The sequence below is a fragment of the Aythya marila genome, assembly GCF_965140915.1.
Source record: "Aythya marila genome assembly, chromosome: 2".
NCBI classification, from domain to species: domain Eukaryota; kingdom Metazoa; phylum Chordata; class Aves; order Anseriformes; family Anatidae; genus Aythya; species Aythya marila.
Window position 1 is genome coordinate 137,803,768 of NC_139043.1, and position 144,179 is coordinate 137,947,946.

The 144,179-nt window shown below is 38.0% G+C and overlaps 2 protein-coding genes and 1 long non-coding RNA gene across 8 annotated transcripts; 2 read left to right on the forward strand and 1 right to left on the reverse strand.

Moving 5' to 3' along the window:
- Nucleotides 1-25,010: 25,010 nt before the first annotated feature.
- Nucleotides 25,011-102,828, forward strand: OXR1 (oxidation resistance 1; the record flags this gene model as incomplete). Of its 4 annotated transcripts, XM_082754325.1 has the most annotated exons (15): nucleotides 25,011-25,261; nucleotides 38,186-38,268; nucleotides 45,618-45,725; nucleotides 46,848-46,970; nucleotides 51,437-51,589; nucleotides 58,104-58,288; nucleotides 61,670-62,460; nucleotides 65,816-65,984; nucleotides 68,877-69,039; nucleotides 89,031-89,111; nucleotides 92,415-92,540; nucleotides 93,259-93,411; nucleotides 98,524-98,619; nucleotides 99,193-99,266; nucleotides 99,924-102,818. In XM_082754325.1, 15 exons carry the CDS (start codon nucleotides 25,105-25,107, stop codon nucleotides 100,057-100,059), a joined length of 2,598 nt encoding a protein of 865 aa, XP_082610451.1. In that variant the 3' UTR covers nucleotides 100,060-102,818. The 4 variants fall into 4 exon arrangements, with proteins under 4 accessions (XP_082610451.1, XP_082610453.1, XP_082610452.1 ...); XM_082754326.1 differs by lacking the exon at nucleotides 89,031-89,111 and having other exon boundaries at nucleotides 25,013-25,261; nucleotides 99,924-102,815; XM_082754327.1 differs by lacking the exons at nucleotides 45,618-45,725; nucleotides 46,848-46,970 and having other exon boundaries at nucleotides 99,924-102,819.
- A 5,503-nt stretch (nucleotides 102,829-108,331) lies between these two features.
- ABRA (actin binding Rho activating protein) lies at nucleotides 108,332-115,722 on the reverse strand. 3 transcript variants are annotated; one of them, XM_082753449.1, is made up of 3 exons: nucleotides 114,937-115,722; nucleotides 109,950-110,301; nucleotides 108,332-109,136 (listed from the first exon to the last, which is right to left on the reverse strand). In XM_082753449.1, exons 1-3 carry the CDS (start codon nucleotides 115,686-115,688, stop codon nucleotides 109,125-109,127), a joined length of 1,116 nt encoding a protein of 371 aa, XP_082609575.1. In that variant the 5' UTR covers nucleotides 115,689-115,722; the 3' UTR covers nucleotides 108,332-109,124. The 3 variants fall into 3 exon arrangements, with proteins under 3 accessions (XP_082609575.1, XP_082609574.1, XP_082609573.1); XM_082753448.1 differs by having other exon boundaries at nucleotides 109,932-110,301; XM_082753447.1 differs by having other exon boundaries at nucleotides 108,332-110,301.
- Nucleotides 115,723-116,155: 433 nt separating this feature from the next.
- Nucleotides 116,156-120,600, forward strand: LOC309875657. The gene is made up of 3 exons (XR_014317066.1): nucleotides 116,156-116,232; nucleotides 117,020-117,079; nucleotides 120,412-120,600. It is a non-coding gene; the product is annotated as an uncharacterized lncRNA (long non-coding RNA).
- Nucleotides 120,601-144,179: the final 23,579 nt, after the last annotated feature.

Here is a 144,179-nt window from a genome sequence, read left to right on the forward strand (position 1 = left end):
AGACAGTCAAAATAACAAAAGATAGTTTATAAAGCTAGACAAAATGCTGAGGGCATGTAATCATAAATTAAATAATAGTAGATCCCCACCATCCCCCCTCCAAGAAAACTGGGAGAACAGAAAGGATCAGAACAGTAGCTACTGAGCTTTAGCTGTTCCCAGCTGGTGGCAGGCACTCAAGGGGTATTCCCAGCAGGCACACTTCAGAATAGCTGTTTGATTACCGTACACTGGGGCTTTTGATGAACCAGCCTTAGAATAATAAGGTAGCAGAGATTCAGATGACTGTGGATGTGTTTTAGAATTTAACCCTATTTTTGTAAAGTGCCTAGCATATGCTTAATTTCTATAAAGGTCACTATGATAACCATAGCTTATTCTGGGACTGCACTCAAGTTTTTCAAGAATATCGCTAGCATTTCAAAGTTTTGCACAGAGATTTTGTCTCCTACATAAAGCTATGTAGCTGTAAATTCCCCTCCCCCCAAAAAAAAAAAAAAAAAAAAAAAAAAAAGAAGAAATTGAAATCATTATTTCCAGCACACCAGGTATTACAAAAGATTAGCACCAAAAGAGTTTAGTGCTTAAAATATTTTATTAGTATAATTAGCAACAATCTGCTACAGGAATAAAATAAAAAAGATTAAAATATGAATCATTCTGCACGAGTGTATAATAACCTCACCATAAATTATTATAATAGTCAGTTATAAATGATACCTGAAATGGCAAAGAAGGTCTTGAGGCAGAAGGAGGCTTTAATGAATTCTTGTTTAAGTTTCTTAATTACAAGTAGGAAACGTTTCTCTTCTAAATCTTCTTCATTCTTTCCCATGAGGAAGTGTTTATTTTGTTCCTCAAACAACCATGATGTACTATCTATGCTTCTTTATTATGTTCCAGTATGAGTAAGTTTCCTTGAAAAATGATTGCGATGCCTGTATACATTATATTTTGGGGGCATTTCCAATCTGGGATAGTCTGGGGTAGATGGCCATCATCTAGAGGCATTTTCAATCTCTTTGGCTACTGGCAGCACGTCTCAGTCTTAGTACCATGTATTAGAAGGAATTCTTCAGAACAACAGAACTTTCAAATATGAAATCCAACTGTATGGAAATATTATCTGGAAATTCTTTTCCTAAGACAACAAGAGAATGAAAATGGCCTAGTTATAAAAGTTCAGGCAGGTCCAGCATTCTAATATACAAGTCTCAATCAGGATTTTCTTTCTCATTCCTTTGCACATCTAGGAAGTACATTTTCACTGGAGAAGTATTCAGTTTACCTTTTAAGAATTACAATGTAACTTGGGGTTTACTGAGGTATCTTTTTTGCAAAAAAAAAATATAAATAAATAAATAAATAATTGCCATCTACTGAATCACCAGGAATGAGGATGTCAGCTTTATAAATATGAATTAAGGATTACATTGCTACTGGTATCACAAATATCTGTCAGTATATAGTCACTCCAGAAAAAGCAGTTTGATTGTAATGTGTAATTAGAAAAGTTGTACTTGTGCCTTTTAATTCCTCACCTGTATATAGATGTTTTCCTACAAGTCTCTATTCTTATGTTCTTCATTTTATATGCCCAGAATATTTGGATTTAATTAGGATGTCAGCAGTGCTACATTCTGTTACAGAAGGAAGTCTGAGGTCGAGTTTGAATATTGGAGTTTCGGCTAGTTAATGGAATTGATGTGCTTTCTGGAAAGTACACTTGAGATTCCCTTGAAAGCAAGCCTAAATCTAAAATTTCCAATAAAGGATGTAATTCTTGAAGCCAGAAGAAGAACAAACCTACCATCTGTGGAGCTGAAATGCAGTTTTGTGGTATTTGCAGTACACACACTAAGGTCACGAGAAGAGTCTGCATACTGTCAGAAGTCCAATGAGGGGAATCTGAGGCTGAGCTTGATGGCAAACTAGTGCTCGCCTCAGTTTCTCACACAGTTCCTACATTGCCTGCAGCTTTTATCTTGTATTTTCGTGTAGCTCCAAGGTCTGGCCAACCTTGGAGATTAAAACATGCTTTGCTTCAACTGACTTTGTCCTGATATTCATCCCTTCACATCAGTAATGTGCCCATGAACAATTCGCTTGCAAATTTTACAGCTTTTATGCAGAATATCTCTGAATCACAGAATGGTTGAGGTTGGAAGAGACCTCTGGAGGCTGTCTGGAGGCTGTCTAAAGCAGCTTGCCAGGACCATGTCCAGGCGGCTTCTGAAGAGCTCCAAGGAGGAGACCCCACAGCCTCTGGGCAGCCTGTGCCAGGGCTCCGTCACCCGCACAGCACAGAAGGGCTCCTGGTGTTCAGGGGGAGCCTCCTGGGTGCCAGGTTGTGCCCAGTGCTTCCTGTCCTGGCACTGGGCACCACTGAACACAACCTGGCTCTGTCGTCACTGCACCCTCCCCTCAGGGATTTACAGACAGTGATGAGATCTCCCCTGAGCCTCCTCTTCTCCAGGCTGAGCAGTCCCAGCTCTCTCAGATTCTGAATATATGTCAGGCACACCAATCCCTTCATCATCTTCATGGCTCTATGTTGGACTCTCCAATACGTCCATGTCTCTCTTGGACTGGGTGGCCCAGATTTGGACATAGTACTCCAGAGTACTTGAAAGTCATTGTTGGAACCAGAGTTACACCAGCATCACAGGGTCAGCTTGCTCTCGCTGTTTTATTATAGGTTCTGTTGCACTGTTTCATCTGTTATGGGAAAAGGATTCAATTACCTTTGTATCATCTCTAATGAAAATGACAAGTCAATTAAAATAAATACGGTGTTTTCTTTTAATGCCAACTTAAATCTGGGGCTTGGAAAGTTATCAAAAAAAGTTGTTTGTTGCTTTTATTTAAGATCATAGTTGATAGAGGGGAAAAAACAGCTTCTGTTTTACAGTGTGCTTTCTTCTTGTAGTTCTGCATACCCTTTGCCTTCTAATGCTATGAAATATTTTGTTAACAAATTACTATTTAAAGGAAAAAAAAAAAAACACACAATATGATCATAGAGAAAGTAAATACATACTGTTAAACACTCTTCTTGAGAACTCATGAGTTACTTTTCATCCTGGTAAAGCAATGAAGTTAAGATTTGAAAATCTCCAAACAAAGAGAAGCTGTTGCACTCAGGCAGTTTCTGTGGACTCCTGAATGTCATTTTTCAACTACTGGCAAATACAGGCCTCATCTGTAGGCATATGGTTGTAATGCTGAACTTTAAGGGAAGTAACATCAAAAGGATCACCTGTAGACTCAGCCTACTCTGAAGAGTTCTTGTCTGGAAGGTAATAGGGAAGGGAGCAAGGAAATTAATGCCCTTCTCAAAAGCCTCTTTGAAAGTTTGTGTATTTGCTTACTGACAAAATCTCGGGAAGAACATAGCTGGTATAGCTTGTGATTCGTTTCTTTATGTAGAACTGCAATTGTTATGGGATACTCCTTAAAAGACTCTGAAGTTGTATTGGGCTTAAGTGACAAGGTTTAGATTTTGGTAGCAGGGGCTGCAGGGGTGGCCTCTGTGAGCAGAGTCCAGCAGCTGTCCCATGTCAGATCAGAGACAGTTCGAGATGGCTCCAAAAGAGACCTGCTGCTGGCCAGGGCCAAGCCAGTGAGTGATGCTGGGTGGGCCTCTGGTAGAGCAGAGTTAAGAATGGGAAAAAACACCATGCAACAGCAGCTGGGAGAAAGGAGTGAGATCCAGCCCTGCAGCCCCCAGGTCAGTGCAGCTGGAGGGCAGGAGGTGCTCCAGGCAGGCAGCAGCAGTTCCCCTGTGGCCTGTGCAGGGAGAGGCCCCTGGTGGAGCAGGCTGTCCCCCTGCAGCCCATGGGTCCCACATGGAGCAGATCTCCACGCTGTAGCCCGTAGAGGAGCCCCTCATGGAGCAGGTGGATGTGTCCTGGAGGGGCCTGTTTTGCCTGTGAGGATAATTGTTGAGTGATCTTCCTGTCCTTATCTCAACCTGTGAGCCCCCCCACCCCTCTGCCTTCAGGTTTCCTTTTCATCATATTTTCTTCCCCTTTCCCTTTGAGGAGGTGAGTGAGAGAGTGGTTGCGGTGGAGTTCAGCTTCCCAGCTGGGTAACACCACCACAGAACTCCAGAAAACCTTGGTGCCATGTCATTCCTGAAGGATTTACCTGTGCTGGATCAGAAATTTCTACAATAACAGACTGAAGCCAGAATTTATAAGATTCAGACCGTTAAATCGAAGTGGAGTCAGAGATGTTTGCCAGCTCCTGCCTGTGTGGCAGGAATACTTATCTGCGCCCTTTACTAAGGAAATCAGAGAGCATTCTTTCTGAAGCACAGTAAATGAGAACATTATGTCCTTAGAATACACTTAGACTTTGATAAGTGATTGCTACCTCAAAGCCAAGAGGAGAACAAATATATAACTTCTGCTTTACAAGGTGTTTGTGTGTGTTTGTGTAATACTGTCTTGTATATACAAACACCCTTCATGTTTTTACCCTCATTCTTGTCTGATTTTGGAACATACCTCATGCAGGGCTTTGGCTTCAGGGTCTTCTCCTTTTCTTCAGAAGATTAGAGACATGATTAGAATCTGAAGGCTTCATTCTTTTTGAAGCTGATTGCAAGCAATATAATTTGCTGGTCTTCGAGGAAGAAAAAATAATTAAAAAAAGAGGGATCACTAGTTAATGTATTTTGAGGACAAATGAAAGGACACTGCATAGGCCTGTACTGCATATGTGTCCCTGAATAAAATAATATGCACTTCAAGACTTTGTGACCTATACAGTAGGGCATGAAGGAAAAATGGAAACACTTCCAGAAAAATGGTATTTGATTTACTTTACCCTTTGTTTACTATGTATCCCAGTGTCCAGACCTATTACAAACTCCACACTAAATGAGATATTAGTGGAACTACTTTTTGGAGGCTGTGAAAAAAAAATAAAAATAATGCACTGTGGAAATGAGGGCAGGTGAGGTCTATGATTTTTCTCCAAGTACAGACTTTCCACTATAACATGGATTCAACTTTCTTCATTGCAGTTAGAAGGGACAGAGGATTTTTCCTTCCCACTGAGACTCAGGGGGCTTCCAAGGTTTCTCATCTGTTGTTTTAAAAGCCATGGACTGGCAGCCCCCACGGTGTGGCTTAGAGTCTCAGGGATTTCTAAGAAATTCCTTCAGACTTCATGCCTCTAACTGAAAGAAGCTTCTAGCTGGGCCTCTGTGGTCCCCACCCTTCACAGCTGGGTGGGGACCTCAGCTGGGCACTGGCTGGAACGTGACATGGCAGAAGATTTCTCAAAGTACATCTCAGCATAGCCACTTTTCCTTAGGGCTGGCATCCTGGGGTCTCTTCTCTTTGCTCATTCATTTCTCAGAGGATAAAAGAGCATCTCTTCTGAAGGCTAAAATTATTGTTGAGCATTTTTAAAGATAAAAACTTTCCGTCCAGTAAATAAATATTTTGTTAACTTTTTAAAAAAATTCTCTGAAAGGTCTGTTGCAAAGTGAGAACCATATGTATGTATGACCTGCTTGGAAATGCGGAATCCTGGATGGTTCTTCCTGAGGGGTTCTTCATTTCAAGTTCAGAGCAAGATCTGGTCTGTCTCTGATATGGCTGCAAGGAAAGATGCTCAAATGTGGAAATGACCTACAGGAAACATCTCTGGAACATCCAGAATCCTTTGTACTTTTTCAGTTCATGATCATACATGTTTATGGGTACTGGAGAGATTTCCCTGTATATTCATCCAAGCAATCTTTCCCAAAATATGGGGACAATGCTGTACTACCTGTAGGTTGAAGAGTTAGCCAGGATTACAGTCAGTTTCATGACAAAAGACGGGGAAAAAACCAAAACAAAACAAAACAACTGAGCACGGTCAGCTAAACACCACTGAGTTTTCACAGTTGAAACTGTCAAAGCCTGAGCCATGGGATGACTTGCAGGTTTGCTAAGTGCTGGTACGTACTAATTTAAGTGATGTGCTAGCATTTTTCTTTTCAGGTCGTGCTATTGTTTCCGTGTGTGACAGGTTTCTGGTAACCCATGTGGATGGAGGCTGTGACTCCCTCCACAAAGGTCAGCCCCCTGCAAGTCTCAGTGTAGGACTTCCAAAGAGGAGCAGGATCCTCTGAGAATGAGTTTGGTGCCAAGGGTCAGATCAGGGGTCTTCCTAAACATTTCTTGCAATATTGGCTGAAGGAAACTTTCAATTCAGTTTCTGTCCTTGCTTTCCAATTCCCCTGCTATTAACAAGTGCTGGTGGAAGGCAGGAGGAAGCCCCCCTTTTCCTCCTCCCTCCCTCCTTTATGGTTATGGATACTTAATTTTATCATTGCTATATTGAAACCCAGGTTGTATCTCCAGCTTTGTTTGGTTGCTGCAAAGAAAAGTAGTAGAGTCTTTGTCATAGAGTGCAAAAGTCATCATACCTACTCCTAAGTATTTTAAAATCTAAAATCTCATCTTAAAATTTAAGATGCCATGAAATGCACTATTATGGTTCATCACTGCTGAGATTTCTTCTCTGTCTTTATCTCTTTATCATTTTTGTGTTGTTATCATTTGCTCATTCTCATTCCAATAGGATGTACTGTATCACAGCAATGCCTGAAGAGCTGTTTATGCAATGTGAACAAAAACCTGCTCCAGGGAATATGTAGCTTTAGAAGAAAACCAGAAAACACAGAGAGGAAAAAGAAAGTGTTTTCTAGGTACTCTGATGAAACAGAGTACGTGCCTGTGGTCATAGAGGAAGAGTCAAAGGCTGTACTGAGAGCTCCAATGAAGTGTGAACAATCACAGTTGGTCTTCCTGCAGGAGGTGGTATTTGTCAGGAGATCCTGACCTGCTGGTTACTCCCTCTGTGCTGTTTCCCAGAGGTCACCTTCTCCTGCTCAGGGGGTGCCATTAAAAACAGAAGTTAGGAGAGAGAATGAAGTGCCATGGGTGAATTCTTTCTTTGCACTAAGTAAAACCTTCCAAGTAAGTAATAAACATTGCGTGGACATGCTTCCTCCCTCCTTTGTCAGTAACTGTGCCAGTGCCTCCACTACCCCCTACAGGATTTCATGATATTGTGAAATCTTGTTTATAATGAGGAAACTCATGTTGTTGAAAGCACAGACGGCTAGAGAAAGTGGTCTTTTCCGTAGTTCTACTTTTTTTTTTTTTTTTTTTTTTTTTTTTTTTTTTTTTTTTTTAACTTGAAACTCTGCATCTTTGATATTTGTGATTTCAATGCAGTGGATTTTTAGACACTGAATTTCCATGCCTCAGAGATTTGCTACATTCTCCTTTTTGCCTGTCCACTATAAGGTTTTCCTCCTTCTGCATAAGCAGATGTTTGTGAGTTGTGGGTTAGAATACACCAGGGAAAAGCTCTGGAAATAAAGTAGTTAACTGGACTTCTGGTGCCTCTCAAGGACATAGATCTGTATGCATCACAGAAGAGGAACCAGTGAGTAAACAAAAATGAAGAAACAAAATAGTAAGTCCTCCTGCTCCCCAGACTATGACAATGTTAAATACAAGCCTAAGGTCCACTGTGTGCCTGTTTGTGAGACAATCAGCCCATTCTAATAGCCCCACGCTAGTATTATTTACATACAAAATCCCCATTAATTAAATGGTTTGCCTAGGAGCAAGTAGCAAGGTATAGTTTTGAAAAGATACCCATTGGAACATTCTTTTAAACAAAGTTTGGCAAAAGGTACTATATTTAGACTTGTACTTTTCCACTGTCAAAACCTTACATCTCAAATCTCTGCAGAATACCCTCGGGGAGACACACATCTCAGTAGTAAGGAGGCAAGAAAAGGTGTGTCTGGCATTAACAAATCTTGGTCAAGTGCTTCAGTTTAATTCTCCTGTGTGCTGGGTTTGCTCTGAAAACAGTTAACAAGGAGAGGATATTTCACTGTCAGTTTTATCTTGATTAACCTTATACTAGTCAGTTTATTAATGTTTAGAAATAAAATTTTATTTTATATAAATAAAGAGTAAGAGAAGCAAATTGCAGGACTTGCAGTAATGCCAGAGGCATTCTGCTGTAAAATCTCATGGATCCCTGCTCAGTGCTTTCCAAACACCCCACTCTGTGCTCTTCAGACAACCTCCCTCTTGACCCAAAAGCAAGGCTGAGATGAAAGCATGACCTAAGAAGCCAGAAGGAACTGGCCTAAGCATCTCTTTCATTTTGACTGTGCACATTCATTAAATTCATGTGCCTTGGAGTTAAGGCATTACACCAGTGCCCTCTCTGATCAAGTACTTCTGTACTGGAGGACCATACTGGCATGATACTGCCCTTCAGAGGAATTACAAGGATATGACTCATAAAGACTCACTGGAGATTGTGCCTTCTTAGAGGTCAGCAATGCAAGATTTTTTCCTGTAAGGAATTCTTTTAGAGCATGTGAATCGTGATACCATATCCCTTGTGTGGAAAATCATGTCAAATGTGGTAAATAATTGCTTCCCTTTTAAATTTCGTCCTGCAGCACAATAGCCATGGATTGTAATGGCAGTTGCAACCTTAAATGTTCATACTCTTTTTGACAGTAAAAAAGGCCACAGAACTCCTTTTCTTTCTGAACAAGTTTGTGATCAGAGCAGTTCTTAGCTTCTTTCCCCCAGCATCCCCACTGAACTAGCCAGTACACAGACCTTAATATTAAAAGTGAGGCTTATTAATATTAAAAGTGAGGCTTAGCATTTAAGCAAAGCAACCATTAGAGATGGTATCTGATACTAAGCTAATGTACACTTTCTGAAGTGTCTCTTCAATGCAGCTTCAGGCACTTTATGCATATCTATATCATCAGCTGTACCAAACTACTAGTAGTAGTTCAGAGCGGTTACAGAGGAAAAGAGACTCTTCTCATCAACACAGACATAAAAGATAAGGGAGAAAAAAAAAATAGTAATGCTGTTTTTAGTAGCAACCTTATTTTCAAAGGTTTTTTGTTGTTGTTTGTACACTTTCTTTTCAGTATTTTGTTCACTGGTTATGTAAAGAAAAATTCCCAAGCAGGCAGTTTGCAATTTGTTTATTGCCATACATGCAAATATCTTACTTTGTCATTTACAGTTTTCTGCTGACTTCTTGCTGTGATAGCTTGATCAGTTTTTAGAGAAATAAATGTTCTCTCCCCAGCAGTGCACGAGCTCCATCTCAGCTTGTGTGATGCCCTCTTTTCACGGAGTGCACTACGTTACAGAACCAGGCCACTGAACATTCAAAAACTTAGTTTAGAGAAGTACAACAGCATTAGTTAAAATCCTTCATATGTTTTATAAAATTAAATCATGAAAGAGGAAAAATACTTCAGAGGAATGGAAATTAGCAAAGTGTAACAGAGTCGATTGCATGCTACTTTGTTGTAAGCAATGAAATAGCTCACAGGATCATTCAACTGCTAACTAATGGAAGGAGAATTTATTGTTCTTACTGATTCCTGTTTGCTGAAATTCACTTTTATTTTCCACTCCTAAATCATTACACTATCTATAACAGATAGTAAATGTAAAGAGAAGTATCTCAAATAAGCTTGGGTGTGGTTGTGTGACTGCCAATACAAAAGAAAGAAAAGAAAAGAATAAAATGATTTGGAGATCATTCCTATAGATCTATGTGCAGTTAGCCTTACACTACTGTTTGGATTTTCTTCTTGAAGGATGAGTTTTTCTGGAAAACAAGAATCAAACAAAGTGCTCTCAAACACTGGTGATAAGTCAGAACATTCTGATATTAAGGAAATCCAGCTTCCTGCCTTCAAGATGTTGATGGCAATAAGATTATTTTTATTTTTTCTTATGGAGTGCCTTTTGATGGCAGGGCTGACTGGCCAGTGTGAACCATCATTGCCTCAGATGCTCTGCTAGATGCTGCTTGATAATAAGTCCAAAAGAAGTGTTGGAGGAACATCTAATGTAGAGGGGAGGGACCTAGAATGTGGTGATCATCTGCTTGTAAGAACATTTTTGTTAAGAAACTAGAAATATTTTGGGGGAGGAAAGGACAATATTGCTGTGCAATACAAGCAACAACAGCTCTCCTTTTTAATATTTATAAGATTTGTAACCCTCAAATGATGCAAAATGCCCTGGTAAAATGCAAGAGGCATAGCAGACCACAAAATTGTGCAAGATTTTCCTATCTGCAATATGCTATGGCAGTCTGCCCTCTAAGGTCTATAATTACCTCTTTCAAAAGACTGATGTGATTGTGCAAGTCGCACACAAATTCTGTTCCTGACTAATTCTTTTCCTTTTGGGTAATAATGCTGATACTTGAAGAAACATCTTGCTATTCAAACAAATGGAAAAGCATTTAAACAGTCAAAACACTGCTGCAGATAAGAAACATATCATAAATTGTATTTTAAAGCACAGTCTATCATCCAAGCTAACCAACCAGCATTGCTGCTTTGTTGCCTGACACACCATTTCCCTGAGTCAGACTGGCTTACAAAATGGAAAGACAGCTTCCACATCCAGACCTTTTTGGTTGTACTTTGTCACGGTAGCACTTAACTACGTTGAACACAGACCATTACATTGGTCCTGAAGTCTCCATAACATCATCACTAGAGGCTTACTCTCCTGTGCTAATTCATTCAGCACAAATATTTTCTGCGCGTCTGCCAAACCACTCAGCCAGTGCCCTGCAGCAATGGCAAGCTTGTTTTGCAGGCTTACGTGCAATCCGTGTAGGAGGGGTGGGGAATATTTACAGTACCAGCAAGTCCTTGTGGCATCCAGTCTGAATAACCTTGGAAAGGGAATGTTGTAGCTCATGCTTCCCTTATGTCATCACTCCTATTAAAAGTAATATTCAGTGCTGAGTCTGTGGAGAAATACTGATTTTTAATATGCTGGATACAGGTTCTGATTGACCTCAACATTTATGTTCACATCACTGCATGCATAAAAAGCACAATGCACCACACTTCTTAAAATCAGAGTTTTTGCTACCTTGTTTTCTACCTGCTAGCTTCAATATGTAAAGGCAAAACAATTAATTTTCATAGAAATTAAGCAAAGGCTGATAGTATACAATATCACGTTTACTACATATCTCATTTGAAACAATACTATTTTTCTGTGACTTATAAAACAAAGTACATCAGAGACTATAAGAATAGTAGCTTGAAATAAAAATTTAATGCCAGGAGAGGTGTTGAGCTTGATGTCCTTATGCAGAGATTACTGCATAATTACTGCAAACAAATTACACTGTAAAAAGCATTGGAGATTTTATGGTATTGAGGCTAAAAATTTATAAGAGGAGCATATCTTAATTTAAGAATTGCTCATTACATGTAAATTAAGCATATGTCACGTATGAGAACAAGTGGTACACTTATATTAAATATAATTATATATTTATTTAGGTTTCTGACAGTCAAATTTCACATACACAGAGGAAAATACAAATTAATGAAAAATAAAAAGTCAATCAGTCAAATAAAGAAGGACATATAGAATAGTAACGTAGAACCCTTTAATGCAGAGGTCAAGGGAAGCATGGAAGATAATAAGAATTTGAAGTATTTGTAAGTAAGTGGACATTATGCAACTACTCAATCATACCCACTTCCTTCGTCTATATTCACCTTTTAAGCAAAATCATTCCATCAGAAAGGACTTCAGCATCAGGAAGCCAGCTTTTTTTTGTTTAGGTTATGCATTGTTTGGGGCACTGGTGTGTTTTTTATGTGTATTCTAAAGACCTGAGGATAATCTCAGTGCCCAACAAGTCCAAATTATCTGCTTCCCTTCACTTTTCCTAGACTTTTGTAAACAAAAGTCAGAATAATTAGGGTATTTAAAAAAATGCTTTACTCAGAGAGTAAACTGAAAGGCAATTTCTCAAAGTGCTGAGCAATCAGAGCACCTGGGTATTGGTAGTTTAACTCACAAGTGTTCATAGATGTTTGGCATAAAGTCCTCAGAAATCACTCAGTTTGGGCATAGGCACAGGTTTTTTGGAACAAAGAAACACACATGGTCGTGCTTGTAGGCTGTGCTTGGCCAAGGGAAACAAAGTAATTGATCTTAGGGCTTTGTGCTGTGTGTCAACAGTAAAATTATTCTTTCCCTCTGGTTGCATTTTAAAGTATTTTAGCTCAATCCTGTACATTTTGTAGTTAGAATTTCTATGGCTTATTAGAGGACTGACTCTGACACAGGTGTAAGACTTTGGCAAGCAAATCTTGGGTATTGCTGCTGCTGAGAAGTTAGACCATGATATCTGACGATAGACTGTTTCCAGGTTCATTTTTAAAGAGATGAAATATTCTCACTGGGTTATTTTGGGCTCTTCTCAGTAACGCTCTCACTGTAATCCACTTAATCTCTCAATTGTAACAGTTCTTCCATTCCTGACGGTAACTTTGCATGAGAGTAAATCATTTGGACTACAAACAAACGAAAAATAAATAAAAAAGGATTAATTCTCCTAAAAGCCTCGAATCCTAAAGGTTCAGTTTAATTTCTTCAAAACTAAAGAATCACCTACCATACATGGAGGAGCAGTGCTATAACTCCTGTGCCAACTATTTGTATTACAGAGGGCAAAGCAGCATCTGCAGAGTCAGGGTGTGGGCAGGCTCCTCTTCCTGGCTGCCAGCAAACATGGCAGTGCAGCTGCACCAGCACAGAGGGATATTTGTTAGCTAAATCGAAAGCTGCTGTAAGATACATTCTCTGTCCTTTCAGAGTTCTTCTCATGCTGGTCTACAGCCCCTATAATATACCTAGGATGTCTGACAGAATCTGACCGTTGCTCATCAGTTCTTTATTTTTTTCCACATTTGCTTTCCTGTCTAGACCATAACTTCAGAGCCCTTAGTGCTTAGACATTTTAAAATTTCCTGTATTTGGATTATTTTCCCTGTAGGTTCCTGACTGCTATCCCATACTCTTTTTGACTCCTCTCTAAATGAAGTTACTGACATTGGCAGTGGGTGACATTCCCAATTTTCTGCATATGGCAACTGAAGAGAAGCCACACCAACTTCAGTTCACAGAATCACAGAATCACAGAGTTTTCTAGGTTGGAAGAGACCTCAAGGTCATCGAGTCCAACCTCCAACCTAACACTAACAGCCCTCCACTAAACCATATCCCTAAGCTCTACATCTAAGCGTCTTTTGAAGACTTCCAGGGATGGTGACTCCACCACTTCCCTGGGCAGCCTGTTCCAGTGCCTCACAACCCTTTCAGTGAAGAAGTTCTTCCTAACATCTAACCTAAACCTCCCCTGGCTCAACTTAAGCCCATTCCCCCTCGTCCTGTCACCAGGCACGTGGGAGAACAGGCCAACCCCCACCTCGCTACAGCCTCCCTTGAGGTACCCATAGAGAGCGATAAGGTCGCCCCTGAGCCTCCTCTTCTCCAGGCTGAACAAGCCCAGCTCCCTCAGCCGCTCCTCGTAGGACTTGTTCTCCAGGCCCCTCACCAGCTTCGTCGCCCTTCTCTGCACCCGCTCAAGCACCTCGATGTCCTTCTTGTAGCGAGGGGCCCAAAACTGAACACAGTACTCGAGGTGCGGCCTCACCAGAGCTGAGTACAGGGGGACGATCACCTCCCTAGCCCTGCTGGTCACGCTGTTCCTGATACAAGCCAGGATGCCGTTGGCCTTCTTGGCCACCTGAGCACACTGCTGGCTCATATTCAGCCGACTATCCACCATCACTCCCAGGTCCTTCTCTGCCTGGCAGCTTTCCAACCATTCCTCTCCCAGCCTGTAGCTCTGCTTGGGGTTATTGCGCCCCAGGTGCAGGACCCGGCACTTGGCCTTGTTGAACTTCATGCAGTTGACCTCAGCCCATCGGTGCAGCCTATCCAGATCCTCCTGCAGAGCTTTCCTACCCTCAAGCAGATCGACACACGCACCTAACTTGGTGTCATCTGCGAACTTACTGAGGGTGCACTCGATGCCCTCGTCCAGATCATCGATGAAGATATTAAAGAGGACCGGCCCCAGCACCGAGCCCTGGGGGACGCCACTAGTGACTGGCCTCCAACTGGACTTGGCTCCATTCACCACGACTCTTTGGGCCCGGCTATCCAGCCAGTTTCTAACCCAACGAAGCGTGCGCCAGTCCAAGCCAAGAGCAGCCAGTTTCTTGAGGAGAATGCTGTGGGAGACGGTGTCAAAAGCCTTGCTGAAGTCAAGGTAGACCACATCCACAGCCTTTCCCTCATCCACCCAGCGCGTCACTCTGTCATAGAAGGAGATCAGGTTCGTCAAGCATGACCTGCCTTTCATAAAGCCATGCTGACTGGGCCTGATCGCCTGCTTCCCCTGCAAGTGCTGCGTGATGACTCTCAGGAGGATCTGCTCCATGAGCTTCCCTGGCACTGAGGTCAAACTGACAGGCCTGTAGTTTCCCGGGTATGCCCTCCGGCCCTTCTTGTAGATGGGCGTCACGTTTGCTAGCCGCCAGTCGATTGGGACCTCCCCCGATAGCCAGGACTGTTCACGACACTCAGGGAGAAAAATTAAGTTTTTATCCTTTGTGCTTCAAGATCTGTAGCAATTGAGGTGTCTTGTATCTCTCTGAGCCTCCAGACTGGTTCTTGTGAGCTTCCTCAGTATGTATAGGTTGCCCAACTCTGCAACGTAAATGACTGAAGGAAAGAACGTGTGGAGGACCCCTCCTGGTTCCAGAGTAAGGGAACTGGGGCAGTGTTATGGCATCAGAACAGCTGGGCAGGATGAGGTCAGTGCTTTAGCTCACATCTGGCTCAGTATCCTGTTTGCCACAGTGCCCAGAAGCAGGTAATTAGAGAAAAAATACAGAAGAGAACAAGTATGGAATGACACTTTGCTGGTATTTCCTCTGAGCTTTAGGGAGTCTGTGGCATAGGGACTTCCAAAAGCCAGAGTTTGCATCTGCATTTTCATGCATGATGGTTCTTGATAGACTTTCTATGAATTTTTCTAATTACTTTCTGAATCATTCATAGTTTTGGCATATACAACATCCTGTGGTAACGAATTCTGTGATTCATTTATGTTGTATAACAAAATATTTCATTTTCTTTAAATCATCTACCAATTAATTTTATTAGGTGCCCTTCTTATTATGAGAAACAGTGGGTAGCTTATTTATTTATTTATTTATTTATTTTTCCTGAGTTATTTTCTACTTATCTACATTGTATTTTTCTTTTGCTTTCCTAGAGGGAAGCAGCTTGACACCTGTGTTACTCTGTTCAGTACATTTTCTGGATACATTACATTCTTTTTGAGACAGGATGACCATCGGTACAATCTATATTCATGAAAAAATATATATTTGATACATATTTTTTCTAATAGTTTTTTAATATATAGTTCATATTTATTTTTCTTTTCAGGTGTCTGTTGACTGACATCTTCATAAGTCCCTTTATTGAACGGTAATAGTTCATTTAAAGTTCATCGCCATGTGTATAAATAAACATAGTTGTGCACATGGGAAAAGAAAAGGCTTTACTCTGCATTTATCAACAGCGAATTTCAACCACCATTTTACTTATGATCTGTATTATAAAATACTTTTAATTACTTTCAGTAGATTTGACTTTCCTGCATAACTGTGTATCACCGGCAAAAACCATCACCTTTCTGTTCGCACCTCCTTGCCTAATAATCCAGTAAATTGAAAAGCATGAATCTCTCTTGGGCTACCCTGATAATTTTTCATCCTCTGTTGTGTAATCCAACCTCTTTCTTACTGTACTTTAGAGGATATTAAACGATGAGCCCTCTCATCCTACAATGTCTTTTCTTCCTTGGCAAGGGACTTCGTGAAAAGCTTTTTTGAAATATGAATATGTTGCTATCAACTGATTATTCTTATCCATATGTGTTATTGACTCCTTCAAAGAAAAGTACTAAATTTACAAAACCAGGATCTAAAACGTTTGTTAATACTTTGTTATTGTACTTATCCAGATGTCTTTTAATTCTATTGTTACAATTAAATGTCTTCACAAAGTTTGGAGTAACACCAGGGACCCTTTACTACTACCAAGTCTACCAAAGCTTTTTCTGCAAGAAAGGAAAATTACTGGGGATCTGTAACAAGTCTAAAATACTAGTTTTAGTGCAAAATTGGTTCAGGCTCCTAATAAAGATGATATTTAATTACAGCAATAAAGAATATGTCAGCACTACTGAACTTCAAAATGAACAGCTGTAATTTTAGTGCTTGAAGAGACAGATAAGAAAGAACCCAGTGGCACATTTAATACTCTATATTTAAGAAAAATTGAGCTTTTATGATCAGACAGTATTATGGAAGGTTACTAACAAAAATTAAGCAATTGCATTTTATGCAGAGTGAATCTTACTTATATGGGCCTGGTTTCCTGCAACACTATCAGCATCTCAGCACTCAATACTACTATCTCATTTCTGCACCAGTGCATTGTGCGTTGAGCCCAACTGATTAACTGGGATAGTTACTCAAATTTCTGGAACAAAAATGAGAATGTTGCACTACACTAGTTAGGGTACTCTGATACTAGATGTCACACCTTACTTCAGTGACCTTCAGCTATGAGACATATCCAGCGTGTGACTTCAACATCATATCAGCAGCAACTTAGGAGGCAAGTTCCATCAGTGCTCAAATATGTGAATTTATCCTTTTGTATTTAACAAGAAAACAGATCAAAGCTAGACAATAGATTTTTTACCCCTTCTGTTGTCAGCATCACCTTTCCATTCACTGAGGTTCATTGGCCCTGCTAAGATTCATGGCCAAAAAAGTAATCTTTATATATTTCTAGCCTTGAACTAGGCTAGAATTCATTAATATTATGAACTACAGTTGGAAGAAATAAGCTTTTGACTTCTACAAAAGAAAGCAACCTGTTTCCTTGACAAGAAGCACGCCAATAGCACTTCACATTTAACTTCTGTGAGCCAAATAACTTACCAGTTTTGAGTCTTCATCCTAAGTAAAGGTAAAAAAGTAAAAAAAAAAAAACCCTTGACAGATAATTATTACTTACCTATCAAAATAAATATGTTTCCTTGTTGTTATTTTTTTTTTTACATAGTATATGTATACAATATTTCATCCCCAGATGAAAAAAAAAGGAAGACAGAGAGATATTCCATTAGGCATTCTGTATGAAGGCTGCAGAAGAGTCTATCTAAACAAAGAGAAGTAAGTGAATTGGAGGAAAATATAGGATCTTTAAAGCTGTGTATGTGCATAGGTTCTCAGTGGTGTATACAGCATTGCAGCTAAATGTGGCTGAATGCAAGAGAGAAAACATTGCACATGATCTCTGAGGAAAGCCATGATGGTAATCAAAGACAAGATACTAAAATGTGAGGGAGAGGAGGGTACTGTAAAGCTGAGAAATGTTAGGTGAAAAAAAATAACATATATATCTGATAGTTTCTTAATGCAGCGATAACACAGTAATGGATAGCCTTCAAATGTTTTAGCTAGCTAGAAGCAATGTATCTAATATTTCAGGATAAATTGTAGTAATTAATCCCAAAAGGACAGAATGACTAACCTCCATGGGTTTTATACATGATTTTATGGGAGCAAATGAATCAGGCATATGCTTGTGATGTGGTGCCAGTGGGGGAGGGAAGGAGAAAAAGAGCAGATGTTCCTTAAGAAGGAAGATTTAACAAGAAGGAAAAAGCAGAACTTCCTCCTAATAATCAACATACTCCTTCTTGGTTTTCATTCAAAAGGAAATTTCAGGAATGTCCCACACAGATTTATACATCTCAGGAAAAGGTATGTAAAAAAGGCTTTCACTTACTTACTCTATGTAAAGAAAAGAGTGACAACAACAAAGAAGCAGGTAGCAAAGAACGGAACAGAATTCAGACTTTTTCATCTAATCCTTAATTCTCGAATGCACTGCCTAAGCAGGAGCAAGTAAAAAAGAAAATCAGTAACTCTTATTACAAGAAGAAAATTGCAGCCAGGATCAATTGTTGCCATTAGCCTTTTATTCAGGCTCCTGGTAAATTCTGATGATATTTTTGGCCCATTTATATCAATAACATCATTCTTCTTCAGATGGCATTCCTAGAACTGGCATTATGAGGCTGCTCATCAGCTGTTCTTAACTCTGCTTTTTCCAGGTGTCTGAGTAGAATAATTTTGTTCAGAACCATGAGAATGATCCTTCTATCTTCATGTCTGAAAGCTGCAACTAAATCTCAAAACCTAGAACTAAAAGCCAAAATCCTTTCTGAACTAGTAACTTGATTTGGTGCCAACTGAATATGATGTGAGCATGTGACAAGCAGTCAATTATGTCTTCAAACAGATAGAACCTTTTCATCACTTCAGCTACTAATGTGAGGTTTTCATCCCAAGACAGGCTTTCTAAAGTATTTGAACCTTGCTCTGAATATGTGGAATACAGATGGTCAGGAGGTGACAAGACATTGATCATAAAGCAGATATTTTTTATGTTAATGATCTGAATCAGTGATTTGGTGTGAAATCTCAGTTATATCATGATTGCTTAGTCTTCATAAATGGTATACTACAGAATGGAGCTTCTACAATGGTAAGTATCCTACCAGAGGGACATTCTATGTTATTATGAACCAATCTGGCAATGCAAAAAAAGTCTATGGCGAGTTGGAATCTGGTTCTATCATTTCTGAGCAAGTTTCTGTAACCTCCTTAGGGGGATACAGTACATTAAAAATATGATAAGTATTTAATATGATAAAAATATGATAAGCATTTAAGAGTGTTAAGGAAAGAATTGTTATAGCTGTACTGCAAAAAGGAAAGAAAAAAAAAAAAAAGAGAGAAGACTGTATAGGATTCAAATACACGATGAATAATCAATTTTCTGATCTGCTTTCATAGGCAGTATTTATCTTTTGTATAAATTATGTCTGTGGAGAATGGGATTAGCTAGTAAATACTACAGTTACCAATTACATTGTCAGTGTTTTCCACACTGAGTTTCAAAACTTATGATGAAAGAACAAAATGCCAGTACGATGATGACATAAAGACAGGGACACATCTGTGCCTACTGAAAATTAACTTTGTTCCACTATTATTCTACCTATCGAGCATCATTAAACTGCATGGGTGTCTGTATATGCATGCCTGTGCATGCATATCCCTTAGGGTCTAAATTAATTTTCAGAAAATTTCCTGGACAGAACAGAATGTTCCCTTCATAATAAGCTATTATTATTATTAAATAAGTATGAACTGAAGACCTGGAGGTTATTTCATGTTTATTTGATAATGTAGACTATATATACAGCTGTGTAATTGCACTGGAAACTGAAGTTCTGCCATAAACATGGAAAAGTCACAGCAAGATATGTGTTTGTCTTCAGGGACAAATTTGAAAACCTCCATGTTTGTATCTTTGGTATTATAACAAATGCTGATATATGTTATTGTAGTGCAGAACAGATATTATAACAAATGCTGTTGTATGTTATTGTAGTGTGGAACATTTCTACATCTAAGCATCCATAATATTCCTTGGGAAAATAAGGAAAATACAGATTTAGTTTTAGAATATACATTTTAGTTACACTAATTCTGTCACTTTTTATTTTGAAAAATACTTTTAGCATAGATGAGAGTTGGATAGTGACTACAGGATATCATTTTTCAGGGAAGGTAGGTAACTGAAGGAAACAAAGGTTGTTATCTACCTAATTGCTCTAAAAAAAACAGGCCACATGCAGCTGAAAATTTGTGCTTCCAGAAGCGTCAAAAATTGTGGCATGCTTTTGAAATCTGAATTATTTTGAAAGATGAGACTACACTTATATTATGGAGTAAAATACACTCACTTTAGATTCACTTCTGTTGAGTTTCATATGCTTAATATACATTTTCAAGACTATGTCACGTGTCAGCACAGGAAACTTATTAATTCTGCCCTTTTTCTATTTCAGTAATGTCTTAGATTTGATTGTATGTTGTATTTGTATGGTGTTTCTACCTTTACTATCTAACTGAAGTTATGGCATCAAGATTTTAAAAATCTATCTAGAAAAACAAAAATTGCTTTCTCCTCAGAGGTTACTGTAATTAGTCAAAAGGATTTGTTGGGCTGTCCTAAATAGTCTGACTTGGATTAGGATAGATACCAACCTAACAAACAAAAACATAAAATTGATGTAACCGCAACCTTTATCAGAACAGACAAAGCACAAACAGGTCAGGTGTTGCAGCAGCATCTGACAGGAATGACTTGTCTTCTTTAAACTTCTTAATTTGATAAGACAAAAACTAAACACAACAAATGTTATAGTACTTAAATATTATGAAATTAAACCTAAAAGGAGCAGTGCTTAGGACTGTGTACTTTCATGTTTAAATGCGTTTTAGGGGGAGACTGAGGTACCTAGGTCCAAGACAGCTATCCAAATGTTTACCTCAGCCTGGAGAAACCTAATGTGCAGTTGTCTAGACATGTTTTGTTTTTTGTTTTCTACAAAAAGAAATTAAAGATTTATTGAGCCAAGTTTCAAATACAAATAAAATAGGTGTTTGACTCAGTTTTGTACTGAGAAAGCCACTATCCTAAGAGAGGCTGTAATGGGGTCCTGTCTTTTTCAATGCTATTTCAAGAATAATCAAATACACAAGCTATACTGGAAGTATTGCAGTCCACAACAAAGGAATGCCAAAGTCCCTTGTTCCCAATGTTTATTCTGTCTTGTCCTTTCAGTGCTACATATTCTAAGGAAGAGTGATCAGCTTCAATGGCTGAGATGGAGACTCATCCCCATTTCATTCTAATCTGATAAGGAGCTGATTATGAAAAACTAAACTATATCCCTACCTGTTGAAGCCTGAGACTCCAGGTTTACCATTTCTGAAGCTATTATGTAGATGCTGGTAGCTTCCTTCTTGCTCAGTGTCTAGTCTGAGAAGAGCATGTAGCATTGTGAAACCCCATATGGACAGACACACCTAACCCACGGTTCTCAGTAAAGAACCTGTTTTCATCATGCCCATTTACTCAGTGTCACCTTATCAACTTCTCCCGAGTTTATAGGGACACTGAACTTTGGAACTATTTGAACATTCTAAAAAATTGATTTGTGTAACCACTTTTGCTTCTAGAACTATGTAGTTCCATACTTCATCATTCAAACTAGTGGGTTAACAGGGAAATGTGCCTGAGAATGTGGGAGTTCTGCATGCCTCAGTTCTGGTTCCTCCTTCAGGGACCGCATATGCATTCCGCATTGTACTTGTCTTTTACTGAAATAGCATTGGAAACAGACTGCAGTCCATGATTTTCTGTCTGAAGAGTTTATCCTTTTCATTAGGAAAGAAAAAAAATAAATAAATCTTGAATTACTTGACATTAATTTTTAATGAAATCTATTTTAGTAAGAGAGAGGCAAAACTTTTATGCATGTTCTAATTCAAATCCCTATTTTAGCCACTCATTACAGGTTTTGCAACCATGTAAATGGGTAGGGTCTTGACCAGATATGGTAATTTAGAATACTTAACAAAGGCAAACAGCATCATCATAGCATCAAATGAGAACAGGTGCCTCCAGAATGAGAAATAAAGCTTAAATGAGGCATTTGGTTCAGACTGTCAAAATTACATAGTTGCATATAGGTTGCTTATATACAAATGAACACTAATTCTGACTGATTGCCAAATTACTGAAGTCAAGCTTTTCTCCTCAGAAAGCATGCATAAACCTTGTTTCTCACAAGATAAAATAGGGGTTTTGTGTTAGAGCCTAGTGTCATTTTGTCTGCAGCTTGGTAGCACTGTAAATTTGGCAAGATGAACAGCAAGAGGCCCATATCCTATACACCAGGCTTGTGAACTGTCTGAGACCCAAGGAAATTTGCACAGCATCTGCTGGCATTTTGCCTGGAATTAGTTGCTGCAATTAGCACTTATTTTCGCAAGCAACAGATCTGTCCCCAAAGAAATTATAGGTCACTACCACTTGCTGTTACACAGTTTTATCTTTCTTTTTTTCTTGTTTAAAATATTTTTATATATAATTCTATGTTCACACCTTAAAAACATTTCTTTCCTCATTGTGTTATTTTCTATTGGATCAAAACTGATCCTTGTTCTCTTTTCCCTACACCATCAGTTCTTTTAGTATGCAGCTCAAGAAGCTTTCTGCCTGCTCTCACTGTGAATCTAGTTTGGGACTTTGGAAAATGAGATCTAGCTACAAGACCAGTTGTACCTTTATTTACAGAAATAGATTAGCATACTACATTATTAGGTGTTGCATCATAAATATAAACATATTCTGTCAGACATTTCTGTAGTTAATGAAGGTATTTTTCTGCATAATACTGACACGAAGGTATCACCACTCATGCCATACTTTCACTATCACTTTGAGCTAACAAACACTGACACTGAAGATAGAGTGGCCTGCAACTTCCTCCCTCCCCTTGTTATCTTCCGGCCTCTTCTAGTTACTCTTACATTACATTATAACTTGTGATTCCACAGGTGTTTACACACAGTTGCAGGATGAAACAGATCTGGAGATCTAGCTGGTGATAATATTAACCCTGAAAAAAAAATATTTATATATATGCTTAGTTACTTTTGACTAAACTAAAAGATACTTCTAAGTGGATCTGTTTTACTGTACAATTCATTCACTGGCCAAATGAACACTGGTGCTCACATTGTAGTGTGGTAACAAGCACAAGCAATTAAGAGCAGGTAGGACCAGCTCTTACTTTTGGAGGGCCAGTTTCAAATGATTGTTGAGCTACAGAGATACATGTTCTGTGCCAATACCACAGGCTAGAAAATAATCCTTGGGGGAAAGATCCTTTTTGCACACCTAGAGATCATATACAAACTCATTAGTCCTTTTCAGCAGAATTCTGTTATTTCTAGACATTGAGAACATAAAGATATAAAGGAGCGTTATTCTGTAAAGATGTTCAAAATCAATCTAAGTGTAAAAATTATCAAAAATACCATGGAAAATATTTATTTGATTTAGCTTAATGGCACACATTGCCTATATAATATAATAAGTCAATATATGTCATATATAACAGAGGTGCATATGTGGCTAGACCACTGGTAAACAAGCCAGCTCAGTTTCAAAAGGGCTGAGCACCACAGTTGTAAGCTTATTCCTGGTGCAAAACATAGGTGAATTTTCTTTAAAATAGAATCAACACGGAAAAAGACCAACCATAGTTTCTTCAAAGCAGACAGTAAAAACACTGAAATGAAATGAAAACTAATTACAGTGTTTAGGGCAAGACAGATCTGGTAGGCAGGATAGTTTATATACTAAACACTTGGTGGTACTTGGACCATGTAGTAACTCTGTAGTTCCTTATTTATTCATTAGTACTGGAACAGACAGATTACATGTTCATCTCTACTGGCAGGTTCTATGGTGAGGGGAAGAGGGTAGAGGGAAGGAAAGCAAATTCTGCTGCAAATTTCTTGTTTTAGTGAAAAAGTCTTATTTGGGGGAAAAAAAAATAATAAAAAAGTCTTGAACATCAATATGAACATCGTTATCTCCTGAGAAAGAACTGATTTAAGTAGTAAGTAGAAGGGTTGATTTGAATGCACTATTTACATCAAGTAACTCTCAGAAATCAGCACTCCAAAATGCTGACATTAAACTCTGATTTAATTGAGCAGCTGCTACAAGTGAATAGGAGTTGAGATAGCTCAGCACTTTGTTCCTCTGTTCTGCATGTACACAATAGTTTTGGCTCAACAAGAGCATTTTTTATTAAACAATGCTTTCATTTGCAGCTATAATTACATCATACTCTGATTGGAACTGAAGCACATTAACTTACAGTTCTGTGTTCTTAGGGTCTATGGCACAGGTAGTAAATATAATGATCTTACTGTTCTTCTGGCCTTGACATCTGCAGGATGCACATCTTAAGCCCTACGTCAACCATCAGATACAATGTCTAGAGATATCTTTATCTACAAAAACGTTGGAGTATGTTCTAACCGTTTTTACTTCTTCAGACCCTAAAAGTCCCAAGAAGTGCAAGCACAAAGAATGCAAGAGTCAGATGAACACGACAAACCAAGACATTTTCAAAAAGAAAGAAACATTTGTGCATTTATTAAGTTCTGCTAGAAGACTGAAGTGGCTTGCTGAGTTCAAAGGCTGAGTGGGGGTATTGCAGTTAGCTGCCACTTGAAGGGGAAAAGGGTGAGGGTGACAGGGCACTGGAACAGGTTGCCCAGAGAGGTTGTGGAGTCTCCTTCTGTAGAGATATTCAATCCCACCTGGACACCATCCTGTGCAATGTGCTCCGGGTGATCCTGCTCGGCTGGGTGATGGGACCAGATGATCTTCAGAGGGCCCTTCCAGCCTTGGCCATCGTGTGATTCTGGGACCTGGCTGGCCTAGCACAATGAGGAAAGTGGCTTCCCAGGCAATAGGAAGGTGATTAGAGTATCAAAAGCAAAACAGCAAAACCCGATAGCGTCACAGCTGCAGTGCTAAAGTACCCTAACGTCCACAACTGTCACAAGATGTAAGGGACTGCCTTGATTCACGGGTTTTGTGCTTCCTAGTGAAGGGAAGCAGAGACACGAAAGTTTTGAGTAAACAGAAAGCTTCCTGGCACAACACCGTAAAGCAGCAGGTTTGCACAAAATATAACTAACTCCCCAAACTGCAGATAAGTTCATAAATATGTGTAGGTGGCGGTAAGTCAGCTTGAGACCCCCAGGAAGTAACGTCCCAAGCGTTCTGGCAGCGGGACAGGGAGGGAGCTGCCGGCACCGCTCCGCCTGTGGCTGCCGGGGGCCGGCAGCAGCGCGGGCCTTGCCGGGCACCAGGCAGCACAGAAAAGAGCCCCCAAACTCCCCCCGTCCACCTCCTGCGGGAAAAAAAAAAAATGAAGAAACCCTGAAGCATAGTGGGGGGATATACCCACTTGTATCTCCCCTTACGGCTCCGTGCCGTCCGTACTCCCCCCCCCGCAAATGGCGGCGCCTTTAAATGGAGGCGGGGCCGGGCCCCGAAGTTTGCCCAAGTTGTGGAGCGGGGCCGGCGGAGCTGCGTGTTCAGCCCGGCCCGGCCATGGGCCCCCCCGGCCGGTAGGAGCCCCGGCGCCATGGACTACCTCACCGCCATCACCGGCAAGGGCAGCCGCCTGCTGCGCGGCACCGCCGGCCGCCTCTGGGGGGTCGTGCCCGGCGGCCTCCGCCAGGTCCGCTTCCAGGACGGCCTCGGCCGCGGGGCTCCGCACCCCGCCTCGGAGCCGCCGCCAGGTAGCGGGGGGACGGGGGCTGAAGCGGGGGGCCAGGGGTGGCTGCCGAGCTCCGTGAGGAGGAGGAAGGAGGAGAGGGCCGCGTGGTGCCGGCGGTGTCCCCCCGCCAGGCAGGGGGAGGCCCCTTGCCCTCAGGGAGGGGGGCGGTGAGACCAATGCCCCCGGGTTTGGGGGCGTTGCTGCGGTGTTTGTGTTCCCGTGTGTCTGCCTGGTACTTTTATTAAGTGTGTGTGTGGTGGTGGGGGTGACTGGGGAAAAGTTGCTTGGTTTGAGCTCTCCCGGGTGTGTGTAAAGTGGTTTCTGTCTTCCAGGTGGTCCTGGAGAACTTGCAGCACTTGGAAGCAGTTGGGGTGCTGCTGAGGGCAGAAATAGTGCGTCTGCCTTTTGGTGGTTAGGTGGGGTGGGCAGGGCTTTTCTTTGGTCCTGTGTCACCCCAATCTTGATAATGCTGTCTGCTGTCACTGTGGGACGGTAACTCCCTCGTGGGAGGTGGGCAGGGGGCTGGCAAGAAACACTACAAAGACCCAAGAGGGGTGGGCAGTGGGTGGGCACTGCTCGCCTGGTCCTCCTCTGCCTCCACCACGAGGGCACTAGGGAAGTAATGCTGCCAGCTGGAGCAAAGAAACAAGCCTTGCCTCGACTAGTAAAAGTAGCACACTCTAGGGACTGCTGGGGAAGAAAGCCACATGAAGCTGAGCTTGTGAAAATGCTTCCTAAAAATCTGAGGAGCAGTATTCAGGGAACAGTAAATCTGTTTGTGCTTTCTGTCCTCAGCAGCCCTGCCCTAAGTGGGTGATCACTTTTGCCATAGTCTGTAGGTAAGTGTGAAGTCAGGCCTCTAGTGAAAAGTAATGCTAAAGTAATGCCGAAGTTTTATTGTTCTCTTCCTTCAGGTTATTTGGAGTAAGTAAAATAACTTTTTTATCAGAAGCAAGTTCTGCTACCTACTGTAATAGGCAAGGGAAGTGCCCATGCAGCATGAGATGTGAAGATAACATCTCCTTGTATGCCTTGGATCATGCCTTTTGTACGGAAAGGGTAATACCTGACCACTGATGTTTGCAGTGCTACCTTGTCTTTCTTTGGGGGCCCTCTCTGGCCCCCAGCCTAAAGGTGTAACAGGGTGTGAAAGAGACAGCAACCTGTTTCAGCAGTGAGATAAAGTACCTCCAATAAGGTATCTACAAAATGTTAAGGGCTTGTTAACGGAGGCTATTGTTCTTTCACAGAATCAAAATGACAGTGAAACACTTCAGACATATTTTGATCTTCAGTCAGTTACAAGGCCAGGTGTTCAGCTGCTGATTCATGTGAAGACTTGGAGGAGGAAGCTTTCTATGGCTATTTTTTCCTCCTGCTCTGGCACAAAAGATTAATTTGGACTGCATGATATTGTTCATTTCCACCCCCCCCTCCCCCCCCCGTCTTTTAGCAGAAAGTGTATTTCCTCATTCTTTTATAATATAATATTTAAAGTTAGCATCAGTGAGAGTATGGTTCTAGAATGTGAGATGGATTTCTTCAGATACAGAATCTGATGTGTCTTTCTGACAGAACCATACTTTGGGTTAATTCTAGGCCAAGACTACTGCTGAAGGTATTAGATCTTGGCTCTGTACTTTCCCTTCACAGGGTTTCAGTTGCTTATAGGCAGAAACAAACTCTTATGGAATTCAGAAGTCTTCCTGTGGCAAGCACTTGCTGGGTTCCACAGACTGCCTGTGCTATGGTGGTAGGTGCTATGGAAGCTGTGACAATGATTACAACACTTATAATAGAGGTTGGATTTAAATTTAATTAGAGATGGGTCCCATGACACTAACTCAAACTGTAATGGCAAACACTAACTACTCCAAATGTTCAGTCTGTATGCAGTGCTCTGGAGTCAGACTTATTACTCTAGCATTTTTCCCCCCACCTGTGACTTTTAGAAGGATCTTTTTGGTTATTTTCTTTACATGGTTCACTAATGACTCTGTTATTTCTTAGAATAGTTCTTCTATAAATATGCTTATTCATACTTCCTTGTGAAATGTGAAAACTCTAATTTTGGAAACAAACCAACCTTTTAAAATAATTAAAAACTATTTTTATTTTTACATCTTAAAGTATCTCAATTTTGTTCTTGTAATATTAGTGATTCTACAGCTTTTTTTGTTTGGTTGGCTTCTGAAGCAGTTTAATAGCTGCAGTGCTGCAGCTATTATATATATAATAGCTAGTATATAATAGCTGCAGTAAGGTTTCTAAGTTCTGGGAAGTTATCCTGGCTGAACGCTGTACCTCAAATCACTGCTGCAAGCCTTCTGCAGGTATGTGCTGAACAGTTTGCTCTTTCTTAGAAGGGAGGAAGGAGAGGTTGGGAGGCTGAATAGTGCTGTGGGAGGCTGTAAACCTGTCTGACCAGTTGGTTGTTTGTGTCAGCCATGCTGGTGGAATAACTTGATGAAGGCATTCTGTCTCTTAATGAGTGTCATGGAGGATAAAAATGTAAGGAGAAACGCAAGTGCTGGAGAAAGCATCCAGCTCTAACAAAGGTGCTACCAATAATTTGAGTCTGTAATTACTTTAAGGAAAAAGTCATGTAAGCTTTAAAATGCCACTTCTAAAGGTAGTTGATAATAGTAATTGATAACTTCTAGAAGAAGCCAGTTTATGCGTATGGCCTGGATTTACTGGGAAGCTTTAGAACAGAATCAGTCACAGAATGGTTTGGGTTGGAGGGAACCTTTAAAGCCTGTACAGTTCCAGCCCCCTGCCATGGGCAGGGACACCTCCCACCAGACCAGGTTGCCCAGAGCCCATCCAACCTGGCCTTGAGCACCCCTAGGTATGGGACATCCATAGCTTATCTGGGTAATGTGTGCCAGTGCCTCGCTACCCTCTGAGAGAGGACTTTCTTCCTTATATCTAATCTATAGATATAGATCAGATAATTTAAAACAACTGCTGCTTGTCCTGTCATTCCACTCCCTGACCAAGAATCCCTCTCCAGCTTTCCTTTAGCCCCCTTTAGGTACTGGAAGGCCACTATAGGGTCTGCCCCAAGACTTTTCTTCTTGAGGCTGAACGACCCCAACTCCCTCAGCCTGTCTTCATAGGAGAGGTGTTACTTGATCACTTTTGTGGCCCCCTTCTATACTTGCTCCAACAGGTCTGTGTCTTCCTTGTGCTGGGGGCTCCAGAGCTCAATGCAGCTCTCCAGGTGGGTTCTCATGAGAGCAGAGTAGAGCAGGAGAATCAGCTCCCTCACCTGTTGGCCATGCTGTTTTTGTAGCTCAGAAAACCAAACGTATCTTGGGGTGTAAGCATGCACATTGCCAACTTATGTTGAGTCTTTCAACAACCACCACCCCCAGGTCCTTTTCTTCAGGGCTGCTCTCCACCTGTTCTCCACCCAGCCTGTATTTCTGCTTGGGATTATCCTGGCTCAGGTGCAAGACCTTGCACTTGGCTTTGTTGAACCTCATGAGGTTCATGCAGGCCCACCTTTCAAGCCTGTCCAGGTCCCTCTGGATGGCATCCCTGCTGTCCAGCCATGTCAACCACATCACACAGCGTGGTAGCTGTGTATCTTTTTTGTCTTGTTTATTGGTGTATATATTGCAGGTGTTAGTGTGCTGAAATTGCATGTGTTTTTCTTTGCTTTAAGATGCAACTCAGGGCTTTAGGGAATGTGTGATTAAGGGTAATCCTCAATGCAGAATTAACTTGAGCATCCAGTTTAATTTGAGTCTCAACCATACAAACATTACTTAAATGAGCCAACAGCATGTCCCATAGCTTAGTATGCTGTTTCCTTTATCTGCTGTGAAAGGGAGAGCATTGCTCAAAGAGTTATTTTGCTTCCTTTCTGTAGCACTGGTGAGATTGTATGCAGACTCCTGTTTTGTGCAGCAAAGTTCAAGAGGCTGCTGAGGAACTTCAGAGGGTACAGCAGAAGAGTGCCAGTATATTTAGGGGTATAGGATATACAACCTGTGTGGGGCTGAGGGAGTTGGCCTTTAGCCTTGCAAATCATCAGGGTGGTTTAGGGGCAGTCTGAGAGTGACATACATCTGCTTAAAGGGCCATGCTCTTCTCAGTTGTAACAGATGATAAAGGAAGGCACAACAGCCACAAGTTTGGGCTTAGGAGGTTCAATCTGGACATAACAAGAACTTCACAAGGAGGGTGGAACGTCACTGGGACAGATTACAGGGTAATTTACGTAACTCAGAAATCTTACTGGCTTGCCTCCACCAAGCCCTAGCTGACCTGATCTGATGTTGACAGTAGTCCTGCTGTAAAGTGGGGGTTGGAATAGATGTACTTCAGATTTCTTCCAGGTAACACTTTGATCCTGAGTGCAGGCTTCTACACCTGGAGTCCTTCTCAAGACATCCTCACCTCGCTTCTCTCTGCAGTCAGTTCATGGAGGGAGAAGGTGAACTGCACATGCAGCTTTCCTGCAATATATCTTTTAAGTACAGAAGTTAAAGAAATGAAAATCAGTCACTGAGAACATCCTCTTAGTTTGTCAGAAATTGTTCTAGTTGCCTTCTATTAAGAGATTGTGATTATTTCCTCTTTCACCCAGGCTGAATTTGATAGTTCGTTTTTTCAACCATGTGGCCTGTGGGTTTATTTACACTTCTTGTCGTATCAGCTCTTGACTGATAACAATATGCAGTATTTCCAGTAAGCCATGTATCCTGTAGGTGCTCTGTACTATAGTGAAGGTAACAGCAGTGCAAGTAGAAAGAAATATTCAGGGCCAAGTTACAGCGCATTTCTGAAGTCCTGCTGTGAAACTTAGTATCTAACTTATTAAATCTCAGATTAAAGCCCTAAAAATAATAGAGTAAGTTATTTTTTCACTTAGTCTTTTAAAAGTTAAATGTTTAATAGGGATAAAGATTAACAGATATATGATAAAGCATGATAGAAGCTTCAAAGTGGAGAGTTTGACACAGTTCTTGTGTTTTCTTGTACACACTGATCCAGATGAAGCACATGTAAAATGCACCAGCACCCTTTACAAATACATTAATGTTTCTCTATCATGTCTGAAAATACTTCAGTTGATACATTCAGAGATTACATTTTCTTATGCCTGTGTTGGGCTGGTGACTCAGTCATCTTGTGATATGTTAATATATGCACAATCTTCCAACTGTGCTCTACTAGTTTATATCAGAAATTCTTCAGTGTTCAGTGGATATGTGATGTTAAATGTTCTTTCACTTCACCTTATGCTTTGTACTGCTACATTTCACCTTGCTTCTTTTCTCCAGGATTTGGGACTACAGAATTCTTAATGTTATTTTGACTTTTGTTATTGACTTGCTGTTGGCTTCCAATTTTGTTTGCTGATGTGTGATTGAGTTGCTTTTAAGGCTAGTCTATTGGGACCTCATAAGTATATCCCTCCATTCTGCTAGTTTCTGTTTCACTTTCCTGTTTAACTAGTTTTTGGCATAGGTAATAATTCTTAATTGAGTTGTTACTACTCATTAGGGTTCTGATATATTAGTTGTTTTACTAAAGTTTTGTTTCTATTTCAGTTACCTGCTAGATTAGTTTATAATATAGGTACAATTTATTCTATTAATTATATCCTTTGATTGTATTGCATTTTTCTGTTTTATTGTGTCATGTTGCATTGCTATCTTTCTGATCAATTCCAATTTCTAACATTAGAACTGTTCTGCTGAGGTCAGACCTTCAGTGCCAGCCTTTATAACACAAGGGACTCCTTCCTCCCACATAGAGGACTGTTGTCCAGTTGAATTTCATAAGGTTCCTTTCAGCCTGTTCCTCCAGCTTGTCTGTGCCCCTCTGAATGGCAGTCCAACCCTCTAATATGTTGACTGGTCCCCCCAGTTAGATGCCATTTGCAAGCCTAATGCAATAAACTTGTACAATACAGTATTTACAGAAGCACTGATTATAACTTCACATGCACAGTAGATCTATTTCCATGATTGCAGAGCAGTTTTAGAGCACGTAATTTTACAGCACATCATCTGCTGCATCATTAGGATATGCTAACTGATTCTGAGCTCCTGAAAAAAGTAAGCACCATTGTCTTAAATATGACAAGGTGAAGTGTAAAATCATGAAGATGTGAGCTAAGGTCAACTGGATTTATTGCTTGCCCTTCAAGCTGTGTATTTGCTGTTGTGTTGATGTACAACTAAACAGTTTTAAATGTCTGAAATTAAAAGACTATTGTCAGAAATGCTTGTAAGTTAACTTCCTTTTCAATCTCAGAGTATCATTTTCTGACTTGCATGTTTTCATTATTACATACATGTACATTTATTTGACCTGCTAAAAGGTTCTACAGTAAGTGGAGATTGCAGCTGGTTAGGCTCTGACATATTAAACTCCATATGTATATATTTAGGTGAAACATTGGAGGAAATTTACTGTTATTAACACATTCTGTGGCATAATCAGAAAACTTGGTGAAGTATTCCTGTTTACCCTGAATATGAAACATTTTTTTTAGAAAAAGCCAGTGTGATGTAGGTAGTAGGAGTGTCATGCATGGAGCAGGCTCTGTCTTCTAACCATTTCAGGAAGTGGCCTGCCAATACAGGATACCTTAAATCTTATTCTACTGATTCTTCTTCTGTCCTGAAATCATGTAGTTAATTATTTCTGCCTATGTGCTATACAGCTGACTAGAGGGTCCTATGTTATGAGGATCACAAAATGAACTTAAATCATGGTTGAATCCATGTTGCAGGAAAAAGTTATTTAGATATGTTAATAACTGCAACATCATTCTGAGGTCTCGTGCATTTAGTTTGGGCCTGTGCATTTAAGAAAAATGAACAAAATGGTCATGAGATTTATCATTTATCTTAGTGGTTTCAAGAACATGACTTACTAGGAAAGACTGAACCACACAGTGGCAAGCAGTTGCTTAGCATAGGGAAGAAGATGAAAGGGGGCATTGTTTATGGTGCTGCCTTGGCCAGAACTGCTAAAACTTCAGCTAGAAAGCTGTAGACTAACATCTTGTAGGCTACTGTTTGTCTCTTGTTCTTCACCCCCTCACTCTCTCCAGCTTCCTAAAATTTTAGGATATAACTGAAAATAATAGTTCATACTTAACTGCAGGAGGAGGAGAAGGGTCAATGAGACAACTGCTCTGCTGAGATGTAGCCCCTGCTGTTAGGAGCTCAGGGGTGGGGAGAAGGAACATGTCACCAAGCCTTCTGGAATACAGAGATTTCCTATTTTAATCTTTTTGGCTCTTTATAAATAGATTACAAAGATCTAATTCCTACTGAGCAGAACTACTCTAATAAAAATGTAGCATCTATTCTTCTGTTTTATCAATTAGGAAATTGTTTCATGTGGTGCTAAATAGTAACTTATTAGGTAATCTTTCAAGGGAGGGTTACTTTCCTTCCTTACTTCCTCATGCGATTCATTTTTTAAAATTTCTACCACATGCTGTTTGCTTTTTTAATATTCTCTAAAAAGATTTTCCTCGATAAACACTTAACAAGTCTGCTGCCTCTTTCTTAAATGCATACGTATCTGTTGTGTAATGCACAGTTCTTGTTTGCAAAAAAAAAAAAAACACTCCACCTTTTTATTACATCTTCTTGACCATAATAAGCTCAGTGACTAACTGCAAGTAATTTGAATTAATTGTTGACTTGTTCAGCTTGTTTCCTTTTTTAAAGGATTCTTGTTTAGCTTATAAATTCTTCTGGAAAAAGTTGTTTGTGTAATTGTTGATAACAATGACATTAGTAAAAGAATAAAGTTTGGATATCATTGAAAGCTATTTAATATTTTAAAGTTTGTGTTTTAGATATTGCAGAAAAACAGTGGAGTAAAGAAAGATTAATACATTTTACTCCATGGAAAATTTGAAGATATTTGTAAGCAGTTCTACTTTGGTGTATTTCACTGCATTGTTTCTTGGTTCAAATCTTGTTCTCTTTATCAGCACTTACTGCAAGAAGTCTAAAGGATGTGCTAGAAGCATGAAAACTGAAAATGGGAAGTTTGCAAGCCAGGGCAGATGGTTTAAGAAATGAGAAATGCCACCCTTGTCCATACTGATTTGAAATGGTGCCACATGGAAAGTACTTTTAGTCAACCAGAATTCAATGGTGAGGGGCCTTACAGAGGCAATTAGTAGAAGCCACCTGTAAATGTTGGAATTCAACTGAAGTTGTCTTCAAATATCATATGAGTGATGCTACTATTACATATTTTAAGACTCAAGTTACCTTATCTGAAGCTCTGTTCCTAAAAAACCCTTTCCTAATTTGTATAAGTAAGTTAGAAAGCAGGACTCTTATTCTAGTTCTGTTGATGATGAGGTAGCAGTTCTTATGCTTGTGGTGGTCTTATTCAGGTGTGCAGGTAAGCTCAACCACAACTCTCTCACTTACCCTTTTCAAAGGGAAAAGTGGAGAAAATACAATGGAAAGCACTCAAGGCTTGAGATAAAGACAAGGTCATCACTCAACTCTTGTTATGGGCAAATCAGACTCAGCATAGGGAGATTAGCAACACTTACTGCCAGTTACTAACAAGCTAGAGAAGTGAGAAGGAGAGAAAATAATCTAAAAACACACCTTCCCATCCACTCTCTTCTATCTCCTCACCACCTTGAGTGGTGCACAGGAATGGGGGCTGGGGTCCCTCTCTGCCCCTGCTCCCTGTGGGGTCCCTCCCATGGGATGCCGTCCTTCCCAAACTGAGACTGCAGGGGCTGCCCACAGGCAGCAGCTCTTCAAGCACTGCTCCCACATGGCTCTGTCCCACGGGGTCCATCCCCCGGGGGCATACTGCTCGAGCACGGGTCCCCCACAGGTGGCAACTCCCCCCAGACCTCCTGCTCCTGCGTGGGCTCCTCTTCATGGGCTGCAGCTCCGGCCCAGGGCCTGCTCCTGCGGGGGCTCTCCATGGGCTGTAGCCTCCTCCAGGCCACATCCACCTGCTCCACTGGGGGCTCCTCCATGGGCTGCAGCGTGGAGATCTGCTCCATGTGGGACCCATGGGCTGCAGGGGGACAGCCTGCTCCACCAGGGGCCTGTCCACAGGCCGCAGGGGAACTGCTGCTGCCTGCCTGGAGCACCTCCTGCCCTCCTGCTGCACTGACCTTGGGGCCTGCAGGGATGGTTCTCACTCCTCACTCTCACAGCTGCTGTGGCACAACAGTTTTGTTTTGTTTTTTCTTAAATCTGTTCTCACAGAAGAGCAAACATCACTCATTGGCCTGGCTCTAGGAAGTGGTGGGTCCCCTTTGGAGCTGACTGGAACTGGCCCTTATCTACCATGGGGCAGCTTCTGGATTTTTCTCTCGGAGGCTACCCCTGCAGCCCTCTGTTACTAAAACCTTGCCACGTAACCCCACTACAATGCTTCACTGAACTCGTCGGTTTCTCTATACTTGCATCCATCATTCAGACAAAATATTGTTTTGGTGTCATTTTAAATGCTGTCTTCTCTACCTATCTGTCTTCTAGTTGCAGTCTTTTAAGTTGTACACAGTTCAAGTATTCTGTTGTTACTTATGGCTCTGATGCGTGTACTCTTTCTCTTCAGGGTATCAAGCTGTTGTAGAGACCCAGTCCTACTAACTGGTAGTTCAGAATTAAATAATCAATTTAGATGTTACACAGTGTCATCTTGTTTGTCTGAAACAGCATGGCTACAGACCTGCTAACATAGCACCACAAAGCCACTTGTTAAACATGTTTAGGCTGACTCTTGAGGTCCCATGTGATGCAGCACGATCAGTAGTCTCAGTCTCTTCTTATACCTGTGGTCTGAGAACACGAAGTATTCATGTAAGTAAAATGAGTGATTCCCACTGCTGCTGAGGTCTTCTCAGACCACTGCATCCTATGCTGACAGCTGTGTTGGCTTTCCCATGTCTCGTATCACACTAGGAATACAAGGATGGCTGGAAGATGAGTTTACTTTCATTCAGCAAGATCGCTGGAGGCTTTATAGCGTACCACCAGGGAACTAGAACGCATGTCCCTGCTGCTCTGACCCATTTTCACAATTAAAATACTGCCCGGTTTTGCTTCTGATGCTCTTGGTGACGTGCACAAATTCTCAAAGATCAGACAGCTCAAGTGCTTGGTGTGGGCAGAGGCTGGGAGTTTGATGGTGATGTCCTGTGCTTGTCTGGCTGGGTGGGGGGCGCACATGTAGCCCAGCGCTGCCTGCATCCATCACTTCTAGACCCAGGGGACTTGGGTCAAAGTAGGATGTGAAGCGTTTGCATCCTGTATCCACGTAACGAGGAGGAAATAATGCTATCAGAGGGAAAGAATCAAAGTGGGCACTGATGGATGGGAAGGGGTTACTGCATTAGACATGGAAGGGGACATAAAAATTGTAGATCATGAGCTTTTGGGTGCCTAGTGGTGGGAGTTCTCCTGGGATCTGCTTTCCTTACATGTGCCTTCAATAGGCTCCTTCCCTCCCCCTGGTTGCCAGTATTTTCCTGAAATGTTGTGAATATAATGCACAGTAGATCCATCTGCTCTGGAAAGGAATTGCCTTTCTGCTTTATTTCTGGCAAAAGGAACAGAGCTCGTTATCTGAGCAAGGCTATATTCTTCTATTCCCTTGCCAGAAGGGTAGAGAATAACTTAACTTGACCTCCTGAGGGGTACCTGTCTGGAAATTCTTTAGACACTTGCATGCGCAAGCTAGAAAAAAGAGAAAGGAAACCTAATTTTGGCGGGGAGGTATATACAAATGTAGTATGTATATAAGTTACAGTATGGGATTTCTGTATTTCTAGCTAATGATGGGGGCTGAGAGAATTTGCTTGTTCTAATAGAGGCCTGTTCCATGTATAGGTTAAGGCCTGTATGGGATCCTAAATGGCTTCAGTCTGTCTTCCAGTGTTTCTTTTGACTTGTGTAAGAGTATTTGAACCAGCCTTCTGTGGCAAGAAATGATTAGGCTGCTGGCAAAGTTTTGATAAGATTGGAAAATATAGCACAGCCATAATTGTAATGGCCTTGCAGTCTTCAGCAGCTTGACAAGGAAGCATGTGTTGTATTGCAAGGTTGGGTAGAAACTTTGGCAACAAAATATTTGATGTGGAAGAGGAAAAAGTTGTATGCTGTCATTGTAGGTGCAACTTCCAGTGTATTTTACTCATTACTGGTTGACTCAACTTCCCTTGGAAATATTTGTGACATCTTTAAAAGTTTTTAATATCATCAGTAATGAAGGCTTCTTTTAGGTATTTTTTTAATTTTTAAATCTACAATTAGTAAATTAGGGAAGAAATGTCTTTTAATGTCTTGGATGAAGATGGCAGGATGCAGAGCTACAATTTTCAGACTCAGAATTTCTAGAGGATGTTTAAAAATCAGCTTAACATCTTGATTATTGTTTATAGCTATTAAAGCTTATCATAATATAATCTATATATCAAACTTCATCATGTGGGCACTCTTGTACAGACTTGCTTTTTAATATATATATAAAAATGTAGAATTAGTTCAATGTATATTTCCTTGTAGGAAGAACACCCCAGGAAAGTACTTATGTTGTTGGCTAGAAATCACTTTTATTATTGCCTTCTACAGCTTGCCCAGTGTTGCAATGTAAGATAATTGCTGAGGTGTTAGATCTTGGATGTTTATTTTTTCCTCACTGCAGAACTTTCTATGTAACTTGTGTATTATTTTTTTTCTCATGTCTTGATAGTTTCAGCTACCTATGCAGAAATTTGTGGGGCTGGGAGATGAAATTCATACAAGCATTCTTCTAATCTTTTTTCTTGTGTTGCTGTCAGGATACTAATTAAAAGTTGTGTTATGTAGAAGCTGCTGTAAGTTTGTAGCAAGCTTACATATTACCTCAGCTTATGTAAACATAAAGCATGCTTTCTGCTCTCAATTTTTGCATGTGAAGCTGTTTTAAAAGAATATATTTTGTAAAGTTTTTCTTATGTCCAATTTGGTTTGAAATATTCAACTGAATATATTCAGTTATAGTACCAGCAGTTTGTATCAAAACAACAGTAACTAATGCCAGTGTGGTGTGGAAACATAACGTCTCGTGTAAATATTTTGGGTTTCTTAATAGCAGATATTCAACTGTTGAAGGTGGAGACCTTGTGACAAAGTTGTAAGTTAAGGGATTTGTTTCAAGACTTGTTCATAGGTGGATATATTAAAAATTCTTTTTAAAGACATAGTATTGAATGCGTCTTATTGAATCATGTGATTACACTCTTACACTGTCTTTATCATAAGTATATCAAGCAGATTATTCAAAAAATAAAAGGTACTTAGGTACAAATTGTTGATTAGCTTACAAAATGGAGGTCATCAAAATAAGATGTGTCAATAGAAAGAACAGTTCTTAACATGTGTTATATAGAATCCTGCTATTTATGCATAGGGTGTACATACTTCACATGTTTGCCACAAACAGGATAATTCTGAAGTTAAGTATGAATTCCCTTTGTTTTACGTAGAAACTTTAAATACTCTGTACTTACCAAACACCATTTAGCTTAAAAAAGCTGATTAGTTCATACACACGGGGAATGCTAGATCATCTCCCCTCTCGACAAAAGCAGACTGGGTGCAATAGAAAACCAATTAAAAACAGCAGTTCCAGAAATGTTGCTTGCCTGATAGGGTAGGTCACCTATTTAGCCTTCCTTCATTAATAGCTTCCTGGTTACTAGCAAGTACTTACGCAGTTAATTGATTCTCAGTTATCAGTGGTTTATATTGGTCAGATTCTTAAAGCATTGCAGGGGAATGAAGTCGTTATTCTAGCAGCTGGCTGGCTGTTCGAGAGCAAGCTGTGTAACTGGTGAATTAGATGTCTGCCCACGGGGCTGTAGTCAGCAGCCTGTGACAGTACTGAGAGAAGAAAATGAATTTAACACGCACGTTGCCTCAATTTTTTTCAGACACTGGCCAGAAGAAGACCCCAGACAAGAAAGATGGGCGACGAATGTCTTTTCAAAAGCCTAAAGGGACTATTGAATATTCTGTAAGTTGCTGTTTGATTATTAGAATGTCATTGCAAAGCAAGCGCAGACTTATTTTCAGTACTAAATATAAGCAAAACAGCGATGTGCATTACCTTTAATCTTATAATTTGGTATATCTGGCTTATTTTAACAGAAATTAAATCAGCAATTAGACAGCTAGTAGTACTTGACTAATGCTTTTATAATACTTCTTTAAGTTGCCTGCTTTCTTCAAAAATAAAACAAGACAAAACTAAAAATAATACTACTATCAAGCTAATGAATGTGGTGAATGATTCAGTTTTATGTAACTAGTTAGAAGCAGTAAATAGCATTAATTATAAAATCATGTGCAAGCTGCCTGCTTTCAGCATTGCTAATAAACTGTTGACACTAGGATTAAAAACAGGATGCAGGAATGGGGGAGGGTTGGCTATATCTTGATACTGACCTTCCAGCCGCCTTCTAATGATTTTCATAGATCTATACCTTCTACAGTATGGATCTGTTCTTCCAGCAGTATCTGAAAATGGAGCCTTTCTCTGCCTGTTCTGTTCTTGAAATGACCCTCAAACTGTGCTGCAGTCAGCTTTTCACATTTATGGTTACTAAGGGAAACTGAAGTGAGAAGTATCTGTCTTGTGCTATATAGTGGAAATATAATTAAGCCTTTAAATAATGCTTATAAGGTTAACATCAAAACAGAGGAAGTTATTTTTGAATGCTTTTGAAGCTGGACAGGATAAAATAAAAATAAGAACTTCTATAAATGTCTGTACTTGATCTCTTGGTGTTCTTATTTCAAGAATTAAAGATGGGGAAGACTTAACTCTTAATGTTACATTAAGCTAAATGGCTTAACTGCTAAGAAGGCTGTGATACTAATCTGGGGAGAGGCACAGGATATGTGTAGTGAAGCAAGATGAATTTCATTAGCTTGCCTCTTACTGAGAACTGACTTCTAGCCTATAATAAAGGCTTTCTTGAAGCTGAAATTCAGAACAAATTTATGCTGTTCGAATTCCAGCCGCTGAAAAATTGTAAAGTAAATGTTGATTTGGTTTGTTCAGCTCTCTGGGGGATTAAGGATGTGTTCCTCTCCTGAAATAACAGATAAGTGTACGTGGTCCAGATCATGAGAAGAACCTGCTACCAATAAATGAGTTCCATGCAAATCTATAGTAGAGCAGAGTCTTAAGACAGGGTCTTCAGCTGGAGTTCTCACCACTGAACTGTCACACTTCTGAAGTGATCATTTCCCAGTTATTTAGTGCGAAGTCCAATCTCTAGATATTCTTTACTTTGGTTTGTTTTAGTTAGAAACCAGTTGGACTGTATGCTGAGAAAAAAACTGCAGTGTCATATGAAGTCTGCTTCTTAAGGTAAAATTAGGAGGAAATTCTGATCCTTTCTTAGCTCAAGGGTTGTGGGTGGCAAGTGCTTTTATGGTGACCATCAAACAGATGCAAGTTTGTTAGGCTTAAATTCCAAGTATTAATGTAGGTTTAATTGCTGTAATGATTTGATGAATGTGCTTATTTTGAGAGTAGAGTAGTGGTCAGTGTGTGCTAATACCTTTCAAGAGTAATTGTAGATTGTGCTTTCAGTTCTGGGGTAGCTGTGAATGGTCAAGGTTGTCTTTTCTGAGGCAGCTATTTTATTGCTATCATAAGCCTTTACATCCTGTTTAGACTCCTACATATGTAGGAATTTTTGTGCTTTTATTTATTTATTTATTTTCTCGTGATGCTTCATTTCAAGGCTAGGGTTATGTTCTCATCTGACCTCTCTTTACTTGCTGCTGTCATAGTCTTTTTCCCAATCTGGGGGGATTTGGAAAATGTACATCATAATGTGTTACTTCATCTGTTGTATGTTCTGACTAACTTTAAAATGATGTTTGGAGTTGTTCTTACCTTATTGATAAGTTCCACTTTCCTGATGTTACATCTTACAGCAATTAGGCCTATTAAAACTTAGTTGATCTGATATTGCCAAAAGTTTGGGTACAACACCAGTCAAAGTTCTTATGTCCTCTTCTCTCCTTTGTCCTCACCCCTCTTCCTGGTCTTCCTGTCTCTACTTTTGTTAGTTCCTTCTAATATTCTTAAACTATTGTTTTGCTTTCTGGTTCTCAGACAACTAGCCCTGAAATACTGCATAAAACAAATTTTTGCACTCTGATTCATATATATTAAATGTATAACGTTAATGGAAGAACAAACAAACTTCAGTTGTAGAAATGCAATGACAGTTAAGTTCATTCAAATATCAGTAGATTATCTGATTTTAAATAAGGCTTTTAAGTAAATTTGCTAACAATTTTGCCAAACTGTTAAAATGAAAGAAGGTAGAACCTTAGTCAGGGGTGACTGAAGCCATTTGTCTACTGGTGCATGTGTGGCAAACATGAATACAAGTGGTGCTCTGTAATGGGAGGTACCTCTGCTCAAATGGGGCAGGATGATTTGGAGAGTGTTTCGATTGGGCTGTTACTGGAGAAGTGAAATAGACTACTCGGATCTTCAGTGTCTCTTGCTGTATCTAGTCATATCTGTAAACTTTTTTTTTTTTTTTTTTGTATGTAAGTGACTGCATAAGGCAGAAGAAACTGCAGAAAAAGGGCTTTTGTTGTATAACTTCATAGAGAGTTGATGATTAGAAGCCTTGCTGCTGGCCATAGGAGAGCTACTTACACTTTAAAAAAGACCTTTAATAGCAAAAGTTATTAAACAGGGTTTGTGTGTGTTCAGCCTCATGCATCCCAAATAAATGATTCTTGGGTTTGGATTTTCATTAATCAGTACCTTTCAGTCTTTATACCTGAATCTATATATTGAAGGAACAACTCTAATTCCTATGCACTGAACCACTTCAAGGCGCCAGCTAGCCTGCTCAATTCCCTTTCAGACTGTTTGTAGGGGAAAAATGTTTTAATGTGTCACGTAGTTGTTGGTTTTTATCAGGGTTCTATTTGTATTTGAACAAATCTTGCTGTTCAGTGAAAATCATGAAACAACTTAACCATTGTTCGTCTTCCCTTAGAAGGAGAAACTTTCCCATGAAGATGAAGCATAGGACTTTAAGTATGCTTATGGAAATATTTTAATATTAATATTCAGAATAGTGTTTGAATAGCTAGGCACAATGTACAGAAAGCTTTTTATTTATTTATTTATTTTTTCTCCTGGGAAAGGAGGAATTTGTTTTTTTTTCCCCTTTCTTCCAGTATTGATTTAAGAGGGAGGGCAAAAAAGGATTAAAAAAACTTAAGGGTGGCTGTGGCATGCCGTGGGGAGTTTCTTCTTTGCCTGTTAGTTATTCTGGTGGTTTTACCCTGCTGGGCAGCTGAGCTTCTACACAACCGTTCTCTCATTCCCCCTCCTTAAAAGAAGAGGTGGGAGGAGAAAGTATGCTGGAAAGAAAAATGCTCATGGGTTGAGATAAGGATAATTTAATTAAAGGGAAGAGAAAGAGGGGAGGAACCACATAGAAGCAGAGGCTGTGTTGGAAGCAAAGAGGAAAAAACAATTACTCCCTACTTCCCATCAACGACTCATGTTTTGTCACGTCCTGGGAAGCAGGGCCTTAGTACGTGAAGCGGTTGTTTGGGAGGACAGACATCTTCACGAGAGCCCCCCTCCTCCTTCCCCTTTTCCACTTTTTATTGCTGAGTGTGACACCTTATGCTGAGGAATATCCCTTTGGTTGGTTTAGGCCAGCTGCCCTGGTGATGTTCCTTCCTCACCTCTTGCCCACCCCCAGCCTGCTGGCTCTGGGGGGGTTGGAGGGAGTCCTGATGCGGTGCCAGCACTGCTCAGCAGCAGACACAACACTGGTGTGATACCACTGCTGTTCTAGCTCCAAGTGCAGAGCACAGCACTGTATGGGCTGCTGCACGGAAAGTTAACTCCATCCCAGCCAGACCCAGAACATTTTTTAAACTACTCTTACCCACAGTTACTCTTTTATGCTTTTAGATGTTATGTTTTTTATTATTTATTTATTTATTTTATGGCAGAAAGCCCGAGAATTGGAGAACTAGACGGAAGTTCAGGCACCAGCACTGATAAACTTAATGTAGCATTTAGATTCACCTGTGCAAACCTTAGAACCAGATAAGAAAAGGAAGCTTGGTTATGTTTGCCTTTCTCATGATCATGATTTGAAGATCACCTTCACTTGCTCAGTGATCTCACCAGCCGGTCTGATCTCTGAAAGCTGAGAAGAATGAATGCACTCTTAGCAGGCTTAAGTGTTGTTTTGAAACTGAACACTTTTGACTTATTAATGTTAGTCTAAAATTTCAAATATTTTCATTACGTGATACCCATGGAATATCTACTTAACAACTGAGTCTTCCTCCAACACTGACATGAAAGCAAACTTCTGAATTAGGCAAAGTTTTGAATCTCATTTAGCAGTTTCAGCAAACTTGTCAAATGTAGAACTTCTGATGGAAACACTGCTATACTTTGTAATTTGGCTGTCCGTTTTGTTGTAGTCTATGGAATAAGTAGTAAATATATGGTCTGGTTAGGTTTTTCTTTTGCTTTCTGCCTTAGTACCAACTAAAAGTCGCATATGAGAATTTTGTGACTTATCCATAACTATGTGATCATCTGGTACTGAATTGCTGTGGTACAGTGGTCTTTTCAGGCATGAAATATACCAGTAGAGAGGTGTTTGGGGCTCTGTGTACCTTAATGGCTTCCTATACAAAGAATTGTCCTAACGCAGAAGTTATTCCAAAATAGTTAACTGCCATTTCTTTGGCAATAACTACCCATTTTAGTGAATTTAGGCTGACATGCACATTTACAAAAAATAATGTCAGTATTCTTCTAGTATTCCAGTAGTATTTGACTCCCATTTGTGAGTGTTAAATATATTAGTATCCCAAACTGACCTCTGTTTTCACTTGAAGCATGATAGTCTGCAAAGTACGTGATGTTTCTAGCACTTGTTACAGGACAACTTGCTTCCCTATTTAAGGGATATATTTTGTTCCTTTTTATCTGTCAGTTATGCTTTTTTAATTCCTGTACTGTCAACATGTGTTTGCTAATATGATGTAACTTTAAAAAGTTAAGAACTTGAAAAATACCCTTTATTTTGGGATTAGTGTTCTGTTCAGTTTTAAGCTCTGGAACATTCAACGGGGAAATGTCTTTTGAGGAACAATTAGTTAACAGTTTACATGCTGCTTTTGCTTTGCAGCAGATAGGATATGTATTTACCAGCTATTCTCACAACGTAAAATGTATGTGTTAGTATTGGGGGATTAAATATTTAACACTAAATTATGTACGCTTGCATTCTGGCAGAATGTTTACAGCTTCTGTGAAGAATGGATGTGTCCTGTGATACTTTACTGGTTACCATTAAACATTATGTTATGCTATGTAGAATATGTTAATTTAACTGGAACAGTCCAAACTAGACTATGGTTGGAAGCAGGCTAACCTAATGTATACTGTGCTACTTACGTACTTGTTCAGCCTGGAGAAGAGAAGGCTCTGGGGAGACCTTATGGTGGCCTTCCAGTACCTAAAGGGGGCTACAGGGAAGCTGGCGAGGGAATCTTTGTCAGGGAGTGTAGTGATAGGACAAGGAGGGATGGCTTTAAACTAAAATTAGGGAGGTTTAGGTTATATGTTATGAGGAAATTCAGTGCCTCACCACCCTCTGAATGAAGAAAGAGGTTGCCCGGAGAAGCTGTGGATGCCCCATCCCTGGAGGTGCTCAAGGCCAGGCTGGATGGGGCGTTGGGCAACCTGGGCTGGTGGGAGGTATCCCTGCCCATGGCAGGGGGGTGGAACTGGGTGGGCTTTCAGGTCCCCTCCAGTCCAAACCATTCTGTGATTCTATGATATGCTGCAGTATGGTTACTGAAATAGAGTGCTTTGGTCTTTCAATTCCAAACACGTTTTCCTGTGTGATTGTGTATAGGGTGGAGCTACTGTCAAACCAAAAGCTATTATCATGTATATTATCTATGACCTTTCCTTCATACTCATCCCCAGTTTTTCTGCCCCAGCTCATTCATTCAAGCAGAAGTGAAGGATATTTACCTTTTAGATCTAGCAGCAGTTGATGGGACATGCAAGACATGGTGCTCTTCATGTCTTTAAGGAAGAGCGTGAAGAGCAGGAGATGAATATGCAGTCAGCTAACAATATACATGTGCTTTTTCAAAACAGTTGTGTATAGAACATAGTAGAAAGAAAAAGGTAGTTTTGTCTTCCCCACCTTTACCTTCTTCCCCTTTGATTTTTTTTTTTTTTTTTTTTAAGAGAACTTAGAGGAGAAAGCATTCTTTTCCATAGCTGTCAAGATAATTTAAACTTCAGTGAATAGACTGAAAATGGAAGGAAAGCTTAGCCTGTGAATAATTAATCCATATAAATAGTGAGTATTAGAGGTATATATCATGCAGATGTAAGCTGAGGGACAAATGAGAAGACATTAAGATTCTGTTAGTGGAGTTTTTCTAGTTATACTCTGTGTTTAGACCCACAAATATGTCTTTGCATAAATTGCTTTATCTTTTCTTAACTGATAGGAGATTAGTTCCCTGATACAGTGGTTATGAAACCCAGTGTCATTGAGACTTTTTACTTCTTTGCTTTCTTGTCATATGATTATCACTGTTCTTAAACGCTTCCTATAAATTCTTTAATTCATGGATAGATTTCAAAATCAACTTCTCCCCTCGCTTTCTTCTAATTAGTTCATATTGAATATGTTTTGGGAGATGGGGAGGAGGTGTAGGAGTGAGAAGAAGAGCTTGCAAAAATCCTTACTCAGAAATCACCTACTCCATAAAGCGTATATTCCATCTGTTGTCATACTAGTTGACCTGTTTTTCTTTATTTTTGATCTAAGTGATGATTTTTAACTTGAAAACCAGATTAACAGAATTTTGTTCCAATAGGAGAATAGTACTAACATTTATGGAGATTTGTTTTAACTTTTCTATAAGTGAGGAATGGAGAAGTGAAGCTGAAGAGGGAGGCTGTGAGGTTCTGTGAAATGAGTTGATCGTGTATATGACCAATGGTACCCAGCAATGAATTTATAGACCAGGAGTTCTGGTGCAATGTCTGAGCTGCAGCCCAACATGTGTGACCAACTCTTTTGACCACCTGGAAACTGGGTGGGAAGGCAGGTGTCTTTATACAGGTTTGCAGTAGACAAATATTAATGAGATAGTTATCTTTTGGGGCAAAGATATAAAGACTTTGTTTATGAAAATCTCTGTAAACCTACATATGATTAAAATTTATAAACCACTATTTGAACTAACTGCTTACAGGTTTGTTTTTGTTTTTCTTTTTTTTTTTTTTTTTTCCCCCAATTGATACAGGTGGAATCAAGAGATACTTTAAACAGTATTGCCTTGAAATTTGATACAACACCCAATGAACTGGTTCAGTTAAATAAGCTTTTCGCCAGAGCAGTCGTTCCTGGACAGGTACTATTATATTATGTAATACTTACTTAATAATACTTACTCAGCAAATACTTTTTTCCCCGTATTTCTCATCTTTATCAGAGACAGTGTTAAATTACTTCTCTTTCTGGTTTTCATCTTGGCTTTGTAAAAGGCTTCTTCATTTGGTGGTTTGGATTAGATTATCTTTAAGTTACCTTCCAACCCAAACCATACTGTGATTTTTCTGTAGTTTGTGAGTTCCATCTGATTATTAATAGCTTCCAGAAAAAGGATCAACTATTGAAACTACCTCTCTTCTAATTATATTGAGGGACTTTAAAAAACAAACAAAAAACCTAAATATGCGTAATGATACAATGATACTTGGGTAGAAGCTAAATTGCTACTTTGCAAATATAGTAGGCTGTTTACAATCTCTTGCTCAGAGGTTGAATTCAGAGTACAGCTTGCAAAGAGTATTTCTGACTGCATGATACTGCCTGTAAGTCACTTAATAAATTGAGTAATGTTTCCATGCCACCCTTAGAACTTTCTGTCTTTTTACTGGGGGTACATGAACTATTGTTATTTCTTTATTTATTTATTTCTAGGTTACTGTTGCTTATAGCTTTTTATTTATTTATATTTACTTTTCCCCTAGCCTTTCCTTCTCCCTTCTTTCAAAGACAGGCCTGGAAAGAAGTGGTAGGTTAGCTGATGACACCATTTGGTATCAGCCCTGTATTTGAAAGAATCCTAGAACATGTCCATAAGCTTCTTCAGAAGTCTGTCTCTTGATTGCTCAGATAGTAGAATGATAGCAAGAGAAGTCAGGCAGGCTTTCCTTAAATACTTTATTGGGCATTTCTGACATGCTGTATATTTCTAAAGCTTTCTATCTGAATATTTTCTCAGCTATAACTAAATATCACTCATATTCTAAGATGATAGTATTTTAAAATTTTTAAACCTAAAATTGAGACTTATTTTGTGTTGCTTTGTTTATTCCCTGAATTTATAATTTCTCTTAAAATTAGCTGGTGCAAAAATAACTCTGTTTAGCTTGTTTTGAGAAAGCGTGACAAATAGATTTCTCATTATTTCAGGTATAAGTTAAACTTTGAAAGCACAACTTCTAACTACATTATATCTTCTTTATAGATTTTGTATGTTCCTGACCCAGACTACATTTCTAGTGTGGACAGCTCCCCCTCTCTAAGCCCTATAAGTCCCCTATCACCTACATCTTCAGAAGCAGAGTTTGACAAGGCTACTACAATAAATGTAGGTATACCTGATGTCCTTGAAAATAAATAATTTTCCCTTATGAGATAAATGTTACAAATGTTATGCTTTCTTCTTAAAGTATTCGCTTGTTTTGGGAGAAAGTACTTTACAGAACCTGGAGTTGAAAGCAGAATAATACCTTTTATAAAATCAAATCAGAAAGTTGCTGTATTAGACCCTCAGCTTCTCTGCAATATACACAATTCTTACCCTATTCAGATATTTCCTAACATGTCGCTACTGTTCTTTTCCTGTTATCTTTTATCTCAAATAACTTCCTGATAGTGTGCAGTCATGCTGTCAAATGACTACTCCAGGATTCTGTGTGCTAAAAGCTTAGGTAGGCTTGAGACTTAAAGCATTTATTTACTTCCTTGCATGGCTTGATCCAGTGAAATTTAAATAGAGGTTACAGCTTCATTACTGAAGAGGTTCCTAAACTGCATCAGGCTACAGTGCTGCTTGTAGTGAATTTTTTTTTTTTTCTGTTAGTCCTTTGCCCAGCTTCCTATGGCTATTGTCTTGGGATGTTTACTGTCCGTTGTAGTAAATAAATCTACATTTACATTTTATGGCAAAGTGGTGGTGGTGTAGTATTCTTGCAGACTAATCTAGTGTATTTACTTTACTTTCTTCCTTATCACTCTTAGAATGACTGTAAATGCTAGGATAGATCTACCCATACAGAGTAAATATTGATTTCTCCCTTGGGTAACTTTTCATTAATTTTACTAATAGAAGTCAGTGCTCTTTCTGTAATACACTAGATAAGGTGTTTTTCCTGATACAACATGTTTTTAATCTTGTGAATCATTTTTGTATATGCTTGTTTGCATGTAGTAGATATGTGGGCTAAGTAGTATATGCTACTGTATGTTCACTATGTGCAAGTAATCAGTTGGAAAAAAAAAAAAACACAAAAGCTTGAAGTCAAAGAAGAAACAGAATGGATTAAAAAAATATGAAGTTAAAATCCTCTTATATGAAGGGTTATTTTGCGTAGTGTAGGCAACTCAACGTTGGCAACATCTTGTGAGTTAAACTGTACTTGACATACTGCATTGTTGCAGAACAGTTTTGTGCATTTCATTACGTCTCATGGATCACCACAAACAGTTCTTAGTTTGACTTTTCTTGAAGTGTTTATGTGACAATATATAGTTGTTCACAGAAGCTTTCGTTTCTGAGCTTTTTTGAGGCATGTGTAAGGAGGGGATGTTCTTGGATGACTTTTGTGAAATAAAAATGAAGAACAATAGAAGTCACTTGTGCTTGTCAGCGTGGACTGTGTATATGTGGCTTTTTTTGTGGTTGGTTTTTATTTAACTAGCAAGTAGTACATGACTTCTCTGTGAAGATAAGGCTGGCAGGTTTTGTTCTTTGATAACACCTGTTTTCCATGCTTTTCTTCCTTTCTGCCATTCCTTTGGTAATAGTGCTGTCACTCATGCATTCTCTAATGCTCTGTATTGATGTCTGTCTTCTTCAACTCCACAGTTTTGAATCAGCAGTTGCAGGTGAAATTTTAGCACATCTAAAGTTAAAGAGGATATGTTATTCTGCCTTTATAATGTAAAGGGATCATCTCTCTGTGGTATCATCATTGAAATGGATCACTTCTTGCCTGAAATTGAATGAGGCTACCATATTTTGCCTAAGCAAAGGTTAGGAGTTAGTTAGACAATGACTGTACCGTGTTTGTGCTTTTGCTTCTGTTTAAGATTAGTTTAACACTACCGTGACTAAATACAAGTCAGCATGTGGCCAATATAAGGCCTTTATAATCCTGTTTACTTACCTTGCTATTTTTAAGCTAACATTTTGGTGTGTATTTCAGTAAGCTTGTTAGTGTCAGGCTTTTTATATAAAAGCTTGGCTTAGATTTTTAAGCCTTTCTTACACTACTGTTTTTCTTTTTCTTTTTTTTTTCTTCAAGTGTTTCTTCATCTAGCAGTCTTATGCACAAATTTAGGAAGATCAGTAAATTTTACTACCTGTAAAACTTAAAAATACACTTCAAAAATATGTAGTGACAAGGTTTATAACAGGATTATAAATTTGAAATTCTGCCACCAGTATTAGTCCTGCTGAATGCAAAACAGCTGGCTTATAAATGGTGGACTTAGATATCAACTAGGGACTGTTACAACCACATATAAAATTACATGCAGTCACAAAAGTGACCACATAATTTTAGGAGAAAGTCAGAGATGGAAGGAGAACTCATCCTGAGGAAGCTTGCCTTTTAATTGTATCTCTTACCTCTTTCTGCAAAATCCAGTTCAATATTCAGAACTGGACTTTGGTTCTCTAACCTTTATGTGCATCTTTCAATTTTATTTAAAGTAGTGGCAAAGACATGATGAACTGAACACAGTTGTAAGTACTGTCTTTAAGTAAGACTAAAAGCAGTTAGCTGCAACTTGTGCTAGTGAATAGAACTGAACAGAACAGCAGAAACCCAAAGGGAACATAGAAGTTCACATTTTTATAAGTTGTAGTAGTTTATTGATAGCAATCGTGCATGAAATGGAACTCCCTAAATGTTGATTAAATTCCCAAATGGATCATCTGAGACTATAAAATAGGCTTTGGAGCACTCTTTTCTATATGTGTAATTTTTATTTGTAAACTTTTTTTCCCCTCTGTCCTGTTCCTCGTAAGGTTCTGTGTTCGTATAGTAATTACCTTGTTGGATATATAGTGAGACAGCAAGATAGAAACTAATATCTGCCTGGGAAGGTGATGAAGGAATTCTTCTGGAAGCTATATCAAGGCAGACGAAAGATGAAGATGTTAGGGAACAGCCAGAGTGTTGGTATCATTCCTGACCAAACTGACGGCTTTCTATCAGATAATGACACGAGTGGCTCAGCAGATGAGAGAAGAAACATGGATATTATTTACCTTGACTAAAGCTAGACACTTGACGCACTCCCAGAGCAGCTTTGTTACAAAGCTAGGGAAATATGAATTGAATGGATGGGCTACAAGAGAAGGTGGAAAAGTTGGTAGGATCTTTGGGCTCAAAGTGATTCAGTGTCTCTGCATGCAGTTGGTTATTTTCTCCTGCTTTCTGGAGAGTGGGCTGTTGCAAATATTTGGGGCTTCCCATGAAGGCTAATATTGGTTAATCTGCTTTGCAGTGCCCAAAGTGTTGGGACAGAATGCACCCTCAGCAAGCTTAGGAAGGACCAAACTCTAGGGAAAGTCCTCAATACACTGGAGGGAAGGGCAAGGGCTGCTAATGAGGGACATCAGGTGGTTTCTGTTGCTTCATCTCTCCAGCTGCTTGAAGTTGAGTAGCAGCAAAGACCCACCTGGACCAGAACAGCCCCATGTGGCAGTACAGGCTGGGGGCTGGCTGACTAGACAGCAGCTTTGCAGGAAAGGAGTAAGGGCCCAGGGGAGGTGGGATCTGGTGTCCTGGTGGGCAAAGTGTTTAACAGTGGCTGCTTGTGAAGATGCGGGCTAATTGTGTTCCAGGTGGCAAATGAAAGAGCAATGCCAAAAGGTTAAGAGAGATGATTACTCCCGGGTCAGGGGAGCTTGTGGACCTGCATGTGCTGTGCTGTGCCTACTTCTGTCTTCTTCAGCCCAAGACAGGTGAACGTACTGCACAGAGCCCACTGGGGGGATAATTAGGGAATGGAAACATGATGCACAAGGACTGTCTGAGAGAGACAGTTTGCATAGCCTCGAGGAAAAAATGCTAATGGAGAACGTGATTTCTGTGTGCTACCACAGATAGAGAGGTTGGAGGGAGGAAAACAAACATTGGGAACTTCAGCGATTCATAGTGAAAGGTTAGGCAGCAACAGGTGCATGTTGCTGTGTAAGAGTTCCTGGTTAAATAATACAAAAATGTTTTTCATGATAAGGGTGGCTAATATTGGAATGGGTTTCTTGGAGAGGCTATGGAATCTTTTGCCTCTAAGACTTAAACTCAACTGAAAATGCCATGAGCAACCTGATCAGGTGTAGGCTTAAGCCTGCTTTCAACACAGTATTTGATTATCTGACCTTCAGAGGGCCCTTCCAACATACCGTATAATATTATGGAAGGATAACGGAAGACTTAATGAGGCTTTTATTTGTTGAAGTTGGAAAATAATCCTTTCCATTAACTGCCAGTTTCTCAAGTTTTGGATGTGAAAGCACATCAGATGATCTCCATATGTGAGTTCTGATGGTTATTTTGTTGTTTGTTCTCAGGTTGATTTTGAATACGCCTTCCTACTTGTGTTTCTTACCATGTGCTAGTTAAGCTGTGCCTTACTAGTGTTATATATATGCTCAGATCAAAGTTTTTCTTTAAACTGCAGTGGATTTGGAATCCTATTTTCACCTTTTCTTTCATTTCTACAGCAAAAATTACACAACGGAAGATGATCTCAATATTGAAAAAGGCAAAGCTGATAAGTTTTTTTTTTTTTTTTTTTTTTTTTAATATTCCCTTCTAGGATCCAGATGGAGTGCAACGGAAGGAGTCAGCTGCTTCACCAGCACATGCATGTGTTCGTCCTACAAGAGTGGTATCATCCACCTCCGAAGAGGAAGAAGCATTTACGGAGAAGTTTCTAAAAATTAACTGCAAGTACATCACCAATGGCAAGGTACTTAACGTTTGCATTTTTCATCTACTGTATGGAATGTAAAAAAAAAAAAAAACAAAAAAAAAAACAAAATACATATAAATCATAAACATGGACTTGAAACCATACGTACTGGCAAAAGCAATGTGTTAGAAGTTAGTAACAAGTTTTGTTTTAAACTTTGTAGTTAGCTTGCTTCACGTTTTTCACTCCTCCACTAAGTGATTTTTTTAGGTTGATCCTAAACAAGGTTCTATTTCCAGGTTTTAAATGCTCTAGAACACTGGTGTGTAGGAAATAAGAACTGTCAGCCTCAGTAGAAACTTTGCTATACAGGAGAACTTTAAGCAAGGATTTAAATTTACTAGCATACTAGTTATGTGCTATAGTTCCTTGTCAGAATAATATGGAAAGTGTTCACAGCATTTGTCTTTGGCTCACATCTCTACAGACTATTTTATAAAACTTCAAGGAGAATGCTGGTTCTGAAGTTATATAATCCAACGCAGTATCAAACCCATATGGGGTGGGGACTGAATGCTAAACTGTTCAGACTTGAGTGTTGATTTCTGAAGCTTAGCGTGTTATTTAGCCTTTGTCACATGGTAGGAACAGCTTCTGGTGTCTTGTCCTCTCTCCTTGATATACTCCCTGATGATGAAAGATGATGATTCTTTAAAGCTTTTCTGAAGAAAACTTGAGATTCATCTTCTGCTTTCCACTCTAAGTGATTTTGAACCTCATGGTTAATGTTTTATAGGCCACAGATGTGAAATAACAGACTGTTCTTAAACTAAACCCTAGTGAAAGCCTATTTTTTCAACATACTGAATTCCACATGTGCAAGGACTCATGTTAAGACAAAACTGTCACTTTTTTCTCTTTGAAAAACTGTTTATTCTGTATGTTTGGTGACTTGCTAAGGATGCAGCAATTCTTTGATGTAGTGGTTGGAACCTGGAAGCATTTGCCCTGTTACAGTTCTCCTTAGACATCTAAGGCCACTGTTGGAGAAAAGCATGTTGGGCACAGTTAAAGCATTGTGAATATGCTACATCATGGTCAGACAAGAAGTCAATGTATAGTAACTGACTGTTGCACTGTAGGGTTGCGCCATCACTCACTGTTTATGGTGTAGGTAGACTTGCTCTTTCTAGCAGTCATATTTCTTGCTTCTTCCACAACAGGCTATGGAGGTTAAAATCTTTTTGGTATTTGTTTTGAAGACAAGTATGCTCTGGGTTTTGGTTCTTTTCACTGTTCGTTGGGAGGGAAAAAGGTATCTTAAACAGTCTACTTTATTGAAAGTGAAACTAATAGAAGAGCTTTAAAATTCATTGGTCTTTATTATGCCTGCTAGTTTACTTGTCTTGTTTAGAAAAGTAGTAGTTAAAGGTGAATTAGCAACACTGAGGCTTTAAAAACAAATCCTTCTCAAGTTGGGTACAAAAATCAGTGTTTGTGAGGTGAAAAGGAGAATACTGACAAGGTTAAAGACTTCGACAAGAAATGAAGAAAGAACTAACAAAATGGTTATCTTCATGTTTCACAAATTCTGAACTATTTTTTGTTCTACTGTGTGTATTCAATAAAATAATGGAATAATTTAGAGGCAACTTCTGGACAAAAACTGCTTGATAGTAATCTTCTCAAACCTCCTAAAACCACAGTTTACTGAACTGCCTAATCTTAATATTTGGACTCAGCTATGCCATAAAGTTTGGATCTAATCCTCCGTTATCTTGCTTGTTCAGAATTTTGTACCTCAGATATCGTTGAGGATTTAACCCCAATGCTTACTGAGACATAACACTTCAATAGAAAGAAGTTAAAATCTATTCAGATCTTAGTATCTATGTACAGGTGCAATTTAATCCTCTTTATGTAAGTTTTTACTTACATGGATTACCTTTTTTTCTGAACCAGTTTTAAGACTAAAGTGTTCTGTTTTTTAACAACTTAGTGTGTCCAGATGGTTTTCAAAAAAAGTGGCTCACTGCTTCTTGAGGCTGTTAAACTCGAAGTTCACTTGAATATGAATTCATTTTGTACCTTTAGCGTCTTTCCTACATACAGGAGAAACTTGACTTCAAGTGATATTTTTAAGTTTTGGTCAAACACCATACTTCATATAACAGTATCAGATTGAACTACTGAATAGCTATATGCAGACTCTCATTTTCACTTCAGTTTGATAGTTTTATATCCTCTTCTACAATAACTACTTAGATGTATGGTCCAAAGGAGGCAAGCCTCCTTTGGATTATTTGGTCCCTTTTTTTTCTTCACTTTTTTTTTTCTTTTTCCCCTGTAGGGGTAGAAGGAAATGGTTGCAGCATACAGGAGCACTGTAGGAGCTCAGTGTGCCAGCCATTGCCCAATCTTTGCTTATGCTGTTGCTCTGATTTGTTTATCTTATTTTTTGACACATCATTGGTACAAATAATTTTTTGAAAATAATTGTCAAGTCTGATTTGAATAAAATATTGTCTGAGCTGTTCATAAAAAGTTCAACAAATATTTGCCTTTGAAGGGACTTGTGCTCAAGCACGTAACAGAGTACTACCATAAGGGAGAAGCTAGGCTGTCACTCCCTGTGTTGGTATGGGTAGGTGAGGGCGTAGGGAGGATTTTATGTAAGTGAGCTCTTACACTGTTCTTCAGTTTGAAGAATATATTAACACTGAAAATATTCCAAGCAGCTTATTCAGGTCAGAGAGGGAGCTTTGGAACTTTCTTTACCCACTCTAAAAACAAAGAATCAAGATAATTATATGGGGCTTGAGTCTTGACGCTATCAACCTTCTTCAATGACTTTAAAATAATGGAAGAGGTTAGATTATTGAAAGACAGACAAAAGACAGTAGGTTATTGGTTTTATCCCTACATCAGTGTTACCCATTTCTGGGCACTTTTGTAGAATAGTTGTGACTTGTTCTGTCATAGTATATACATGTAAATGTGTGAGTAACCAGAAAAGTCATTCTAGAACCTAAAATGAATTCATAGTACTAAAATGCTCAAAAATTAATCACTAACTTACAGTTGAGATGATAGTTCTGAGCTGTATGTATTGTAGGAATGCTGATACAGAAGTCTGTCTGATCCATTACAGCAAACTGACAAGGAAATAGAAGTTTCAGGTTGTATCTTTTATCTATCTCTATACAGAACTAGTCCACTCTCAAAAGCAGGAGCTGCTTCAGCTTCCATCATCTGGGGAGGACTAGCATAGTACAATTCTTGACCAGTGGTTGATTAAATGCATGTGTACTGTTCTATATTTTGTTCTGATACTGCCCATATTTTTCTCACAGTAGCATTTGATTTGCTCTCTATGCTGTGGAAACACAAACAATTGAGTAATGCATAATCCACAGGCTTCAAGGAAGCCTTTCTCCTCCAAACAAGTTTGAAGGCAGGAAAGACAAATTATTTCTTAGCCACAGATGTAGCTGAAGTGGTAGTAACACATGTTTGAAGGGAAAAAAAAGGTTATTGTTTATCTACCTAGGCTAGCAAACAGTAACTACTGTTAATAACAATGATGGAAGTATTAGTGATGTTTGTGTTATTAATAATCTAATTTCCAGCCCATAAATTTGGGGCAGCTGTTATTTTCTAGAAAAGCACACTCTGAAGTGTTTGTATAGTAACTGTGGATCATGTCAAGTAACTTGAGCCAGAAATGTTGACTTTATATATGGATAACAAAGAAATAGGTCTTCTCTTCTTGAGGAGGTATTAAGCCAGTGTTTTCAAGATACCAGTATGTATTTTTCTACTGCTTTTTGTCATTTCAGGTGTTTGAGCAGCTTCTTAGTCAAGTATGCAAAAAGCCCAGTAGCTTCAATGGTTTAATTCTCTATTTCTCCAAATACAATAAACTTTTAATCTGAAAGTGTATTTCCATTTATTTCTCTACTGAGTATTTACCTATTGGAGTCAAGGTTTTCTTCTAAGGTGAAGATTGATAGCAGCTGAAAAGCTTGCTTATGTGTTCAATTGAGGTTGCTGAGGTAGGCTTTATAATCTTCCATACTTAACAACTGCCTGGTGTGCAGGTTAGTTTTTTTGTTGTTGTTTGTTTGTTTTTCTACCAGAAGTAGAAACAGTCTGACTGTTCTATAAAGCTTCCACTTAAAATAGAAGGTCATTTAAACTTGTTTTTGTTATTTAGTCAGTCTTGCACACTTCTTTGCCTGGACATTTGCATGCAGATGATTAGCTATCTACTGTTCCTCAGTGTCTGATGTGTCTGAATTAACTGGATGTTGTGTTTAGACACATTCCCTTTTTGTCCTGGAAACAGACTTTTTTTTTTTATAATCCTGAATATGATGACATTTTGTTAGGATATTTATTGACTTGCCAGACCAGTAGGAGCTGGGCGTTTGTGTTGGGGTGGTGGTGGTATTTTTCTGAACTACTACAGGAAAGCTGGAAGCAATATAATTGAAACTAGGATAAAATATGAAAATTCCTTCATACATATTATGTGACGCTAGTCTCCAGATCACTTAAAATGTGTTTGTGGACTTTCTTTGTCTTTAATATACTTATCCGATACAATCTCTTATTCTTCAATATAAGTTAAGTGCCTTTCCCCATATCTTCAATAAGTTTCTACAGTTAAGTTGAGCCCTCTTAATTTCATACCTACTGTTATCATAATGATGTACTCTGTCATTAAAAATGGTTATGGCCTTGGCTTCTGTAGGTCAGAACTGGAGAATATTATTAAAATTCAATTTTGTGTTCTTTAATGGCCATACGTAATTTAGGAATGATGCTGCTTTTTGCTTTGCATTTTTAATTTATAGAGGCCATATCTGTTTAAAGAGAAACAATTGTTCTTATGATTACAATTACAGATTTTTGCAGTCATGCTATATTTTTTTCTAGACTACAGTGAGGAGAGCCAAATTCAAAAGGATGACTGTCAACAAAAGTTGGGAATTCCTTTTCGCACCCTGAAAGCTTACTTCCAGAATCCATGCATGCTTGGAGGAAATACTAGCAATTGTTTCAGTGTCTTAAACATCTTGAAATTATGTAAATATGTTCTGACTTCTGAAGTCCTTAGGATGTTCTTTGTACTCTGGCACATGTGAAACCTGACTAGGCACTGAACTACTCAGGACTTACATGTAGACACTTGAGCTGCTTTTGAGACTGTTTCCTTTTTTCATAATGGTGATATCGTTGGTCATTGCTGTAGGCTTTAATTCTTCTTTTGGCTCATTTTCTAGTAGTCTATAATTTCCTGTTCAATATAAGGCATCTTTGTATTTCTACTATGAAGATCATCAGTCATCAAAGTGCTAGGGACAGATTTCTGTCAATGGAAAGAAAGGTAGTTCTATTTTATGCTGTGCCGGTATGTGTTCCTAAAACTACAGAGCAACAATTCTTCTCCAATCTAATATGCAGTCTTGTTGGTCACTGTGAACAACTTAAAAGGAGTAGAATAAAAACCAAGTTCACTCTAAGTTTCAGCAGCGAATAAAGCAACTTTTTTTTTGTGATTTTGCACAAAAGTTTTCAGTGTGTTCTTTAATTTGTAAAGCTCTTAGGATTCACAATCTATAACTGAAGGATCACTGTGATCCTGCTTCAGGTTGTATTTCTTCTAGTTCGTAAATTAAGCTTAAACTTTATTAATCTGACATGAACTGAACGGAATGAATTCCCATAGTGAGCAGCTGTAGTGTTAGCAGTTGCACCGCTTTCTAAGTTGGGTGGGGAGTTCAGAGAATCCTACCACTTATGAATATTAACTTCTTAAGCTTTTCAACATTAAAAGTTCAAAATCTACTTGTATTAATGTCCTGTGGTGGTATCATTTGTGATAAAACTCATCTAAAGGTGCATCTTAGTGCAGCTGTATCTTTTTTAAAAGAAAGTCTTTCTAGAATGAAACTAGACCAAAAATATTAAACACTTGTCCAGTCAATCAACAGGTCAATTAAGTTGGAATGAGTTGTATCGAATACTGCTGTCACTTTTGTGTGAGAAAATGGAGACAAATTTCTGCTTATGAGACTTTTTTTCTTGAAAAGAGGAAAAATAAGAAGAGTTAAGAGTTAGGTTTTATGAAAAAAATGCTTGAAGCTTCCTACCAAAATAGCAAAAAGCCCTATGGTTGTCTAGAAAAGATAAATCTTTATCTCAGAGGAGCCTCCTAGCATATTCTGTAGGTTGGAAGAAACATGTTTTTTCTCCTTAAACTAATCATTAGATAATTGTTAAGAATGAATAGGGACAAAACTAGTTGGTTTTTTTTTTTTTTTTTTTTTTTTAGGAAGTAAGGGGTCATTAATTTTCTTCCCCACAACAAGTGTTAGGTTTCCAGGTAACTGTAAGAAAACAAACTGTATAAAGTTGCTTAAAGATTTAAAAAAAAAAAAAAAAAAAAAAAAAAAAAAAAAAAAAGCTCAAAAAAAATTTAGAAAACACTTTTCCCTACGAAAAAGTGAATAAGCTGAAATATAAAGGAGAAAATTTACCACTTTTTTTTTTCCTCTCATTTTAGGGTACAGTCAATGGTGTGCTGCTAGTGACGCCAAATAATATAATGTTTGATCCTCATAAAATGGATCCTCTGGTCCAAGAGAACGGCTGTGAAGAGTATGGCATCATGTGTCCCATGGAAGAAGTGATGTCAGCTGCTTTGTATAAGGAAATTGTGGACAGCAAAATTAAGGATTCATTAAGCATGTAAGATAGAATAGTATTTATGAAGCTTTGAGTAAATATATGGCTGACCATGCAAAACTAGCACAAACACATTCTTTTTTTCTGTTTTCCTTTATGAGAATGTCCAAGATTGGCTTGGAGAAAACATGGAGAAAGCTTGCTTTGTTTTAAGCTCTCACATTCATTAATACTTTGAGAATATCTCCTCTTCTATATATGTGTATTTTCCTTTTATAGTCTCTTTAAAAAAAAAAAAATAAAAATAAAAATGGGGGAGAGGGTACCATAGCACTTCCTCTTCCCCTTTTCCACCATGTAACAGATAAACCTGAATCTTTGAAAATGTGGAAACTGCACAAAATAGAAAAGCTCAGCTTAAACAACTTTAGGTACAAAACTTTGTGTACCACTTTCTACTTGCTTCTCAAACTGGCTTCCTATACCTTCTTTTTGTTCTGCTAAAAAAAAAAAAAAAAAATTAAGACTAATTTTCAGAGGTTTGTGTATATTTTTATGGCATTAGGAATTTACTTTTTTCCTTTTTGACTGGGAGAAAAACTGTGTTCCTAACCCTAATCTAGAATTGTTTAAAGTGAATAGAATGGTTGGCAACTCTTAATAGCCGGTGCTTTTTGTGGTAGGCATTTAAAACTGACTTTAAACAGCAGCGTGAAAAAAAATATCTTTGTTCCATTCTGTCTTTTTCCTAATTTTATATGATCCTCAGGAATAGTATGCATTCTAATATTAAATCAAAAGAGACTTTTAAAAATAGCATGATTTTTATTTTACTATCTGTCACTGTCCATACAGCATAAACATTTGCAGACTACCTTTAATCATCTAACTGCAGGGAAGTATACAACTGTAACCAAGGTATTTTCCTAGGCAGAGCTCATATATACATGTATATATTTGAGTAAAGCTGTTTTCCTGATGTATAACTTTTTCTAAATATGCAACCATCTTCTGTAAGGAGGTGCTAGTTGTCCTATACTGAGGCCTAAGTTACGAACCCATTCAGTAGCTATGAAAAATGCTCTTTTAAACTTCTTACAGGTAGCGTGCCATTATATTTCTCGATAATCATAAATACTTTGACACCTAGAAGAAGTAACTCTTACATCTCTTTTTTTATGTGCAGATTCAACAGAGACCTAGTAATAGAATGGCATATTGACATGGCCTTGTTTGCTCTCTGAAGTCACGTGTTTCCTGAAAGTAACTAATGTATGTCTTGCTACATTAGTACTTTTGGGGTTTTTGATGTACAGTGATGCCGTTGGTTTGACTTCTGGGAGTTTAAAAACTCCATCTGGAAAACAGTCATCTAATTTTCATAATTTCATTACCTGCACTAGGAACTACAAGGATTTTTTTTTAATCTACCTTTTTCAATCATAATATTGCAGTTGCAAAAAAAGTCTTTCCCAGCATGTTTAGCATTTCAATGATTCAACTTTGACTTACAAATTTATCTTCAATATTCTATAGATTTTTGTGCTTTTATAGCACATGCATTTGTTTTTATTTTTGCCTCTAATATATACGCATGTGGAATGAAAACATACCTGATAAGAAAAGGTTACACAGCATTTGAAGTCTTGGATGTCTGGTTTGTTTCATCTTTCTTGTCCAACTTCTATAAACTATGCATGGTAACTTTTAACATTTTCTTTGGTCCCAGCACTTTTATGCTTCAAAATCTGAGGCATGTTTGTGAACTTTTGGTAAAACACAATGCAAATTCCTGAAGTTTGTAACCAAAACTCTTAACAGCTACAGCTAAATCAGACAAGACCTTCTGTGTGTCTTAAAGTATTTGAGACTTCTTGTGTTTCTATATTTTTTTCTAAATATTTCACTGCTATGGTTAACTCTTTTACCAACTGTAAAACCAAAAACAAATTTGGAAAAGCAACACGAATACTGAAAGTAATCTTATTGGCGTAATGGAAACATATCATAAAACTGATGCGTTCTTTAGTTATTAAATGTCATGCTGTAAGGTTTTTATATATAAACAACAATCCATACTGAAATTGCACATTTTCAGATATATTTTTCCACTTTTTCTCATATTTCTGGTACCTTAGATTGTTATCAATGTAATCTTGAAAAATTGGAAATAGCCCAATCTAACAAGCGATAAATCCTAAACTCTATTCCTCAAGCTTTGTAAGCAAAATTACTATGTTAGCACAATCTTAGCATCAACCTCATATTGACATTTGAGTAAGAGGATGTATGTTTTTGCAAACATCCTGGATTTTAATGATGTCTAAGTGACGTTAGTAACTGAATAAAAAGTTTTGTAGAAATGCAGACTGGAATTATCCCTTTTCAGTGTGGGAGATTAAGGTACAAACTTCTTAAAGGTACTTGATACTAGGTAATAGAAGTTCTCTTGTGGTAACTGGTCTTCATTTCACAACTCTAGTCAAGAGTAAGCTTAAGCATGAGAAACTCCTAATTAAGGTTGTACAACACTAAATTTCTTTGAAAATACTGATACAAGCCTGAGTCATATTGGTATAGTTGAACATATTCACAGTCACCTCAAATTAAACAAGTTTTAGAAAATGTTTATCTTATTTCTAAAGGCAGGTTTTAAATAATGTAATGTAATGTCACGGAGAAAGCAAGTTCGTTTTTTATGCCTGCTTTTATTTTTTCATATGTTATTTATCAACATTTGATGTCTGTTCTTTCAAATGTTCTGTTGTACCAAGTAGTTTAGGATTTATTTATCTTAACAGTGGTAAAATGTCATACCTGACTGGTGAGTACACTGTTGGATATTTTCCAGAATAGTAAGATCTTGATACAAATCTACCTTGATGGTTCCTATTGTTCTGTATTGACTTGCTTAGCCACGATTAGACCAGGTGATTTAATGCTGATATATTACCAGTGAGCTAGATTTCAACTTTATAATAAATGGGACAGATCTATGAAATTATACTGGCCTCTTTGGTAGACAAAACTTAAAAGATTGTGGAGGACTTCAGCCATTGGATTTTAGGGTTGCTTGTAGCTCTTTGTTTTTTTTTCTTTCTTGTGTTTTTTACTTCATTTTCTACTTTAAGCATCTGAAGCAGTTTTGATGGTTTCATAAGAATTTCTGCTTGCAAAAATAAGGTGAGACTGGGAGGTCACATCTATGTCATATAGCCAAAAGGTATGCTGTAAGCTTACTGCTACAGAGATGCATTATGTAAACATATTGGTGCTTGCTTCTACTTGCTGATACTCTACAGGATTAAGAGGGATGGGGTGGGCATGGGAGGAGTTTATTTTTAAGACTAAAAGAAGTAATTTTTTTAGCATTAAACTTACTAAAGAAAAAGGCTCTGCAATAAAGGGCACCTGTTATTGTAATTACTCTTATTTGCTCAACAGAGACATAGAACAGCTGTCTGTAAGGGAACTTGGCCACTCCAAGAAAGCTGCAAAGAGCAATACAGATGAAATGGATTCAAGGATCCGGGATACAGGCAATGACAGCGCTAGCACTGCCCCAAGGAGTACGGAGGAGTCTCTTTCAGAAGACGTGTTCACAGAATCAGAACTCTCTCCAATACGTGAGGAACTTGTTTCCTCGGATGAGCTTCGACAAGGCAAATCTTCTGGAGCATCATCAGAATCTGTCCAAACAATAAACCAAACGAGTGCAGAATGTTTAACGATAATTTCGGACTCGAAAGAAGCTGACAGTGACTTAAAACTCAGTGCTGAAATGGTTGTAAATGTTAAACAGTTTAGTACCCACAGTTTAGGTTCAGAAAGCGCAGAGATGGCTGTAAAGGGGGTACAGGAATCTAGTGAAAATACTGGGAATGTGCTCCAGCAGTCGAGGCAAGACCCACATGGTAGCAAAGAACAGAACAAAGAGACAAAAATGGACCAAGGTCAAGATTCTACGCAAGCAAAAGAGCCAGAAATACAGAGTAAGACAGAAGAAAGTCCACATTGTGAAGATACCACAGACTCTCCAAAGAAAGCGACTACTAGCAAAGGAAAAGTAGTGAAAGAGCGAACTCAAGACTCCGAGACAGAAGTTGAGGAACTTCGCAAACTCTGGAAGACCCATACTATGCAACAAACCAAACAACAAAGAGAAAACATGCATCAGGATTCACAAAAAGAAATCAGTCAAAAAACTGTGGCTGCAGGAGAAGGGCAACCAGAAGGTGAGTCAGTATTTATGGATGGTGTTAGCCTTCAGACTTGCAATGCATTTCTCTTCAGCTCTTGAGAATTTTCTGTTTTCTGCTTTGCAGAACACATCGTCATGTATTGTTTATTTCTCACTGCCTTGAAGATCTACTTAAGCTATACTTATTTAAACCAGTGGGAAAATTTTGCTCAGGAAATTGAAAACGTAAATACCTTTGTGACTGATACTTTTCTTTGTTGAAATTGTTTAAGATCATATTAAAATATGCAGTATATTTGTAGGGGACACTTCAATGAACCTGTATGATTAGATTCTTGATACATTGGTCTCTGTAGAGCTCAAAATCAAAAGTGTTCCTTAGCAGTCAGCTAACTGTTGCTTAAATTTTGCTCCTGTGTATGAATAAATTTCAGGGAATGAATTTAATTTCATTTATGGTACATACATGTATACCTTGTGGTTAAGGTTCATGATGTGAGCAGCAAACATTGGAGGCTTAATATAAGACTGAGACTTAAAATGGTTTTCAGACCATTCACTTACAACTTGTAATACTTTCATGCTGACCAGATCAAGCTTGAACATATGAAAAGTACTTCTCAGGGCAAATAAGAGCTAGATGGTAAAACTAATGCTATGAATGTGGGGAATATGTAGATTTACAAAGGAGTATCCTTACTCCTCTGTAAGATCAGGCTATAGGATTATTAGTTAGAAGCTATTTTGAAAGTCTGAAGTTATTCAATTCATATATTTAAAAAAAAATAAATGTCATATTTAAATAGCTTAGATGTTTCTGAATATACTTCATTATGCTTTACAAAAACTTTTTAGGTCACTTTCTGATACCCCACTATCTTACTAATGGAGATAAACTAGTCATTTCAATTGTGCAGTATTTGGAGGTGGCTATAAAGAAAGCCTAACTTTAATGCCTGCCACATACTGATAGAATATGTATGAAATGCATTTGATGGTTGTATTGTTTTCTTTTAGTAACTAGAAGCTGAGGTTATATTGAATAAAAATAAATTCTTTAGCAGAAATTGTTACATTTGAGGTTCTGAAATGATTCAGATTTTTTTGTTTCTTCTCCTGTTAAGCAAGTAGCTTAATTTCAAAATCTGGAACAGGCTAATAGTTGCATCACTCTGAGAAGTTTGGTTTTTACATCTTAATACTTAAGACAATCCTCTGGCAAAGATGTCAGTTGACATAAGTTGCTCTTTATGGCTTTAAAAAAAATAATAATGCAAGCACAAGTATTCTCTGCCACTGTAGCTGTTCTCCTAACAGTTGAATGTTACCTGTAATTTAGCTATATTGAATACTTATTTTTTTCTGGTTTTACTAAAGATTCTTATTTAGTAATACTAAGTTTTTTCCATGCAAGATGAACTGTACAGTCACAGAGTATACATATATATAATCAGTGTCTCACTCAGAGGGATACAAGCTAGAAGCTTGCTTTTTGGAGACTTGTGCTAATGGCTTCACTCAAAATAGTACATTTTTTACTAGCATTTGAGTTGTATTAACAATTTCTGCTGATTTTATTTGTGTTCATGAATATTTCAGTCTAGACAGATGTAATGAAACATATACTGGCTTCATCTATAGGCAAACTTAAATAGAGCCAAGGTAGAAGTATAGATCTATTCCTTGACTTCTGAAGATCACCAAAGACTACATTTAAGACAGGTCTACTAGCGATAGATCACATCTCATGGGAAGAGTGAGATGCTATAAAAACTTCTGTGTTCTGTCTATTGTACTCCTTAAAAGTGTCTGTTTACCACTTAGCTGGATATTGGTAAAAAGGAAACAAAGCATAAGAGCCAATAACCACTACTAGAATCTTATTTCTCTGTATTTAGTGTTTTTTTTTGTTTTTTTTTTGTATTAAATACAGAAATTAGGAGAATACACACACACACACACAAAGAGAATTGCAAAATTGCAAATAGCCCCTTTGACATTTTGGGGTAGGGACAGATTATTAATTTTGGTTCTCTCATCTAGATGAATATAAATCTTACTGATTTTTCTAATTTAAGGGACTATACAAATCCCATTTCTTAGGGCTCTAGATCAGATGTAGCAGTGTAAAACTTCTAAAGGACCAAAATACAAATGTCAGATTGTTTTGAGTTTCTTCTCTTAAGCTGCCAGAAAATTCACATGCCAGTCCTGTGGAACTGGGGAAAACCCCGCTATGAAGTGGGGTTTTGTTTGTCGTCTTTTTAAAATCTGACAATTTATCTTACAGTTTATAGGCTTATAAAATATTTCTGGATCACACGTGCTATAACTATTCTACCATACCATATACTGTAGGTATAATCCTAAAATATAAGTGTAATGTCAGTACCCATTTAGATACTTACTGGAAAAAAGCTTACAAACAAAAAACATTATTTTATGAAACAATACAATTCTAAACTTTGTGTTGAAAACTAGATTCAAAGCATACAGTAGAGATATTTATAGATGAAGAAGGTGATATTTGCTCATGTGCTCATTGTATTGGTAGTCTGCATGGTCACACTGATGGTAAGCTTCAGCTGTAACCAACAGATGAGTCTCCTAGAAAGCTGAAACATGTCTGTACGTACCTTTAACAACAGAGACAGGCTAAATCCTTTGTGACGATCAGAACTCTGAAAACTTGCACTTTCCTTCCTGCTTTAAAAAGTCTCTTGTGGCTGTAGCTCATGTTCTAGGATTTGAACAATTATTCTGGCAAAGAAATAATTCTGAGAAGGCTTCTTCCGTAACCCTGTGCTGACTTGACAATCCAGACCTTGAGGGTAATCATTTAATTTTGCTTGTTCAATTAAATACAGTACTGGCAGGAAAAGCCCCATACTGCAACATCTGGTATACTTTATCATGAAGTGGTGTTCATACCTTTGAAGTGTTTGAAATATCTAACAAATTAAAACTTATCTTAGTTGTCTATTAGCAGTACTGGTAATTTTCTTCTTTAAAGGAAAAGTAATTACTGAGCAGCTTTTACATCTGTAAAGTACTTATTTAAGTGTCTTTTGCATGTGTGTGGAGGCTTTTTAAGTGTGGTGTCTGAATCAGTGTTGAGGGATATGCATTGAGAACATCTTCTGAAAGCCTTTCAGGCATGGCTGAAGGATTGAAGGTCAACTGGGGTTGGAAGTAAAAATGTAGAGCGCAACATATTTGAATATTAAGTTAATTCTGCTAATGGTATAATTTAGCACAACTTTTTTTGTGTTTAACTGACCTTATGTCAGGTAAACATCTTATCTAGTTATTTCCTATTACAAAAGTGGTCAATCATTCTATTAAATCCTATTGTATGTTGTGGATAGCTTATTTTTCTTTACTAATAGGTTCTTCCCATGTGAAAGAGAAACGAAGACATCGATCTCACAAGTTTTTGCTTCTCAAGGTTGGAAAACCTATGAGAAAAACATTCGTTTCACAAGCAAGTGCATCAATGCAACAGTATGCTCAGAGAGATAAAAAACATGAGTACTGGTTTGCTGTTCCACAAGAAAGGTAAGAAAGGTAGACTAGAAAAAAAAATATGAAAGTTTCCTCTGTGTATTTTGGGTTTTTCCCTACCCCATTCTTTTGGTGTCTGTCTATAAAGAAATAGAGCCCAGGATATTGATGATTGGCTTTACTTAATGCCTGAATACCTCATTACCATATTGAAGTTTTCCTTCGTTATTTGCAGGTTCAGTCAATAGTCTCTCATTATTTGGGCTTTTGTAGCAAGTAAAAATCAAACATTCATGTAAATGGGGTCTGAGGAAAGAAGTGAGTTCTGCAGGGAAGGATATATTTATTTTTTTTTAATTGCCGTTATCTGTGCTTCCCATTGCTTGGAAAAAATATTTCTCTCTAGAGCTCTGAGTTGAATAGAATTAGCTGGGGTACTTCGGTTTTATCGTTATGGAACAAAAATATTTTCTAGGAAGTAACTTAAACACATCTACTGGAAAAAATGTCTAAATTAGCTGCAGTGACATGAGATGTCCATGCTTACTAGTAAAGTCTTGCATTTCTTAAATGATCTTTGCTACTAGTAAACTGTGACTTATTTTCAACTTGAAAATGTGATTTTTTTCCTAAGGTATTGGAGTTTATTATGACAGAAGAGATAAATAAATAAATAAAAAGCAACCCAAACAAAAAGCAATTATCAGATGTCATCTTGTATAAATACCTACACACAATGATGAAGTCACTTTTCCATCTTTTCTTTTGAGCTGAATGGCATAGAATGTCCAGTTGGGGCACTGCAGTTGAGGACAGATATCGATCAATTGGAGAGAGTCCAGAGGAAAGCAGCAAGACTAATTAATGCCTAGAAAGTGTAACATATAAGGAAAATTAGAAGTAAGTGGGGTTCTTTAATCTAAAGGAGAAAAGATTGATTACAAACACAAAAATCATTTCATACTTAAAAGTTGTCTGCAATGAGAAAGGCAGTAGTCTTTCTTCATGTCCATTGTGAATGGAGACATGTAACACACTGAAATGACGTCAAAATACTTGAGTTTTTCAGCAGAGAGAACTGAGTCTAGCACATTACTAATCTGGTTTTAAAATCACCCTCACTACCCTCAAGTGGTATAGATTTTTTCCATTTCTTGACAGCTGGTAAAAATATGTCTTTGGTTTATTTTCTAATGTAACAGTGCAAGTACTTACTTTCAGGAGAAAGCAGAATGTGTCACCTATTTCAGAAGTAGTTCTTAGCTGACAGTCTCTGACCTCCTTGGTAATGACTCCACCCATACGTGGTTTCTTTCTCTAACTGTATGGCAGATCAGTGATTTGTTTTTTATCCATACAGTGTGTACAATGTACACTAAAATGTACACATGTAAATGTACACATCTGCATGTGGGCAGATTTTTTCAGTGCTTAACTTGTTTAGTGCTACTCTGCATAGGTCAAACTATTTAGTGTCAAGATAGGTGAAAGAAAACTAGTGATAAGAAATAATGCAGGATTGTGAGATAACTACTTTTCTATTTCATTGTTCGTAATCTCAAGTAAGCCTATCAGGGAAGGAATGTTCTGGATTTTCTTAAACGTTATTTTTTTTTAATTATTATTTTTTAACTGCTGTTACTATGAATTTAAAGCTGTTTTAATAGCAGAAGGCCTTGCTTTCATTTTTTATTTTTCCTACTTCTTGTAGGACATTTGAAATGGATACATCAGTGCATGAGGAACCTGAAGCTTCCCTTTCTGACTTTGTCATAGAATTTGTTAAGCCTTATGCATCTGAAATGTTTTCTCTTTTACTGTCAGAGAACAATTTATCTTTTTCCTTTTATCAGTGTTATCTGGAAACCTTTAATTTTAACAAGAGAGCTGTCTTTGAATAACTGACCATGTTCAGAGGCTTTTAATACGTACCCATGTTACACATCCTTTTAGACAGCTGCACAGGCAAATTATAGCTGCATTTTTTGAGGCTTTGCTGCCATGTATTTTTTGCTATTCCAGTTTTATAGGTCTTTAGTAAGAAAGGAGGGGGAAAATGTCCAAAGACTTTTCTTCACACTAATCCAGTGTGCAGACCAACTGTAACAAATACCTCTGAAGAGAGACATGGGAATACCCAAACTCTAGAATTTGTGTCACTGGTCACTTAGCTCTAAAGCTGTCTCTTCCACGATGAGATAAGTGCAATGAATCCAGTAGTTCTTTTTTCTAAATGCTCTGTGTCCATTTGGGAAATAATTAAGCAACATAGACTGGCACCTGTCTAAAGAACTTTCTTCTGGGAATTTGTGCATTTTGTTTTTCCAAACTGGAAAACCATACCATTTGTGGTAGGTAACTTAAAGGGAGGTAACTTAAAAATTGGGTATTTACTGCAGTGCTACAGACCAGGTAGCCTCTAGCTTCATCTAGTTATGTATATGCACATTTTCAGCCTTACTTTCTCACATAAGTAGAGATTCTCAGTCTATGTGACTTTGGTTACATTTCTAGAAGTCTTAAGCTCTTTGAGGGTAGAGAAAACAGACATACAGACTTCTTTTAAAATCCTGTTTGTGTTTATATTTCATGTACTTTTAAAATAATATGAAAAATATCTTAAAACTTTATTTTGGAAGTTATTTCAACTGGAATACTGTTTCCAATTGGATGGTAATGGTTGGAAGGTCTGTGCTCTTATATGAGAACAGCTAGTCACTTGCCAGTTTTTCATTTTCCTCCAGTGTGAGCTTCTTATAATTAATATAAAAACCAAAGCCCCCGCACTATTATAATGGCTAGCTTTTTTCAAACGTATTTCTAGTATTTAGTAAAATGTGAAATTGTAAGTATTTTTATTTTAACCCCAGGTATTTCATATTATTTGATACAGCCCAAATGTTTACCATGTTTTTTCTTCTCTGTATCATTACTTGACTTCTCTAGGACAGATCACTTGTATGTCTTCTTTATCCAGTGGAGTCCAGAGCTATATGCAGAGGATACTGGGGAGTCTCTTCGAGAGCCTGGATTTATAGTGGTAAAAAAGAAGGAAGAGCCTGAAACAAGTGAAGAATCTACTACTGAAGATGCTGCTAAAGAGTGGGAGGTAAGGAAGAATGGTGTCACTCTTAATATTTTCATAGGAATATTATTAAGATTAGTTTTAAATATTTTCTCAATAAACGAACAAAGTTTAGTCTGCTTACTGTAATCATGGTTGCTTAATTTATGCCATCCTGATGCTTTGCTCTAACATCAGTTCAGGCAACATTTCACAATTAGAAGTCCGTTTTGTTTGGAGCAAATTGTAAGTTAAAACTTGACTTGAATATGAGTAAAGCAGAGAAGCTTAACTTTGAAGCAGACTATTTGCAGTCAAGAAACTTTTTGATTTTCTATCATGCCTGTGTATATAATGTTGAATATTCATTGGTAAGACTCATAACAAGGATAAGAAAAAAAAAAAAGGAAAATTAATCTATTAATGAAATGTTTTTTCTAATAATCCGATAAATAACTTTCAATTATAATATTTTCATACATAACTTTGCTGTTGCATGGATTTTAGTAATATGCTGCAACTGAAACTATCTTTTTATTTTTTATGATGAACACCTTACTCTCATGTGAATCTGTGTCCACTGTGTTTCTATGGACACATCTTTACATGTCTGTGGTTTTGTTTTTTAGTGTGCATACAACTAAAACCTTGTAGTCTTGTGCATTCAAGTGTCAGTCAAATTTGATTCTTGTCATATATTGTAAAAGTATCCCATCAGCACTGTTTAACTTGAATCTCAGGACAGCAATTGCAGTATATATCTTGATTTTTATTTTTTTCTTTGGTGGAACATGCCAAAATTGAGGAAGTCTATATTTGTGTTCTCTGAAACATTTTTGTATAGTATGAAAGATGAAAAATAAAATTAAAAAAAATGCAGTAGCGTTAGTTTTCTTCTACTAAAATTTAAACTTTTGGGACTAAGAATTCTGTTTTCAAGCTGTCACTTACTTAGCTGATGTATTAGGCTAGTGCTAAAGAACACTACCTCTGCAGCTAAATAATTGTGTGGAGGAGTTTGCTGATAAATTAATATCATGCATGCCTTCTAAATCTTAAGTTTTTCAGTGTGTATATTGCTCAAGTATTGACACCACTAACTTATTTTGGTATTGGCTCTTGCTCAAAGGCTTTTGATATCTTAAAACCTTGCCTTCTGGAGCACAGAAAACAGACTATCAAGTGATCAATTTTATGGTTCAAGGCACAACATACGTCTTTTAGTGAACTATTCATTTACTCTGTTTTACCCATTTGTACAGAACCATTTTCACAGGAAGTAGCACAATGATTTCTTCAGGACGAAACTTTTTAGGAGTTCTTTCTGAAGATAGCAGAGGCAGTCCTTTTCTTAAATGTGTTAGTTATTTGCTTAAAACAAAACAAAACAAAAAAAATAATTATTTGAGCCTTTATTTACATTTAGCTGGAAACAGTTGTAGAAGACATTTCAAAAGTAGTTATTTCCATCTGTGTTGCATGAAATTATTTTAAGTTTGTTTTTCATAATCTAATCCAGAATTTTTTAATGAAGTTATACATCATACTAACTTTTATATTAAGCAAAGTTGTGCACATACAAGAAATATGCTGGTGTCATCTTCTAGGCATTTTAATTTGCGTAGTAAGACTTCTCTTACTCGACTTACAGCACAAATCTGAAAGCTGTTTAGAAATTAACTTTCCTAATCGGAAATGCTTGACAGTATCAGAGTTACAGTGTTTTTTAACACACGTGCTAGAAAATCTCAGCAGACACAGAATTGTAGCTGTTGTCATGCCCATTATTCCCATTGAATTTCATTGTTTTCAGTCAATGCACTTCCTTTAACCCAGGAAGCTTTTACTGTCAGCTCTTCATCTAGATTTCATGCAAGATAGCAGGTAAACAGCATCACTGAAACTTTTTGATTTTACTGCAAGTTTTGGAGGACAATAGGATGAAAAATAGACTGCCTTGTTCAGAACATACTGGTGAGAAAACTCAGGGTGGAACAGCAATGAAAAACAAAATCTTGATTTATACATGTATGGCAAGGAACTCTTGATTTACTAGAAGAGAAAGCTGGTGGAATAGCTTGCTTTTCCAAAAAGTGTACATTCTTTCTGCTTTTGCTGTCCAATATGATAAGACTAGAGAAGCAGGGAAGAGGAGTAGTTGTTAACCCAGGTGTTGTGCTCTGAGATGGTCATCAGCTTTTGCTTCTATGCCTGGTAGTCCTATATTCACACATTCAGCTGCGGCTTTTTATCAAGAGACTTTAAGTACTGTGATTTCTTTGGAAAAAGAATTTCGGGAAGAAAAGGATAAAGTGAAAGCGAAGACCAATACCATAAAAAAAAAGTGCATAAAAAAGCATGTGCTTTCCTCTACTTTCCTCTATCTGCACATAGTTTTTTGTATCAACCTTTTCCCTGAAGTAATTTAGTAGGTACAATCTCTGATCTAGCAGCAAGAAAGTCAAGACTCCTGCAATCAGATAAAACATGTTTTTATCAGGTAACTACATTGCATGAAGTATTCAAAAGAAAAACACTTCAGAAATTACACTGTTGGGTTCTTGATTGGTGTTATCCCCATCAACTTACCTCAAGTCTCTTTTTTAACTTTCTTGAATTCAAGTGAATGTGTATATTCATCAGGGAAGAGGGTGGTTTTTTTTTTTTTTTTTTTTTTTTTTTTGTGGGGGATAGGGGAGGATATTCTATCTGTACTGAGCCATGGAGATTTAAGGCTGTATTTATCGTGGCAATATTTTTTTATTTTTTGTTTAGAGTGTAGTGATTCAAGTGCTAGTGGTTCTCTCCATCTGTTAGCACAAAGAGTTATTACTATTTGGAAGACTGTTGATAAACAAAGTTTTTTTCCAAAATGCATTTTGTTCTTACATCTAAACGTAACCAGCTTTGAAAGCAAACTGAGCATTTCTGTTGAGCTGCAACTCAGAAGCAACTTCTGTTGGTACTTAATGGTGTATTTGTTTTGTTTTCTTTTTAAGTTTTATATAATGTTGTTGTGGTTTATCCCGGCTGGCAGCTAAGCAGGACAAATATAAATATGTATAGGAATTAATGAAGTAGTAATGAATTAAGGTACTTGCTCTTACTTGCTGATGCCTAGTATCATTTTGGTGCCAATAATAGTGCTGTAAATGTTAAGGACTGGTCTTAAGCTTGAAGAATCTAGAGATGAGTGGAGAGGAAAAATTGTTTGAAATGTGCAGTCTCCAAAGCCTGGCTCAGAAATGAGTTTTCAAGTCGTGCAACTACTTTGTTATTTCTATTAAAAAAAAAAAAAACAAAACTGCTAATAGTTTCATATGGCTGCGTGAGAGCTTGTCTTCCTGAAAGATGTGTTGTTGACATTCATTGTAAAGATTAATAAATGTTTTTTTTTAACATTGTGTATACAATTCATTAAAAAAAAAAAACGGAGCGCGTGTTACAGTCTATATTTGGTCTTATAATCTTCGCTCAAGTTGTTTTAAGATGTACATTACCTACTATACATCATATCTGTAAGTTTTCTTGAGGATTTCTGCAACTTTTCTGATTTGGCAGTCTAATTCTTGTATGCCAGAAACTCCAGTTCTACTATCTGTTACCTAGCATGGGTTTTAAAATCTTGACAGATTTGTTTCTACTGCTGCATTTCCTATATGAAATGGCAGGCAGCAGTTTGAAGTTGACTGGAGGAAAAAGACTTGGAAAACAAGTATGCATGTAAAATATTTTTAACCATATTAGGATTCTAGTGCAGAATTGGAGTGCTTACATTCCACTGAACTTGTATGCATTTCAAGATGCTGCTTGTGAAAGTTGCTGATAAACTCAAATATTTTTCTTTGAAAGTGAGGCATAAATAAGGCCCCATCTGCCGAGACCTTTAAGGGATCAATGAATCATATTTGGAGAGAACAGTCAACTGAAGCTAACTTTCAAGAAAAGGTTTTAACGCCTCTGGTATTGCTAGATAAAAAGGAAATCCCTATGTTTTTAGAACATAGAGCAAGGAGGAAGGCATTCGAAGGGAAACGACTGAAATGATTATTTGAGTAAGAAAGGGTGCATAAAGGAGAAATTACGTGATTTGTGTTTTCCTGTGTGCAGTTTTTACTATACAATTTTTGTACGTTTTCTTTATATCTAACTAAAAGACTAATTGATCTCTTCAGAGGTTTCTAGATTTGATTCTGGAACAGTATATATGTGAGGTACCACAATTAAGTGCCTGTCATTATGCAATATTGGAAATACAGAACTTATGCTGAAAAATCAGATCTCTGGTCATCAACCAGAGTACGGACACAAAATAAAATTACTCACTACAGACAGAGATGAATATTTGTGAGATCTTGAAGACACTTCATTTTATGCAGTTGTGAAGAAATCACTTAAGGAAACTGGTTCCTGTTTAAGTCTTAGATCCATTAAGTAAACAGAAAAATTACTCTATAATAGAACAGTGGATTGGATAAAGTGTTTATTTCCTTCACATATTTCCCCCTGTCGTCAGGTGTCATTAATTGCTATTATCCAAGATAGTCATGCTTCAGATCTATATAAATCTAAATACTAAATAAGAATCCTGAAAACAGGAAGCTCGTTGTCAGAGAACTTGAAAGCTCTTCTTACAGTAGTTGGTAACTGGCTCAGTTTTAGAAAATACAGAAAGCCTGTCTGATTTGAAGCCGTCTAGATGTCAGCTTTCAAAGTGAAGCATGAGTTGACAGATGTTTGCAGCCAGTTTTCCCAGTTTCCTGTTTGTTTTGGATGTGTTCTAGTCTTGCATTTCACAATCATTACCTCTAAATGGAGTGTTCAGAAATTCTGTTTGTGTTTTTGTAGAAGAATGATGATCACAAATAGTGATTGTCCCTGGGTCAGACAATAGATTTTCAGTATTTTCAGGTTTGGAATATTGGATATAGGTGCTTAAGTTTTCTACTGGATCTGGACTGTACCCTATAACACTACTATACTAAAATGAATCTTTCTCTTTCTGTGTGCATTGCTCTTTCCTTAAATAGGGCTTACATTTTTGTATACTTAATAGTATTTTTCCTATAAATTTGTTTTAGCTCCCTGCCCTATATTTTGAGTGAAATAGCTGCCTGCTATGTCTTACATTTTAAAATGTGGTGTGATCATATGATGCCTGCCACTAACAGTCCTCAAAATAGGAGTATTTTCGCAATGTTTCTTGAAATGCTGTCTCTTAGTCATCTAACTACTATACACAATACACTCTCATAGTGTGGTTTTATGTTATGTGTTGTCTGTTTGGAAATTACAGGTATGTCACTATGCATGAGTCACTAAAAAGCATATTTAATAGGCTTTGCACTTGGTCTGGACAATGAGATTCTTCCGAACTTCTGCAGTTGTGCAATACTAAAAGTGTTGAATTATTTTTTGTGATTGAAGAGGCTGGTGGCCATAAACATAATGTGATGCCTTTCCGAAGGACAAGTAGCTCTTGTTCTTGCTTTTGCAATTAGCTTGAATAAATATTGTAAAAATCTCAACTTCATGCTTAGGACACTTTTTTTCCTTACAATTTATATTCTCTAATCTATTCTGAAACCCCTTATAATTTGTAAGGGAAAATTTGGATGTAATTCAATACATAAAACTGTCCTTCAGTAATTGGAATCATTTATGTGGAATTGTAACTGATAGTTATTTCATGTATCTGTTAGAAAGAACTAGGACAGTCTCTCTTCTGAGACGTGAAGCAGAATCATGCAACTAAAAATCTTGTGCTTTTGTGACTCTGGCTTTCAGAGTGCCTCTGGAAATCCAGAGGAAATCTTTGGATGGGGAAATGCCTTCTTATTTTTTCCTAAGCTGTTGAAAGGAAACAAGGGATAACTTCTTAAATTAGACTTCCTTTCTTAAGAAAACACTATCAGCCAACTAAGAAGCTGTGCCATTCCTTGTTGTGCAGGATACCACCAAAGCTGGCTATTGTGTTGTTTGGTGTGTTTTGTGTAGGCAGAAAGGGAGAAAAATCAGACCTCAGTTAACCATAATCCCATATCAGCTTTACATGTTAGTTCATGCACTGAAACACCTTTGTTGCCATAACTTTTTGCAAAGATCTGCTTGTTCTAGAACAAAAGTAGTTATTTTACTTAGGTATTTACCAATACCTGCTTTATTTTTTTAATGGCACTAACTTCATTGTTTCTGAACTCAGGACAGTTTCTGCAGTCATCTGATAGGCTTTTTTTTTTTTTTGTACAAAGTAGAACCTGCCTACCTCCTATTAAAGAAGATAAATCAGACCTCTTAATTCAGCTATATTCTGTATGTCTTCTATTATGAAAATTGTAAACTGCCTTTCTTTCACCTAGCAGAATCTCTGCAAAAGATCAAGCAACTGAGTTAGGTGCCTTTGTAATTCTGAAGTTCTTGAACACTTGTGCATAAAAACTGTAATCATTGAAATACACCTGTTTGATGTTAGTAAGTAGCAACCCCATCTCTTTAATATATACATATAAAAGTAGATATGTCACTGAAAGTGAAATTAATGTCATTGTTTATTGATTTTTGGTTTTGTTCCCAGACAAGGCAATACAACATCATAAAAACAAGCTTTCAGCTCGTCAGTCAGAAATGCAAATGACTTGTGCATTGCATTGAGGCACTTAAAGTCATCCAGTCTGGTTCCTGTGATTTGTATGTTTTGCTCAATTTTCAGGATTGCTTCTGGAATTAAAGTATTAAATTCTAGAAACAATCTTATTTCATGGGTATGCCTCATATAATCTTCCCAGGAATTGCTTGGGGATGTTTAGCTTATCTTCAGGGTAACACACGTGTGGCTTTTCATCATGAAACATGGTCCCCTACAAAGAAGCATACTGTGGAAATTAACAGGAATTGCTAAAACAAGCAATTCCTTCCCAAAAAAATGCTCCCCAGTATCTCTCAGGACTAACCTTGTTCACTTAAGAGGAGTCTTTTTTACTAATGTAATATTGATTAAAAAATGTGTGCATGTTAAATACAGGGATTGTGAAATTCAACATCTCAACTTTTCTGTCTCTTCGGTAGTAAGAGGTTGTGCTAGCTACAGAGAGAAACAGAATGACGCCATCTAGCCAGACTGCAATGATGTTTCACACCCTGTATCCTGTTTTTTTCCTACACAAGTTTATGAGGAGTTGCTGTAGTTGTTATCCTGTTTCTAGATTATGAGATCTTGTAAATTGGTAACTTTAAATGTGATATGGCAAAGCTATAAACTGACCTGGAGTGAGAATAAGACATTTCATAAATGGTGTTGGTTTATACTCACATTTTTCTGTTACTTTTTAATTTAGGACAGATTGGTTTATTAGGAAAACCAGCATTGTGTGCAACAATTGCTGAAAGGCCTATTTGCTTCTGGCTTGAACGTTGATTGTATAGAGATGTTTGGCTTAGTTACAAACTAACAATGACAATAACAAGATTAATATTCAGTGTAATTAGATGCACTTTGTTTTGTTCTGTTGTCTAGGTAGCAAATAGACCTGCTCTTAAATGCGTGCTGCTGTTCTGCAGTTATGTTAGGTCTGAGTTAATATTCCATCTGTCTGGAATCTTATTAATTATGAACTTATGAAGGAATGTATTAACAAGATGAGTTTCTGATTCAATTTATCAGATCAGCAGTATAACCCACAAATGCAGAAAAGAATAAAAGGAAAGTTTATTTTTGTCTTTAATTAGGAGATGCTCTGAGGTTCTGAGATCCCTGGATGGCCTTTTTTTTTGTCTAACATAAATTTGTCTTCCACCAGTCTGGAAAAAGTGTTAAGGGGCTGGGTGGAGATCAAGAATCACAAGAGAAAGCTTTGGTCACTCTTATTACTGTTTCATGATGATGATGCTATCCTGACCTGCCTTCCCCCTCCAACAGATACTCTCAGCTACAGGGCAGCTCCCAGTTTGGGAGTTGCTGCTGCTGCTGGAAGCCTGAACAACAAAACAGATGGGCAGGAGGTCTGATTTGAAAAAGTTACTACTGCATTTATTCCCATTAAACTTTGCAAATATAATTAGGTGGAAAAAACAGGTTTTCAGATCTCACCAAGCAAGTTTATGGCTCTCCTCTTTTGAGCAAATTTTAAAAATCCTTCTGAGAAGCTCTGGGTGGGAGCCACTTTAACTAGAAGCTGGAAGCATCCTAGTAAGTTGAGTTAAGATTTAAAATATATATTCAGTGTACTAGAATAAAAAATTATATGATGGCCTAAATTCCTAGGTAATTCCTCCCCCCCTTCCCCAGTTTTGGAGAAGCTGTGTGTTGGCTACTGTTTGGGAAGAACTTGGGTTTCTTTTTTTTATTTATTTTAATTTTTTGGGGGAGGGAGGAGGGAAGGGAGGAAAACAATGCTAAAATAAGCTGAGGGGGAGTTAGTTATGTGGCTAGCTTTCTCTTTTGGTTCAGAAGATGCATCTCAACAGTTTGAAATAGATTTTCTGCATACTTTCCATTCCTTTGAGTTTGGCCTGGCTGATTTATTTTTGTAGCTGTTCTTGTATTTATTGCAATTATCTCATCTGAAGCAGTTTTAATTAAGTCTATGCAGTGCGTTTGTTGCTTTACTTCAGTATTGGCTCTTATTGATTTTAAAAACATAATAAATGGGTGTATGGTTTGTTTGAATCTTACACTAGATACACAGTCAGTATGTTATTGTATGAGTTTCCCAATTTTAAGTTTTGAATGGGCCACTGATAAAAATGTTCATAAGAGAATTGCTAAGAAGAAAGCTAAGTCAGAACAAATTGATTTTCAGAGTTACCAGCTCCTAAGAAAGCTTTTATGGAGAAGAAACACTTTATCATTCTGAATTACATTGTTAGACACTAGAGCAAGGTGAGGAATTTCAGTGGAGTTTGCTGTGTACTTGAGCTCTGCTGCTGGTTTCCTCTGCTTAGGCATCTTGGTTTTTAGATTGGTGCAATAGCAGAAGTGATCAGTGTTTAATGTTATGCTGCTGCTTGTCACTACCTCTGCTTATTCAATATTTTAATCTAGAACTAGGAGCACTGGGTGTTTTGGGGAGGGGGAATAAAGCCTGCAAGTGCTACTACAAGGAAGTTCTCAAAGGGGTGCATGCTGCACATATTACTGCTGAACACACCTGATTAGATAAACGTTCCTTCCTTAAGGAAAAAAGAAATAAAACATGATTCTGAGAAATGTGGAGAGTATTGCATCCTGAATGCTTTAACCTTTAATATATTACATATACACACACATTTATGGATTACTGACCATTATTTAACCAGTCCTGGACTCTAAGAAAAAAAAATGAGTCTATACAGACTTATGAGCAAAAGAAAGACAAACTTATTTTACTATGGAGTGCAAATTTGTTAATGAATATTAGAATAACAATTTCACAAGCAGCTCTTTATTTTGTATTTTTAAGTACTGCATAAAAAAAAAAAATGAAGTTCTGTATCTTTAAATATTCTAGCCTTTTCAACAAACTCCTGCTCTGCAACCACCCTTGAATACAGGAAACCTTTCTTCTTCTCTACCGTCATCATTTGGGATGCAACCCCCCTACTGTACACTTGTTCATTTGTTCCCAGCCACGTCAGTCAAATCTGTGCCTCTAGCAGCCTATCCTGTCACCATTGTGGGGCTCTGTCTGTGCCTGGAACTGACAGCAGGTAGAGAGAATGCTTTCAAACAGCCTTGAATGATTTTTAGTCTCGTTTTATTTTTAGAAGGGAAATGTCTCGGCTCTGGTATGGGAAGAAGGGAGGAAAGCATCAGCCAGTTAATCATAAATATGCTCTGGTAATTTTCAGCACAGTATGTTCATTTCTGGTATTGCATTCTCTTAACGGTATGGTGCATAGGCAGTTTCTGGAAGTTTAAATTTTGAATGTGTGAACAGGATGCTAAGTCAGATTTTCGCAGTTTTCATGTACATAATTTAATTCCTCATATTTCATCGGTACTAGTTAAGAGAAACTACTTTGAAGGTTACGGAATTTTAGTAGTTTGAGTGTTATTGGTTTTTATTTTTTCCCCTTTTGGAGTAATTCATCTTATTTCAGCAACAATTTGCTTTATAGCTAAATATATTGAACAGTAGATTCCATTGACATTTACTTAGAAAGCTATAAATCCAAGCTGCTATTTGGTTATAGCTTCTCAGAAGTCATTCAACCATATGAAGATCTTCTAACAGTTCTGAATTGATGGAGAAAAGTGCTGTAGTCCCATGACCCTCTCATACATTTATAAAAAAAAAAAAAAAGGGGAGTGAGGACATGCCACTGTTTTTACAGTTCACTAAATCTATGGAATTAACTATTTGTACTGCATTGTTTACCCCAGAAAGGCTTAAATTTGTATAATAATAATAAAATAGTTCTCAGTGAGACTTGCAAAACAGTAGCAACTTGGGAATTGGGAGGAAGCGATCTTGACAATATGCTTGTGCTTTACCAGACAGCAGATCTGGAGATACATAATTCAGATTCTGATAAGCTTTTCACCTTCTTTGTAAGAGTTGCAGATCTCTGGTTTCTGGTGCATGTGTCTTTTGGAGGTGCTATTGACTTCGCTTTTTTATTTTTATTTTTGTCTTTATTTGTAATCAGGTTACTTGCAGAATATTAAATCATGTCAAATGGCAATGATTGTTTCTCTAAATGCATTCCTGACTAAGAAAATTTTTCTGAAAGAATAGGCTCTTACTTTTCTATAGAATAGAGGTACAATAGCTGAATTAATTCAAACGTAATTCAAGCATACCTTTTACACTGCTGCAGGGTATCTGGAGGTTAACAAGGGTATTATTTAAATATAGATATGGATGCTTCTTGCCCAGCTTACTTAAAAAAAAAAAAAAAAAAAAGTTTTATTCTTTGTTACAAGTATTTCCTTTAGGACCAACGTTTCATGTTAGCCAGAGTCCAACTACTCTAACAACTACTCTAAAGCAATAGTAACTGACTTGTATGGAGAGGTTAAACTTTGAGAACCTTTCCTATGGAGAGGTTGACAATATAAGGAGAATTTTTCTTTGCTAGAAAACAGTTTTTTTCATGTATAAAACAAGTCTGATCAGAAAAAGGGGTGTAGAAATAACTACAGAATGAATATATCTTACAAATCTTATTATATCAACAAGTTACTCTGTATTTTTTTCCCTTCAATGAATGATCATAAAGCTAATGTGCCAGTGTAACCTTCGTATGGAAAAGAGAGGAGGAGTGTTGGAACCATTACTTGTGTTATGTGAGACAGTGGGAAGCATGTTAGACTGGCAGCAAATATGAAGTATAGGTTTTTGACTAAATGTTTTGTTTGTTCATCTGAAATTCAGATGAAGACACAGCTGACGTGAAATAACATATCATTCTGTTTGGTCCAGCAACTATAATAAAAGTATGAATTAGGTATAAGTCATCTGGGTTTATTTACCTACAAGGTCTTTAGTATACATGATAGAGTAAACTTAGACCAGGCATTTAAGGCATCTCATGCTTTCCTAGGGTAAGAAATCAGTCTTAATGACCAAACAAAGCATCATGCTCCCACTTCAAAATATGCTTCCCAATTTTTAGTAAATCTCTTTGGTACTAACTCTTCATTGTACTGCAATAGAAGCTATGATGGTAAGTTTCTAGAATGTTAGAAATGTAGGCAGCCATTCTTCTGTCAAAGCACTTCAGACAAAGGACACCAGGCAATACAAGAGAACAAAAGGTGAATTTGCTGCCTTTGGGAAATGCCTGTCATGGCTGGAATGCTTTGCAGTGTTTCTATAGGGGATGCAGCCAAAGGGGATAAAACAACTAAAACCTTACCTTTGTCTTTTATATTCTGAAAATACAATGCAAAGGGCATTAAAATAATTCTGGTTTTAATGGTTTGAATGTCTTGACTTGCACAAATTCTGAGATTCTTCATAGAATCATAGAATACCCCCAGTTTGAAGGGACCCACAAGGATCCAACTCCAACTCCTGGCTCCACAGAATGTCTACCAAAAATTCAGACCATATGACTGAGAACATTGTCCAAACACTTCTTAAACTCCAGCAGGCTTGGTGTGTTCTTGATGTGTTAGCAATAAGTTGCTAAGCTGATGGTGTAGTTCTTTGGCTATGTTTAGGTTCTGGGGATGTGTTAATAAGAGTATACACGTGAAAGATGAGAAGTTAGTGCTCACCACTATGGGTACCAGAACCAGATTGCATTAATCCAATAATACTGCTACAAAGATCTTCAGAAGGCAGTTTTCCATGCTCAGTTTTATTAGTTATAGTAGTGAACTGATCTGAGTATATTGGGGAAAAAAAAAAAAAAAAGAGTGCAATCCAGTACTTTCTTATAGTGATTATTGCCTTGAACCTTGTCCTGATCAGGTGTGTGCCATACCCAGTGTCCTAACTTAGAGTATGTGTATTAATACTTGTGAAATATGTGATTTATCTGCTACTGAACTCACTACAAGTGCAGTTCAGTAGCAGATAAAGATTTGAAAAGGTTGTTTGTAAATTGAAAGAAAATAAGTGGGTATTAGAGGCTTATATTTTGTGTGCATTTAATGGTCTATGCAATCCAAATTTGATTCCATAGCTTTTCTGATGAAAAAGGGCAAAGCTTTCCACAACTAGGGTGGGATTCAGTTATCTACTTCTAAGCATATATGACGTGTTATAATACACTTTGTTCTCACACCTGAGAGGAATCTCCATGGCGTGATCAGATTTTATATTTATACTTGGGGGTCAGTTTTGTGACTGGCACTGTTTGTCATCTTTGTTGGTGACGTGGATGGTGAGATCGAGTGCACCCTCAGCAAGTTTAGTGATGACACCACGCTGCGTGGTGCGGTTGACATGCAGGAGGGATGGGATGCCATCCAGAGGGGTCTGGGCAGGCCTGAGAGGTTGGGCCTGTGTGAGCCTCTGAGGTTCACACAGGCCCACAAAGCCAAGAGTGAGGTCCTGCACCTGGGTTTGGGCAATCCCAAGCACAAATACAGGCTGGGTGGAGAATGGGTTGAGAGCAGCCCTGAGGAGAAGGACCTGGGGGTGTGTTGGTTGGTGAGCTCAGCATGAGCTGGCAATGTGTGCTTACAGCTCAGGAAGCCAACCATACCCTGGGCTGCACCAAAAGCAGCGTGGCCAGCAGAGCAAGGAAGGTGATTGTCCCCCTCTGCTCTGCTCTTCTGAGACCCCACCTGGAGCTCTGCGTTCAGCCCTGGGGCCCTCAGCACAAGGAAGAAATGGGCCTAGAAAAGCAGGTAGACTTAGAATAGCTGTTAGGAAGAAATTCTTCACTCAGAGGGTGGTGAGGCACTGGACCAGGTTGCCCAGAGAAGCTGTGGATGCCCCATCCCTGGAAGTGTTCAAGACCAGGCTGGATGGGACTTTGGGCAACCTGGTCTGGTGGGAGATGTCCCTGCCCATGGCAGGGAGGTTAGAGTTGGATGATCTTCAAGGTTTCTTCCAACCAAAACCATTCTACAGTTCTGGAATGGCAGCTTGAGGTCAGGTACTGGGTGCTTTTGGTTTAGATAACTGAAACTCTGGTTTCTTTTACTTGCTAGTTCTGAAACTTCCTTCAATTATTTGCAAGATAAATCAACTGGGTCAGAAGATCTAGGTTTTGTTGGTAATAATGCTAATTTCTTTTCTTAAATTTTAGATTCTTTGACAAAACGAGTCAACTTGCATGACATCTCTAATATTCATAAATCTGATTCTTAACTCTTTGTACAGACATCCTAAGGTTTATTTAATGTTCCTGTTAAGTTTAACTCTTGCTGGCATTATCTTTCTCAAAGTAATGATTTCTAATATCTTAAATAGTTTGTTATAAAGGCTTCGAGAGTTGCTGTAAGCACTGTGTGCTTAAGGCTTTGATTGCATTCTTCTCAAGTGAATTTATTAATTCTGATTATTGTGAAACTTTTAATTTTTCTTCAATACATGTTTATTATGTCAAAGCAGATACTTAACAGTCTGTCCCGTGGTGCTGTGGAGACTGTACTGATCACAAGGCAAATGCTGTTGTCTTGTAAGATACTAAGCTCTTCTGTCACAGCTATGGAAAATATCCTGGTATGCAGAACAGCTCTGAGAGACTGCCAGTTTTAAAGAGAACAGCAGTGCCTGAGAGTTTAGTGGACTGCTGCTATTCTCTGATCCCTCTCCTTTGCCTAAAATGGCTGGCTGTTCCTCTTCATCAGCAGTGACAGGAAGCTGGTTTGGCTGAAAACCACTCCGATGGGTTCACTCTGCAGCCACACCTGCTTCCTGAGCTGACTTGCATGGCCATAGGCAGGTCCAGAGCCATGGTTCTCAATAGCTCTCAAATAGCTGTCCAAAATATTCCAATAGCTCTCAAAAGCTATCGGAATTCAATTTTTTTTTCAATTTATCTGTTTTCTAAACTTTTCCTTTAGCAAAGGGCTTAACTTGCATCTACAGTCATTTCCATCTGTGATCTATATTATGGGTCCTACCTCAGAAGATATATAGGAACGCTTCTGATGGTATGAGCAGGTAAACAGTCTGATAGATGCAGCTAAATTTTTGATATTAGCCTTGGTTTAGTGAAATAGGTACATATATCTGCAAGGAGGCACATGGAAACATTTATGCAGGGATTTTTTTTCTCATTAACATAAATTAAATTTGCGTTAGATATTTTTTTTTTTCAGAATGATACTTAATGTTTATCTAATGTAGTAATTGTTATGTATTAATACATTATTTTAATGCAGTTAATATATCATAAACACTCCTTTTTGTAACAGAAGACTGCTTCAATATTGCTTCCTTTCAGGCAGTATCTAAGAATTTTGAAAGGATGCTAAATTTGTCTGAAAAAAGGAACACGAAGTTTTTCTCTTAAAATATTCCCTAACAGCATTTGGTTCATGAATGTACCTTTTATTATCATTGTAACCTATTTGCAGCCTTTATAAAGGGTTTGATACTTTCTTACCTTTCTCCAGTTACTAATGAATTAGTAGTAGACTGATAGTTTGGAGTAACTTGTAAAGGGTTTAATAAAATTACATTGATTTCATTTTTATTTTAATCAAATAACTTGGCACAATTTGTGAAGCATTCTGGAGTCTGTTCACAAAGAAGCTTTCAGTTCACCTGATTTTGAGCAGATGTACTAAGGTTCAGAGTATAATTGTTCAGCTTTCATTCTCTTTCATATTCAGTTAATCATGAGAGTATAGATAACTGATGCTGAAGAAAACTGCTTAGGACTTTTACACCTTCTCCATTCTTACCTTTCAGAAGCACTGTTCAGCTCTGATAAGACAGAGGACATCGTTTCAGCTATTTGTTAGCTCCGAAAGTTCAGCTGTACTTGGTTTGAGAGCAGCAGTTAGACAGTGGTATTAGCAAACGCATCAAGTGCATGTGTTGGTCACTTTACTTCATTAAACTGGTAGAGGTTTCCCTCCTTGATGTAAACAGTGTGGTTTTTTTACAGCACTATATTGCAGCTGTATGGAACCAGTGGCTGGAAGTGTTGATGTGTCACTATGCATGTGGAAAACTGTCCTTCAAGGGCATTCAAACAATTGTAACTGGATATTCATGTGGATTGCTAACGGACTAATAAGTTCCATATTAGGATCTATCATTTGTGCTTTGCTTTTTGGGTATGCCAGCATATCTTGCAAGAGGAGGTCCTCTGACATACTTTCAGAAAAGCAGTGTTGCAAAACATGAGTTTCTCTAGAAGGACAATCCTAAGTCCCCTGCTAAGTTGGACAGTTAGCATGTAAACCCTCTTTTTGACTTAACAGCATTAAATATTCAAACTCCTGTATGTTTTACTGAGTGGTTAACTCATAACTGGTATGAAGTCAAGCTGAAAAGCATTCGCACTGGTCATACAACTTATCCCATATTTTCTCAACAGTATTGGTTTAGAATAGAGGCTACAGAATCTCTTTTGTCCTGAAACACTAACTTCCCAGTTGTACATTTTCTTTGCTTCAGTCTATACCAACCAGTGCCCAATTTAACCATGAGAGATTTAGCTGTCCTTGTCTCTGCCTTAATTCTTTTTGAAACAGTATATAGCTAGAGAGTCGGCAGAGGGTTCTTCAGGAACACTTTCTGACCCTCAAAGTAAATTTAAGTGTTCAGTAATCTGGATGCTGGCATAGTGAAGAGTGCAGTAAATCACACAGCAATTTCACATAGGTAGGTCTGCACTTTAATCCTGGGCAGAGTACCTAGATCAAGACAATTTGGGGCATACTGGCAACTTCTGTGTAAGGACGTGGTCTGTACTGGAATTTTGATAGCTTTATCCTTTCAAGCTTAATGACTTGAATGCAGAAGAACTTATCTAAATTTTCTCTGGACTTTGCTCAGTATTTGAAAGCCAGCAAGGATGGAGATACTGTGATTTTCCTTGGAACCCTGTGTCAGTCAGTCAATCATCTCCACTGTGGAGAATTATTTCTTTCATCTGATAAGAATTCGCCTTGTTGTGCCTTGTAACTAATGCCTTCCATCCTTTTAGTGCCCAGATTGGAAGCACAACAAAGGAATCAAGTTATTTGTTAGTATTGTCTCTCTTGCAGGCTACACAAACCAGCTCTCTCAGACAGTCCTTGTGTATCATGTTTCCACCCCTAATCATCCCCCCCAGTGGGCTCTGTGCAGTGTGTCAATCTGTCTTGGACTGAAGGGGACAGAAGTAGTCACAACATTGCATGTGCAGCTTCACAAGCTCCCCTAACAGGGGAGTTATCATCTTTCTTGACCTTTGGCATTGCTCTTTCATTTGTCACCTGGAACATGATTAGTCTTCATCTTCACAAGCAGCCACTGTTAAACACTTTGCCTACCGGGACACCAGATCCCACCTCCCCTTGGCCCTTACTCCTTTCCTGCAAAGCTGCTGTCTAGTCAGCCAGCCCTCAGCCTGTACTGCCACATGGGGCTGTTCTGGACAAAGGTGGGTCTTTGCTGCTACTCAACTTCAAGCATCTGGAGAGATGAGGGATGTCAGGAGGTTTCTGTTGCGTCATTATCAGCTCTTGCCCTTCCTTCTAGTGTATTGAGGACTTTCCCTAGAGTTTGGTCCTTCCTAAGCTTGCTGAGGGTGCATTTTCAGTGCTACTGAGCAGATTAAACAATACAGAATACTAGTGACTCCTATGGCTTATCAGTGGTTAAACTTTGAATCACTAGCATCAGCCCTTTGAGCCCAGCAATCCAGGCAATTTTTCGGTTTTGTCTTCATATGCTCAAGACATAACTGATTTGACTGCAAGGCAGCACAGTGTTAAAAGCCTTTGTGAAATACAGATAAATGGCATCCACTACTGTCTGCCCAAAATGAAAGAATTTTAGTACAAAGAAACATTCTGTACTGAAGACCAGAGTGCAGTATGATGCATATGAAACTGCCCTTGTCTTTCATGGTTTCCATGTATTTCTAACAGTGTGTGAGTGAGAAAGTGAAAGCTCAAAGTGGAATGAGGTAGGAAGTATCTTCTGCAATGATCAGGATAGTAGACAGCCAGTACAGAGGCATGGGGAAGAGAAGAAATAACCAATTTATTTGATGTGGTGAAACTGAATGGAGGACTAATATGGCTATAAAAAAGGAAAATGAAGAAATCTTGATGGAATAGGACACTGCATAAGCAGAGTATAGATAAAACCAAATGTAAAGCACAGGAAGCTTCTAACTAATTAGACTACTACCATTTCAAAACAGCCCTCAGACCTAGCAGAGACAAAATGGTAGCAGTTTTCAAGATACATCTCACTTTATGGATGAACTAGTAGAAGGTAGTTGCCAGTAAGCTTAAAGATGTATCCGATTGCATGACTAAATGAGCTACAGAATCCAGAAATACGTAGTTTTGTCCACTCTAAAGCAAAAATAAATGATGTTGACCTGAACCATAAGCATTTTGTAGGTCATGCACTATAGCTGAACTATTGAGCTACTTTAACATACTCATTTCAAGCCCAGTTCCCATCTACTGAAACGCATAGTGATGAATAGCTAACCTTGAAACATTTGTCCTTTTGGCTTACTCAGAATGCTAGTATGGACTGTATGCTTAAAATAAATACTAGACTTGAGAGGGTGGATCCCTCTATTCCAGGCCTCTAATTTTCTTGTTTGTAGTTTGAAATTCTGTGACATGATTTTTGTGGTGATTGTCACTGCATAGTCACAGACTGTGGTATGCAGGCTTTTGTCCACAAGGCAGATATGAAGGTCCAAGTGTAATGTGACGGTGCGTAATGTGTTCAGGATGACGAGATGTTATTATGGATACTTACTCAAATAAATATATGTTTCTTCTAGGTAAGAAATCTGTCAGAATACCTTGTGTGCACTGTTTGAGGTTGTAGGCTTCCCTATGGCATATGAACAGACACGTCAGACTTGCTGACACTCTTGCTTAGTGATCTAAGGATTTCGCAAATGAAGGGTTGTGATAGAGTATTCATTTGACAAGTTGAAGGCAAGATGTCATTGCCTATAAAATTGTCAACATTACAGTATGTGAAATGGCATCTATATAATGGTTTCAGGCACTATGAGATTTTTTGGGGGGGCAAGAGTCTCCTTAAGTAACCAGGTACTCACAGACTATTTGAAGTTAAACATCTTATGTGGTAGGGACTGTGCTTGAAGAAGTGGTAAGACTTACAAGTCCTTACTGTCATCATGAAAAGCAAGAAGTTTATAAGTTGATGGGAAGAATGATGTAAAGATGTAACAAACTGTCACAGCAAATAAATTGATCCAGCTACGCTATCATTTGTATGCTTGGGGAATACTTCTAAAGCTTTACATGTAACTACTTGACTCTGAGAATGCACAAAATACAATCTATTCTTTATCTTTTATAAGAGAACAATGGAAAGTAGTGGACATAAAATGAGTGCTAGTAGTTTAGTTTATTCAGTTATAAAACTGGATGTTACAAATATTCCTTTTTCCTTGCCTTGCAGTTGCATGGGTAGAGTGAACCATCACTACTCAAGAGCCAGTCATGTGTGACTGGGCTCTGTACTCAGGACAGTGGCGAGTATCTGGCCAAACTCCTTGTAGTAGGGGCAGGTAGATGGGGAGCTGCTGGACTTGTGGTTATCTTCCTTTGCATTGTGGTAGGATCTCTAGAAATTTTTAATATGCTCTTACTACATGGGACATCCATTTAATCTCTTCACCAGCTGTTTTAAGATGCTTTCATATAAATGATGATTTTGAGTCTTTCTCAAAATCACATTATCTGCTGTAGTTACATCCAAATGACTGTTGTAGTCCTTTAGCCAGCTTGTTGCACCCAGAGCAGCATGTTCTAGAGCTTTCTGACTAAAGGCTTTCTGTCTGTACACCTCCTGCAAAAATGGAGGTGGCATTTGGAGTGAATGTGTTGATGCGCAGCTGTGTGATGGACAAGCAGCTCCTGAAGCTTTGGAAGTGAATGGAAAGTACAGGATAAAGATATTGTGGGGGTTACTGGCCTGTAGTCCTGCTACCTTGTTTTTTACTATCTTTACTGACAGATAGAAGAGTTGAACCTATTAAGAAATCTGAGGTTTGCTTCTAGTTATTCTGCTTCTGAAAGCAAACCAGGTTCAAAGGATTCATTTAATCTGGATGTAAAGAAGGTTTGAGAGGACTTTGGGGGTGTAGAGTGTGGGTTAAGGCATGCAACTCAGATTGATTTATAACTTAGCATCCTGATACTGGTAACTTTGTGCTTCTTTATCAGTTCTACATTCATCCTAGAACACTAAGATGCATCAGACTGCTAGTGCCATTGGTGTTTAATGTGTAAGTTTGCTATGTCTACTCATAAGTCTAAAATCGCCTACGTGTGCATTGTCCTTGCCAAAACAAACATCTTTTAGCACTTCTTGCTTGTTATCATTGCCCGTTTTTCCTTCATTATTCTCCTCCACTTTTTTCTTTCTTACCTTTTTACTTTTCTTCAACTGTCAGTGGAATTATTGTCTTCCTGTCTCCATATTCAGGTAGTGTCAGTGGCTGAGTATCACCGCAGGATCGATGCTCTAAATAGCGAAGAACTGCGCACACTCTGCAGACGTCTCCAGGTGCACTCTTCAGTAGTTTAAAACCCATCTCCAGATACTAAAGACATCTTTCTTTGTAGTGTCTTTGATCAGGGCAAGCCCCATATTAAGTGGGTTTGTCTTGTCTACAACACTACAAGGATCCAGCAGAAAATTCCTTTGTTTTGGATGTATTTAATTGTACAATGCTATGATGGAATGCAGTAACTTTATGATGAAGTTATTACTTCCAACTCTTTCAAACAGGAATTTTCTGTCAGAATTTGAAAACTTGTTCTCAGTACTGCTTGGAGTGATGTGTTTTAACTTCCATTTTAGACTGGTGTGTTGTGTTAGATAGAAACTTTCCTAAAAAGAATGCAAAACAGGTGAAGAATCTAAAAACTGTTGCATAGTTGCATGGATGTTTAATTTTATATAGGGATTATTCATCAAGAATCTCTTAGTATTTGGCAAGTATGAAGCTTCACTTCTGTGGAATAGGTAAGTATTTATTTCATTATACAAGCAGGTAACTGAGGCAGTTCAAAATGTCAAAGGTTATACAAATGGAGCTGATAACGGAACTTCCTTTATCAAAACCAGTATTTTATTTTGGATTTTTGAAGGCTTACTGATGTGGACTGGAACTGATACTTGCATTCTCTTTAGGTGTTCCTTAGTTTGATAGTTGTACATCTCAATTCAAAGTTTTATATCATATCTAACTTACTGATGGAAAGCATAACACAGAACTCTTAAGAGCTCAGTTGTTTTTTCCTGTAGTAATTGGCTGCTGAAACTTTAGAAAGTTCATTTCATGTTTATTTTTTTACTTTAATCTTGGCTTTTTAAACCATTATATAATTATGCAATCTCTTCTTAGTTCTTTTATTTCAATTTATTTAATACTTAGTAATTTGCTACGTAAGCATTTTATTAATAGCAAGGTTGTGTAAATTGATAGTGAGCATAAACCCAGAAGTTGCACTTCTACAGGAAAATCAAAAATTCTGCAGAGAAGATAAATTCCCATTTGAGAACAAAACAGTTGTCTCTGACAAGTATTGGTGGGGAATCTTTGTATTAATATCCTGGAAATGCAACAGTTCTTTTCAAATAACTCTCACCTGGGATGCCCCAACTCAAGATTTAAGCTGACTTGAAAAAGCTGATGTGATGGCCACAGCCTGGAAGCTGTGCGTGCTCCAGACTCTGCTCTGAGGCTGTTTTTTTGGTTTGTGGTGTAGACAGCCTGACAGTTACTAACTGCAGTAGCCCCTGGAATGTGCACATAGGTCAGTCTGCTTAATGGAAATTGAGCAGGAAATACATGTGCAGGAGCTGCACTTGGTTCTGTCAGATAGATAGCCTTCTACGTCTGCTTCTACAAAGCAGTATTTTTCCTAGAAAGTTGCTCTACTGTTTTCATACAAAAACAAGTCTTTAATACAAATTATTCATGTTTGCGTGGTGTGCTTTAATCAATATTGAAGAATAACAGGGAATAAACTTTCTGCTGTACTCTTGAACATTGCTGAGGCTTTTACAGAGGTGAAGCAGTATAAGATGTATGAGAGGTATGTAAGGTAGAAAAGACTGGGCTACTAAATAACATCTTCTATAGATAGCACAAATGCAATATGTGTGTCATCTTTGTATGTGAGAAGTGCAGATACTTTTTTTCCTCAGGACACAGAAATTAGTGCATAGTTGACACTAGAAACAGTTGTCACCCTCCACTGAAAAATGGAAGGCCTGAGTTTTTTGCTTACTTGATTGTTGCTTTTTAAGTGTACCTTTCCTGGAGCTTAGAATTAATGTTGCAATTAAGTTATTGCACGCATATACTTAGAGTGTGTATATATACAACTATTTTTAAGTAACAGGAGTTCATGATAGGAACTTTTTTTCATAGCTCTTAAGGGAAAGAAAGGTGATAACATGGGGTTGGATTTCTTGCTGTGGTTTTCTTGCCTTCCTCCCAGGTGGTGTATTTGTTTAAATACTCCTATGTGTATTCCAGTGTTTTCTTTTATCTAGCTTTTCTTTAGTTAACTAAGAAAGTTCTTTCTGAAAGGCTTGGCAAAGTTTATCACAGTGGTACATGAAATACTGTAGTTTTCATGTATGTTTTTAATATGAGCTATATGGCAAACACAGGTGGTTTTTTTTGTTTGCTTGCTTTTTTTTTTTTTTTTTTTTTCTGGAAATGGCAGGTATTTCCTTAAAATTTGCGGGATTCAGGCTTTGAATATTTCAGTCTGACCTTTACTGAAACTTAGTTGAGGCTGCTAAATTTTTCAGGTGTACTCGTTCTTGTTAAGGCTTCTTTATTTATTAAATCTCTGTTATAATAAGTCTTGCTGCAGTGGTTTATGTTGCTAACTTCCTTAACTTTCAGTCCTGCACTTTTGTCAGATTAAGCTATTCCCACAATAAGCTTTAACTACTTCTGTAGCAAGATTTATAAAAGGAAAACTGGTTCTTAGTTGGTCTAGTTTTTGTTGCATGGCATTTTAGCTTGAAAGTGCTAATGAATGCAGACTAAGCTAAACAACTGCTGTGATCTATGAAATCTGATGCATTTTGTGGCCTTCTGCCATCTCCAGCAAATGGTGGTCATCAACTGATTAGGGTAGGTGTATGGGCAGGGGATTTTAAACTACTGCAGGAGAATTGAATAATGCATCTCTGCCAGATCTCCCAAGATCAATATGCAGCATTAAGTGTTACTGCTTTCTTCTCCCCACCCCTCTCAGCTGTCAAATCTTTCTTCTTTTTCCCATAAGTACTCTAGCAGATCAGCTCATAAAGTAGCAATGTTCCTAGAGCTCAATTCAGATGCTTTACTCAAGGTGTTTGACAACAGTCTTTTCAGATACATAGTAGAGATGTGGAAACTTTCACAGGTACTCTTAAAAAAAAAAATTGATACAGAAACTGCTGAGATTTTTTTATTAATATTTTGAAGTTTAAATTCCTTTTCTGAGCTCTTTAAATTATATTTAATGTGAATGATACAATGGAATTAAAATGCAAGCGTGTGCCTTGACCTCAGAAAAGCATTTGACTCCTTCACCTGTCTGAAGGATTTATTTTAGCATAAAACCGTGGCTTCTTTCTGAGTAGGTAACCGTGTAATTTAATATTAATATATTGTTGAATATTGGCTTGCTATTGGAAACAGTGACAATCTTGCTTAGATCAAATTAATGGATTTTTTTAACTTTCAAAGGAGCTGCATAACTGTAAATTGGTAACTGCATGGTTTTAAACCTGCAAATTGTATCTTCCCTGCTGATGGTATTGCAAATACTTATTTTTCTGTGATTCTTTTTGTAGATAACAACAAGAGAAGATACAAATTCAAAACAGGCAACAAACATAAAAACAGACCTGGAGCCTGAAGCATTCCGGCCAAATCTTAGTGATCCCAGTGAATTACTCCAGCCAGAACAAATAGAAAAGGTATTTACTTACTTACAGGATTTTTTTAGTGTTGTATGTTGATGCTTCACAAATGATATGGCATTGTGTAAAACACACCAAATAATTTAAGGCCTTGTGTGGTACAAATGCATAAGTCAACACTTTCGTAGCAAAAACTTTAGTTTTCTCCTATCACACTTTTAATATATCTTGCTAACATTAGTCTCTTTGCCTCTGTTTCATTCTTTTTGACAACAGTGTGGTGATCACTGCAGTTCTCACTGTCCAGTCCAAACTCATCACACTATATATGGTTATTGAAGGTTTGCATCAAGGGTTATGTTCAAAGGCATGGGAACAGGAGAGCAAGCATCTTTTATTCTTCAGTTTGTTACCTGTTGACTTGAGTAATATACATGTAGTATACCAGTACTGAGATGTAGTATTGCTATGCAAGAATAACTACATGCCTTTACTGTCTTTAGATAACTTCGAGACTTTACCAAACATGTACTCATTTGGTGAAACCATTCTTCTCCTGTAGATCACTGGTAGAGCTGGGAGAATAAACTTCCTTGAGAGACCAAGGATAGAAAATGTGGGTGAAACTTGTAGGCTGACTGGAGTTTCTTAAACTAGCTGTTAAGATTGCTTGTAGTAGCTCAGAAGAATATTATCAGCCTTTACTGGTATGCAGTATGTTTTTACAAATAGTAAAAATAAATAAGTAAAAGGATTGTCATTATCCTCTTAACAGCTTACAAAGTCTCTTCCACCGCGGACTATTGGATATCCATGGACTCTTGCCTACAGTACTGCCAAGCATGGCATGAGTTTGAAGACTCTGTATCGAACTATGCTGGGATTAGATACACCTGTGTTGTTGGTTATCAAGGACAGTGATGGACAGGTACGAAACTGTGTGAAAGTTGGAACCTGCAAAATTGATTCCCAATTTTGGGAATTATAAAGGAAAGGAGGAAAACTTATGTGTATCAAAATGGTTTCCTTCTTAGTAGTTACAATAGAGGCTTTTTAAAAAAAAATGTGATTCACCATCAAGGAGTACTCTGACATACTGTAGTTCTGGGAAATACTATAACGATACTAGTTCACTGTCAAACTGTGACTCTTATAATATTATTGAATTTACTCTTACTATTCTTTTTGTAACATACTTACAACACTAGAAATGATCTCTAAACTTCTGATGCCAGAAGGTCACGTTGAGTTGGAATGTCTTTGCCAGCTACTGCTAGTACGTTCTGTGTCTGCAGCCAACATCTCTCTCCCATTCAAGGGCTATGGGATCTTTACTGCATGACGTTATATTCCTTGATTCTCTCTCTGTGGTGTAAATTTGAGAAACTGGATCACATCTTGCCATTTGAGTAGCAAGCATGCTCTCTTGAGGATTCTAATAAAAGATAAACATTACAGGCAGCATGAGACTTTGATTCTTTCTTACTGAATGTCCTGTGCTCTCTCATGCAAGTGACACAGCCACTGCAAAAGCTAACATTTACTTTACTTACCTGTCCCACTTTGGTAACAACTGTTTTTATTTTCAGGAAGCATGGGCTCATATCACCTCATATCATTCAGGGGGGCTGAAAACTGTAAATAAAGGGTATGTTTTCTAATTCGAGTCCCAACTCATTTTTTTTTTTTTTTTTCCCATTCTGTTTCCTGCCTCATGGATTCCCTTATTTAAAAAAGAAAAATTTCTTCTAAACCTCTGTGCTAATACAATATTTTTTTTCAACATAAATTCTTTAAAAGAGAACTTTTCATTACTTCTTAATCTTGAAGATAAAAACTATTCAGTAGACTTGATGTCTCAAGAGACCCGTCAGCCTCTTCAAATGTACTTTGGTAACTTTTCTTCTCTGATTCTGTTATTAGCTTCTCAAGATTAATTTCTGCATCCTACAAGTTACCTGCTTCCTGGTACCAGATTATCTGGCCCAGAGCCAAAATGTTCTGTTTCAGAACATTCAGACTGTCCTACCACCACCATGTAGTATTGCAATGCTGTTGAAACTATTCAGATAACTTTTCATAAGTATCTCAACTTGCATGTTGAAAAAGCACCCTGTTTGCCCAACTGAAACAGGGAATTCATAACTATGACAATTTTATTTTTTTTTTCTTGTTGTTGAAGCAAGCCATGACTAGTGTTCTCAATTTAGAGGCTCTAGTCTGGGAAAATTGATGAAAGTGTTTGGACTTTTGAGTCAAGTAGGCACCAGAACTTAACACTTTTCATAGTACTCAAAGCTTGACTGGATGAGACCCTGATCCAAGCCAATATAGCTTCAGAATTAGTCTTCCTTTGAGCAGAAAACTGTACAAGATAACTATCTGATGTCCATTACAATTTAGGTTATTCTAATCCTATATAAATTATTCCTGTATTTATAATGAAGCAAGCTTTAAAGTATCTCAGTCAAAAATCTGTAAAGTTCTCCATTTGGTTTGGAGGTGTGCTTGTTTTGTATTTTACAGGTATACAAATAACAGCACTGAGATGATCTGATACGGACACAAATAAATGCTTTGTGAAAAGTTCATATCTGTGTAGAGTCTGGACTAAGATGTTTTAAGATTGGCCAAACTCTTTACATTATTTTAACTGTTAATTCCTGAGAAGGAGCATCAGTTTTTAATTAAAAATCTCATATTTACTTCAGAGCAGGATGTAAAGTTAGTCCTGAATGGACTAACTTGATGTGAACTAAATTGACTAAATTGATGTGAACTAAGTCATGCACTAGCTTACTTGTTTCTTGTGACACTGAGGTAACAAATGAAACCCTAGAAGAAGGTTATGTTACTAAAGAAACGTATTGCTGGAAACTAGGTATTTGGTTACTCTAATCTTCTAGTATTTAAAGATTATCTCTGATATTTGGCCAGTAGTCTCTGAAGGACAATGAACCAATACTTCTTAAAGTTCTGATGGAAGACCTGATTTTTATAAAGAATTAAGCCAGTAAACTCCTTTAGCCAAAACTAAATAAAGCATGTAGAAAAGAATCCTTTTTCCAGCCTTTACTCAGAGTTTTCAGTAATACCCAAAGTACCAATTTAGAATGATTGACTACTGTAAATTTAAAATATCATTATCTAATCTGAATCGTGTGTTAGGTGAGGAGATATCATAGACTCAAACTAAGCTGACTATTTTTAGAAAAAGGATTTTAGAGTTTGTGGTCTTTATAGTAAGATATCACTTAATTCTGAAATCAAACAGCAATTTTAACTACTTTTTCTGTAACTTAATTTTAGCATTCTTCACAAAATTGCAGAGGGAAAGTTTTGCATGTCTTTGTAGCAGTCGACTGAGTGACTCTAATTGATTAAGCCAGCTGATTTTCCACTAATATGAAACAACAATTTCATTTTTATCTATTTAATTTTTATTTCTTTCTGTATTGATGATGATCACTTCCTCAGCCATCATGCCATAATTGAGAGATGCACTTCTCTGATCTCCTTCTGTTTTTAATCTTGTTGCTGCTGCTTGAGCATATGATCACTTAATATTCTGCCCACAACTTACTGTATGTAACACCTGCATCGGATGTTATACTTGGACAGTTCTCATATGAACTTTCTCTGACCTAGGAGGCTATCAAGCCAGTAATGGGCTAACAACAACAAAAAGCTGTAGGTTGTAAAAATATTGGGAATATATAATTTCAAGTATAATTTTAATAATTTCAAATTAAAAATAACCAACCAAACAATATTTTCTGGAAAGTAACAGGAAACTTTTTTTTTTCTTTAGTGTTCCTTCATTTTGGTCTAATTTGGTTGATTTCCCCAGAAAGTAAAATGTATATATCCATTTCTTTATCTCATACAGCTGTTTTGTTCATGCTTAAACTGTGGGATAACAAAGAAAAATGTCTTTACATTATTTGTTCCTGTATGTTCAATGAAATAACTACCTATGCAAAAGAAGTATTGACATAGTTCTTCTGTGATCTTGGATTAAAACTTCCTTCCACATTCTTGAACAGCAAAAAATCCAACTCAGTTATGGAAAATTGTACTTCAGTGATTGAAACTTGACGTTTTTAGACTGAATTTGCTATTTAACAATGCATTTAAAACGTGAAAAGTGAACACCTTTAGCTGACTATAATATTTTGTTTCATCTGCTTGTTAAGTAAGCTTAAAAACAAACAAACAAAAAAAAACACTACAAAGAATCTGATTTTAGTGTACATATTTGTCAAAAGTATGATCCAAGGTAAAGTATCTTGTCAATGTAGTGATGTTCTTAATAAATTAAAAATAAAGTAGTAAGGAAACCTCTTCAGGTATTATGGTTTAGAGGAAATTCAGTGTGTAAATCCTCTCTTCTGCTCCATAATAATAAGTTGAGGGTCTCAAAATTGACTTTTAAAAGTGTGTAGTACTACCTGCACCAAAGTAATTTTGTTTGCTGTTTTGCATAATTCCTTCAAAATTATTAAAAGTTTATTGTAGGAAATTAGTATTTGAATTCAATAAAAATGTTTCAGAAAGTGTGCTATTGACATGATTGTTCTCAGTTACACTTCTAAGACATAATCTTATGTGCGTTATCAGGACCTTTGAAAATTATCCCTAAAAATCTCCTGAAGAACAGTAAATGATGTCTTGGGTGTCTCATAACCAGTCGAAGATTATGTATCAAGGGGAGGAAGATGCTTTATTTTATAATAAGCACATCATTCCCTTACATTATTCTCCTTTAAAGCTTGCTGCCTTTTATTTCAACTAGAAGTTTGAAGTTTCTGAACAAGAAACTTTCCAGACCACAAAAAATTCCTGAGAAGTACAGAATTCTATAACAGCAGTTGTTCTGAACTGGTATAAAAACCAAGCCAACTTTAAAACAGTCTTTGCACAGAGCTATCAAATATATAATCTTTGAGTTCCTGGTCTGAAAGTTGTGACTTGAAGGAGCTTGAACTAGTTTCATATATATTAATGGCTACTACAGACCTCAACATGGAATGTAATGGTTGGAAAACCTACCTATGGCTATGGAGCTTCTTAGGATGGGCAGAAGAAAATACCTTGATTTATATCCCAAACACTGGATGTCAGGACATGAGCTTTAGTGCCTCACTCTCATGTGTCATGAGATTTACTGTTTAACGTGAATAAAAAAAAAAAATCTTTTTTTTTTTTTTCTTATACAGGCAAATAAGAAAGTGCTAGTGGACTGCTTTGATATTTGCATCTAACTCTGCTTTTGCAGATGCCGAAACAAGTTTTCTACTAGCAACAGAAACACTAATTTTGTGCTCCATGTTGTGCACTTGATTTTGCATAATTATGTAGGGTGTTTTTCTAATTCTAGTTCCTGAGAAATTGATACTATTTAAGTCCAATTTTAAAATTTGGTAATGAGTCCTCCGACATTTAACTACTGCTGAAATGTTCTTATTACTGAATATATATTCAGAAATATACATACTGAATATACATACTGAAAATACTCTTACTACACAAAAAAAGGTTTAGATTAAGTCTGTCTCTACTGTAAGACAGGGTAACTGGTGCTTACCTGCTGGAAAGAATAAATCCTATGGAAAAAAAAAAGGTACAGCTAGGAACTTGCTGATAATAGTGTAGTTGAAGAACAAGAAATGCATATATAGAACCTTATGATTTGAAAATATGTAAATCATTTCTGAGAATTTCCAAAGTTTAGTTTCTATCCTTTGATTTAAAAAAAAAAAATGTTTTTTATTTTATTTTATTTTTTTTTTGGTATTGACTTAGTGAGGGAGAGTCCTCTTACGTTCTTTTGTTTATTGTATCACAAAGCACCACAACATAAATCAGTGCGCTCAGGACCATGATAATGTTTAAAGTTTATAATCCTGTAATGAATTCAAAATCTGGCAATGTTTACAACATGACTGATATGCTTATTAGTTAATACCAATCATCATTGACTCTCAGATGCTGTGCAGTTTTTCCTCAAGTATTTTCTTTTGTGTTTTTATTGTTACAGATTTTTGGTGCACTAGCATCTGAACCATTTAAAGTGAGCGATGGATTTTATGGCACTGGGGAGACCTTTTTGTTCACTTTTTCTCCAGATTTTGAGGTAAGAAGATATACCTTGGTATGGCTTAACTTTCCCCCTTCCCCCATGTGCATTATCTCCTAAGATACTGAATAAGTGTAACAGTAAATAATAATAATAAAAAAAAAATATCTAGGATTTGGCACAAAAAAACAGCATACTAGCTTTTCCACAGAATCAGTAGGTGCTCAGTAAAATAGTAGCGTTTGCATAGTGAAAAGCTTCCTTAAGCTGACTCATCTGCAAGATTTTTCTGCTATTTAAAATTCTGCTACATTTATCTAAAAAATTCAGAAATGATGACATCATTTTAAAGGCTGTATCATCTAACCTCTGCGTGATTTCTTGGCATTTTTCATTGTGTAGAAGCCTTATTGCTCAAGGAAGAGATAGTCTAGTGTAGTGTTGTTTTAAAATAGTATAAAAAATAGACTTTGTTCTGCTTCTGTGTCTGCATTTATCTGTTCCCAGAGTTTTTGTGTGAATTTGGTAACCGTATTAAATTAGCATATACCATGTTTATTATTGTTTGATTTTCCTCAACCCAAACAAAGTTGACATATTCTAATTTGCTAGTCTGTTTTTTTTCATTAGGTTTTCAAATGGACAGGAGACAACATGTTCTTCATTAAAGGTGACATGGACTCCCTTGCTTTTGGTGGAGGAGGGTAAGTTAAAACTCATTTATCATTAGGAGGAATATTAACTGTCTATGTGTATCTTCATACTTTTGAAAAGCAAGCTTAGAATTTGACATACGAGCTTTCAATAGTTATCAAATGTGAATGATTGGTAAACTTAGAAGGTTTGTCTTCAGTGTAGTGTGACATCAAGTTACTTGCATGAGTCTTGATATATTCCAAATGGACACAAGATAGTTGCTTCTTAAGGCATGTAAATATGAAAAATAACCACAACTACAAAAGCCCTGCATTTAAATGGTACCATTCCAAGATATGCTAGTGTCTTTAGAAACTGTTCTATTCCTTTTTTTTCCCCCGTGGAAGTACGTAAGCTTATAGGATATTTCCTATATTCATTATCCGTATTCTTCTCACATATAAAAGTAGTGGTATACCTTTTTCTTAATGCAAATGGAAGGGGTTGATTACTGTGGAAATACGGTTAGTTTTTTTTATTGCTATTTCAGAATACTAAAAATTAATGAGGAAAAGTCCTTTGCAGCTTTAAATTTATCAACAGAAGTACTTGTGTTGAAAAAGAGTTCTATAGTTCTTGTTCCCAAATTCTGAATTAAAAGTAAAATCAAACATTTAATATTAACCTCCTCAATCTTTCATATTAATACATTGTCTGTCTTGCAGTGGGGAGTTTGCTCTTTGGCTCGATGGTGATCTCTACCATGGAAGAAGTCATTCGTGTAAAACATTTGGGAATCATACACTTTCTAAGAGAGAAGACTTCATTATTCAAGACATAGAAATTTGGGCTTTTGAATGAGTATATAACTATTTCTACAGGGTATTGTCCCAAACCTGAAATTAATCAGTGCAGCTCAAAGTCCTTATGAGCAATATAATGAACCTGTTTACCTTTTTTTTTGTAAGTTTTCAGCATGACCATCAAGTTGTTATTTTGCAGTAGCAGACTTTTTTTATGCTTTCATGTGTGTAATATACTGTCCTACTTTTTCTAAGCTGTAGACACTTTTACAAAACACTGACTGTAGACTAAAAAAAGAAATCAGTTACTTCGAACCTTGCAGCCTACAAACTTTATCATCCTTTTTACAGTTGCCTCCCATGTTTACCACACACATCTTTCTGTAATCCTGCTAGGGGGCTGCTTCATTGAGTATAGTTTATTATTTTTGTATTCAAATTATATCTGTGAATGAAGTTGCCCTCTGTGAACCTACATAAGAAGAAAGCTGTGTGTGGGTATTTGGCAGTAGTATTACAGTGATTGGTCTGGACCAATGATGGGTAAATTTGTATGGTGCCACAAACAGACAAGATGCCTAGCATTCCTTCTTAACACATACCAGGACGCATATGATCGAGTTAAGATATTCAAAGTCAACAGTGCCACTTGTCTTGTTTTTTTGTTCATGTTTAGAAAAAAGTCAGTTAAACAATGTGTTCTAGCTGCATGCTGATTGTATTAAAGAGTGATTTGCACATGCTGTTAATGATCTGCAGGTTTGGGACAATTACTGACAATATTGAGCTACATGGCAAAGATCTTTAAAATAGCAGGGTAACATAAGAATGTGATAGTTCCACAAAATTAAAAGGCTAAAGCAAGTAAAACTCAGACAACTTGTAGCTATAGTAGGGCATTAAAAGTACAAAGATTATGAAACAGATGCATCTTTCTTCAACATAGTCAGATATATACTGTTATACTGTTGTAGCCGTGTAGCACATCAGCTCCAAGAATATAGCTTATTCCTGTCCAAAGAAAAAATAGTTGTGATGTTTTTTTGAGTGGGTCTATGTTGTAAATTTACAGTTAGCACCAGCTCTGATTAAGATGAGACAATGTACTATACGTAGACAATATCGTAATTCAGTAGACTTGTGGAATATGCAAACTTACTGTCATGTGACCTCAAAAAAATGACAGGCTAGTATACAGTTCCAGTAGCTCTTGTCCACTTTTGTAGGAAAATTGATAAGCCATTGTGGCAATAACAGCTCAACAAAACTGTTTGTTTCAAAGCTTTTATTCTATGTTCTGCAAAAAAAAAAAAAAAAAAAAAAAAAACACAAAACAAAAAAATTGCTGTTAAGTGTGACAGTGACTGACTTTGTGCTGAAATTTCAGCTATTTCAGATAAACATTGTATATTATCTTGTAAATTAATGTTTAAAGTAGTTTTGTTATAGAAAAGTGTTGATTGACGGGTTGCTTATAGCACTTTAAATTATTCTAGAAATGGAATAAAAGCCAAGTGGGTTGGCTTAAGTATATGTAGTTGTATAATTCAAAATAATTAGATCTTTGGGAAGTTTTAAAAACTTATTTGAAGACAGCTTACTGCTATGGTAATGAGAAAGGGCAGATGGTTCATCTTATAATATGCTAATGCTCAATATGAATAGAAATACAGGGCTTTGTTTCCTGTGTCTATGTATAGCTCTCTATCCTTATTAGAACTTAGTACAATGTGTAGACTAAATGTTTACAAAATAAGGAACTGTAAATAAATTAAAATGGCTTTTCTTCCCTTTGGTCTTCCACAGCAGTATTATTGTCTTTGTGGAGTTAAGACTAATTATTGCAAAAAAAATAAATCCTGTAATGGATTTTAAGTACTCTAAGGTCACAGTGATGTATAGCAAATAAATCTAAATATATGTAAAAAATAAACTTGAGTTGGAGTTTATTTAGAAGTTGGAGTTTACTTAGAAGCACAAATATAGGTTATTGCTGTTAGTTCAAAAACTTCACTAAATATATAGTACTCATATACTCATCCTTAACTTCTTACTCTTTTGATGTGTGATAGGTATTTAGAAAATGCCTGGAGAATTTCTATAAGAGTGTGGAAGAAGAGGGAACAAAAATAAAAGTGCAAGGGGCTTGGGACTTGTTTAATTGGAATTACGTGCCTGCTTTGAATTCCTTTCTCCTAATAACATTGAATGATAAATGGCTAGTAATAGCATACTGAAGTGTCACACAGCTTTTAGAATTTCTTTGGTCCTGCTTTGTCAAATATGTATATAATTAGCAACATACATATTTCTTTAAGAGTACTAAAAACAATTAAAATAAGAAACTGCTTAAGTCTACCTTTTTGTCCCCCCTCCCCTCCACTATACACACACCCTACCCCTCTCCAAATGAAGAACTAGAACAAGTCGGGATGTCAGTGCTTTCCATAGAAAGTAAAATGTAAAAATGAAATACCGGATTGTTTTGATTTGAAATACATAATGCGACACCTAATCGAGGTTCGTTCTGTTCTTGAGACTTCAAACTGCATACAGTATCTACCTTTTTTCCCCTCTCTCTTCAGCTTGTGGACCATGTTTACTTCTTGAATTCTAACTGTGAATTTTAGTATAGATACTTGGCTTAACTGTGGGAGTAAATAGTAACTGTAGTAGTAATTGTGTGTGTAATAAACTTTCCTGTCAGTTATTTAACATCAAGGTAAAATTCCTCCAGGGAAGAGTATATTCACTTCAACATGGGAAAATTCCCAAATGTTAAGCATTTGAGTAGAGAGGAGCAGTTGGTACTCTGGAGAGAAGAGAAAATATTCAGAAGAAGCTTCTCAAGCTGAAAGAATGAGGTAACAAACCTCCTGAAGTTCTTTGAAGACAAATGTGAAACGTGGCAGGGATGGAATAGCAGACTGAGGACTGTTGAAAAGGGAGCTTTTGCAGAAAAGGACCAAGGTATGGGATGAGACTGGGACAAGTTGAAAATGTCAGCCAGGAGAAAGCCAACTACATACTGGGCTGCAGCAGAAAGAGCAATAACGGGTCGAGGGAGGTGGTTTTCCCTACTCTTATTGTTAGTGAATCTACATCCAGAGTATTGTCTCCAATTCTCGTGCACTTAGTGCAAGAGAGATTGGCAAACTGGTGTAAATCCAGAGGAGAGCATCTGAAATGAGTGGAAGACTGGAGCATGCATCCTACAAGAAGAAGCCAGGTTTGCCTAGCCTGGAAAGGAGAAAACTAAAGGAAGTTCTAAGTGCTATTTTCAATTACATAATGGGGATTTGAAGAGAAGGTTTTCTTGGACTTCTTAGGATCTTGGAAGTGTGCAATGAAAGGAGGAGAGGCAACAACCACAAGCTGCAGCAGGGGAAATTTTCACCTAAACAAAAGTAATTTGTTTTGTTTTGTTTTTCTCCCCACAGTGAGGACAAATAAGCACTGAAACAGGTTTCCAAAGAAGCTGTAAAATATCCTTGGAGGTTTTCAAATTTAACAGCATAAGGTCTTAAATTGCAATTACTGAGCTAAGTAATACTGTCAACACAAGTACTTCTTGTGTTCACTCTGTGCTTCTGCAAATAAGTGTGAGGTAATACTGATAGCTCTTCAGCTAAGAACCAGAGATCTTCTCTCCATGCGTGGGATGCTGCAGGCTCATCTATCATATGAAATCTTGTGTATAACATACCTGAAGGGAAGACTTTCAGAATTCTCCAACTTTGTGAATTTTGTTTTGAAAGCCCAATGGGAAGTGGTGAGAGTGAAATACACTATTGTCAGTATTTTCCAAAACAAACAAACAAAAACAAACAAAAAAAAGTGTCTTACATTATCCTTGCTGGCAAAAATCCTTTAATTCAAGTGCTTAGTCTTTATCTGAATCACATATTGCAAATATACCCTACATTAGATTTTAAAAGCCATTATGAAGAACTCTTTAAAGAATTACTGTTACTCTGAAGGATTATACAAAAGCACAGCAACCCCTTAATATCTAAAATACCTTTGAATCTTGGAAAAAGGCACATAGTAATGGGAATCAAGAACAGTATAGTAAACAGTACAATAATAATATTTGTGTAAATACTAAATTAAAGGAGCAGAAACTAATTTGAGTTGAAGTATAAACTACAATGGTTATACTCAATAATGTGACCATATGAAGAATCCACAAAGAGTAATGCTGCATGTCTGTTAATGAAAGTCCATGAGTTTTGTTAATCAAAGAGCAGTTATAAGTTAACTTCTGTATGATACGTATGAAAGATTGTATAGGTAAGATCAAGAGCACAATCATTTTACCTTCTGCTTTTGATTCAAGAGGAATTTTTAGCAATATATTTCCTTTACGTCTTTCCTGGCAAGATTTGCTTCTGTTACTGTCAAGAGCTGAGCTTTGAACTATGCTGAAGGGCATATGAGCTACATTTTGAAAGAGTTTGGTGCTTGGAAACTGAGTCTCTGTCGCTCAGCATACTACTCTTGGATTTATTCATTAACTAACTTGATGTTTTGCTGAAATACCTGGATTATTACTACATCATCTTTCAGGTCTAAATCCTGTTTGTGTTAGATTATGCAAATGAAGTAATTAAACTACAAAAGACCATGATTTCTCACATGTGGCTTGTACTTACATCCTACTGCACACCTATGTATACTTAGATTAGGTTTAATCTGTTTATGCAGGAGTTAGCATATCTGCATAAAATCCTGTGTTTGAAGAGGAGTAAAAACACTTGCTACTTAATATTTGAACTTAAATTTTATTTATTTTAAATCTCAAATCTTAAATCTCTCTTATGTTCTTCCTTTGTAAATGAGCACACTTCATGGGGTGATTGGTTATTGCCATGGCAATGGGGAACTCAAGGGTGTAATCTTCTCTTCTCTCACCATGAGAATGCATGCTACTGCAATATGAAATAGAGCTGCACTGTGGTACCTGGAACATGCATATATATGTGTGTGTATGTGTGTTATATATAAGACCAGCTGATTGAATGGTGTACACTTATTCTTACTGTAGTAGGATCAAAGTGGTTTTGAAGTTGACGACTTAGGCCCTATTGGCTGTTCCACTGCAGTGTCACATCTGTTTAAGCTCTGCTTTCCACTGTCATGCTTATGGCAAGGCTTGCAGTTCTTGTTGAGTCCATGTTGCAATGGTTGTGCTGCTAGTAGTACACATGCTTTTGAACACTAAACTTTCAGTGTGCCCTGTGGTGGCAGGGCACACAACATCTAACTTAGATGTTGATATGGTGCAATGTATGCATAGCAGCTCAGTAGCTGTGGCAACAGAGCTTGCCAACATTTGTTCTGTGGTCAATGACAACTAAACATCTCACCACAAATGTTATTTTCAACTACAGCTAACCTAATTTTATTTCAGTAGCCTTGCCTTACTTTAAAAGTGAGCTGTAATAGTGAACTCTGGCTGTTGAGAAATTTTTTAAAGAAGGATTTACTGCATTGGAGGAGGAAGCTAACTTGCAATAGATGGGATATGCATCCAGTGAATGATCCATGCACTTAAAACAACTGCAGCAACTGCTGTAAGAAAAAACAGAGGTGTGAAAGTGAAATTTCTGTTTAAATTGAATCTGTATTAGAATACATGGAAGCTACGTTCAGAAGATGGAAAATGTACCTGAGAGTTTCTACAGAAGAGGAGGTGAAGTTTTTTGATTCCAAGGAAGGAACTTTGCTTTCTTAGCATACTGCACAACATTTTCAACAGCAAAACAAGCCTCAAACAGGAAAAGGGAGGAGATGTACCTATCAGGAAATGTTCTTTATCAGAAATAATCAAGGGTGATTAAAGTCTTTAGGAAAATAATGTGCAACTGTAAGCTACTATAACAGTAGCTGTGTTGTTTACTCTATCTGAAAGTCTGATTGTTTTGTAAACATACAGTGTTGCTTAGCCCCTTTGAAAAACTATTTTAAGCAAGTCAGAAATAGGAAATCAGGTCTTAAAATCTACAAAGACTGCTTTAATCAAGCTGTCTGTGACTTTCGTCTTGCTATCTGGAGTTTAAGTAGAATATTTAAATTCAGCAAAGGTCATGCTAGTTTCACAGGAAAGGAACAGAGTTAAAATGGAGAATTTATGGAGTACTTTACATTTTATTCATTTATTTATTATGGAGTACTAAACACTTTATTCACTGTTTTTTAATGAATTTGGATTTATTTTCTTCATCTGCTTTGCACAGAAACTTGCCACATCTTTACTTCATGTAAAAGATCTTTTAATGAAACATATAATCTGTATGAAACACTTCTATATATCATAAACTATATCAATACTTACACTTTTTGTGCAAGAGATATTTAATACTTTGTTTTAGCAGGCTTGCATGTTGCCTCCTATTTAAAGGTAAATGGAAGAACAGCATAAGACAAATCATTAGTCATTACATGTGTTATTTTTTTATCCAATTGGAAATAAATATTTTGAGTGGAAAAATTAAAGTGAAGGTCTTTCTTGTTGCAAAAAGCTGTTAACATCACCTTTGGGATGACTATGAATGTGGGAAGCTTAAGAAGTTACTTGCTGTGAGCTCTAGTTTTATGCTGGATGGTAGTGATTGTGTTGTTACAAAGTTGATCTAAGAATACAAAGGTGAGAGTTTTGAAGAGGGCTTTTGAGCTTGAAGACTAGGGTTTTTTTTGTTTGTTTGTTTTTTTCTTCATGCAAATTGTTTTAATGTTACTGTTCTCAACAAATCTTGTTTTTATCCCATATGATAAGTAGAAATGCACATATTTGATGCTATAATATGCAAGAAGATACCAACTAAATGAAATGCTGAGGTTCAAGAAAAAATGTAGAATGCCACTGGTCTTTTCTGTTGCTGAAGATGTATGAAAATAGAGGAGTTCAATTCTCTGCTACATTCCACAAAGATGACAGGAAGGTTCCCCATCTCCCTCCTTGGTCAATGCAAATTACAGGTCAGCTGAGAAGCTTTTTCCTGCAGCTTAGTCAGTCCTTGCTTTTCCTGCCTCCACTAGTTTATGTATTATATGAAACTGTTAAAATATGAGCTTGTCCATTATGATTTCTGGCCATAGAGGAGCCTGTAGAGAAGTCAAACAATTTATAATCTGTTGCTCTCATGTTTAGGTGGGTAAAACTTTCAAATCTCATTGTCAACATACATGGAGACATGTTTAAGTTTCAGACATTAAGACTGGATCGTGAGCAACTGTTACCTTCAGGATAAACACTTAATGTGCTGTAATTAACTTTGATGAAGAAGGCTGGATTTGAGAATGCCAGCACTTAGTCCAAGTCAGGTGTCTGCCCACCCTTCATTGTACAGGGCAAGAGCAGTAAAAGGTCAGAGATGTGCATCTGGTTGTGATCCAGTCAACCTAGCCTCTTTTTTCAGTTGGAATAGCAAGGCAGAGGTGGCTGCTGTGTGAATGAAAATTGTTGGCAACAATTGCCTTCTTTAAAGTAACAATTGCTTTGTTAGAAGCAGCATTCATCAAGTGGAAGGTACAGTAGAGGAGATACTCCAACTTCCTCATCCCTATCAAACAGGGAGAGGTGAAAAAAATAACTTTGCAGTTTCTACAGACTGTTTTTTATGTATGCTGGATGGCTTAAAATAAAAGCTATATTTTCTGTTTGCTATTTAAGCAGTACACCTGGTTGTATTCCAGCTGTTTTCCTGAACATGAAGTTGCAGATGGCTTAGACTTCATAGCAAAGCACAAGTTCTTACTGTGTGCTGTAAACATGCATGATATTGAAATTCACCTTTTGGTGGAATACCGTGTTTGAGTGTTTCAGTACAGAAATACATTGTTCCTACTGTCTAAGGACACCGAATGAAAGATGTATATAATTCCTCATATAATGGTGAAGTATTCTTGGCCTTTAAATCAGCCATGAAGATAACACCAAAAAAAGTATCTGTGTGAACCTAATCTCTGCTGTGTTGTCCAATAATAGGATGAGAGTTCTTGTGAGCAGAAATATGATATAATTCACCTAACATTTCACAGAATTGCAGGATGCTCTAGGTTGGAAGGGTCCTCTGGAGATTGTCTGGTCCAACCCCCTGCTCAAACAGGACCACCCAGAGCAGGGTGCCCAGGACCACATCCAGGTGGGTTTTAGAGATCTCCAAAGTGGGAGACTACAGCCTCTCTGAGTAGCCTGTTCTGCCTTTAGGGTGTGTTCTTTGTACAGATATTTAGTATGCTGTTTAATTTCCATATACTTTGAAATCTTGTTCTGGTGTTTTGGACAGAGAAACCTTCACTTCCTTCAGTACCTGTGAACAGGACAAGGTACTTGTATTTCAAAACAACTTAGTGATTTTATTTACTTCCAAGAAAAGGAACAAATGTATTTTTTTCTAGTGTGTGGGAGAAAGAACCAAAAAAAAATAATTGTTTATTTACAACTCATATATTCCTTTGACAAGCAACTTAGGCAGCTGTAAGTCATTATATAAAGATGTAAAGAATCAGGGAAGAATATTCAAGTAAACATTCTGATACATAAATATCACATTTAGAGGTCAGTTTTACAGATCTATTAAAGTAGTCTGAGAGATCTCAAGAAAACACTAATGTTAAATAAGTGCTATTGAATCCAAGTGGTAATACAATTTTTTCTTCCTTAGATTCACAACATATAACTGTGCCCAAAATACTGTTTTCCATCAACTTACAAGAGACACATAATAACCACTTCTTGTATCACTTGCTTATAAAAGATATAATTTATATATTCATTGGAGGATCAAACTGGAGTACCTGTACTCTTGTGATATGGTAGCAGTACTTCTTTTATCACAGAGGCAAGGTGTTCACACACCCTTTTCTTCTGTAAGAAGATATTTTTTCTTTCACTTTGAAAGAATCTTATGAGGGGAAGCAACATTGTTTTTTCATTATGCAAATTACTTGCCCAGGCATCTTGATCTGAATGTTACATGTTACTTTCCCCTATATTTATAAGAAAGATGCATAGATCTTCAGATGATGTATTGCACGATGTTGCATAAGAGATTTTTCTCTGTGGCTATTTATTCAAAACTTCTTGTGTATTATATTCTCTTTGGTGTTTTCTGTTCATCAGCCATAACTCTAAAAATGAAACAATAAATTATATAAATACATTAAATAAAAAAAAACTCATAAAAGACTTTTATCTTAGTTTCTGTGATATGTATGAGAAAATTATCAGTAGTTGCCACAAGATAAAACTGCAATAGTATTTGTTTATACTGTTTATAACAAACAAACTTGGCATCCTTGATTGTGTTTAAATAAACCCTTTTTGCATGCATTTGAATGATTAGTTAGGAAATATGCACACAAGATCATTTTCACAGATCAAAAACTTGGCCTGAGTTTAGATCATCATTCAGCTTCTGCTCTGGCATGGTTTGTATTTGTGATATCCCAGTTTAAATAGTCAAGAGGATCCTGAATGTAAGGATAAGTGAAAATTTGAAATTATTTGTAGCTGTTTGTATTATTATGATTTTCTGTGTTCAATATATTTTTGCTTATTGTTCAATATATTTTTTCTTTAATTATCTTTTGGTATAGTCATTAACTGAAGTGTCCTGCAAGCCCTCCTGGTACAGAGAAAAATCCATTTGGATGCTTGAGTTATCATGCACTAGTTATAAAGCTTCTATTTAGAAAAATGCTCAATGTCTTTTCTTGTCCAGGGGGTGGAAAAATATTGTATTCCAAATGTGCAAAAACTAACAGCAAGGACAAACAGGTTTTCCAAGGCAAGTTGCCCTTGTCCTCCTAGCATGCCTATTTTAATAATGTAATTATGACATTGTCATCCCTTCCTTGCCATAACATTTCTCCTTCAAAGTCTACCAGTCCATGTTTCCTGGCTCTCATGAGAATCCCAACAACCTTATCTGAAATACGAACGTATCTCTCAAAGAGCTCCCCGAAAGTGACTTGGATCTTGCTGTCACGCCGTGGTTTAGCCATTGACTCAATGATGAAGCACAAGTCCCTGATCTCCCGGTGAATGTGGGCCTCAGCTCTCTTGGCCCTTTCAGCAGTTTTGGTTCCTTCCTTTGGACGGCCATACCCTTCGTCTCCTTTGTGCAGGCGTGTGGACATGGCCAGGTCGTGGTCAAATTCTTCGCTGAAGGGATTCAGCTTCTGTGATGTGATGTGCTGGTCTGCCCATTCCTGCCACCTGTCCTTCAGGCTATTAACGGGGCTGTATTTCCTGTGAGCCTTAGTGCTTCTTTCCTCACTGAGCTTGCTTGCGCTGGAAGAAACAAAAACACTATTTGAGTTTTGCATTTCATCATTTAATTACAGTCCTGGTACTAGTCTTAATACTAACATGTACTGTGTTTTTCCAGACCAGATGCTAACCACCAGGTGGCATGTTTTCACCAGTTCTAAACTAGTACTTTGAGGGTTTTTAGTCCACGTTTCAGATGGCATTCAAAAACAAATTCACTGACAACAGCTTGATTTCATCTATGCTACCACCTTCTAGCTTAGTTTTGAACCCATTTTGGCTGAATTCTGTAGGGATATGAGACAGTATGCTGCTGATTGCCTGCACCTTCATTCAGTCACATAGCTCCCCATTTTTGTCTGCACTGCAGAGCCTGAAATCTGCCTGACTTAATGTTACAGGTGACAGTAACTGCAAGTGTACAGACTGGGGCCTCACCTATTTTTGACTGAAGCACAGAGGGCAGTGTCTGGAAAAATCTGTTCCTTCTAATAGGTGTTGAATTCAGAAAAAAATAAAAAATAATAAAATAATAAAAAAAAGACAAAAGTACAGTAGCTCTGCCTATACATATTTTATCTATGATTCTGAACAATTTTTGAAGTACAAAATTCATGTTCCTTTAGGCAGGTGTATGAGGCTAGAAGAAACTTAAGGCTACTGAAATTTGTGTCAAGGTCAAAGGATGAAGAGATCTTAACAGATCTCGTGCATGTTCATGTTTGTAGCAGCATTTTATTACTGGATGGCTGCAGGCAGACAGATTCTTGATGCTCTTTCCTCTAGTGACCAATCTCACATGTTGCGGGGGAGTTATAGATAGTCTGAGCTAGTCTTTGTGCTGTCCACATCCTGTCACTGCATCTGTATAGAGCTTGCCTAGGGAGTATGTTGTGCTGTGGCTATGCTGAAGTAATTTGTTTTCTAATACTTTTAGTCCCCAGAAGGCCGCTCTGAAACCACCCCAGTAATATCTGCTGAATATTAACAGGAACAGTCAGAACAAAACTACAGTTAGCAAAACAGTACAGAAGACTACAAACCTGCTGCCTGCTGCCCATTGCTTTGTTTCCTACTAAACTTGTTGAAAGGAGAAGACAACCAAGTGAGATGGCGTGCTCTAAAGGCTTTGTTGTTCTTGTGTGTTGTTTTTTTTTTTTCTTGATTTTTTTTTTTTTAATTAAACTGTCTAACAAGTACTCTCATCTTTTCTTTCTGAAGCCTATATTTCTTTTATAGCTGAATACTATTATCCTTATCACCTTTTCAGTGGTTGAGGAAAACATCGTATCTATCCTTTTGCTTTTATGATGCCCTAAGTGGATTTGGAAGTTCCATATTGTTAACTACCTTTTTTTAAATGCATCTTCCAGTTCTGATTCCCAAAGTGCAATTTTCCTTATTGTTTAGCTTGTTGATGAGCTAACACAGAAAGCTGTCATAGACCTAGAATCCTTTTTTGCCATGTCTGTACAGTGCCTAATACAATGGATTGTGAATCCAAAATGAGGATTGTGAGCTTAACCCAATGTAACAAGTCTGTTACCTGTAAGAGTCAAAGAAGTTTACCTGCTAACCAAAGTGATAACCAAATTGCATTCTGAACTTGTATGACAGTGTTGCCCATGCCCTGTGTTCCCTACTGTCCTGTCTCTAGGGAAAATGCATGAATCCTTTTGTAATGTTTTGAATTTCATATCTCTGCTGTGCCCCTTTGGCTCCTAAACAGAAATGAAATAGTATTTCTAGGCCTGTAGAAGTTAACATTCACTCTACTAAGGAAGCAGCCTGAGTGCAGTAAATGTTGCAGCTGGAGGTCACGAAGGTGCTGATGTGAGGGAAAAAATGCTGGCACTGATCCTTTTTTTTCCTGGGACATAGTGAGGAAAATAAGAGATGTGCTTTAAAAAGTCCATATACTTATGGACTTTTTGAAGAAGATTAAGCCAAACTGGAAAGTTCATAAAAACAGCAGGCTAAAATAATGTATTTTGAGGCTATAAAAAATAAATACATAATAATGGGTAGTTTAAAAAAATAAAATAAATCCAGTCCTGATAATAGCACTATAAATGTAGAAAAAGATTCCTGACAGATTTCTGTGGAAGAGATGTCTGTAAGTAATAGAGAGGGTGTTATTTCTATCATTTGCACCTCAGTAAATATGGCTAATCTATTTTTCCCTAGGTAGCAGCCCTAAAATGAGACATATGGAGAAAACATATGTAAGGTTTAAAGGAAAGATAGCTGCTTTACCTCTACTATCAATTTTTTTAGTGAGCAATTTATTTTAATTGGCATCATTTTCAGGTAAAATGGTGCTGTTTTCCTAATGTGTGAAATCTGTGTTTTGACACTTCGTTTTTCTGCTAATTTCTGTCAAAGGACAGTGCGTGCAGTCCCTCCCAAAATTAGGGACCAGAGACTTTCAACCTCTGGGTTATTGGAGAACTTTTTCAGATTGACTTAACCATTTGTTCCTTGTGGGTGATGGCTGGTCAGTTATACAGCAAAGCATTGTTTAGTAACCAGTCTGAGTAGTTAAAATAGCTACCTGTGTTCAGGTATCTGTGCTGGAATTTACTGTGTGGTTGACGTAGTCCTGGTTTTAATGGTGGCCATGGTAACTGCTTGCTGGCAGTGGGGTACAAAACCTGGCTAGTTAGTGGGACTGGCAGAGTCTGTCATTCGCTGTCTGCAGAATGACCAGGAAGCCAGTTTTGATGTTCTCATTTGTGCTGGTTCCAGTTTCTGGTTTCTGAAATGGTGGTTAGGATACAGTATCGAGCGTATAGGCCCTGGCCCTCTGATTCCTGCTGTCCTGCTGGTCTTTCCCACACGGGCTAAGCGAGCGGGTGACACGCCTGCCTTCTCGTCTCAAACAGCCTCGTGCTCATCTCACACGCATGCAAGGCAGAGCAGAAGATGGCAGAAACTCAGACCCCACCACACCATGGCCTTGACAGGAAGGCCTTGGCACCAGCCTCTTCCCAGGGCTCTGCTCTGTGAGGGGAGCTCTGCCAGACCCTGCCCCAGCCAAATTTAGGCCCCGGCTGCCATCCCTGCCCCAGAGAAGCCTTAGCACACCCTGGTCCCAGAGGCAGTGCTTTCCTTCATCACGAATTTAAAGTTAGATGTGAAGTTTTGTGCTGGAACAGTTCAGGCTCAGCCGCACGTTCATGCCTGCTGGAACATTACAGAGTTTGTGAAGCAGAGCACTGGAGCAAATAACGTGCTATGTCTCTAACAGCTGCCTACAGCTTCCCCTCTCGCAGTTGGACATGTGGACCTTCTCATCTGTTCCTGAGAAGGGAGCGATGAGTGGGTTTGGCAACTATCTTCTGGCAAGTCTGGCAACAGCACAACTCTTTGTAGCCATCTTCTGAAAAGTTTGTTCTGCTGGAGGGGTCTGGGAAAGCAAACTGGGGAATTCCTACCAGCTTCTGCTATTCCTCTGCAGTTCTGGGAGGCTTCCCCAGGACTGCCTGTCTGTGGCTGAACCTTACTTGTTTACTACCTGGACTCTAAATTTAATATGCAGCTGCTGTAGTGTAGTAATCTTCAAGCACAATCCTCTTACTGAAAGAAGCCTTACTCAAAACCATCTGATACTATAATTTTGCTACTTAATTCTCTCTCTTTTTTTTTAGAACCTGTAATAACTACATCAGTAAGTAATATTTTTTTCTCCTTCTTTTCTGTTCACACCAGTTACAGGCATAAGAAAGTCTCTATGTCTGAAAGTTCCACAACAGACTCCGTGAGCATACTTAGAGAGAGAGTGTGTGTGTGTACCCACAGAGAGGCGCTGAATTTGAAAAATGAATTGATGATTCAAATGTTCTTTTTGTCAAATGACTTATAACATGGTTTAGAAATGATTTATAGCATGATTCAAATCACTCTTTCAGAAGTAGAGGCAGGCTAATATCTCAGGAACTGGGACCCTAAACAGAGAAGTTCCATCCTTTGACTTAATGAATTCCAAATCCATAAGGAAAGCTTCCAAAGAGAATCAGTGCACCCAGATTTTGTTAAGATGTACCTAGAAGTGATTTCCTCAATACCTGTTTTTGGACATTCTGCGTAAATCACTCCCAAGATTATTCACAATTTTTGCAAAGCAAAATAATGAATAAATATGTTGAAATATTATTTGCTCAGGTGTGTTGCTTTAGACTTAGTATTTGCTGTAATCATCATATCATTCAGGTTATAAAAGACCTCTAAGATCATCTGAATAGCTGTGGGTTCCTGAGGAACAAAAAGATGTTAATCTGAAATGTGGACTAAAATATTGAGAGGTAAGTAGTGATTTAGATGAACCAATAAACCTAGTGTCAAAATTAAATGGAATAACATTTCCCAAATATAACTTCCTATGTCTCTTATGCATATAGTACTTGAGATGCAAGACTGTAGTCAGAAGTTACTGACTAACCACTTAAGCATAGAGAGTTATGTGAAAGGTTTTCTGGATTTTATTATTATTATAATTGTTTTGCTTTTTCTTTAGGAATAATTATTTCTCGTTGACCATTTCCTATGTTTGTTTGTTTTTTCCTGATCTCATTTCACTTATTTGTTGTGGAAGCTTGTTCCCGTTTCAGGGTCTGCTGACCATTTGTGATACTGTAACAAAGGTGTTTTACTTACAAAGATGGCACAGGTCGTTTAATCCTCACAGCCGTCACCTCTCGGTCACTGTCCTCTGGCTCAAGTCTGTCCTCTGCTTCCCCATAGCCACTGTCCTCTGCATCCATGCTGTCATCGTGGCTGTTAAGCAGCAGTTCTTCCTTAGTCCCCACTTTGTCCTCTTGTTCCATCTGCTTCCAGCCCTTGGTCAGCTCTGATACCGTGTTTGAACACTTTCTCCTTATTGTGGGTGATAATTTGGTGCTAAGAATTTTGTCAATAGCATTTGATTCTTCTTTGAGCTTGATCATCTCTGAGCTGCCATTGTTGTTCTCGTATCTGTCACTGAGGAGGCTAACATCACCTCCTCGTTCATAGGCTTTGCTTACAACTGTCTTGGTCACCTCTTTGCTTCTAATGTTGAACTTTTTGAGGGCTTCATCCGATTCCCTGGATTTTTTTTCAGCATCTCTTATTGTAGTTGATTCATTTACTGAGGATTTTTCATTGTCTTTTCCTTGGTCCCTCTTGGTGGATGGAATTGGCCATTTTTCAAAGGGTCTTTCTTGCACTGGCTGAGTTGATGAGTCCACTGCACTGGGGACCCACCCGCTGGGTTCCTGAGCTTGCTTTACGTTGTGATCAGTTGCCCACTGCTGCCAACCTCGCGCCAAGCTGAAGACTAGGGTGGCTGTTCGGATCTTGTGGACAGCCCTTTTTGCAGGAGTTGTGCTCGCCTTCTTTTCGAGAGCCATGCTGCTGTCTGCTGCCATGCTGGTGCTTTGCCCTCTTATGTTAAGCACCTCCTCAATGAGCTTCCTTAAGCGAGTAATGTCCAGCAAAGAGAGCTGCAGAGATTTAAATAGATGTGGGAGCAGTTTGTGCCCATGGAAAATATGTGAAACACTTTGCACAAAGATAGAGTATCCTCACTATTACGGAGTTCTTTTTTTAAAACGTGGGATTGCATTTCATCACAGCAGATGAATGATGCGTGATGTAAACAGGATGACACAGACCTGTACTGGGAATAGTGAGAAATTCACAGCACTCTTCCCAGGGACTGCTCAATCCCCAATTTGTTGGCAAGTGCAGAATTTGGGTTAAAGATATTGAACAGAGTGTCTGAAATGGCTAAATGTTAGGTGCTGTCAGTTGTTGACAGAGCGGAGACTACTCATCATCACAGGCAAAACTTGCCCCTAGTTACGGAGTGTAAAGCCAGAAGCAGATTATGAATGAGAAATGTTTAGATGTATTTTGTAAAAATATGCTAGGTGATTTCATTTTATTGCTCACATATCCAAGAATATCCAGGTATGTTAATTTTTAAAAGGTATTTATGTGCTCTATTCCAAGTTATTCCCCAGTTATGTCTGTTTACAGCGTACCTTTAGGGGGTTTTAGGAACAATATTGCATTTGGTGTCAGTGCTAAGAATGAGTGAATCACTATCTCTAGTCTGAAGATAAATATAGTAAGTCTGACTTGATTGGATGGATGAATGGTCTCCTAATTTTTATTTAGGATTTTGAAAAAAAAAAAAAAGTTAAGTGTGACCATTTCTGACTGCTTTTTCAAGGAAGTTATCTATATAAACTAGTGTTTAGTTGTATGTTATTTACACCATAATTATGTTCAACATTTACAGTATATAAAAAAATAGTTTTCTAGGAAAAATCATAATTTCCTCATTCCAGAGGACTTCCTGGAGAGTGGTTATATTTGAATTTATATTTTTTTTTGGTGGGTTTTATCAGTTGTTACATAATAACAAACAGACGTTTTCTGAGTTACAGTCCTATAGTGTCTTATTTCTTAGTATATTGTTTCCTAAACAGGAAAGGAAACTGGCATTGCTTTTTCCATCTATCATACCTCACAGCTTAGCAGATGACTTGCCATACTCGCCATGTGGCAGTCAGGCAAACTGAACTTCAGGGTATTCTGTTGGCTTCATTGGTGTTATACCAGAGATAAATATGGACTCTTACTACTCTGCCTTTTATGATTCTCTCTATTAAAGGCTGGGCTTTTTCAAGTAGGTTTGATTATATCTATCTCTTGTTTAATAACAAAGCTTTATCATACCTTTGACTTCTAGGCAGAATTCCTCATTAATCTGTGGGGTCATTTCCTCTTCAAAACTGATGACATAACGTAGGTTAGTGTTGCTATTTGATATTTAATCACACTTTTATTTTAGAAAGAAATGTATGACCTCAGTATACTGTACAATCGTGGCTATTACCAGCTTCATCGTAACTCTGAAATGCCATTATGAAGTGTACTGGTGTAACCTGATTAAGAAGCATATGTTACTGAACGTTTATTTTGGTACTGCTTAAAGGCTAATCAGGAATGGGAGCTTCTTGTGTTTAAAAGTACGCATGTGCAGTCATGTATGCAGGATGGTGCATGTTCTGTAACAGCTAAGAAAGATGGAGATGAAAGAAGATGATAATGCTTGTGCAACATAGGAGTGCGATACCAGCTCATTATATCATTTCTTATGATTTCTTGAGGATAGGGGAGGCCAAGACTTTAGGAATGAATTGTTATTAAATTGCAATCTGAATTGTTCTGATATTTTTTTTTTTAATTATTATTTGGCATGATCAAACTGATTTTTAATGCCTGTTCCAAAGTTCTTGCAACTTCAGTCATATTTCCTAAATGTACTGTCTGATCCTTGTTTAGAAAAATAAGTGAAAATTGCAGGGAAGTATAAAGGAGAACCTGTTAGCGAGCACACTGTTTGATGGATAGCTATTACTATTTGTTTTATGTGATTTTTCCAGTTAATTTTGTACTATTCCAATTTTGCATATGAGATAAAAAACAAAAAACCTGACCAACATAGCATCTGCTGCTCTTGTTCATCCTTCAAAGGTGGCTGCTTTGCAAAAAAAAAAAAAAAAGAACTTAGATCTTCTTAACAAAATTTGTCAAATCAAAATTGTGTGAACCTTGTTAAAAGGTTCTGCTAGGTTTACTACTGCAATTTCTGTTGAGGTTCTTGGATATTTTTATTCTCCTCCCATCTTTGCAAGTGGCTGTATTGAAATTTGTGGTCTCAAGAAAGAATTATACTCCTTCTGAAGGCTTGGAAATTACAGCCCGTTTCAAAGAATTTCTTAATAAAGATATATATATATATATTTTTTTCCTGATGGGCTTGACTTTAATGTATTAATCATTGTCCCACAGACTTAAGGCTTACAGAGTTTAGATAAATGGCAACAAAAAGTCACATTAAATTAAATTGAATACCAAAATTATAGTTCTAAAGTACTATTAAATCCATGTTGCATGACAATATGTTAAACAAATGTTTAGTTTAAACTGGTCACTATTTTAAGCTGAAGTTGTAATACCATAGGCGTGTTCAAAGTTCCAGTGAAACTTTAATGTAATTATTCCAAGACAGCTGAATTTATTATGCTTAATTTTAGGGTGTACAATCATGTCTTGAAAATGTTGAATGATGCCTTATTTTACATTGTGATGTTGCCAGTGAGAAGTCTGTCATGAGAAAAGTATAAATAATGTTTGAGTCATCCAGTCAGATTCATACATTGTCCATTGCTTAGTTAATTTATGTTTTGCTCCAGTAAGATATTTTTATTTTTATTTTTATTTTTTAATTTTTATTCTTAGTGGCCAAAGCTAGTGTCTAATCTCTCTATTGGCACTTCTGAAAGCCAATAGCCAACTATTGTCTGGGATCACATTTCCTATATGACTTAAATATCTCACAGGATGTGCTCCAATGGATTTTCCAAGAATTCTGCTTGAATTCAGTCTTGAGGGATAATTTATTGTAGGAGGTATATGGGAGTAATAGCATCTGGAGCAGATAAATAGATGAGTAGACATGATGTAGATGGAAGCTGTGAACTCCTTTTTTCCTTAGCCCTGACTGCATGCAGTTCTAGGATTCAATCTCTTTGACGTCTTGGGGCAAGTCTGTTGTTCCTATAACTTTGTTGCTCCTTTTGGATTGCTGCATTACACATAATACTTCTGATTTCCTGAATCTACAGTCATAAAAGACCATCTAAGAGGTTGCCACTGTTAACATTTAAAGTTGTTTATGGGTTGTTTTGTTTGTTTGTTTTCCCTAGATGAAATATTCTCTGTAGTTTCACTGTTTTTAAAAACAATTTTATTTTCTGTCCCATTATGTGGAATATTAACAGTCACTGAGGGGGACTGGTTCGTCTTCCTTTCTCCCTTCTCCTTTCCTTTCCATGCTTAATTTTAAAAGTAGGATTTATCCTTCATTCTTTTACCTTGTCAGACATTGTATGTAAGTTATTCAGTGTTTTTGATGCCTTAAAACAAGGAATTTCATTTTCATCCTGTTGTAAGCTTATAAAAGATGCTGTTTTTCTCCTCAGAGTTAGTGATGAATAATGAGAACAATCTGTGTTTCATGGTTAAATATAACCAGCTGCCATTATCAATAAGGAATCTCAAGACTGAGTTTTCTTTTCATCATGACACTGTTAGAGTATGTTGTGTCAGAGCACTATACATTGCCAGTGATCACAGAAAGCCTTGGTGTAATGGGTTAGAGTTCTGGTTTTCCTTATTTTTAGAGTTCACGTCAAACATATCACTTCTAGCCATAGTAATGAGCAACTCTGCCTCATTCAGTGTGCAGTCTTGTGTATAGTGCAGGTGTCCACTCTTAGAAATGGACCACTCCTGTGCCTTTGGACTGGATCCTCTCTTTCTGTTAACAGAAAACAGTCTACACATTCATTGGTGCATTTTTTATTTTTTTTATGTTTTCATCCTTTTATGTTTGCATTTAACCACAATCTTTTTTTTTTTTTTTTTTTTTTTTAATTAAAAAAACAAACAAACAAACAAAAAAGCCTGTTGTACTGAGTCAGCTCCTCTGTAATTAACAGGGAATCTTGAATCTGCATTTGATTATGTGTAATTTCAGAATTCAGCTATATGAGAGATCAGGGTTTATCCATGACCTATGATGACAGCTCTACTTTGTGAAAAAAAATACACCCAACAAACTTCCAAGAAAACCCTGTTTAGAACCAGATCTGAAAGAATCTTCATTATGGCAGGGTGCCAAGCGTAGAGAGGGTAGGCCCACCATCCAGCAGCAGCAACCATAGCTAACGAGTTGTAGTGTATATCCCCAAAGCTCATCTCGCTCTACGTGAAGCAGATTTAAATGTGAATCAGTCTAACGATAGAAAACAGCTCTGTGTAATCTGAACTGGGTAACGATGAGCATTCAGCATGATAGAGAGACCTGGGTGTTACGGCTCAGAGAAACCCAGCTCTGAGGTGTCTCCGTATATCTTCAAGATCCTATAGATGCACAGCTACTGAACTGGCAATGCATTTAATATACATGTATTCTTCCTCTAAAGGTGCCTTTGCTTTTACAGAAAACAAGAAAATAATTTTAGGATATAGAGCTGTAAATCACTTTGACACTCTCTTCCTACTTCTGCATAGAGTGCCCACTGTTTTCAATGGGGGTTAGATATCCAAGTACCCACAAGAAATCTGTGCAGTTTAATCAAATCTATACAGGAAAAGAAAGAGAAGGTAAGCTCAGATCCTTTTAATACCATTGTGCTTTCAAGCATAAATACATCTTTTATCTGAGTATCTGTGGGGAGTAAACAAACAAGGAGCAAACAGTAACGAAGCAAATTCATTTGAAAGTGTAAATAAACATTTGCAGAAAGGCATTTGCATTCAATTCTGTTTCCAGTATGAAGGAATTTTTGAAAATCATGAAACCAAGAAAGGCTTTAAAAGATACCTGAAAATATACTGCTCTTCAAGGTTATCTTGGTCATATCTCTTTGTCAGTGAATAATCTTTTTTTTTTTTTTTTTTTTTTTCTGATAAGAAAATTATATAATACTATATTATGAGCAGTTTAACTTTGTGGTTCTAAATAGCTGACATATCTTAGTTTACAGTTTACCAAGAAATAGTTTTATGGCTTTGGGAATATGAAATTATTGGCTGCTACTGAAACCTGTCCCTGAACAGAACATTAGATACAAGGAATTTAAAGTCTTCACATAACTTTGCAACATGAGATGAATGGGAGCCATGCCAGAATAAGGAGAACCAGAAATCAGACACCTAGTTGTAATACGATAGAAGATAAATGTATTTTAAACATCTACAAGAAAGAAATAACAAATTTAAGAAAATAAAACCACCCGAGATAAGAGGTATAGTCAAATCACTGTCAACTATTAATAAGGCAGTGTTAATAAAGCATTATGGCTTTTTTTTTTGTCATTGTTTTGTTTTGTTTTCCTGTTAAAAATAACTGCACATCTCTGTATATTGGTGTTTCTCAGATTTCAGAGTGACAAATGTGGGAGGAAAAAAGAATTTTCACAATTTTTGAAAAAAAAAAACAAAACTCCTTTCAGAGCTCTTGTTTAGAGCAGTATGCTTTAGAGCAGAACTGAATGGATATTTTTATTTGTATACTTTATCATTGGTCTGTTCAAAGAATATTTACCTCCATTTATTACTGGATATGCATCACTTTGTTCTCCTGTATTATCTTTAATAATATCAGGTATATTTAAAGGTATATTAAGCATGTTTAAAATTTGACAATACAGATTACAAAATGGACAAAACAAACAAACAAACAAACAAAAAAAACAGACATAAATGTGCCTTTTCCATGTTACATCCAAAGATGCATATAGTCAACCTACCACAGGGTTTTGTAGGATCTTTGAAAATGTACATTTAGCTTCTAACAGAGTTGCTAGTTATTGATTGTCATTATATGCCAAAACTTGCAACTTTTTCTTCTCTCTCCTCTCAGGTTTGAAATCATGGTTTGAGGAAGGAGCAGAAAACAAACTGAAAGTTTTAGAAAACATGTTTCAAGTTCTTCAAACAAAGAAAAGCCTACACATATCGGGAAAGGAAAGTCACAGAAAAAAAAAAAATAGATAAAATCCAATACTTCAGTGTTTTCACTCAGGACCACACTCATAGCTGAGAAAACAGGCCTATCTCAATATTTATCTATAGTACTTAAAAAAAAAAAAAAAAAAGTGCTTTTTTGTTTGTTTTTAATAATTACTGAAGGAAATGCCTTGAATTAGACAAAAATTGTCTAATTGTTTTTTACTCTCTCAACTGGCTAAAGCAATTAGTTTATTTTTGGTGCTCCAGTCAAATTACACTTCTCTATTGTTATCCTTAAAGGTCCTGAAACAAATTCCCTTTTCCTTGTGAAAAGGGAATTCTAGGAATGTTTTTGTTGATTTATTTTTGAGCCCAAATCTGTGTACATATGTTGTCAAGGAAGTTGTAAAATAGGAACTGAATTTGGTGCCTTTTGTCAGGGAAAAACATTCTCTGCATAAAGCCAAAATCTGTTCATTCAAGGAGGGAAAATTTGGCATTTTCCTTTCACCCAGCCTGGTGAGAAGTGGGATGTTTTGTTGCAGATTTGGAGGAATCCATGGTAGAAAGCAGAAATCCTCCCAATAAATTCATCATGATGATTCTCATTTAAAAAAGCAATACTGATATACTCAGGCTTTAAACTGCAACTGTGGTTCTTGACCTTTGGGTAACACAAATGAAATCTCTTGAGTGCTGTTGGCTCTGTCCGCTCTCCCACTATCACATTCCACTGCACTAGGCAGGACACAACATTATTTATTATTTCTCACTTAACCACCAACTGCTTTAACAGCATGCAGCTGTGTTTTTGTTAGTAGAGGTAGACCCCTAACTCTGCGTGTCCTGAGCTGAGTGAACGTCCCGTGGCCAGTCTACTATGGAACGGCTGCCCCGTGGAGTTACTTGCATGAGCCCAGCTGACATCAGGTGTCAAGAAGTGAGCGATGGGAACTCCCAGGAGACCAGCTGGTATTTGCAGTGCTGCACGAGTATTTCCATGGCTCGCGCCTGGTCTTCAATTGCCAGGGAAGTTAGAGCAGATATTCCCAAGGCTTTCTGGGGTTAGTTTTGATCAAAGACTTTGAGAACAAGTTAGATTAAGTTACATGGCTACCTCCTTTTTAAACTACTCTTAAGTTTGTCTTATTTGTTACATAATGTAATGGTAATTAATAGCCTGATTTAGACTCAAAACTCTTTGCAAGAAAGAAATGAGTTGGATCTTGAGGACTATTCCTTGTGGGTGTTACTTAAAACTGTCCGTCATTAGACCGTAGAAAGGGAGAAAGCTATGTTTTCCCCTTGGATATAAGGATAGGTAATTGTTGGTAGCAGCATACACAAACTGGGATGAACTGTTCTGTGAGGATCGTGGGCACTTCAATTTCTCTTCAGTTTGGCACACAGACAGGTATGCTGATTAATCCAGTGGGTGATTTAAAATATAGGTCAGTGTATTAATAGAAATATAGAGGAGAAAATTGACACCCCGCACCCTTTTCTTGACTGAATCAGCATTTTTGCTGATTCACCAGTAACTTTAGCCTGCTTAACATAGAAGATTCGAGTAGATGGTGAATTTTCAAGAGTTGCATCTGATTTTGGAAAGTGTGTGGTTGGTTGGCCTGAGGTGGTTTGCTACTTGGACATGTATACTGTCCTCAGCTCTCACTGCACTAGACCTTTCTAGCTCCTTCCCTGAATCATTACTCATTGCTGACTTAGGCTAGATCACCTCAGGAGATGATCAGAAGATGAATGTGGAATGGGATTTGACTGAACAACAACAAACTCAGCATTATTTAACAGCCCCACAATACTGCTTCAGCTTTTCTAGCTCCTTTCTTAAAATAATCAAAGCACAATGAGTTTTTTACATAATGAGAAAATAAAGAGAAAAGAGAAGCACATGTTTATGTTTGAAAAGTGTTATATTACTCACATGACTTGACTGGATATGGTAATTTTGGAGCTACTGCATTCATCTTTTTTTTCTCTGTGGAGGCTGTTAAGGTTTGTGGCAGAGGCCATTGAATCTGTCCCTCAGGGCTTAACAGGTTTTCCAATGTAATAACAATGACTGAAACTTCAGTCAGACAGAAGTAATCTGTTTTTGCTCTTTCTTAGGCAGATGATTGCCAATAAATATTTTTGCTGAAATTGCTGCACTATACCAATATTGGCCTTTATTTGTCTCTTGGTATTTATCTTTGCATGTGATTTATAAAGTTCAAACTTTACTCAGGAAAGACAGAGAAAATGACTGGGAGATTTTGAATGGTCGGAGAGAACTAATAAAGATAAAAGCTTTCTTGTCATACATTTTGAAAACCACTGGGAATTACATAAGAGGCACTTCTGTGACTGGAATTCACAGGCAAAGACTGGCACCAGGAAACACATTGATCCAGCATCCCTGCTATAAGGCTGCCTTTTAACTCCCCTTGTTGGCAGTTGAATAGTCACAAAGGCAAGGTTTAGTTGAGCCCCAGGGCTACAATATTGCACATATTTGGCAACCATCTTAGGAAAAAATCCACAGGAAATATGTCTACTGTATATATATTAAAAGTACAATAAAAATAGTTGAACGTAGGAAGAAAATTTCTCATTGTCATTGTTTTGGATTTGTTTGTTATAAGCCTTCAAGGGCACCTTCTTATGAGTTTAATCTGATTTAATCTGCACCATTCATGGGATTTATGTTGCAGAAATGTGAGAAAGGTCTTGTGCAGTGACGGATGCTTAGTGCAGCTCCTATCTCTCCAACCCAGTTATTCCTTCCCCTCAACCCTGAAGGTCCCCCAGGAGCATCATGGAAAGAGTTAGGTACCCAGAGCATGGGTTCACAGAAACTTGTCAACCAGTGAGCTCAGGAGGTAAATGGGAGGAAGACCTTCTGCTGGTTATTAATGAGAAATGTTGGTTCTTAGTTTGTTACTAGGAAAAGTACTTAACAATAAAGGAGGTTAATGCAGACTTCTAAGGGAAGATTTGATTTCTATGACTGAATTTATTTGGTCATAGAATCTATTAAAATTGCTGAAAGAAAGCAGAAAGATTTGTCTGGCTTGAGGACTGTATTTCTCTACAAGCTTTCAAAATTAATAGTTGCTCTTACATTTTTCCCTGGCAAAAGAAAAATACTCTAGTAATTCTCAGCCTGCCTCTTAGATGTTCTGTCCTCAAGCTCCTATAAGCTCTAAATATTTCATATTTATGTCTTAATATTCTGATCTATTAATTTTTATTTTTATTTATGTATTTATTTTTTTCCCACTGAGACTGTCCGATAAAGAAATGACAAACTAGCTTTTTGCTAGTTCAGTCATTCTTCTGTTCCTAAGGTCTCAGAAGCCATCTGGTTTTCCTCTCTGTTTTGTGGAAGAAGCTGAAATTGTCTCCTCTTCTTTTAGTAAGCCTGCATTTGTTGATTAATGCCTTGGAGGAGGAGTAAGCAGCAGTTGCAAGAAAGTTTTGTGTATATTCCCATTTACCAGTGCAGCTGCCACTTGCTTCTTGTTTAATTTTGACAATGGGCCTGCACCCATGGGCTCCAGTCTTTAAAAGATAAATGTGGTCAGAGAGCATGGACTATGCTCATTATGGGCCAGTGATCCAGCAGGTCACTATCAAGAGCGCTACTCCAATTTAGTAGTGCCAAATTAGATTTCACATTAGGTTCTTCAGCGTTTAAAAGCACTACTGAAGCTGAAATGGTTCAAAGAAACATCTCTGGCTTACCAGGAGAGACCTCAGTCACCAACGGCTAGGAGGAAGGAATACCTCTTCACATCCCTCACGTCCTGTCAAAACTCTAACTCAAAATGTCCAGTGTTCAAGAGGTGAAGGAGAGAGTGAAGAATAACCTCCAAAAACCTGTACTATAAGGGAATGTTTGCACTGGAATGGGCAACTCTGGGTTTTCCTCCATGTCTGATTTCACTAGTGCATTTTGTCCAATCGCTCCTCAGTGTAGTGTCCCAAACAAAAAAAAAAAAAAAAAAATTGTCTTCAAGAACCTGTTGTGCTTTCCATCAACTTGAATGGACACAACCCAAATGAACTAAAGTCACAGCAACTCAGTGCCAGACTTGGCTAGCAGCCTGCAGAAAGCACTGTTATCACCTGTACACTGTAAAGGATGTACTGACTGCTAAGGTACTCTCTCTGGATCTCCAAGGATGTCTATTAGACATGATTGTAGTCCCTATATAAGACTCTACAGAGATCACAGTGAGAGCTGCTTGCCTTGCCTACTGCCGGAAAGTTCCAACCAAATGTTCAAGGAAATGCTGCAACACTAGAGAAATATAATCTATTAAAAACTCTTTATTCCGTTGTCTACTATAGAAAAACTAAACCTAAGTTAAGGAATATAAATGCCCGGAGCACTCTTCTTTCCACTACTTTTTGCTAGTAATATATTTTCCTTACAGGAAGTCTATAGCTTATTTTTCAAGTAATTATTGGTGATTCTGAAACTTTAGTGATTAGTTTATCCTGTTTGGACGTGAGTTGCATAAGAAAATTTGGTATGTACTAAATATATCCAAACATTATTTTATTTCATCTTTAGTAAAACATTATTCTGAGCCATTGCATTTCCTGTGTTTGGGCTATTGCCTCTGTTTTCATATGGTTTCTTGATATTTATTAAAAATAGACCAGAGATCAAGGTCCAGCTGTGAAACAGTGCTTTTAAGAAACTCAGTATTAGGCACAGACCAATATACTGTAGCTCTCAGTTAAAGAATATTGTGTTTTTTCTACATACAAATAACTTCAGATGTCTTATTTCATTCATATTTAATGTTTTAATACAAGAGGTAGCTCATATCTCTTGAGATTTGTAAGGGTAAAATTCTGATACCTATTGCTGCTGAGCTGTGATACTCAGGTATTCCAGATGATAATATGGAATCTTCTATATTAATTTCAGGAAAGTGCTCCTCCAGTTCACTAATTTAAAAATATTTGAGGATAAAAATGGCAAGTGTTTTAAAAGTACCTTTGTGGCACAGAAAATCAGAGGAGTAATAATGTATGTTGAGTTATTTTTGGAGATATCTTTGGAGGTTATGTGAGTTAGCTCCTGCTCACTTAATTTTCACAAAAAAATTAATTTGTCTATCTTTACTGCCATGAGCAATTTCCACACTATCCCGAACATTTGATATAGTGCAGTTAAATACTTGCCTAACTCTAGGGGCAATTTAGTCTTTCATCAAAATGAAGCTTTTGATCTGAGGTTGCTCAGGTACCTCTGTAAGGAAAATGTAGTAGCTTTCTTTGGACAGAATTTGTAGGAAGCATGTGGAGCTTTGAAGCAATATCCAGCATATGTCTCTGCCAAATGCATCCCTGATTTCACTTTAGGAGGTTTGCATCTTCTGTGATTCTGGGACAGAACAAGCAGGAATTACATGGGGCCCTCTTGCTGGACAGAACCAGTTAGGAATGTCCACCCATTCATGAGCGGTGTGGGTGACTTCCTAGCTGGTATCGTACTGCCTGTTCATTCTCATGGTTGGTATGTTCTGAGTACAACTGAACTCTAATCTAAACTTCACCTGCCTTCTTGAGCAAAAGGATTTTCATAGGCTCATAAGGACTAGCTCATATAACTGCATGACTGCAGTAATTGTTACTTTCAACACTTTTCATAATCTTCTGATTTGCTCAAATTCTGGATGACAAATTCACAGGTTAGATTTCTTTGTATTAACTGTCCTACATCTTCATTTTAGACCATTGCAACATCCAAAAAGAACAGATAATACCCTACTAAGTGTGACTGTCTTTAAAAAAAGATGCTGACCTCCAAGACAGAGTAAATAGATCATTTATGGAAATAAATAAATTACTGTCGGAGTCAAGCTTGTCCTGAATTTTTCCATGAGTGGTGAGTTGGACATAATTGAGAGATCAAGAGTCATGAGGTTAATGAGGTCACACTGCCAAGGTTTCATCTGGGTTTACTATAACATGAAAGACTCAGCTCTGATCGTGACTGGCATGTTCAGTTAGCAGCAATACCATCCCAGCCCCAATCATTTCAGAAACACAAAACCATCTTTAGTGAGCTGTCATCTTGCTGCATGACGCTGTCAGAAGAGATATGTTCCTCTGCACGTAAAATCACTTAGACCATCTCCCTCCCTGCTTGTTGTAAACATGTTTGTTAAGCAGAAAGATTCACTGATAGAGCTCCTTTTTTTTTTTTTTTTTTTTTTTTTTTTTAATACTGTGGAGGGGCTGTACAGTCCATCCAAAAGGATTATCAAATTTCTAGCAAAAGATGTTTGGGAAATCTTACTTAATTTTCCACTTAGCTGTCAATCAGCTCTATTCAAACTATGTAAAATGCCGTACTTTGCATTGCACCTTAGAAAGTGTTCTTACAGTTGATACCTTACCTGAGGAATGGGAATGATGTGCCTACTACTGCTACTACTGCTGAAGGTTTTATAAGAACTGACTTATATCAGTAGATGGCTGCCATGAGCATTTTCTCATTGATGATGTTCTCTTTGTAGTGTGTGGTAACAAATCTCAGATAACAAAAATAAAATATAATGGCTTGTTACAAAGCACTTTCTGTCCTGTACAGGGAATGAGGGGAGGTTTCTGTGTGGGGTAAGATGGGACAAAGATTTTGGGTTGAGACAAATTCCTGGGGCAGAGATACAGAAGCAGCATGTCTTTTACTGTTGTGAAGTACTCCTAATACTGATCTTGACTGCACAACTTCAACAAAAGCCATTATTTCCATGTCACACTTTTCTGAGAGTGCTGGAAAAATTTCCACAGGGAAATTTCTCTAATAGAATATAAAATTACCTCAAAATCAAATGTTTCTTGAAAACATCTCTGTTTCAAAATAAAATAATAAAAATAAATAAATCTGACAGAACATCAGGAATCTTCAAAACTTCATCTTTTGCTGCCAGATCAGAAGGATGCCCTCCACCTGTTCACCTTAAACCCTCAGTTTTTGTAAGGAAAAAATTAAAATGTTTTTTAAAATTTCAGTGTTTCCTATTCAGTGCTTAAAAATGAAAAATATAGTATTTCATTTTCTAGTATTTTGTTTCAGTATTTACTATATGTAATGTTACATGTAACCTCACATCTGCAGTGAAACAAAAAACAGCACCCAACCACACCCACACCCTTTTTTGAATAATTAATAAAATACTTCTCCTTCCTCTCTCAGTTTTTCATATTGGAAGTAAAGCAGAAGACTTTATTTTTTCTACACCTAACAAGGAAATTGCTTATTTTCTCCCTCTGCTCTGCCACGTATCTCCCAATGTGGCCGCTGAACTAAGTTACTGCAGTGGTTACAGGACTCGCTGCCAACCCCTTGACTGTCATGACCACACTGGCCAGTATTTGTCTTGCCAAAACAAAGCTAATGAGACTTCAGCATCTCTGCAGTTTCCTTGAAACTCTGGAAACAGCCTATTAATGTGTTTCTAGGACAACATAGCAGGACTTCATTTCCACACACATCTCCAGCCTTTGTCTTTTCCATCTTGACATGGTCTAATCCAGCTCTGTGAACACAAATGGTTGTGACACTGAACTTAGGCTGCTCTATTATTATGTAGACTAAGGGGTTGTTGTTGTTGTTGTCTTTTTCATGTCTTATTGACTAGACAGGATGGTTTTTCACCATTCTTGAATTAGTCTTAGAGTACCTTAAACTTCACAGTTCAGTGTGTATAGTGCTGTAATAGTTAATAAGATTTTATAAAGTGCTATGGTCAAGTTTGATATTGATTTTTTATTTTATTGCACCTTGCTGGTTCCCTCTATGTTTTTTACTGGCAATTTCATTTGATATAGTGTATCTCTGGACTGTTCTGCAACTTTGAGCAAAGATGATAGCATAAAAAGTTTATAGAAAGAATCAGCATCTAATATAAGGGGGAAATATTTTTGTTTTGTGTAAGTAGAACTTTCAGCTTTAAATTTCCTACCAAATACATCAGATTGTAAATGTTAAGCATCAGCACATTTCTTAATTGCATTTTACTCATAAAGGAAACTGGTCCTACTGTCTTCTGAATGCACAAAGCATTTTTTAAAGCAAACACTATGTAACACGATGAAGACTATCTTAACGTCACCTTGACCCAAACCTTGTGACTCTGTTCCATGATCTTTCAGGTAATGGGAGAATCATGGAGAACTGCTGCCACATTTAATTAAAATAAGCACAACGACAGTCAGGGGGAACTTTCCTGTTGCTGTTGCTTACACATCATAATGGGACCAACACTGAAGAAATGCCACCTAGCACTGCTATGAAGTTCTACATCTTCCATTCCCCAGCAGTCACAAAGAAAACGCTAAGATCATTTACAAGTTTCTCTAATTGAAGGTAGCACTTAGATCAGTCACAACATGGATTCAGGCCATGACAAGGAATGGAAATAATTTTAGAGTCAGTGATGGATGGTCCCCTGTTGGAAACAGATGCTGTGCAGGAACTGATCCTCAGCTCTTAGACCTCTCTGCAGACCACAGAAAAACAGTAAGACCTAAGAAATGTACTAAAATCTGATAGATTCTTCTTGGGGGTCCCCAAAAGGTTAAGAAAGGAATGTCTGCCATTAGGCCTTGTCTTCTTCCTACTGCCGTATTCTGTAAGTCTCTCTCTCTTTTTTTCTCCCAGAGGCTACCAAAGTGTGTATGAATCTGTGAGCTAAATGGATGAAGGCAATAGCTGCATGTTGGCAGCTGAAGGCTACGAAAACCATGGCTGGTGTTGGCTGTCATGTAATCATTCCCCCTCTTGTCCCATAGCTGTTTATCGCCATACTGGGGAAAGCAACTTGTGAAGGCTCCTTAAACAATAAAAACCTCCTCTCTCAGCTTGTATAAAATAACTTCTACCACTTGTCTTCTAGTGTGATGAACACATTTTTTTCCTCAGTTAAGCCTCTATGCTTATTTATGAGCTAGATGACATTAATGGACATGTACAACAACGCATATTTAGGAAGCTTTAGCCAGCGGAAAGCAATGCTGCACAGCTTACCAACACCAAATGTTTTTGCAAGCACCTCAAATCTCTCCTCTTTCTTCACAGTGACTTTCCACAGAAAAGAAGTAACATTGGAGATGTCGTTCTTATCTTGGTAAAACACTTGTTGTTGTTTTTGTTGTTTCTTGTTTTTTAAAAGATCCCAGTAAACTCTAGGATGAAGATCACCACTGAAAAAATCATTTCATTGGTACAAGGAAAACTTCTGTGGTAGTAATGATGTGAAGAATTTCCTGGGGCTATTCTGTCTGTGAAACAGACTTCCAGAAGAGCAAAGGATAAGCCTTGTTACCTTCCCCCTCAAATGACTTTGTGTTTTGCTGTCTCATATGCAGTGCCAGCTTACCTAAACTGCTTTCCTAAGCAGCCTTTAAAGTTTAAAAAGCACAAGTCAAGGAAGCATGATCAATTTTGTGGAACCGTCAACACTGATTTGCAACTAAGGGCAGAACTTGGCCAACTAGCAATCACCCAGGGCTGTTAAAAGTGAAAAACATCTCAATGTGCTTCCTTGGAGAAGACATCAATTGTTGTTTTGCTGAAGGCAGGGAATGACTTCACCTCTTGTGATGACTGTGAAATTGTACCCCTGGGCAGATTTGGGCATGGCCATGCTACCTTAATGGTACTTGTTGCTTCATTGCTGTTTTCAGCGACTGAAGCTGGTGGCTGGAACAAGCTGCTCTTACTCCATTAGTGGCACATAACTCAGCACTGAGAGCACCAGCTGCAGCCTATCCTTTCTAGTTCTAACATCCTGAAATCATATTAAGGCTGAAGATTTGAGGACTGAGGCAATTTGACATCAACAGCAAGGTCAAATACTCAGCTGGTACCACCTGACTGCCTTCCTAAGCTGCAGACTGATCCTTAGAACTGCTCTTTTTACACTTTTGAAGACTTTTTTTTTTCCCATGAGTTTTTTTTTTTTTTTTTTTCCCAAAAAAGCTAGGGCTCTGGTCTCTCTTTTCAGGCATCAGATTTGATCTTTGTCTAATTTTCAGAGAGAGAGGGCATGTGCAGCTACAGGAACTTCTCTTGAAAGAAGCTTCAAACAGATCAATGAGGATCTTGCAATTTGTGTAGTACTTGTTTCTTCATACTGGCTCCCACTGAGCATAACCAAAAAGAGTTTGATAAAATGTCACAGCTGAAGACAGTTGCCCAGGAGGTATTAGCTGCACCCCCTCCAGCTTGATTAATAGCACTGGACTACTAACGTGAAAATACATAGAGTCACTTGTTCCTTGCTGTGGCAGTTTTCACTTTCCTGCATTTTATCAAGAGGCTGGCAGTTGCAGAGGGGATATTTCACCAGCAACATGACAATCGATGTTGTCAGCTCTCAACCAGGGTAGTGGAGGATGCCCTACGGACAGAGGGAGTCTCCTGTGGCTGAGGCAGGTGGCTGATGCTGAGCATAATCTAGTTTATATTAAGCATCTTCACAGTTCCCCGAGGGAAGGGGCAGTAAATTTGCCAGATCACTTTAAAATCACTCTTTATGTGAAAAAAAGACTAGAAAAGGTGTTTAATTTATAAAACATGGAATGGAGATCCTAAATTGATCAAGAGACAAACAGGCTACAAATACAATAAATGTCTCAATAAATACTTGATAATTTGTCACAATTTTAGATTCTTCTTTTATGTTTTATTCAGCTGGAGGAGCTGAGCACCAAGACTGATTAACACGAGCCACCTTACATGTGCCACAGGTGGTCTCTGGTTCCTAAACAAGTCACATTCTTTCAGCACTGTCTTTGCAGATAATGATTAGAGGCATAGTTAGGATGTGTACCACTGCTCTGTGATAATATTCTCTTTGTACACCTCAAATGGTAGGGGAAAGTCTAGTGTATTATTTAGTACAGAAATGTGGTTCCCTGTAGAAAGAACTTGCTCCTGTCATTTGGGCAGGGAGTAGGCTGGATCCTGCTCATTTCCTTCTGAAGTTGTTCACACTTGGAAGGTATGCAATAATTTTTGAAAGCTCTTAATTGATGGCCTGTGACTTTCCAGAAGTTTTTCAGCTAGCAAACTATGCCAGTCGTCTGATGAGAATTCAGGTGAAGGGGAACGTGAATAAATTTGGGGCTATAAATATTAGGAATGGAAAACCGGAAAAGGTCACACCACTAGCAGTGCCTCTCTGTGCAAACTGTGCTGCCAAGCATTTCACCCTGCTGTGGCGTGCTTGGCAATGGCTTCCCTGGGATATTGCCTGTTAAATGCTCAGCAGTAGCAAGGAGAGCTGCTGGTCAGGGGCCAGGGCTTGTGCTGGCTTGGCGGTGGCATCCAGGGCAGCCTCACGACTGGGCAGCAGGGCATGGCTGCCTTCCCTCCCTCCATGGGCACACGGGGCACCCTGCTGAAATACTGAGTGGGAACCTGAAGCCCCTCGCCATCTTCTCTTATTATTAGCTTTGGTGTCCCAGAAATGGCTACCCAGGGTACTTGCATGTAGATTTACATGTCTTCGTTCAACAACAGGGCACTTCTGAAGATGGCTACCTAGCGCAGCTCCTGCAATGCTGCCTTGGCTAGCAGGGCTTGAGGAGGAAAACATGCAGTGTGCAGTCTCTCTTGTTTCTCAGAAGCAGCCAAAACAGTTTTTGGCACATATCACTAACTGCAGCAAACAGTAATGATAAAAGCAACAGCAACAACTACCAGCTCCAGCTTTTGATTTCCAGCAGAACTTAGAATGATGAAATATTTCATCTTTAGGGTTACTGATGTGTGACTGCTTGCCTATTCTTATTTTTCCTTCTTTCTGCAAAACCTTTTAACTAACTTTCTGGAGTAATTTTCCATTCCCATTTATTTTCTTCCCTGGGCACATTCATTGTGCAGTTTAATGTCCTCAGCTGTTGCCAGGGAAACAGAATTTTGAACCTGGCTTGTCAAGTAAATGAAGGAGCAATTATTTTTGAAGTATTTCTATAAACTTGGATAAGGAATGATCTTTTTTTTTTTTTTTTTTTTTTTTTTTTTTTTAGGTAGTGTTGGTAGCACTCATTATATGATTACTCAACATTTCCAGTGGTAACCCCCTGTTTGGTATGACATTTCTTTTGCGTGCCTTATTTGGAAAGTCCCAGCAAACCCAATCCAGCTGTCTGCAAGGAAAGAGAAGGAAAGAGGCTCAATAGCTGGGGGAAATGGGGAGGAAACCTTCAGAGTGGTGAGCCACTTGGGAGTTAGGGAGAAAGCCTTGCTGGACGCAGAACCCCGAAGACCCAGAAGCAATGGTATCAGGCACTCCTGTCTCCAAAATATTTGAAAACTCTCCCACAAATATCTTGTGTGCCATCCTGCCACACAAAAAACAGAGGCACATATAATTTTTTCTTTGGCTGGGTTCTCTTACCAAGGGAAGGAAAAGCTGGGTAGCATGGTCACATTGTCTTAGCATCCAGGAAGACTCAAAACCAGCAGACGCAAGAGTGAAACAGAGGTGTGGGCACTTCAGGTTGCTGCAGAGGTGGGCTGCAGCCCATGCAGTGTCTCAGGCTTGTTGAGACTCTTTTGGGAATGTGCAACATCCCTGAGATCAAGGGGTATTTTCAGCTTCTCTTTGAGTCCCTGCACATTTCCATACTGACTGCATGACCTTCTCCAGAAGTAGCAGGCTTGTGTTTCTAATTCGTAATGTTGCTATTTATAGTCTTCAACTCTAGCATTAAAACAAAGAAACAAACAAACAAACAAATCAAACAAATCATGTTACCTTAAACTTCATACAGTTATCTCGGGAAATGGATCTTAACACACTCTAAGACAGATATTTAAATGAAAACTGCCTGCACCATTTCTACAAGAACTTTCTTGTATTTTAAGATATTTATGTTAATTCCATGAGGATTTTTTTCCCCACCAGATTACTATTTGTCAATGAAAACCATTATGCACTCAGAACTTCATCCTACTAGCAGAGTTACTAAATTTTATAGACATTATTTTTTTTTTACTATTTGGTGACAAACAAAAGTTTCTGTAAAACAATGAAAAAGGGTAAAAATATATATATGCATAGACTGTCAATAACTTACGATTTGGTTAAAGTAGTTGATATAAGGAAACACTTTTCCTTTCCCAAAGCAATTAAACAAGTTGTGGGACATTTTTCCCCAAGCCCTGGTTACAGGATACATATGGAGTCAGACTGGCTCACCAGCATCCTGGGAATCCTAATGAGAAGTGATGTGGCACCACTTGCACTCTACCCCTACTCAGTCTTCTAAAAGAGCTTCTGGGAAATCTCATTATACTTACCCTCTTCTAACATGAAAAGTTAATCCCTAAATGTCAGCTCAAAATGTTTCAGGAAAAACATTTTTATTTCTGTGTTCATAACCTAAGATTTTTGTTACAGAAATGTTTTTGTCATTCTTGTGCTTTTCCCAAACTTTCCTTGAGATGTAATTTTAGACTACTTACTTACATGCTTACAGTAAAGCTAAACATGTGTTTTGGGTGGTTGAGATCCAAGTTAATAGCAATTTTTTTTTTTGTATTTTTTGTATTTTTTTACTTAAAGTGATTGCACTGCTGCCTTCCTATATTTCTATATAGAATAATGAAAAAAAAAAAAAAAGAGAAAGAGAAAAAAAATAAGAAAACAAATCAAAATTATTAATGATCAAAAGAAAGACCTGATTTAAATTAGAGTAAGAATTTTGGGAGGTACTGAGATTGATTTTCACATGATGAACTACTAATACACTGCAGTTGCTGGAGGGGAACACCACTGCTTTGTGGTGCTGAGGCACCCATAGGATCTTTCCCCAGTTTGGAACAAAAAATGAACCCTTTTGTTACTTGTTACTAGTTTATACCTTTGAAAGCTTGCTTACGTAAAGCATTGTATTAAGAATGCCTGGATCACATGCCTTTTCCTGAAAATATCTGAAACTGTGTTTATTCATAATTCAGTATTCAATATGTACTAGGCTATTTCTAGCAATCAATAGTCAAATACTCCAAATTAGAAAATTGTTTATTACTAAAGGCCCTTTCTGATCCTGTTGTGAGAATTAATTTTTGAAATAGCTCAAGTGTTAATTTTGTTCAGTACTGTTCTTTACTTTCAGTGCTTGCAGAAGTGAGAGCTGTGGTGCGGGACTCATGCAGAGGGTTGATGACAGACAGCTAACCTAAAAGGGCAGTAACTGTTGAGTCTTTCCAGCCAGACTTGTCAGGGTTTTCTCTAGGAAGGCAGAAATTTAAATAAAGACTTTGATATCTAAAAAGAGTTATCAGTTAAAGTCCTTTTTCCACCTGTGAGCAGGTTTTGCCTCTCTTGGAGTCCTGGGGCTGTGAGGAGCCATCCTATTCCCAAGGTCTTGCTGACACCTGCTGGTCTCCTGCTCTCACAGAATTCGGGGTACTGGGGGAAATTGGGGTGGAGAGGGTGGACTAGCCCTGTTGTCATGCCTCTGCTGCTGCTTTTTAGCCTCTGTGTTGTTGAGCCTCTAGAGTAACTTTTGAATAAATATTTATTGGATGAAGTCTACATCCCTCCAGGTTCATGGTGAAAAACTAGAGGATGTCTCTGCTCAGCACACTTGAGGGACCATAAGTAGGATCTTTGGTGCTTCAGCAACTCTTGGAGGCACTTAAAGAGGGACAGGCCGTGCCACAGAAGATGGAACAATGATCCACACCCTCAGCACCAGCCAGTGGGGCTGCTCACTGCAAGTGAGGGCTGTATCCTACAGCCTACCCTAGGTGCCAAGACCATCAACAGTGCAGAAGTTGTACATTTAAATTGATTCATCATTTTCTTTTGAAATGAAACAACTACTGGTACTGGCAATTTGGCATTCTTAATGACAGGTAATTACTAACCATTAATTGTTAGATCCACTTAATAGTTTCTGAGCGTACAGAGGCATTTGTACACTGTGCCAAGTTCCTTGTTGTCTTGTCTGAAATACTCCCACATTTTTAGTGTCCTAAAACAAACGTGGTATGGAAATAACTTTGCACTTCTCCAAATGACACTACAGCCAGGGTGCCAAAAGTTTCATCATAGATTTACATATATTTAAGTGCATGTGAATAGTCTGTAAACTGAACTGAAACAAGAGTGTTTGTGTTTTTTCCATTTACATGGCAGTTTCAAGCCTCAAAAACTCTAAAATGCCATGCAAACCAATTACAAACTTACTGGAACAATAAAAAATGAAGTATTCAGTAAAATATTGCTGCTTGTGACAAACTGCACTGTACTGTATGAAATGTTGTTTTGGAAGTGACTAATGTGGTCCTAGTTTGGTTACACTTGTGTTGCATAAGTACTTGCAGTATCAGGGTGAAAGGCAGATGCTTTGTGTGTGCTAAGGAACAGATAGCCAGAAGGAAAGAAGAGCTGCCATCTTGTGTGGAGAACTGAGACTGCACTAAAGAAGGCTAACATTTTAAGAAGTTTTCAAGTATTGTGTCTTCAGAAACTCTTTAGTAAAGATAATTTTCTTTGTAGTTACTACTTCCATTCTTTCTTTTCATTTGTTTTTCACTAATGTAAATGAGTCACTTGTCCATGAAATGTGTTTTTCTTGCTTTGGCAGTGCTGCAAGTTTGTTGAGAGGATGCCAAGGCAGTGGGAGCGGTTCTTTGTCTCTGTACCAGCTACCAGGGCTGACTGACAAGGAATAGGATATCTTGCACCCAGAACACCAGCCCTGCACACACACACACACACACACAATATATATATTATTAATATAAAAAAATTATAACCACAAAAAAGGTTAAGCTGTGTTACATGGTGCTAATGAATCAGATATTAGAAGGAGTCTTCCTCTTAGGCCTCATGGTAGGTTCTTTGTAAGAGCTGGATTCTCTTTCTTTTGTTAAGGTTATATTACGATGCTAAGCACAACCAGGAAAAGGAATGTCTTTGCCAGTATGGAAAGCACATGAATGCTTCTTCACCCCCACCTGCCTTCCCCACCCTTTCCTTCCTGAATACCACAAGCAGGATTGAATATGGAAGCTAGAGTCACAATTTATGAGTACATCCAGATGAACAAGAGTGTAGGCAAAACTCTCACCTGCCCTCCTGGTTACCTCAGACATGGAAAGCAGGATGCTCTGTTTTTGGAGTCCTGCTATGGGCAGGCAGGTACTGTCCATCATCGCATCATCCACAGAGTAATTGACCCTGTGTGCACTAGCACTGGCTGCATTCCCTGTCTGCACCAGTGAACACAGTGAGATATACAGTGACACCAAAAGAGGCTATCCCAGATGTTCTGTCCAGAATTTATTACATCCATACAGATCTCAGATGAGAGATGATATCAGCATTGTCACTGACATGTAAGATAAAATATTCCTGATTTGTTTAGCCAAGGATCTTCCCCTGCTACATTGCACAGGAATGAAACTGGCATCTTTTCCAGCCACTGAGGCAGCAGCAGGAAGTATAGCAATATCCTTACTTTAGCTTTTGTTATTAGAGAGTTATCAGTTATAACCAAACTCAAGGACAGGAAGACTTTGTGAGAAAATGGAGCATATGTAACACCCAAGCAGAAGAAAACTTTATCATGGGGCAGGCTAATGGAGTCTCTGATCATAAGCAGAGAGATAAAGGATGGTAGACCCACCTGGATTAAGGTTGGATCCTTACCGCAGAACTCTGGATAAAAATAAGGCAAGGTGCATGTCAACACCAGTATTTTTATTCCTAGATGGAAGATTTTGTCTTGCAAAGCAAAATATCATCTTAAGTGAGAACACAGACCATGGTAGAAAGGTGAGCTTTGTGTCTGAGTTTGTCAGAAAACCCCCACTAGTATTTGAAGCTTGCTATTTTAAATACAAAACTGAGTATTACAAATGGATATGGAGATGACATTCATCTGAGTATTTCATGCCTGTATGTTCCCTATAGATATTCAGATTTGGTACAAATAATTGGCATGGTTTTGGCTGTGACAGAGTTAATTTCCTTTGTAGAAGTTCACTCAATGCAGTGCTTTGGACTTTTCATGAAAACGGTGGTGACAACACACCAATTTCAGTTGTTGCAGAGCAGTGCTCACACAGAGCCAAGGACTTTTCTTGTACTGCCCTGCCAGTGAAGAGGCTGGGGTGCACCAGGAGTTGCAGGAGACTGTGGTGTTTTTATTCAGCCAGGCATCTGAGCTCCACCACAGCTGCTCTCTCCCACTCTCTTCTCAAATGGAAAGGGGGAGAAAATGATGATGAAAAGGGCTCAAGGGTTGAGATAAAGACAGAGAGATCACAACAATTATCGTTATGGGCAAAACAGACTCAGCATAGGGAGATTAATATAATTTATTACACTACTAACATGCTAGAGCAGAGAGAAATTAAAAACAAAAACAAAACAAAACAACAACAACAACAAAAAAAGCTCTTTCCACACATCCACTGTCTTCTACCTCACCAACTGGCGCAGGGGAATTGGCAATGGGGGCTGTGGTCAGTCTATAGCACTTTATCTCCACTGCTCCTTCTCAGTCACTCTGTTCCCCTGCTCCACTTGGGGTCCCTCCCACAGGATGCCGTCCTTCCCGAACTGAGCCTGCGGGGGCTGCCCACAGGCAGCAGCTCTTCAAGCACTGCTCCCACACAGCTCCGTCCCACGGGGTCCATCCCCCAGGAGCAAACTGCTCCAGCACGGGTCCTCCACGGGTGGGTGGCAGCTCCCCCCAGCCCCCCTGCTCCTCTCCACGGGCTGCAGCTCCAACCCGGGGTCTGCTCCTGCGGGGGCTCTCTGTGAGCCGCAGCCTCCTCCAGGCCACATCCACCTGCTCCACCGGGGGCTCCTCCACAGGCTGCAGCGTGGAGATCTGCTCCATGTGGGACCCATGGGCTGCAGGGGGACAGCCTGCTCCACCAGGGGCCTCTCCACAGGCCGCAGGGGAACTGCTGCTGCGTGCCTGGAGCACCTCCTGCCCTCCTGTACTGACCTTGGGGTCTGCAGGTTCTCACTCCTCACTCTTCCAGCTACTGTGGCATGACAGTTGTTTGTTGTTGTTGTTTTTCTTTTTCTTTTTTTCCTCAAATCTGCTCTCACAGAGGTGCAAACAACATTACTCATTGGCCTGGCTCTGGGCAGTGGCAGACCCCTTATCTAACGTGGGGCGGCTTCTGGATTCTTCTCACTGAAGCACCCCTGCAGCCACCTGCTTCCAAAACCTTGCCATGTAAACCCAGTACAGGGACACAGCCAGGACAGCTGACCCAGCCTGACCAAAGGGATGTCCTATGCCGTATGGCATCACACTCAGCAATAATAGCTGCGTTAAAGAAGAAAGAAGGGGGGTGGGTTGAGGATGGGGACTTGTTGTCCAGAGCAATGGTGTTTATCTTCCCAAGAAACCATCACACGTGGTGAGCCCTGCTTTCCTCGGAGTTCCTGAACACCTGTGTGCTGATGGGAATCAGCGAATTAATTCTTTGCTTTGCTTGTGCACATCGCTCTTGTGGTCCCTCCCACGGGATGCCGTCCTTCCTAGTAAACTAGTACCTCGTAAACCATCTTTATCTCAAGCCTTGACTTCTCTCACTTTTACCTGTCCAATTCTCTTTGCCATCCCACCTGGGGAGAGTGAGAGAGCAGCTGTGTGGTGCTGAACTGCCTGCTGGGGCTAAACCACAACACAATTTTTTGTCATGAGCAGACTATGCTGTCTTCTGGTTACAAGCATATCTATGAGGTCTATAAACATCAGAAAAATAAGAGCTGTAATAGTTAATAGAAGACATTAGAAACTTTACTGGTGGGCACTGACATTTGAAAAACAGTATTTTTAAAGGTTAGCTCTACGGTCTTACTGCTAAGGAGATTGAGGGAAAAGCCTTACTTCAGTTTCTGGTTAAATCCTAACCTACGCAGCTGGGCGTCTAACTCAGCTACCTCTTGTGGAATCACATTGCTTTTAGTAGTTTGAAGTTTAAGCATGATACTTATGGTAGTCTTTGTCCTTACCCAACTGCCTGTGTTGCAACTGAAAAAATTGTCCCTTATTCTTGGGCTTGTGGAAACCATTCCAGCTGTCTGCTGTTAAACTGGGAGGACATCCAGCTGAGTTAGGGACTTAAGGTGTCTCTTATTTCTTGTTAAAATTGACCTTTCTGAAAATCTTACCCTGAGTAATTATGGACATTCTAGAACGTAGTCATCTCAACTCACAATGAGACATGATGTTTCTTCTAAGACTGCTGAGAAAAAGACTAGAGAGGAACCACTGGTACTGTTCTTCTGGCCTTGCTTTCATCAGTGATGGTTTGGCTTTTCTACACCTCCTTTCTAACAAATGATAAGCAGAAAAGAGAATCAAACTTCCTACCTTTGCCTTGTAATTTCCTGTAATTCTGCTGAGACCCACAACTGTCTCAGTACAAGCAAATAACTATCTTCAGTAAATCCTACATGTATTAATGAGAACTCTGGACACCAGCCACCTCAACCATGTAAAATATAATTAACTATGATAACTTTTTACAAAGAAACTTTGTTTTGCTAGGCAGACAACAGCACATTGGGAAAGGACCCAGTTTCTCTGTGCCTTACAAAGAGGCTCTATGCAGCCCTAGCTAGAATCTGCTCTTTCTGTCTATTCAGGGCTTGCAAGAATTTATCCTCCTGTCAGACAGAGTTGCCCTTCACATCTCATCGGTACCTTATGAAATGGCATTAATGAACCCTCTGTTGGAAAAAAATTGCCTGAAATCTATGTCGGAAGTTCACATTTAGAGTATAAAATTTGAAAGCACTTACTCATGTTATCATTGCCTGACAGTGTCTCACTGCATCTCATTTCATACAGTAAAACTGTCCCAGTTTATACCTGAAGTTTTTACCAGTCTTTATGTACATCAGCATGGACCCAGTCCCGAGTACTGTTCCTCGCAACCATACAATGCTAGTGATCACTAGTTCTTATATGATATTTTGATCTCTTTCAATGTTGCTTTCCAACTAGATGTCATTTACAAGTGTTACTAGCACGCTACTTTTTGTGCCAAAATCTTTAGTAAAACTCCTCACAGAACAAAGCCTTGTAGGGCTGCATTGTAGTTCCTTTTCTTCTCCATGACTGATATTTCAGCTTTCAACACTACCTACAGCTGTTTTCAGCCTTTCATAACTCTTTTATTAGTTTCCATTTTTAATTGTCTTTTAATGTCTCATGTCATACTGTATCATATTCACTGAAATTCTGATAGATTAGATTTTTGCATTTTCTTTGCCATGAAAATCAGCAAAGAAAGATACAGGTGCAATGTGGCACTGTCAGTCCTCAATGAACTTGTGCATGTTAACACCTTTATTTCTTTTATTATTGATCTCCAAAAGTTTTTTCTTTTTGGGTAAGAGAACACATTCAGACACAACTGCTTTTGGGGATAGGAAAATGAGGTCTGCTTTCTCCTTTTTAATCACATATATTGGACTTGTTCTTCTTACCATCTTTAGATAAATATATTAATAATCCTTGCTAGTCTGTGATTCCATTTTCTGATTTCTTCAGTGTTATAGGAATGGAACTCGTGTCTCAGTTTCCAAATGTAAGGTTAACAGAGTATGTTACCCTTAGTGTGGGCATTAAAGAAATATTTCAGGCTAGAACTAAAAGTAATTTCTACTGTATTTTTAGGCAATTATTACATTGCTTTGCTCAAAGTGACCTGTACTCAAAACCATAGAGAAGCTCTCAGCATGCAGACAAACACAAATCTGCTTTATGTCTGTATATTACTCCATTTTCTTTTATGCTAATTCTTACACACATGAATCAAGGAACACTCTAATTGCAATCCTGACCACATACCAGAAACATCTACACTTTTAAACGTAAAGTATGTGTAATCAACCTATGCTATTTAAATTCAGTTCTAGAAGCAGATGTAGCTGGTCTATCTGAGTTTATGGAATGCTGTTAACCAGTCTCAATATCTTCACTTGCATATCTGGAAGAGAATAAAGGAAATTTATTTAGACTCACTTAAATATTTGTGTCTTTTTGTGAAGTTCCCTCCATGGATCAGAAGAGCCTAGCCAGCAGGAACAACCTATTGTTATAAACTCCAACCTGAACTTTGTGTTGTAATCTGTGACAAGTTTTCAAGTGCTCTACATTCATATTATGTGCCATTTGAAGAAAGGCAGATGAATGGACAAAAACAAAACAAAAAGAACAACCAACCAACCAACCAAAAAAAACAACCTCCTCCTCCCCCCACCCCACCCAAAAAAACACCAAACCTTTCACTACTGAAGAAACCACTATGACCATTATGAACAGGAATACATATAAGCAGAAAATGCTTTCAAAACATGAATGAATGAAGTCTTCTATGTAATAATAGGCAAAGTAGCAAGCATTAAAATAAGGAATGTGAGAAGGTAGAAAGATCTAGCAGTGTCTATCACATTCCTAGTCGAGAAACAATATCTGGGGTTGTAATTTTTTGTCCAGATCTTTCAAAATAATGAAAACCTTACAATTTTCTCTCTTCCCTGATAACCTTGTATCGTGGTTCCGCTCGAGTGGGCAGCCGAGCTCCACCACAGCCGCTCTCTCACTCCCCCTCCTCAAAGAGGAATGGGGAGAAAATATGTGAAAAGGGCTCAAGGGTTGAGATAAGGACAAGAAAATCACGCAATAATTATTGTAACGGGCAAAACAGACTCAGCATAAGAAGATAGTAAGATTTGTTGCCTATTACTAACAAGCTAGAGAAGTGAGAAACAAAGGAAAGAAACAAAAAGCACCTTCCCCCCCCATCCACCCTCTTCCACCTCTTCCCCCCGAGCGGTGCAGAGGAACGGGGGAATGGGGGTTACGGTCAGTCTACAGCACTTCTTCTCTGCTGCTCCTTCTTGGTCACTCTCGTCCCCTGTGCTGTGGGGTCCCACACACGGGATGCAGTCCTTGATGAACCAGCGTGGGCTTCCCACAGGCAGCAGCTCTTCCAGAACTGCTCCAGATATGGGTCTGTACCACGGGGTCCATCCCTCAGGAGAAAACTGCTCCAACCTGGCTCCCCTACGGGCAGCAGCTCCTGCCAGGTCACCTGCTCCTGCGTGGGCTCCTCTCCATGGGCTACAGGTCCGGCCCGGAATCTGCTCCGGCAGGGGTCTTCCACAGGTGGCAGCCTCCTTCAGTGCAGGGCCACCTGCTCCACTGTGGTCTCCTCCACGGGCTGCAGCATGGAACCCTGCTCCACCGTGGCACTCCATGGGCTGCAGGGGGACATCCTGCTTCACCATGGT

What these genes read in the sequence shown, in the direction of transcription:
- ABRA (XM_082753447.1), bottom strand. Translation starts at nt 115,688, where the DNA reads ATGGCAGCAGACAGCAGCATGGCTCTCGAAAAGAAGGCGAGCACAACT. An exon ending in AAACGACCTGTGCCATCTTT is followed by an intron (nt 110,302 to 114,936) that starts GTAAGTAAAACA and finishes TGTTTCTTCCAG; the next exon opens with CGCAAGCAAGCTCAGTGAGG.